At 44.6% G+C, this 144,179-nt stretch overlaps 1 protein-coding gene across 1 annotated transcript; it reads right to left on the reverse strand.

Moving 5' to 3' along the window:
- Nucleotides 1–15,274: 15,274 nt before the first annotated feature.
- On the reverse strand, nucleotides 15,275–114,517 carry LOC146813100 (DBH-like monooxygenase protein 2). The gene is made up of 13 exons (XM_085620077.1): nucleotides 114,397–114,517; nucleotides 111,909–112,055; nucleotides 99,217–99,378; nucleotides 83,331–83,414; nucleotides 81,837–82,001; nucleotides 75,322–75,424; nucleotides 61,511–61,677; nucleotides 58,092–58,183; nucleotides 54,722–54,818; nucleotides 30,929–30,988; nucleotides 26,216–26,346; nucleotides 22,293–22,395; nucleotides 15,275–15,968 (listed from the first exon to the last, which is right to left on the reverse strand). Exons 1-13 carry the CDS (start codon nucleotides 114,460–114,462, stop codon nucleotides 15,747–15,749), a joined length of 1,599 nt encoding a protein of 532 aa, XP_085476203.1. The 5' UTR covers nucleotides 114,463–114,517; the 3' UTR covers nucleotides 15,275–15,746.
- Between the last annotated feature and the right edge of the window lie 29,662 nt (nucleotides 114,518–144,179).

The raw sequence follows: 144,179 nt of genomic DNA on the forward strand, positions 1-144,179 counted from the left end.
GAAACTTTCGCGAAGATTCATCAATCTGCACCAAAGTTATTGGAAATAGAATGTTGCGGATTTCCTATGGAAAATAGGTCCTAACTAACTACCTACTGGCGACCGCCAGTAGGTAATATATATATATCCTACTGGTGGTCGCCAGTAGGTAGTTATATAGTTAGGACCTTGTTTCTATTCAAAAAGCATTAACTTTGGCGCCAGTTGATGAATATTCGCGAAATTTTCAAAACGTTGGTCCCGCTCCAGTCAGCTCCTATCCTGAAAGTTTCGGGGTGATTCCCCAAGCGGGTGCAGAGAAAAAGGGGTCCCAAAATGCATTTTCTCCATGTTATTTCCCATAGGAAACTTTAGATACGACTATAGCCCGAACTGCTGTACCGAATTACACCAAATTTGGCAGAACGGTAGCCCTTGGTTTAGAAAGACTTTTTTAAATGGTGGAAATCTGTTCAGTAGTTCCTGAGAGATTAAAAAAATAGAGGTAAAAAAATAAATTTCCCATAGGAAACTTTAGACACGGTCACAGCTGAAAGTGCTGAATGGATTTCCACCAAATTTGGCAAAAAGGTAGTGCTTGGGTCATAAATCGACTTTTTTTTTAAAATGGTGAAAATCCATTCGGAGGATTGATATATTAACCCTTTCGATGCGCATGATGGAGCGGTTCCATCATGCGCATCGGTTGCGCTGTGCGGATGACGGAACCGCTCCGTCATGGCCCCGCCCGCGCACGAACCCTTCAGCACAGCGTGGTAATCCACACCATGCTGAAGGGGTTAAAGGAAAAAAATCTTTATATATCTGGGTGGGACCTAACTACACGAGAACGAGCTTGGCTCTAATTGGCTGCCAACACTCCAATCCAGGAAGTGTTGGCAGCCATCTTGGTGAATTTTTTTTTTATGGTCTTGCCTAGCGACGCAGCGCATGCACTGCACACTACACGAACACCACTGCACTGCCCCAAACCCTGAAACACTACCCCAGCAGGACCCCCTACATTGCCCGAACAGCACTGCCCTAAACCCTGAAACACCACCCCCAGCAAGAACCCTACACTGCCCGAACACCACTGCACTGCCATAAACCCAGAAACACCCCCAGCACAACCCCCTACACTGCTTGAGCACCACTGCACTGCCCTAAACCCTGAAACAAGAGCCCAAGCACGACCCCCTACACTGCCCAAACACTGCACTGCGCTAAACCCTAAACACCACCCTCAGCATGACCCCCTACACTGCCCAAACACCACTGCACTGCCCTAAACCCAAAAACACCACCCCAGCATGACCCCATACAGTGCCCTAACACCACTGCACTACCCTAAACCCTAAAACACCACCCCCATCACAACCCCCTACACTGCCCGAACACCACTGCACTACCCTAAACCCTGAAACCCCAGCACGACCCCCTACACTGCCCGAACACCACTGCACCACGCTAAACCATAAAAAAATAGCCCCAGCACGACCCCCTACACTGCCCGGGCACCACTGCACTGCCCTAAAACCCTGAACCACCACAACACCACTGCACTGCCCTAAACCCTGAAACACACCCTCAGCAAGACCCCCTACACTACCCTAAACACTGAAACACGACCCCCTGGATGACCCCCTACACTGCCAGAACACCCCTGCACTACCCTAACCCCTGAAACACCACCCCAGCACTACCCCTACACTGCCCGAACACGACTGCACTACCCTAAACCACCACCCCCAGCACAACCCCCTATACTGCCCGAACACCAGTAGTAGAGAAATGGACCCAATAGTGGACCGTCGAAGAAAGGTGTTCCCAATGGACCTGCTGTGTATTGGTCCTATAGGTGAATGACGTCCATCAGGAGGGGATACCCTGACTTGTTCAGATACCATGCCAAGTGATTAGGAAGATGTGCGGTCAGAAAGAGTGCAGGCAGGGAGAATATACTCTTCATTGAGAATTGCGAGTTGGTGCTGGAGGAGGTCTTGGGCTAAAGGCAATACCAGTTATATCAGACAGAAGATTGGTCTTCAGCAATAGGGTGAGGAGGCACAAGGCAGGCTCTGAGATCTCCCTCAGCAGAGGAAGAGGAGAGCAACACCAGCTCCCAACAGCACCAATAAATGAAACAATTTTAGAGGCTATAAAGCTAAAAAACACTCATGGTGGTGGCTGGAGTACACCACCAGAAGACAAACTGCATGTTACCCCATGCATATTGGCCTAATAGGTCCACAGAAACCATAGTTTGTTTGGGCCCTTTGTTTTGGGTAGAAAAAGAAGTGTGTATTCCAAATTTAAAAACTCCTCAGTGAGAGCTAAGGTCTTGTGGTGAAAATTGCCCAGACGAGTGTGCATGGCCTCTTTAGAATAAATTGTTTAGGGCAGAGGCTTGGCCTAGCGCTTCAGGAACAGATGTGAGGACAAAGGGCAATTTGAGCACAACTATACTTACTCATTACCGGGGAGCAAAACTGAGCCTGCCATGCTCCATAATTAAGGCTCCCTGTTTTCCGTTTTTACTGATTTTTACAGATAAATACAGACAGAAAACCATTTATTTTCTTATCTGTATTTATTTTTGAATGTAGATAAAAACGGAATTTGTGTGCTTTTTGAATGATTCTAAATACAATGTGCTATGAATGCCAGGCTAATAACTGTGTGGATTGAGAGGTAAGGGGTTAAAAAAAAGGAATTTTAGTAAAGAGGCTTAAACAGCAGTAGTATGCACAAGGCTGATACTGAAATGTGCATATTTTCTTAGAAGTGCATGGATCTATCTTCTGCGGGTGTTCATATCACTGAAACCAAGCAGGCACTCATGCATGGCTGCATATATATTGGTTAAATAAATGTGGAAATATACCAGATTCAGCTTTATTTTTTCACAAAACTCAAAATAAATATGGATAAATCCAGACGGAAATGTCCTAAAAAAATAAATACCATAAAACCGGGAGGCCTATCCAGAATTCATTCTCTTGAGGTGGGTCAGAGCCCTGGGACAACTGTGATGTCTGACTTCTTTGCCTTGACTTTGGGGGCTCAGGGACACCTGGAGTCTACACCCACCTCACAGCTAGCAGATGAGTATCTACCAACTCTTTCTCCAGCACAGAGACACATGTCTGCTAGGAGATAAGCCGGCCTGGCCATGTGGGTTTGGGGTCCTATGTGACCCTTGTAGGAGTCATTCAGGTTGCCCCATAGGAGGCAAGTGTACCCATTTCATAAAATGAAGTAGCACTAAGTGTATATTAATGCTCAGGGCTTGTGAGTGCCTAGGGCTTGCTTGAGTACATACTGACAGAGGGTATCACCTATCGCTATTTCTAGGTACCATCATCTAAATATTTTGCAAATTAATGAGCAATATTGAGTTGTGTTTGTAAAGTACTTTTAGTATTTTATTAGCAAAAGCACTGTCTGGAGTGTGACTTAACATTGTTGATCGCATGCCCAAAAGCTGTGGCATTAGCACATTTAGATTGCATGATGAAACATCTACACCCCTGCCCTGAGTGCCCCAGCCACAACAAAGTCTGGATCCCTGTTGCCGATTTTGTTGTCAGGGGCAAAGATGAGTCATGAGATAGGACGGTATTCCAGATGTGGTCTTGTTGGACTAGGCAGGAAGCCCAAAATGCTACCCTCATATCACTGAACGGCTACTGCCTTTCCCAGGAGTTAAGTAGCTTGATTGCGGTGGTGGCAGCATACTGTGTAGTGTTCAGTAGAAATGAACAGGTCTTTTTACCTGTGTCTCTGTAGTCAGGTTCACTCATGTAATGTTAAGCTGCTTGCTATATGCTTAACTGACCCTTGGCCTAAATTAAGTTAGTATGTAGCACTATGCAGTGTATGTATGTAGTATGCATGTGCTTGTTGTATATGTGTCTGAACAGTTTTGATCCATAGAAGACTGTGTGCCACATTGGGAGACCCACAGCTGATAAGAGCATGTGGTGGTGGAGGAATCCCGTAGACAGATTAGTGGATTGCTGAATACCTGTGAGCCAGGTGGGACATATACACTGGAGGAAGGAAGGTCAGGCTCTTGACTACTCAAAGGGTGCTCTTTTATTTCAGGAGAGGTCACTGTAAAGGGCTCTTTGATTCTGGGAAAGGTCACTGGAAAGGGACCTAGGCCCTTCACAGGAAGGTGATTGGGCTGATAGGAGAGTCATAAAGAATAGGGCTGGGTCCCTGGGGCAACCCTTTGGATGTACACATCACTGTGGCTGACCTCCAGGTCTGAACATCTTGTCATTCACATGCCCTGTATTGTGAGGCTATAAAAAATGGAGTTGCTCCTGCTATGTCACAATGATTGCTTTCTCACCTGTCTCTGGAGCCAGGAGCACGTGTCTGCCCCCAGGCCCCTCAGATGGCTAATGCAAATGAGGAGTGAAAATCCTAACTGTTGAGGTGGTCCATCCCCCTGTAGGTAATGGACTTTATGGTGGAACACCAAACCAATGCTGATTGTCTCGCCAGGCTTTTTAGCCTTAATTAAGAGAACTTCCAAGAAGTTGGGTAGCTCTCCCCACTGGCAGATGGAGGGGACACATGTTAGGCCTGACTGCCTTTAGGTGGTCTTAACTTGGTCTCCTTCCTCCACTTTTTCTGACCTCGTTTTTGCTGGTATTAGGACTCTGGGACATTCACCCCTTCCACCTGAAGATCAAGGCCCTCTACGGCAACTTCAACAAACCTATGCCTGACAACACCTCTCCCAACGCTGCGGATTGGCCAACCATCATGACCAGGAATCCCACTACCGTCAAACACACCACAACCATCATGTAGAAAACCCACTCAGGAGCCCCCACAGACCCCTGCCCACTGCACATATTCCAAGGGCGGCTGCCGCCATCGCACCCGAAATGGGACAGACCATTAACGCCTCCCTCACATCCGGCATCTTCCCAGACGACTGGAAATGGGCGGAGGTTAAACCCCTCCTTAAGAAACCCACAGCCGACCTAACGGACCTGAATAACTACCAGCCCATCTTTCTCCTCCCTTTCGCAGCGAAAGTCACCGAGCGACTCGTGGACGCCCAGCTGACCACCTTCGTCGAAGAGAACTCCATCTTAGATGCCTCCCAGCAACCACAGCACCGAGATCGCTCTCTTTACCGCCACTGACATCCGCTTGCTACTCGACCAGGGACAAAACGCGGCCCTGAAACTCCTAGACCTCTCTGCAGCCTTAGACACAGTCTCATTGCACCCTTGCAGCCAGACTTCACGACGCAGGGATACAAGGAAGCACCCTCGACTGGATCTGATCCTTTCTCTCTGGCAGAACCCAGAGGATCAGTCTCCCTCCCTTCCTCTCCAAACCCACCGATATCAACTGCGGAGTACCCCAAGGCTCTTCACTGTCCCACGCTCTTCAGCGTCTACATGGCCCCCCTCGCCACCATTGTCAAACAGCATGGGCTCAGCATGGTCTCCTACGATGATTACACCCAGCTCATTCTCTCACTCAAGAATCCTGAAGACACCAGACTTTGCTTCCAGGGAGGAATGAAGAACATGGCAGCCTGGATTAAAGACAGCTGCCTGAAGCTCAACTCCGAGAAGACAGAGGTTCTCATCCTCGGATCCTGCAACTCCACCTGGGACAACACCTGGTGGCCCTCTACCCTCAGGAATCCACCCACTCCCACTGACCACACGCAACCTCGGCATCATCCCAGACTTCTCCCTCTCCATGAACCGCTAGATTAACTCCATCACCTCTACCAGCTTCAACTGCCTGCGCATCCTCCGCAAAACCTTCAAGTGGATTCCCCCTGACTGCAGGAAGACCGTCACTCGCACTCATAACCGGTAGACTGGACTACAGCAATGCCCTGTGCACCAGAATCAAGACCCTACTACACAGACTCCAGACCATCCAGAACGCCGCTGCCAGACTCTTCTTCGGAACACCGCGTCACGAACACTTGACCCAACACCTGAGAGAACTCCAATGGCTCCCCATCGAGAAAAGAGCCACCTTCAAACTCCTCACCCACGTCTACGAATCCAACTACAACATCGGACCAAAATACCTCAACGAGAGAGTATCCTTCCACATACGACAGATGCTCGCCAACCCTGCTCACCCTCAGGAAGGAACTCAAGATCTGGCTCTTCGACTGATCTGGATTCTTGCCCTCCCCCCCCCCCCCCCCCCCCACCACGAGCACCTTGAGACTCACGGGAGAGTAGTGCGCTATAGAAACTCCTGATTGATTGACTGAACCCTTGCACCTGACTGCCATCTGTGAGTCTACCCGGCCAAGTGGTGCCACCCTATTCATACAATTTTGGAAGTGGGCCTAGGTTACTTGCCAATGGAACTGATGCATCTTCTCTGCTGAGAGACGCAACACCGAGCAGAAGCAACACCTCTGCTCGGATGCGCCATGCTTCTCAAAGCAGAAGCAGCTAACCACTGCCATTGCTTGGTTTGAACTTGTTGCAAAAGACTTGCATCGACACAGCCTCCCACATCTGAGGCAGACACATCGCCTTTGTTGCTGGTCGACAGCACCCCACACGATGAGACAAACTGCTTCACAGCCTCCCCGCTCATCCGAACCAAAGCATTGCCTCTGCCACACCTCGCATCCTTGACACCGGACTTCGTATTGCACGCCCCATTGACAGGATTCTCGACATGGACACATCAGGACATCCTCCCACAGCATTGTCACGTCTCGGAACCGACACATCACCTCTGCTGCGTGGCGCCTCTTCAAATCTGATCCACACAACGCTCCACAGCCAGGATTTAGACTTTGTACAGCTGGCTTAACTGGGTTCCTGTAGTCAGCCCACGCTCTATCGCTGCCAGACTGAACTTGGGATTTTCTCCCGGTGCAGCAATACCAGGTATCCCAGAAAGCACTTTTTGCTTTTAGATGCTATTTCATTTATTCCAATATCTCCAGTTCTACTAATTGGAAGTTTGTTATTTTGGTCTGGTTTTATTTATTAAACTAATCTCTATTTTCCTAGCCTGGTGTGGAATCTTTGTGACGTGTTTTCACTGTTTTACTATTTGAAGTGTTGCAAATACTTTACACATTGCCTCTAAAGTTAAGCCGGACTGCTCTGTGCCAAGCTACAAGTGGGTGAGCATAGGTTATTTTAGAGTTTCTTACCCTGACTAGGATTGTGGTTGCTGCTTGACTAGAGCTCATACACCAGTCAACAACCCAATTTCTAACATTACCCCTACGGGCAAAAGCCCCGACAGAGTTGGAACTGGAGAAACCTAGCACCTACCTTTAGGAAGGATCAGAGAAACGTAGTCTCATCGGAAGATGCACTGTGCATGCCCAGTCACTGCCCTTGCATAGTGCAAGTGTAACTCACCGGTATCTCCATCCTCAAAAGAAAGGGTATGTCTGATCACTAGTCTGCAACATAGCACTTTGGGTGATGGGACATTTTTTACTTTTATCAGAATCTGATTGAGACTCCCGATACTACAACTATTAGTGTGGCCTATTGTGACTGTTGCCTATAAAGAATGGGGAATTACTACTGTTTGTGCGAGGTAGGTGGGACTCAGGGACCTGCCTTTTGAACAGTGCACTGACCGCAGGGGGGCTGTCTGTTTTTCGTTTTTGTGTGTTTGTATATAAATATTAATTTTTTCATAAAATAGTACTTAACTGGACTTTTTGTATTGCTTCCATCGGACATGCTTGGAGTTGAGCCTTTATTCACCGCCCTGTGTCTACCTCTCGCCTGAGAAACCTCAGACTGCCTGACCTGCACTGCCACTGAGAGTCAAATGCTGGAAGGGTACTTGCCCCAGTTGCTCAGGGGTAGTAGGTCTGGCCTGGGACATCAGGAGTAAAATGCCTCAAACCCAGCGGTTGGGCCCAGTAGCTCCAGCTAGCCCTGTGACCCACACTAAAAGGAGTTCTGTTCTGCCAAGAACACACCGCCTCCCCTTAGTAGGCCCTGGACTCCTCTGCCTTGTTATCCTGAGAACGTCAAGTGCTAAAAAGAGGCACTTGGTTATCAGTACAACAAAGTTTGCAGACGTATTACTCGTGCTGGACTCGCATCCTTGTGTTCTTTTTTTATTTTGAGATATTTAATTGAACATATACCTGTATTTGCTTGATGGAGGGGTTTGTTGAGGATAGGGTGACTATTGTGTAATTCTAATATTCAATCCAAACAGTTTATGAAAAAAGTATTAAAACATGGTTTTAATTTAATATTGGTATTCATTAGGTTTTTAAATATGTACTTTCTTTTTTAAACTGGATTTTGGGTTGCGTTGGATGGACAGTGTTTTATTTTTATCCTGATCAATGCAAATAAACACTGGGTGATTGAAGTGCTACCTAGCCAGGTTTTTTGGCTATATGTCTTGTTTTTCTATTTACGGTAACGGCTACTATAGAGTAGTACGGGTTGGCCGGGGTGAGGGAGTCAGGGTAGGAAAATAAAATGCCACTTACCTGGCTCCAGGGAGCCACCTCTACTCCATCTTCTGTTCCTTCTGGAAGCAGGAAGCACACATGCTCCCTTAAGCCAATCACAACACTGCTGTCACCAGCATGACAGCAGCTTTGTGATTCGTCTGAGTGCCCTGGTTCGGCACTCAGACGAGGACTGCAAGCCTGCACACAGTCTCCACCCAGGCTGTGCATTACAGCCTGGTGGTGAATATGCTAATTGTGCATGACTGTTTGGCCAACCCAAGATGGCCTGCCAAACAATCATGTAAACATAAGTGCCCCAACCACTCCTCCCCCTGCTGGCTGTGAGGACAGCTCAGCCCCTCCCCACCCCGTCAAACTACCTCGGAACAATAAAACGATAATAACACTTATTTTATTTTTCCTTTTCCCTCTGCTCAAAGAGCTGTGGGACGGCGCTCCTCCGCCTTAGCGGAGAAGCCGCCGCTGTCCATTTAATTTGTGCTTCATACATAATATTTTTGAGCACAAAATATGATTTAAAAATTAATGTTTTTTGTATAATGTATTAGTTCGGTTCTGTACCCAAATTAATCTTTATCACACCCAGTAAATTGCCAACAAGCCCTAATCAGTGCCGGTGGACCAACTTACACCTGGTACAGAGGAAAAGGGACCAGAATCATTTGAGTGTGGGAGGGATCCATCCATAAGGAGCAAGAAACCTACCATAGACAACAGGAGTTTTGTATAGGTTCCACTCACTCCTTTTCACAGAACCAGCACATACAAGATGTCTGGAGCAGGATAATTAGAGGCTTTAATTGGCAAACACATGCAAAATATGTTCAGAGTAATGGTAGCAAATGTTAAATTTATTGCACAGAAAATGGAGAACAAAAATAACATGGAAAGAGAGGACATGGCATTCGTGGGAATTACTTTCCTACTGAGGTTTTGTTTAAATGATTTAGCATTGAAAGGTTAGCTATCTTAGCAATACATAATTGCTTGCTTGTTATGTAAGGCAGGCTGCCCTCGGCTCTCAAGGGCCAAGCTTTACCTGTTGGAGCCCAGGGTCAGCCAATGTCTTAGAGAAAGAAACTCCAGAGTAGCAAGTATGTGCTCCTCACTGGCTTAGAGAGCTCGTTGTACTATCTTGTTGAGGAATAAAGGTGACCTTGTGATATCTGGCGCAACTGGGAAGACTCACCATGGAATTCTAGTATAGTGTAACATACATATACGTAAATATGCAGATACACACTTATGACGCCTAGTCAGACCATTATACCAAGCATGAATTATTTAACTAAATGCCCACTATCATGGCAAACAAAACCTGAGCAATATATTTTCGGAGAAGTAGGCAAAAAAACCAAGAGCAATTAGTGACAGCTATGGACTTTTTGGGGCCCTTTACCATGGATGAATGTTGGGTAAATGGTGAGAGCCAATGCAAAATGTTAAACATACTTCACTGAACATGGCTAAGTGTATGCACAAGAGTTGGAGGAAATAAAGGGAACCTTTTCTAATATATGCTGACTGAGCCCAAAGATGGCACTGCAGGAGAACTTTGGAGTTCTTGTCTAGTCCATGATTCCACACTTCATGGCTTCAACTCACTTCAGAAATGTCAAATGCAGAAGAATGGTCTCAGGAGTGTAACTAATTGTTTTATGCTGACCCGGACTGCATTCAATGATATACCCTACATATGGGTATTGCACGTGATCTTATGTTGGATGTATATCTGTCTCCCTTTTGAATCACTGGTGGTTTTGACATTCCCTATTCTGCACACCTTGCAACTTTTGCATTTCACAAATCCTGTATTTTGCTTGTCTAGCCAGTTGTCAGGGCGGTGATCCACTGTATGTGAATTGTGGTTTGGGCCCTACGGCTTTCGGTGCTACAACACATACTATGAACATGTACGAGCTCAGAGCTTAACACAATGTCGAACAGCACTATATATATATATATATATATATATATATATATATATATAATCTGATTCCTAGTACCTTATTTACACAACAGATTGGATTCTGGAGTGCCCTTATAAGTCCCTAGTATATGGTATACTATGTACCCAGGGCATAGGTACCCCAGAGGCCCACCAGGGGCTGAAGCATGCATTATGCCACCCCTGGGAAGCCCTCCAAAATGACACCACAGGTCTGCTACTGTAGCCTGGGTAAGGTGGTGCATGCACCCCTTACAAAGATATAGGTTCGTTATATCTCACCTATCACTGCACATAGAAACCTATCACTCACCCCTATGGCAGGCCTTGTATCAATCCTGAAGGCAGGGTGCTTGGTTATGTGAGGGAGTTCCCAGGCATGAGCTGAGCCCCTCTGCAGCCTTTAAAATCTATCCTCCGGGGTTGTCAGTAGTGCAGCCTGACCATATACTCTTAAGTGCATTATAACCCAACAGTAAATGCTAACCTTGAACTGGCTGCACGGAAACATGTCGTGTTTGGTGTCAAACACCTTAGAATCATACCCCCACACCAGTAATTGGTTAGAGTATGATTCTCATCCTTCTAGAGGGAGAGACATGACTGCACCGGTCTACCCAGTACCAGCTTAACAGAGCCCTGGCATCATAAAATGGGTGCTGCAGCCACAGACACGGGTCTGGCCTCCTGCTGCTGACCGAAACTCCGGCAGGGGAGGCCTGGACAATAGGTTTCCTGTCACAGGGAGGTGTAACCACCTCCCAGACAGGCTTATGTGTATTGGGGCTGGGTGGGAGCACTCCGAGTGCTTTGAAGTCCTGTACTGGGGGCACATTTGGTGTCCCTGTGCATAGTCCAGCTCAAACCGGTTCAGGGGCTTCCAGCCCCTGCTCTGGTGCGAAACTGGTCAAAGGAAATCGGTGTAGCCACCCCTCTTTCCAAACCCTCCCATAGGTGGGTCCCCTGAGTTAGTCCAACCTCTTTCTTAGGTATAAGTAAGGAACCCCTGGCAACAGGACTTTAGATATCCCTGGACGAAATTCTGCAACTGAATCCTGGAACTACGATGCTCTACTCAAAACTAGAGGACTGAAGAAATCTCCCTTTGCGGTCAAGGAGTGAGTCCCCTGCTTGGCAGGCACCAACAAAGCAATTGCCGGTTTGCATCTGTGAAGCTCCCGCCAGACTCCGAAGTATCTGCAGCCCAGGAAGAGGATTTCCAGACTTCAGAGGCCAACCAGAGTCCCCAGCAAAGCGGAGACCCGCAGCCCTCGTGAGTTATGTGGAACTGGAAGTCCTGTCACCGTGCACATTTGCAAGTGCATTGACTTCCAGACATCTCTCAAAGTCGTGCTTTTGGTTACTTGTAGCCCATTCCCCGAGCACCATCTGCACCGAAGATTGTGGGCCTACACTCCACGAGTGTTCCGTGAGCCCGCTTCTTGCATTTCCGCCCGAGGGTCCTTTGCAATCCCTGGTCCGTCAACTGGTGGGTCCCTGTGAAGGCAACTGATTCTCCTTGGGCTTCCCTGGTTGCTCCAGACATGCCCTGACTCCACCACGTGGTGAGTCCCTCAGACCTTGCTGGTCTGCACCGAAGCATCTTTCTCCTTTCTGCGTGGGTTGCTGTTGCCAAGGCTTGTTGTGTCCAATCAAGGCACCTACGCTGCAGCACTCAACATCCTTCGTGGGACAGCTCGAATCCAGCTTCTGGTTGTCCGACACCTCCTGGTCCTCGTGGCTGAAGTCAATCTTCACCTTAAATCACCCGACATCGGTGGGCATTCGTCTATCGTGCCCCTGGCCACTGGCTAGTGACCCAGACTGTCCCCTCTGCTTTCAGGTTCTTCTCATCTCCGATCCAAGACTTGGATCTCTTCAGACACTTCGCATCTTCCCGGCAGCAGCACTTCTTCAGCAGCTTCCATAGAAAACGACACGACCCAACACCATTTGACACCTATGCACCCGGCTTCCCTGGGTGAGGTAACTCGAGTACTCTGGTGCTCCCATGGGTGTTGACCCTAGAACTTCCTAAGTCCAAAAGGGTTTGGTCCTAGCTCATCTCTAAGTATCCCTAATCTTTAAAAATCTAACTGCGACTTTCCCCATAGAAGCCAACGGGAGCTCGCAGCTGTGCTCACACTGCACATGGCCTCCGTGGGTCCCCTGTGTCACTACTTTAGGTGGTTCCTTGGCGTCCCAGCGATTCTAAAGGCTCTAGGCCTTGTGTCTAGTTAAGTCGTGGTTCTTATACCACTATTTTAGTATATGCTTTTGCTCGCCCCAGGGCCGCAAGTGTATTTGTGCTATTTTACTGTAATATTTGAAGTGTAACATGTGTTTTAACCACTAGTCTCATAAAGAGACTAGCAGGGCTTGTTTAGTAATAAATACATATATTTTATATATAAACCTGGTGTGGTTGCCTTTCATTTAGCCATTCAAGCGATTATAGACTGGTAAAACAAGCTGCTTTACATTCCTTCAAGACTGAAGGCTGTGCTCCATAGCTACCACTAGGATCGCTTTCAATAAAGGTAGTCTTTAACCTATCAATAAGGGGTTGTTTGGACTGGTGCAAGGTGCCCACTATAACTAGTGGACAGCATACCAGGCCAACTTCGCCACAAATACACCCAAAATAACTGCTATTTTCACCCGACGAATAAATTGCAAATGAACGAGAACATTATCATTCGTCAATCAGATAAAGGCGGGAACGTGGTGCTATGGCCCCGTGAATTCTATCTAGAACTATAGGGAATGTTACAGAAGGAGCTCTATTCGTACAGTCAAAGGTGCGTGGAACAACTTCTATGCAAAACTCCTGGCATGGAAAAGCGCTGGTTTGTTAAGCACAGAGGAGTTTAAGTTTCTCAAAAATGATCCTCCAGTCACCCGGTCCTTTATTTCATTCCTAAAATTCATAAGGATTCTGATAAACCACCGGGGAGGCATATTATTTCAGCCCGTAATAGTCTCATGGAAAACACCTCACGCTATGTGGACTATTTTCTCCAGGAACATTACCTTCATTCATCCAGGATACGAGTGATTTATGAAGGAAAATGTAATGTTGTACGGGACTGAGTGCATCTTAATTATCTTAGATGTCACGTCCATAATACTAGTATTTGCCATCAGGACGAAATCAAGGCAGTTGAATACTATTTAAACACATGTGCCTATATAGTCACAACATGCTATTGACCAGGATTATGACATGTTTGGATAACTTCTTTAGGGGAGTAGCAATGGGGCCTGTTTCTCCCCCAGCTATGCCCGTCTTCACATGGGTCTGTGGGAGGAACAGGTCCTCAGGGTACAATTTGGTGAAATTTTGGACAATCATGTGTCACATTGGTATAGGTATATTGGTGATCTGTTTCTGATCTGGAGAGGCACAGAAAAACTAGCTCTCCACTTTATAGAAAAGATCAATAACAATCTCAACCTTCAGTTTACAGCACACACAAGTAGGGAAACAGTGTTTCCTGAATGTAGAGGTGTTGGTCAATAATGGTAGACTAGAGACTCTGCTACACAGAAAGCCCACAGCGGGGAATTCAGTGCTTCATGCGACTCATCATCCGATTCACCTCGTCCGTAGCATTCCCTTTGGGGAAATGCTGCGAAGCAGGCATATCTGTAGCATGGATGGCGACTGCATAAAGGCTCAGGAGGACAGGAGGGATAGATTCCTGGCTAGAGGCTACTCTGCTGTCACGATTGATAATGCCATTAAGAAAAGGTGCCTAATCCCCAGACCTGATGCACTAGTCAATAAAGCTAGGCCAGTTGATACAACAACTGCTATGTTTGATCAACCTACCACATGGATTTTGACCCACAACCACACCAGTCCCTACGCAGGATATTTAACAAGAATTGGGTACTGGTATGCAATGATCGAGTACTCGTGGATCTACTCTCCAAAACCCCCAGTATAACCTTCAGGAAAGCACGCTCCATGTACAATACCTTGGTTAAGAGTAGCCCAGAAATTACCACGACCAAAACCTGGTTAAATTCCAGAAAGTGGTTTGTTAAATGTACCTCTTGCAAAGCTTGTAAGTATGGTACTAGTAAAACAACTTTCAAGGTTGATCCAGTGCCCATGACCAAGATGTTCACGTGCAAAACAGAGTATGCAGTGTATGTGCTGGAGTGTTTGTGTGGCCTGCATTATGTAGGGAGTACCAAACTGCAGGTCTACAAAAGAATACTCCAGCACATCAGGGCGATCAACAGTGATGCATCCTACCCGGTTGCCAGACATTTTAAAGACTCCCACCACAATAGTCTGGACCATCTACAGTACTTTGAGGTGGATGCTGTCTTACCCCTTAGAAGGGGTGGCAATTGGGAAGCCTTGCTTCGTGAACTGGAAACCAGGTATATCCTGGAGTTGGATACCAAGACGCCACAGGGCCTCAACTCCAGTGAGGACTTCACCTGCTTGTAGCTATCTTACCTTATTTGCACCATCTCCTATATTGTATATTTATCTGGTCTGCCCCTGAAACCCCTTTTTTAAAATTCTATTCAGCACTTTTGCACATTGATAAACTGTAGCTGGTTTATTAGGGTGGCACTTTATCTAGCACTTGCACTTTGTCAACACAGCATAGAGGGAGGTGACAAGGCCCACTTGGGCGAAATATATCTGCATTAGCACTTCACATTCCAGGAAATTAGGACTCAAAGGTGACCCCGTGGTCCAACAGCAGTACTTGGGACTGTATAAATTGTTTTACGATATGTCTTCTTAATATGCACTTGCAGTAATTCCTCCCCTTTCGTTTTATATTGGTCCCACATCAGTCTTAACATGCATAGAAATTAGGAATAGAAGCTTTTATTTATTGAAAGTTTTTATTCATGATTTTTATTACATTGCCTAGTTTTAAATATTTATGGTATAATGAATATTTATTAAGTTATTTGCTCCCATGTATTTAAGTTAAAACACCATGAATGTTTTACGGTTGTTGCCTCACTAATGTGATCTGAGGAACTCCTGTGTCTATGACTACGCAATGAGTGTTGTCACGAGTTATCACACTTGCACTTTAAAAGTATGGAAGCACTCCTCTTGCGCGTCATGTGATCAAGGCCTCCTGTAGGCAGAAACATCATGGCGGAGGTGCAGTGCATTCAATAAACTTTGCACCAACTTCTGGGTCTGCATTAGTCTGTTCCTGATCTATGGATATTGTATAGCAAAGTGTGCTGTATATATATATATTTCTGTTTGTAAGTGAACATCTTATTCCTATTGGCCTTAAACTCTGCCTATTTGGACTGTTCCATGCATATGTTTAACCTCTAGAAATAGAAAAATAGAAATTTCACAGAGAGCACCGACAGGGAAAAAAACAGTGGGAGCCGACATTGTCCTGTAGATGAGCTGTGCCCGGTGTTAGCTGGACGTGTGAATGGTGACTTTGATGTAGTTGAAGCAGGACTGGTGGATGCTGGGCTGTTGCAGGGAGTCACTGGTGAGTCGGTGACGTTGCGAATGTAGCCAGAAGTCGATGAGCGGGATCCCTGAAAGCAGAAAACAGAGCGGACAGAGTTAGTTCTCAAAGCCCATACATCAGCCATCTCACCGGCCAGTGATGAGTTTAACAAATCCCTTCTTAGTGAAGGTGGTTAGTTGCTGGCCCCTTCCGGGCTTAAATTCAGTGCACTTTAATGCCCCCAAAGGCCTTTACATCAGACTATCTAAAGCAAAATTACCATGTGAGTGCGCTTTCATGTTAAATATCCCTATTTCTGATTTCTTCATGGCTCCCATAAGGATCCCATCGTATCAGTGTTCTCCAAATTACAAATCAAAAAGATATTTTTCTATGACTCACCCTGACTCCAATAGTTTTAGAAGTTTGGTGACTTGGTCACAATGTGCAGGAGACGTGAAGAGTTGTAGTATGGGGCTCTGACTTTTAACCTCCTTTGTGACATTGTGAAAGGTGTTACAATACCTAGGGAGTTATTACCCAAGGGGCTTATTTACAGGAATGTAAGCAGTGGAGCGCAGCAAGTCACCTTGCTACACTGAGTGATAGGGAAAAGGCAGAAATGTGCCGTATTTAAGGCAATACAGTGTGTTCCTGCCTTTTGGCAGCCTAGCACCAATGCAGGAACCCTTGCACCATGCACGTTGCATGCAGGATTCTTTGTGCAGGAAGGGACACCTTCCTGCACAAAAGCAATCCTGCGAGGCATATTCTTCTGTCTGTGTGCTGCAGAATGTAGCACACAGAAAGAAGAAGTAATAAGAAGAAATAAAGACATTTCCCCTCTTTGAGTCCCTGCATGTTGACTCTGGGAGCAGTAAATTACCAACTGGTATTTAATAAATGAGTTGACTAGTTCTTGTCCTAAAAACAGGAAACATACACAAACGATAAATAAACAGTATGGGCAGTCAATGCAACACTGCCATTTTATTTCAGTGATCCTGACTTTAGGGGTACACCTAAAGTGTTTCTTCCTGTAGACTAAGTAAAGGAGGCATTAGTCACATTTAGAGTTACAAAGATTAACTTCCACATAAAGCAGCCTCCAAATGTGCTGCAGGGAACTAGATCTGCCAGGACTGGCTTGCTGATGGTTTTATCTGCTGTGCTGGCACACAAATGGGTTGCTTCACACAATACATAGTCTCCCACCATGGTGCAAAGTTCATTGGGTGAGGTCCAGGATTGCATTTGTACCTGAAGCATACCCTTCCAGTACAAATTCCTTTGCATACACAAAAGCAGGAGGGTCATACAGGTCAGATGCACTGATGTGTGCTGTACACTACCACAGATGCTATGCCCTTGGTTCTTGGGCATATTGTCAATTCCCCAGGGTTTGCACCGGCTTCTTTTAGTTTAGTGTAGTATTGCTAGTTTCTTTCTGTATACTGTTTCATCTGGGGCACATGATCTTGCCGGGTCTTCCTCTGGTTATATGCTGGGAGCCATGCTGCAGGCTCTGAAGCTCCCACTGATATCACCTATTGTCAGCATACTTGCCTACTGGAAGCATGTCCGCAAAGCAGATGCTTGCAGTGGGTGTTCTGTTGGGTCACCCATGGCAAGCCTGTGTGCAACCATTACACCCAAGGGCAAGCATATGGGCTAGGGTCTAAGTGGCACCTTGTTCCAGGAGGCTGAGGGAGCACTGCACCCCAATTATAGCTGATTTTACTTCCAAACTCAGGGATGGCGCCTCCATTTTTCTTGCTTGCCTGAGGTCCAAAAGAAGCCTCGTTACACCATTTATAAACCATATATCTACTGATTTTCTTACTCCAACACTGGAGGTATTGGACTCAGAGCCCCACAAACTGAGTCAGATGTTTGTGGATTCTGATCACTGTCTGCAACCTCTTCTGCCTCTCCTTCCAGAATGACACTATTTGTTGGACTGTCCATGTTTGTTCATTCCGGGGGCACCACAGGAAACTAACTCTGACCACTTAAGGGATATGCTTCTGTCACCAAGTACTGACTAAACCTCTTTTGGGACCCTAGCCATTCAATATCCATTACCATGAGAGGTCAAGGAAGGGTAAGACCTTACCATCATTAAGAAACACTAAAACATCAGGAAAATTAATGAATGCTAGCCGTCTGTGCCCTTAATTTGCGGCAGTGGGTGAATGCCCCCTTAAATGGAAATATCAATTACCCAACCACATGTTGCTTCCAAGGAAAATCCAAGTGCCCAGGCTGCTGCGTTTATTGGAACCGCACCCCTGCGGTATGGCCAGGTGCACAGTAGTGCCTGATGAGCATCCCAGCTACCCAAGTGTGATACTGATAGAGGCATCACCACCGAGTGTACACAAGTCTTGCAGTGAATTGTGGACTACAAGATGGCCTCCTGAAAGCTGGGCACTGTGGCACCAGGATGAGCTGGCACTAGGAGGTGGTACAAGGCCAGGAGAGAGGACTTACAATATCGGACTCCAGTGAATGATCAGCTTCGGGGAAGATATACTGCCTTGAGGCCTGAAAGTGATGGTGCCATCTCATAAATGGCCAACTTTCATAAATATTCCACCCAAGGAGGTTAGAGCCATGGGGACCGTATGTAGGCAGGAAATACAAGATTATTTTCACACCAGGCAACATGGCTCCCAATATACTTTGGATCTGTGTGCAACAGATGAACAATTGAGGGATGATCAACTGGAGTTCCTGCTGGGAGCCGCAGGATGAATCCAGAGTAGCAGAACTCCGAAGTGATACAATTGCCACGACAGTTAACAAAAAGTATAGATTTTCGGATAAGGAGATACATTTGGATAAAATGGCCACAAAGTAACTTGGATCAAACAAACATTTGAAAGGTAAAAAAGTTTTTTAAAAATTGGGGATTTTGAGTTACAAACCTCTGTAAAAAGGAACAGCTATGAAGTGACAAAACTTATAATAATTTGTGGCTATAGCTATGATTCACCAGAGGCTGAAATGAAACATCTGGTGAATGCATTCAGGCCTTTCTAAGTCTGGGTCTTGAGATTCTCACGATTATCAAAGGAAGAAGATGCTGCAGTCCTGGCACTGCACTTCCTAAAGATTCACTATTTCAGTTAAGTCGTGTGGAGTCCTGCTGAGGTTGCATATGTGCTATGCAAACAAAGGATGGACGGAATGCAGAGGAAATCAAACATTCACCCCCAGTCAAGAGATCTCGGTTGAATCCATCATTCTTATGCTCCAGATCCAGCCGTATGTAAATCAGTCTTTACCCTGCTCCTCATGGGAACAGTCCAGGCCGAACTGCCAAGCCAGGTCCTCCCTTGAGCAGAAACCAGCATCCTAGGACTGTTTTCGGGGTATCACCCCTCATCAACCAGGCTAGCTTGAATCTAGTGGCACAGTAAGCAAGAGGCCCACCTCTGGGCGTACCCATCCCACTTAGGGTGAAAAGTACTATGCAAACAAATGATAGACATGGTCACCCATATAACCAGAAGTGGGGGGCAAGAGAATTCTTGGTGCTAGCTCAGTTATGGTTTACATGACAAACCTGACATATTAAGAGATGGTTAGGCATGCTGCCACTAGTTTAAAAAATATGATGTTTAGTTGTATGAGATCCTGCTTTTACAGGATCCAAGTTGAATTACCTAGAAAAAGCAGCAGACTTCAAAATAAAAATATATATATTTAAACGGCTGAAAACCGCAGGCCTACCGCACCTAAATGAAAACTAAGGGGCTCATTTATGGGATTTTGGCATAGGGCAGCGCAGCAAGTCACCTTGCCTAGCTGTGTCAAAGTGAAAGGGCTGGATTGCATTGTATTCATCTAATACAGTGAATACCTAACCTCCCTCAGCACTGGCACCATTTTGGCAGCCTAACGCCAACACAGTGTTGTGAGCAGGATTGTTTAAGTGCAGGAAGGAGCACCTTACTGCACCAAAACAATCTTGGACGGTGTTTTCCTCTTTCCATGTATGATTCAGAATGCAACCCACATGAAGAGGAAAAAACAAGGAGAAAGTTATTCCTCCTCACTGTGCCTCCCCTGGGGAGGCGTAAGGTTTTGGTGCATCCCCAGGTTTACATGGTTTTGTAAATCTTGGGAAGCTTCAAAATCCATGGATTTTGCATCGGAATACCCACCGTAACACCCATGGAACGCCTCCCTAATGCAGAGTAAGGCAACAGCAATTTGCAGTGCTTTGCCTTATTCCATATCTATGAGACCATTCAAAGCCATGCAAAGTGGTTTTGGGTGACCTCCGATAATATTTTATGATTTGCGCCACTGTGATGTCACAAAAAGTGATGCTATGGTGGCGCAAGAGGCTCATAAATATGAAAATATGACCCTATGAAACAAGAAAAGATTTCTGGCATGGAGGCGCTCAGCACCCTATTCATGCGGTTGAGCCTGCTCTCCTTCTGATCTCAGTCTCACCTACCACACAGGTTATTGGGTAGATGGTAGTTTTATTGTTCCTGCTGGTGGTTTGTTTAAGTTATCCATCCCTTTTGCCCCCGCCTTTCCCATGCTACTTGAGCAAACATAAGGTGGGACTATTTTTCCCTCTGATGTTTAATTATTTGTTATACCGAGGTGTGATGTGAGCGGTGTGCCCATTCCCTGCATTGATGTGCTCGATGAACAGAATTTAACTTTATCACAGGTTTCTGCTAAAGCTTTCAAGTGATGTGTATTAGAATGGAAGATTCACATAGGAAGGTACCAGGAGAATAAGGAAGACATGTAGCTTACTGGGTAGAAGTAACAAAGGCTTCATGACAGACACGATGCTATAAACACATTTTTAGACAATAAGACCACCAATAAAATTGAAGCAGGTATTTGGAGATACAAGATCTTCTGTTCAGCCCCAGGATTAAGAAAGTTGCTCCACTTTCTACCATTTGAAGTCTTGGCAATATAACATTTTGAAGGCCAAGCAGTAGAGAGTTACAATAGTCAAGCATAGATATTAAGGGTTGCATTAATCTTTTCTTGAGGGACGGAGTAACTGGAGTACTGCTTGACTGATCTTGCAAAAAGGAAGCAAGCCAGTTGTAAACTGTCTCCTTGAGACCAAAACCAGATCAGCTCTAGTAGGATGGCACAGATGGTGTCAAATTAAGCCAATAGGTCAAGCAGTATCAAGGCTGCCACTTCATCATCTATGATAAAGTGGATGTCATTGGTGGCCTTTGCCACAACAGTTTCAGTAAATCCGTTTTTATGAAACCCAGATTGAGCAAGGTGGAAAGGATGACGTTCTTCTAGATAATTCATCAACTGATTGTTTACAACAGATTCTGCTAGTTTGGCACGGATAATGAGTAAGGGGATAAGTAGATAATTTGATAAGGAGGGTCAAGCTCTGGGTTTTTTTTTTTTTTTTTTACAACAGGTGAGACAAAATGTGCTTCCCAAGCAGTCAGCACCTTTCCTGAAAGAAGTTAGGAATTTCACAAGGTGGTCAATGTTAGAGTAATACTGTTAATGACTCTTCGATTGATGCATGGGGCAAGAATCAAGAGGAGACGTAGAAGTGAGTGAAAACAGTTTCATCTCATTGGTCGTAATGAAGACCAGGAAGGAGTATTCATGGTGACTCGAAGGGTGATGAGTATGGAAGTCTCAAGACTTATTTAGATGCACACAGGTGCCCATAAGATGGACTATGTTGTCATGAAAGTCAGATATATTTTTAAAGGTTTCCCTCCAGGGATTCGGAAACGGTTTCAAGGGACCCAAAACTCTGCTACACACAATGTTCTGCATCAAGTAGTAAGATCTCACCTCAGCTACTCAAGAAACCATGAATTCATTATAGTTCATTTAGACGTCTGAAGAGACATGAAACCTTCCTCTTGTGTTTAAATTTGCTACAATGTCACTGCTGGGCAAGGCTGATGAGGTCTCTTTGGGACCTTGTCTGGAAGAGCAATGAAGCTCTTTGAGGAGTAGAGGTACTCCCCAAATGCCAACATTGAATAAAATAAAAGGCCCGTATTTTCCAAATAGTGCAGCACTGGACTGAAAGTACATGTATGTGATTCAATTGAAGGTGGTTCAGTGAACATGTATTTCAACCTGGAGGCTCATGCTTAAGCCAGAACTCTTCAGTGGACCCTGCACAATCATGCCCTCTTTATAGAACATGCCTCTTAAAATTGTTTATTCTTGACATGAAGGAAAACCCATATTGATCTCATGAGGAAATTCTAAATTTTCCACAGCACCTTGCCTTCTTTGATAGAGCACTCTAGCTGACAAGGCGCGCTTGCTTAGGTTAATGAACATCAATTTATTAATATATAGGTTTATCTATATACCACCATTCACAGAGTTGTAATTCTTGAAATGGGAATAGAAAATAACTTACATTATATTGTAACACTTCATTATACTGAAGTGCTTCCTTTGTGATCCTCTGCAGCAATGTAATATTCTCAGGGGTCCAGGGCAGGAGGTTCAAGGCAGAGGGCCTGTTGGAAAACAAAAGACAGATTGGTTAAACAAGTCACTGTTTCTCGATTGGTTTTATTATGAATAACAAATATTATGAATAGAGAACTAAAGGTCAAATTAACCATTTGGAGCTCTACGAACAAAGCCCTCAAATTAGGGCTCAGGTTCCTGAAGTCCTTCAGCACCTGAGGCTAGCCGCTTATAGGTAGACCAGCTCCTCTAAAGCTATCCGTACAATACGGACATCACTGAGAGGTGGGCAGAGGCAGCACCTGCTACTTCGGATGTCCTTTCTTTCCTGAGACACGGGGGTCCCTGATCAAAGGGTTTGCCTAGGAAGCAGCACAATCATACTCCAGGCTCTAAAGACACTACACCTGGTTTTATATTGCTCTTCTCAGTCACGTTATAATAACTAGGAGTCTGATGTGGGGCTATGTATGTCAAAAGAAGTAGATTCTGTTATGTCACCGCTGGTCAATAGGTGTGTGATGTCATGTCAACTACGACTGGTGTTAAAATATAGTGTTGGACCTGGCCCTCTGCAGGGTCACCCCCAAACATTTTGCCTTTTTCCCTCCACTTTTTGCTGAAATCATTTTTGTTGGCCTTAGGACACTGCTGACCAGTGCTTGTGCTCAATTGTCTAAAAAATGGTTACATTGGCCCAGGTGTGATTTTTATGGGGCTGGGGGGGGGGCACATGACCGGCATTACAGTGCTGATTTCAGCCCTGGGCACCACATCCTCCATAGCAGGTGCACTTCAGGGACAGGACCCCCTCCCTGGGGCCACTTTTGGCCCCAGGTAACTCCATCCCTTGGACCTGGTGCATTTTACAGGGGCAAGGGAGGCACACTGTCCCATTCCCTTGCTGATTATGGCCCCGGACCAGCTTTATTATAAGGGAGATGCAGCCCCCTCTCCCCAGGAAAATTTGGGGCCCAGAAAGCTTTTTTGTGGGAGCTGGCTATAAGGCCTTCCTCCCTTGGCAAATTTCGGCACTGGTGACCCAGACTGATTTGGGGGGGGGGGGGGGCATGTGGTCCCTTCTCCTTGACTGGTTTCCATCCTTGGTACCTCATCCCTGGGGCCTGGTGCAATTTGTCCGGGGAGGAGGGCATTCAGCCCCAACCTGGACCAATTTCACTGCATCTCCTGAAGGAAAGTTGTGGCCATAAAAGTGGCACCCCTGGCACCCAGACCTCCGATAATGTATGTACTGGAGAAGCATCAGAAGGACTGCCCTGCTGTTCCCTGGACCTATCAAAGAGAGACTGCACCTGTTGCTCTTAGGGTAGCAATGAGATGACTATTCCTGTGGTTCCCTGCTGGTGGAAAAGTCGTCCTGAACCCTAGACAGAAGTGGTGAACAGTCAGTTTGCTGACTTCTCGTTACAGCTCCAGGGCCACAAAGAAGTCGCCATGGTAAAGTTGGTAGTCGCTGACGACTGCTGAATCTGCAGCCTGAGAGACAACCATGAACATCAAAAGTTGCACCCTAGTTTGCTGGACCTCTGACAGTTGTCGAAGTGTGTTTGGTCGCCCATTGAAGGACATTAGCCACAGTCAAAGGGAACTGCTGGTTTTGCTATGAGCCAAGACCAGTGGCAAATGGGTTTTAGCTGAACTTCATCTGGACTTCAAGGGACATTATCTTCCTTGGCCAAAGTCACACCACCATACTCCTAGATCGAGGGGTGGCACCAGACAGACCCTTGATGACCATATGAGCATCCTCAGAATCTTCAGCATCATGTATCCCGTGGATAAGGACCACTCCATTGACGTCTATGGTGGTGTGCACTTAGAGCTTGGAACTGGACAGGAGACTGCTTTGACTGCAGAGTGACTGCCCAGCTAAGAATTGCTGGCCTCCATGACTCACTCCCTGCCTGAGTTGGTCATCCATAGCTGGCCAGAGTAGCCAAACACAACCTTATAAAAAGTTTTCAAAGTAACCTGTAATTGCAGTAACTGCAAATTCGAGTTTGCATTTTGAAGGGAAAGCAAGAATTTATGATTTGTTTAAAAATCTATTTAACAGGTACCTTCTGGTTTGTTTTGTTATCTAAAAAAAATCATAAAAATATATATCTTTATAAATTTGCGTTGAATTTCTTTTGAGACATGTTTCTTTCTTATCCAAATGTCATTAGTTCTAAAGGCTTTGCACTAGTTGCTTTGTTGAAGCCCGACTGCTCGAAGCCACAGCTACCCAGTATTAAGCTACGGTTTTATAATTACACCTGACTGGACCCAATTGAGGGGAGTAAGTTTATTACACGGTGAGGTTGCACAACCACACCATATATAAACTGCATTTTGTCACTTTAGAGAAGTGTCTACTATATACACTTGGGTTTTTCAGTAAATTTCTACCTAAAGTAGTAAAATATTTATACCTAACAGTTACACATAGGTCTGATAATATTGTACTTTAAGATTATAAACAGTGGAAATTCACTGAAATAAAGAAAGGTCAAAGTGAGGCTATAGTAGGGTAAAGATGTCAAAAAATATTAACCTAAAGCTTCCTGCCATGCACTGTAATTGACCATACATATTTCATCACCCATGACATGTTCAATTACGTCATTGATAGCATCACTGGCATCTCAAATTACATCATTGATTACATCACTGATAACATCATTGATTGCATCTAATGAGGGTGACAGATTGCAATACACTTCTGACACCGAAATGCACTTCGTGAGCTACATCTAGAACACATTGTCAATACCTTCTGTACTGCTAGTAAGTGTAACCTTTTGCACAATGCCTGGCCTCATAAGGGGACTTTGATGTGTGGAGGGATTTGGGAATTCAGCAGCAGAGAAAGTGAAACCAACTCTGCTGCTACTGCTGTTGAGCCCCAGCCTCCATTCTCCATGAAAACATGCTCCTGGGTCTTCCTAGGAGGGACCCTGCACCAGAGGGCCTCACCATGGATGAGCCCCATGCTCTCCCCTGAGAGTTTTACTTCAGCTTGAAGGGGTTCAGCCGCCTTTCCTACTTCTGCAGGAACAGTTGGGTCCTCATTTTACAGGCTCACTTTCCCAGTTTTAAACTTCAGGCCATCATGAACATGGCTGCAAGGTCTACAGGACTCAGATCGGGTTGCAAGCCTAAATACTTCCTTACATACCAACATTTTGAAACTAAACTGAGAAGTTTCGGATAAAAGTCGGGGGAATGTATGTTTCGCTTTGGCTTTAACTTAGCTGACAGACTCCTAAAATAAAGCTGTGTTTGGCTTAAAACATCAGCAATCTCACACCTGAAATGGGTCCATATGCATGCATGTACTTTTTATGCATCCTGCACATACTCTATATTTTTAGGGAACTTCTGTACTTTTTGCAGCTAGATGTTGCCATTATTATGTGCAGTTTTGATGAATGTATGTGGAAAGGAGGCATACCTTTTAGTTGCTGGGCAAGGCATAGTCTTGTGTTTGACATGTATTTAACAACTTAACATTTCCAGAATCACTTTGTTCACTTATCTTCTGTATGTGCTCAACAAAAACAGTGTGTGGGTAACTGTGGACCTGGTCCTTAAAAAGTTCATATTTGTTTGCAAAACCAATAGGTATCACTTTCATGTGCAATGGTATGCGAGCAGAATTTGCGTCTACTTTTGCATGCGTCATCACATTCAAGTAGGGCCTATTGTCTTTGCCAGAGCTTGTTTAAAATGTAGCCTGCAGAACAGCAGGTCTGAGTTGGCGAATCACCTCTTAGAACAAGGAGCACCACAGGAAGTTTTGGAATCATTAACAATAACTCATTTGTTTTTTTAGATCATTACAAGATGGCAACACAAACATACCTGAGTATATCTGGGCCAACCAATGACGAGACATTGGAATAATCCAGGGAGCTCAAGCACTGAGAGATGTTATTGCTGGGATAGTAGAGAAGCAATGCAAGACACATCTCATCAGTTGAGGCAAAACCACCCTGAAGTAAGACAAAACATGTCAAAACAAGTCACTCAGGTGTAGCAGTTAAAGTACATTACATGGATGACATAACTCTTAATTCTGACAAAAGGTGATCGCATCCAGTCTTGAGAATTGAAGGTCCATTCCTACGACATGGTTTCTTGTAACATCTGTCTCTGCAACACAAGAGTGCCAACATGGGCTCGGGAAAGACAAAATTGTCCCTTCTACTTCAGAAGTCCACACAACACCTGACAGCAAAGTTCTATTGCTATAACTTTAGATCAAAGGGCACATGAAGCTCTCGCTGAACTAAACTAAGAAAGCCATCTCTGCAGGAAGCCTTGTAGATCTACAGATGGATCTACAAATTCTACCCGGTTTCATCTGTAATTGGTGCACAGATCGCCGATGCAACCTGTGCTTTACAGAACCGGCTTCAGTCTGGAGTTACTAAATGGGCACTCCGGTGCGGACAGGGTGTGACCCTCTGTTCAGGAGTTTCAAAGAACAGAGCTCCTAAGAAAAGGTCATTTAGCAGGTGTCTGTAAAAGACATGTGGAGATGCGAATCAAATCCATTCACTAAGATGAGAAAAGGTAATCTGCTTCACCTTTGATTCTCTTCGCTCCTTCTGGTGTGCAGTTGTTTCAAGTTGTGTTTGGCTTGTTATAGAATACACCTGGTGAGGAATACCCTACACACCTCTACTGAAGAATCATGGTCTGTTTTGGATGAGATGTGGCTTCGCAACTAATAGTCCAGGATACATGGGTTAATTTCTAAGCTCTGCCTTCGAATACCAGTTATGGTATGTGATTGCATGTGCTACATAAATTCCACCCCACATTGCAGGATGTTGCAATCCAGGTTCCTTTATTGGGGGCCACCACTAAGACAATTTCGAAAGAAATGGGGCAAAACCAAACTTTCCACTTAAAATTAGTGCTCCCTGGGTCTTGCAGATCAATCTGAAGGGAACTCCTAGTACTTCCGGGACTGCCACAGTCTTCAGAAGCATTCTTTCTTGGAATCAGCACATCATGGATTAGTCCATAAGATATATTTGCCAGAAAGCACAACCCAATTACAACTTAAGGTCTCATTGCAGAAGAGCAGCTAACCTGGTGGTGTTATTTTATTTTCCGGCAGACAGGATTATGTGTTAAGTGCTTCCATACAGTGGCAGTCCTTTGAAATAAATGTGCTTGAATATTTCATGGTGCTCAGATATTCTAGGAAACTGCTAATAATGGGATTATCAAATGAATCAAACAACCTACAGGCATCAAAGAGTTGCAGTCCAAATAAGACAAGGATGTTCAGTGTGCAACAGATTTTGCTTGACTTACTATTATTCTTGTGCTTGCTCAAAGTGTCACGGCTACTGACTGCTATAGATTTCACTTTCGGGCACCAGTTCATACCTCTGTTACAGATTGTCATGATCCGAGGCTACCCATCATCCTTTTACAACCCATACAGCCATTTAGTCTGTCCATTTTGCCACAGTGCCACAGCATGCACTTAATACGGTTTAAAAGAATGACAGAGGACCACATCTGGATGGCTTACAGGCAGAGGGTAACAGACAGACATGGGGACAGCTAGACTGAATATGCTGAGTCCATTTGAAATACATACTTATGTGCACTCAGAGGAGCAATCACCAGTGAAATATTGATGGCCTGCAATGCAGGACATAGGGTTATAAGCAACTCACAGATAGCACTATTTTTTTAGCCATTGCAAACTACATTGCCAAAGCATCACCTCCATTTCTCCTTCTATAATGCAATCACATTGTTCATTCTTTCACCACCTCGACCTCATTCCATGTCTGACCCCCACTGCTGCCTCCTATCTCATTCTTGTCTTCAACTCACCTCCAGCTCATTCTGTCATTCTTCTCACTTTTTACCTTTTCCCCCTGGACCTGTTACACTTCACCCTTTTCCTTAAAGTTCTCATTTAAACTCCTTCACCTCCTATTGCACCTAAGGGTGGTCAGAGCTCCCAGAGTTACATAAAAACTCAGTGAGATTACACAGAGTTCCACGAGCGGGCGGAATTCGGTAAGTTGCGCTACTCACGCTGATTTTTAGTACTGGGAGTTTGTTCTGTGCTGCAAAATCAGTGACTGGCGATACGCTTCTTTGCTGCTCAAGTAGATTTTCTACTCAACCAGCAGCTTCTCTAGTGACAGCCCTTGTTGAGAAAATCTCACCGGGATGCTGTTTTCAACCAAATATGCTTGGGGACACAAATTCACACGTACTGGACAACTTACCGTTGGCAAACCGCATGCAAGAAAAAAACTGCCACATGGCTATTGACGGAGTTGTATGGAACTCTGCATTTCAAATGTAACATGGAGTGGGCAAAACTCAGCAAACTCCACCATGGAGTAGAATTTATTGCCCACCCACTCCAAATTGCATGCAATACATTCATACATACATAATACATTCATATGAATATACATGCTTCTTCCAATTTACCAGTTACCTGCAACTAAAATTTGCACACCTCTAACCCATGGTTTACATCTTACCAGCAAATATGCTGTACTCATTCTCTCAGCTCTCTCGGTCTCAGTCTAGCCTTTATTTCTCCCAGTTTCCCTCCCATCTCCACCTCTGTCATCTTCACTCATTTTCCTCTCACCTGCGTATAATGAATTCTCAGCTACATCCCATCTGCATTTTAACCACTTAGTATCACTAGTCATCCTTTTCCTTTCTCACATTCATCACTCAATGCTACTCACCTCAAAGTACCACTTCTCAAATTGTTTTACTATCACCTCTTTCCCCCCTGCCTCCACATGTACATTCAATAATCTCATCTTTTCTAGTTTGTCTCACTTCTACCATCTATATTGATGTGTACCCCCAGACTGCGCCCTTTCTAATGTGTTCCTATTTTGATCATTTTCCCACATGCTCTCTCGCTTTGTCTTGTATCTTGCTGATCACGTTGTCCATTTTTTATTCATTTTGTTGGTGGTCTTTGCTACGGAGTCTGCTCCCCAGGGATTTTGCTTCTAGTGTTATCTAGCAATTGCTTGTGATTTCCCTCTTGCAGTCTACCTTGCAGGCCCAGTCTCTTGCTTGTTACGGATTCTTGTCTACCTGTCCTTTTCCTTATATATTTAGTCTTCAACTTTGCCCCTGCCTAACGGTTACACTTTCTAGCATATTCTGCTTACCACGCCTTGCTACTTTGTGTGGTTCCTAGTGCTTGCCCTCCTCCGTTTGTTCTTTAGTTTTGCTCTTCTGTCTTGTTGGTCATGTGCTTGCATTTGTTCTGCCTACCTGTGCTTGTTTACTTAGAGCAGTTTTTTTTGCTGCTCCCTGCCTTGTATTCTTGGCCTTTTAGTGTCTGGTAAAAATGCTGCTTGTCCACCTCTGTATATTGTATTCCATGTGTACAAGGGTTGGCTCCCAAGTTCCAGGAGATAATATCTCCCACATCCTTTGTCTTGTGTTGTCTGTAGTCAGGTAGTGTGCTATTGCCACTCACCTTGTAATCCCCTTGTTATTTCCAGGTGCATCCATATGGACTAGCCTCTCATAGGTAAGCACAACCCTCATTTGTGCTCTAGTTTAGATACATAATTACTTCTGCTGCAACCGTTCTGTAATCCAAGACTTGTGGTGTTGCGTATTGACTACTGCAACATGCTTTATCTAGGGCTCTAAGGGCAGGCTGAAAACGCTTCAAAGGGTGCAAAATGCTGCTGCCGATAGGCTCCTGAATATTCCAAGACGCTCGTCCATAGGCACAGCCTTTGATAAGCTCCATTGACTTCCCATCAAGGATAGAATCTCTTGAAGCACTGTGCTTCGTTGAGAGAATTGGTCCTCACCACCTCTTCCCCAGATCAAACGCAATCTTCCTAGTCGATGCCTCCGATCTTCAGGGAAGGCCCGGACAGTGATTCCAAAAGTACACAGAGTATATCTGGGAGGTAATTACTTTAGCTTTCTGGCTGCAAAACTCTGGAACTGGCTCACTCTGAATCTAGGACTGGAACCTTCATGATAATCTAAATAATGCATATTTTCTTCTGATACTTCATGTATATTTCTTGCCAGGTGATGCTAGTCATACAATGCCTAAGCCAAGATGCTTGAAATATGAGCCTTAAAAAATTAGATCATGCTAAGTGAGAAAGAATAATGCAAATGTAAGTGGTCAGGAGTGCAGGAAGCAGAGACTAATGTGCCTTCTCACCAGGTCTCTCTGAAAGCGAAAAGAAACCTTCCTCATGCATGGGTGGCCTGGCAATCAAACAAATCAAGATGTCTCATTTCACAAGTGGAGCGAAGGGTGCTATAGTGGGGTTTTCTTATGAGGGTGTGCATGATTGGGGAATATTTGTGGTACACATCAGAGCTTGGGAAACACCGTTTGTTTTGGTTCCACATTGACTGTGTCCTAAGTCATTAAGCGTCTCTTTACTCTGTGTCTGTTAAGGGCCTGCAGGATAAGTGGGGATGGTACAGTTGTTGAAGCAGGCGAACAGCTTGAAGTACCCCTTGCATACAATTTGATAAACTTTAATCATTGCACCATTTTAAAAATCAACTTACCAATGTTACAGCGGTACGCTTTAATGTATTGTAGGTGCACACCGTCTGCAACTCGTCGCCCTGTAATGGAACACAAAGGATATTGCTTATTATTGTCACACTAGCCCTACCTTTTGGAGCAGTCTATAAACACGTGTTCTTTGTGTTGGTATATATAGTTTTACTAACATGCCTGCTGAATGGCAGTCTACACATCGAAACAAAGGGACGGAGTACTGGTCCTGTGAAGAGGTAGGAAATCATTCAGGATTGTGTACAATGAGGTGTGAGGAGGTGTAGGTTTCAATGTTTCCCTTTCTGTACATGATCATTGCAATACAAAGAGTCAAGAAGATCAATAATGATCCAGGAACATGGGGATGCCAGCCTAACGCTTTTCAAGGATTACAGTCGGGGTACACCACTCGGGTTCTGTGGTGTGCTCCTGCAAAAGATGCACCCAGTGCAGACAACCACCATTATCCACATTCCCCAATAAAAAGGTTTGTCTTAAGACCTTTGCCAGCTACACAGAGCTGCATTTTCCCTGATGCCCTGTGCTTCTATGCATGTGTCACCTTACCCCCAAAAAGCCACTATAACAGCAGGTGCATTCAAACACTGCAGTGATGACTCCTGCTACCCAGACAGTATTTACCCAGGGGCCAGCCTAGACTGCTTTAGGTAGGGGATCCTCCATGCCCTCATCCAAATGCCACCATGGGAGGAACACTGTGCCACTTCCTAGGGGGGCAACAGTAGGCGCGTCTCCCAAGATCTTCAACACGATAGTCTTTACTTGTGTGTGGCCACAGTATCATGCAATGAGGGAGAGCAGATGGTACACTCTGCAGGATCTCGTTTTGCTCCCATAATATAGGTATCATGGAAGGATATACATTCAGAGCACATTTCCCTCAGCTGCTATACATATTTTTATAAAAACTCTTGCCCTGATGGAGATATATGACAACGCATTCCGAACCTCAATTCATTTCATGGGATTCTCTTCAGGGCTGTGGCTGGATTCAGTTTATAAGTCTGAGAATCTCTTCAAAGATGCGGGTAGCCCGGTTTAATGTGGAAAAAGCTTAAAGTTTAAGAATGGCAGGTTTTATTGCTTTATGCACACTAGGGCCGCCATAAATACGGTTAGCTTTAAGTAGCAGCGTTAAGTTGATGCGCTGTTTAATAGGTGCTGCTATGTCATTTTGTATTTGATTGCCGGTGGACACATGGACAGAATTTTATTTTTCTGCTGTCAACTACGGCCGTATATACTGCGAATCCCGCTTCCAGTGGCAGTATGGAATTACTCAGGGCTACGGCACCATATAGTACTTTCCAATAACGGCGGGGGCATACAAGTTATTTATGTTTCACTTCTCAAGCAGCCATCAATCAACCTCTCCAGCTAAACAGCCAAAAAGTGGCAGTGTAGTAGAATGTTTTAACGTGGAGTTGAATAGAGTACAGTAGTGTATGAAACAGTGGAGCTGGGTAGAGTGGATTGTTATGTAGTATCCTAAAGTGAGGTAAAGTCTTGTACAGTGGAGTGGAGTTAATGGAGCAACATAACAGTGTGAATGAAAGTACACTAGAGTATTGGTGTGTTGAGTGGAGTGTACTGGTGTAGCTTAGGTAGTAAAGTGCTATAAATTTGAGTAGGGGTCTCGAACAGTAGAGTGGATTGTTGTGTCATACAGAAAAGTGTTGTATAGTGGAATAGAGCATTGTACATTGAAGCGTACAGGCATAGAGTGGAGTATAGAGATGGACAGGTGAGTAGAGTAGAATGTTTTAGAGTGGCTTTTTAAAGAGTGGAGTTATAGAAGGCGGTGGAGAGTATCATACAATGGAGTAGCGTAAAGTGGAGCGTCATACACTGTAGTGGCATAGAGTGGATTGCTGTAATGTGGAGTAGCATACAGTGGAATAAAGTACAGAGGAGTGTGGTATTGTGGAGTAGTATAGAGTGGAACAGCATAGAGTGGATTAGCGTAGGAGTGGGGTTGCATACATAGAAATGCTGTAGCGTAGAATCAAGGAAACGCTTATAAATTGGAGTGGCGTCGCATAGAGAGCAGTGCTGTGTCATACAGTGTTGGAAACTGTCAGAGTAGAGTAGAGTGTTGCACTATAGAGTGCGCATGCAAGTTTGGACAATATAGAGTACAGGAATAGTGTTGTAGAGCACAGTGGAGTTTTGTAGAGTGGAGCTGTATGGAGTAAAGAGTACATTGACGTGGCATACAATGGAATGGTGTACAGTGGAGTGGCATAAAGTGGGATAGCGTACTCTGGAGTGGCATTCAGTGGGGGGGCGTAAACTATTAGTGAATAGTGTAGTAGCAAACATTGGAGTGGTGTATGGTGAAGTGGTTTAGACTTGAGTAGAGTATTGTGGGGTAAAGTGTAATAGCACACTGGAGTTGTGTACAGGTGTGTGGGGTAGAGTGGAATACCATACAGTAGCAGGGTAAAGATTTAAGTTGCATGTAATGAAATAGCATAGCATATAGTGGTGCACAGACGAATAGCATAGAGTGGAGTATGGTGGAGGGGCGTAAAATAGAATAGTGTACCATGGAATAGCAGAGTAGAATAGTGTAGAGTGGAGTGGAGTAAGCTGGATTGGTGTACAGTGAAGTAGTGTACAGTGGAGGGGATTCAAGTGAAATAGGATATAGAGGAGTGGCATTCAATGCAGTAGCATAGAATGGAGTGGCATAGAGTGGAGTACACTGGAGTGTTACATGAAGGAGTAGCATACAGTAGAATATTGTACAGTAGGGTGGCTAGACTGGAATAGCATATTAGCATACAGTGCAGTGGCGTGAAGTAGGGTAGACTGGCATGACATGCTTGAATGGGGTAGAGTAATAGAGTGGAATGGCATACAGGTAAATGCTGTATACTGAAGCGTATAGTGGGGTTGCACACAGTGTAATAGCATAGACAGGACTGGTATAGATTGGAGTTGTGTACAGTGTAATAGCAGACAATGGAGTGGTGTAGAGCAGAGTGTAGTACAGTGGAGTGGCATAGTGTGTTTAGTGGAGTAGCATACAGTGTAGTGGCGTATAATGCAGTGGTGTTCAGCAGTATGGGGAAGCGTATTAGCATACAGTGGAGTGCCATACTGTGGATTGACGTAAACAGAAGAGGTGTAGAGTTCAGTTGAATACAGTGTAATACCTTGGAGTCGGTTGGCCTAGAGTGGAGTTTTGTACAGTGTAACAGTGTAGTGGCATACAGCGGAGTGATAAAGTGTGATAGTGTACACTGGGGTAGCGGGCAGGGGAGTCGCGTTTAATGGAGTTGTGTGGACTCGGGTGGCATACAGTGGGCTGGGGTAGAGTGTAACAGCATACAGTGGAGTGTTGTATATTGAGTGGTGTCCAATCAAATAGCATAGAATAAAGTGGTATGGAGTATCATACACTGGAGTGGCATAGAGTGGAGTAGTGTAGAGTAGTGGCACACAATGGAATAGCATAGAGTAAAGTGGCATACAGTGGAATGGAATAGCATATAGTAGAGTAGCGTGTAGCAGAGTGGCATACAGGGAATGGTGTACCCTGAAGAGTAGACTGGAGTTGCATACAGTGTAATAGCATAGGGTGGACTAGCCGAGAGTGGAGCTGTGAACAGTGTAAAAGTGTAGAGGGGAGTGGTGTAGAACAGAGTTGTACAGTGAAGTGGCGAAGAGTGAACTAGTGTATAGCAGAGTGGTGTACAGTGGAGTGGCGTATAATGGAGTGGTGTAGGCTCGAGTGGCATGGAGCGGCGTATATTGAAGTTGGGTCCAATCAAATAACAGAATGAAGAGGAGTGGCGCAGAGTGGCGTGGCGCACAGTGGCGTGGCGCACAGTGGCGTGGCGCACAGTGGCGTGGCGCACAGTGGCGTGGCGCACAGTGGCATAGTAGATAGTGTAGTAGCATCCAGTGAAGTCTGGTATTGTGGAGAGGCATAGAATGGAGTGGCTTAGAGTGGAATAGCATAGTGGAGGGACTATAGTGGCATGGCGTAGAGTGGAATAGCATATAGTTCAGTAGCATCCAGTGGAGTCTCGTTCTGTGGAGAGGCAGAGAATAGACTGGTTTAGAGTGGAATAGTATATAGTGGAGCGACTACAGAGCGGGACTTCTGGATAAGTGAAATTTAGCAGATGTGTAGATTATGGTGTGCAGAGTAATGTGAAGCATATTCCACTGCCTTGCAATATCCCAGATTATCCAATTAATGCAGGGCCATGCATGGTAGTTTTGGATTATTTTGATAATCTGACTTATGTATTACATTGCCCATGGTATCTTTAGACAGAGTCCCTATATAGTAACATCACCCAGCTGGTAGCACTCACCGCTGATCAAAGGCGTCCGCATGGGGGCATCTTGTGCCCCCACGGTGGTGAATATTTACATGGCATAATTAGAGAGCTATATATCTATATTATATACATATACATATATATAAATCCTCAAAGTGCCCTGAAGCTTTGGAGGAGCACTCGACGATGTTTGGCCATCCAGCTTGTTGATGCAGCCTGCTTTCAAAGTGCACGTTTTCTTTTCTTTGTGCCTACGCGTTTCAGGGCTTCAAGCCCCTTCTTCCTGGGCAATAAAAAGCACACCTGAGCCGTGCGTGTCATTTCCGGTATTTATTAACCATGTCCACTCACCATGGGCGTGTGGATTTTACGCTATCCCTTGGTGCATTGTGGGGCATGGAGTCCGATGTGCAGGTAATTAATCTCCTTTTAGTAAGTTCATGCGTGTGTTTAAAATTATATTTTCATTAGTTTGCTCCAAGTGAGTCACGCACTGCAAAGCCTGCTTAATTTGCATATCAAACATAGTGCCGATGAAAGTCCTGAACAGTTCAGAGCTCCGGCCTCAATCAGCTGGGAAATGTATTCCATCCCAACTGACGATGTTGCTTCCTCCCACGGCCGGGCAGCCGTGCAGTAAAATGAATCCTCAAAGTGCCCTGAAGCTTTGGAGGAGCACTCGACGATGTTTGGCCATCCAGCTTGTTGGTGTGCTGTTTATTGCCCAGGAACAAGGGGCTTGAAGCCCTGAAACTCGTAGGCACAAAAAAGAAAACGTGCACTTAGAAAGCAGGCTGCATCAACAAGCTGGATGGCCAAACATCGTCGAGTGCTCCTCCAAAGCTTCAGGGCACTTTGAGGAGAAATATATATATATATATATATATATATATATATATATATATATATATATATATATATATATATATATATATATATGTTCAATCTAATGAGGTGGCCCCTTTGTATGAGTCAGTAAATCACTGGTCACGATACATGGATATCCGGTTTATTTGGAAAGAGGATTCTGAAAAACTTTTTTGTGAATGGATCAATCTGACTAATTTGCGCTTTACAGCCAATATTGGAGATTGCAGTATAAAGTACTTCGACATTGAATAAAATATGTAGATTCCACACTAGAGGTAGACCTCTATACAAAACCAACTGCTAGAAACACATTATTGCATTTTCTAGCTATCACCCAAAGTGCCAGAAAGTAAGTATCCCCATGGGACAGTTTTTACTTCTGCGACGCAATTGCACCAATGTACAGGATTTTGATCTTCGTGCAATAGGCATGAAACAAAAACTCTTGGATTGCGGTTATCCCAGAAGACTGATAAGAGAAGCATAGAAAAGGGCTCGCATCTATGACCGTGATCATTTATTGCGGATTAACACCGAGAAGGAACCACCAAAATTGGTATGCGTTACTAGGCATTCTACCTTCAATGAAAAAAATTAGGCAAACCATCAGTGCCCAGTGGCACATATTGAATGCCTAACGCCGAACCCAACATGGTACTCCCTCGCCCTACGTTTGCTCACAAACGGAATACAAATTTGAAAGATCTCAAGGTTCATTCCGGAATCAAAACTAAACTTATACAAAAAAACTATAGGTCGTAGTTTTCCCATTACGGGCAATCATAAATGTGCCCACTGTAAAGCCTGTAACGGAGCGATTGTTGCGGACAAATACATCGATCAACAAAAAGAAATAAAACAAAGGTTTTACTAATTGCAAAACGGATAATGTAGTTTATCTATTACTTTGTCCCTGTAACAAGGGTTATGTTGGAGACCTCGCGACAATTCTCTATACGTTTAACAGAACATAGGTCAGCTATCAAGACAAATAAAATGTTGGCACCCCTAGGGTTACAAGGAGCACAACCGCAAAGAAGATGATACATTGGTTAATTTGAGAAAATTGACCGTAAAACTGAGCAAGATTCTGAATCAGTTAGGAAGCGTAGAGAAGTGTATTGGATTTTTTCTTTAGATACACATTCACGGCTTAAACTCAGAAATTCCATGGGATCAGGCACTACGGTATAACAATTAACTGTACCATGCAGTTCTTATGCAGTAGGTACGGTTTTCTCCTATGATCCCATTTCTGCAACACAGCTCAGATTGTATCATAATCGGTAGTCGTGATGTTTAATACTTTGGTTTGATTCATTTCTTTTGAGCACTTCATCCTTCATTGTATTAGATGTGAAATCTTCGGGCTCTTCCAGTATGTTTATCATATTTATGTGCGGTTAATTGCATTATGGAGGAGCTATTATTCTAGTTATACACCAGTTCCAATATGGCCGCTGTGATGACAATGCGTTTGAGGTACCGTCACGCAGCTGTCTATACCAGCTGACAGTCATGTGATCCAACGGCTTGTCTGTTTCAAATGCAGAGTGTGGATGTTTCATTCTTTTAGCCGCTATCAGCCTTGTCGGACCATTCTGCACTCATGGGCTTTGTGATTGTGGCATTGCCTGCACCATATTGTTTCTTTATCGGTAAGTCGCGTTTTTTAGTGGAACAGCGTAATTATAGGCCCGTTGAGGCACTTCATATTCGTTAGGATACTACTTCTCTTTTTTTATTAATGTGATCTGCAGCATGTAAATGGTAGTCGTGTAGACCCCAAATTTAATCCTAATGTCTTTAGTATCCCGTACTTTCTACGATGCTTACGCGATAATCTGCATTTATAGGGCTGCTTCCCTCTATGCTAATATAATTGGCAGCCCATACATATGCGCTGCTTGTCATTTAGTTTCACTTAAAATGATTGTAGCATTTTGTATGTTCGAACATGCTTGCACTGTCTATATTCATCTAATCCATGGCATGTAAATATGCTTGTGCTTAGTAATAGGCTGGATTCAAAATATTCAAAGTACTTCACTATTGGTGCAATTCTATGCCTTAAGCTGATGCACTGCTTTAAGACATGGCGGTTATGTTATCAGCCATTATCTACCGTCGTTTTTGCCATCTATTTGAATAATGAAAGAGCAACACAAGCTCCATATAGTGTAACGTGGTCACCTTCCTTCGTGGCAAGTTAGATACACATTAAGAATCTCACTTTCTGTTGGTTCCAATTATGCATATTTTAAGACATCACGCCAACGATAATGAATGCATACATTTTAAGCAGGTATCACATTATAGTACATCTATGGTCTATTATACTATACAGAGATTTCGAAAAGGTCTGTCTTTCGTAATGCAACATAGGTTGTGGCACTTTATGGATTAGCAGCTCATCTATTGGATTAAGACCGTGTTTCACGAGGTATTTGCCTTTTCTCTATGGCTATTATTGGTCTCAATGTTGGATCATTTTACTGTTGTCCACAATATATTAGTTTTTTTTTTTTGTTATTTTTTCCTTTGACAGCACGCTGTTAGAGAAGATGTTGAGAGGGATCATGAATTATAAATCGCTCTAGTCATCATATCAATGAGGTAGTGTTAACATTTATCTATGGTATCTTCGATAACCTTTTTGTACCATAATAGGTAGTGAGCTTGCTCATGTATGTTAGATTATTCATGCTTACATTTGTTTGTTTTTTCCCCCCCTTTTCCTACTTTGCTGCTGCACCAATTTGATATATACAGTTTTGAATAATTACTATACCGAGAAATATCTGGAATCCAATTTGGGTTGACCAATACCTTGATAAATCTGACACTGGCTGCAAGACTGGTAAGCCACTGCACTTTTTCTAATGTAATAGCTATGTGTCCCTGCTGTCTCTTTACAACAGATGAATAGCGTATTTAGACATCCAATTTAGTGCTACCTATACTACGAGTATTGCATATCCTGTTTATTTGCAGGATTTGTTTTTACCTGCAAGTTAGATTATACGCTGTGACGTATACCCATTACAAGTGGGCTAAATCATCAGTTCAGAAACACTTACTGGTAAGTTTGCCCACTATTGAAACCACATGAGAAGTATAATGTCTAGAGGTTTTGCATTTTTTACAAGACTACCTATGCAAGATAATCAGGTTTTGCATTTGCTACATTATCGCCACTTAGGACATATCTAGCCCTGTATTCAGCATATAGAGGGGACTTTGCAGCAGGATTTGAGTTCTTCCTGTTTTCTCTTTTAATCTTTTTTCTGTTATCTTATTCTATACGGTTTGTTCACCTATTTAGTTTTATAGCAAAGCACCTACAATTTCTCAATTCTGTAATTTTAACTTCTCTATAAGGCTTCTACATATATAAAATAGATGTGAACAAGGCAACATTGTTCTAATGTTTAATGATGAAAATATATAAAAAATGTTTTGTAAATGGTAGTGACACTAAGTATATTAAAATATAAGGTTATGATATCCAACTGTCTTTGCAGAACATACTATTTGGAGTTGGAACTCCTGAGGAAGGCAGCAGTCTGCCGAAACGCGCGTTGAGACAACTTGGAAACCACCCGAAAATCATATGTTCAAATGCAATCCTTATTTTATCCTGTATAGCTTGTCAATGATTTGCATTACGATCAAGGGAACTCAATTTTGAGATATCAACTTAAAAGTATGAATGCATGAAGGATGATTGCAGTTAGTATGTTTGATAAATCAAAGCTCTTTGTAGATTTATAAAAATCATATTTATGAATTTTTATATTACCATATATAACAAAATGAATGTTTTTGTATTTTTCTAAATATTAGTGTCACTACCTTCATTTGACATGTTCGGATCTCTTTATAAAGTTGAAGTTGCCCTAGATTTACAGTTTACATTGCCCATGTGACATCATGAGTGACGCAAAGGCATTGCAATCTTTTAATACAGCTAGGTCGAAGATAGTTTGGGCTTTCGTATACAGTTATAATTTTGCAGGGTATTGTGGTATGTGGTAATGACAAGTATATAATTGGTAATGGCTGGGTTTTTTTAGAATGAAAAGGCAGCCATATTGTTTACAACACTTTAGTTGTGTTCAGTATTAGGTAGGGCTCTACTGCTTACCTAGATCTATGGCCCTAATACCACTTTATAAAGTGGTAATAGGTAGAGAAATGCATCTATTTTTACAGACATGTACTATCACAAAAGTTTGTGAAATTCTGCAATAGTATCACTGTAACAGACATCACCAAGTTTCAATATTTTATAACTTTAAAAAAATAATTACTCTACATAACTGCAGTACCCGGAAAGCATAATGCCTGCACCACAATGTATAATTCTACCGGTTTTCATGTAAATCCATTCAGATGTCAAATACAATAATCTATGGAAAACTAACAGGCGGAAAAATGCATTTTAGGATCCTCTTGACGATTCACCACAAATATGTACATCTAAAAATGTAGAAAATGCTATTGTTCTGCAAAGGTTTGTGGTGAATCATCAAATGGGGGAAGTTATGAGGCAGATAATATCCGACAAATTCTATCTTTGCCACTCTAATTATAGTTAGTATTGCCAATCTGATTTAATGTGATTTCTTTATTTTTATCTACTGTATTTGATATGCATTTGTTTACTGGTTTACATAATCATGTGACCATAAATGTGTCTTAGGTGTTCATGTAGTAATTCTGAAATTTAATGTAAGCAGTGGAGTATATTTTAGGCTTCCTTGCTACTTTTTGTAGGATTGTGTTACATAAGAAACCCAAACTGAATGAAAGTCAGTTATAAAAATTGAGATTTTATTTTTCTAGTAGGAAATAATTGTGCCATACAAATAGTGGTTTATGTGTCTCACTACTAGGGCAATTTTCCTTTGTTGCAGAGGGGTGCATAAGAGAAGATTGGTGTGATTTTGTTGAGCCACTTCTATTTTGTGAGCCAGAGAAATGGGTCTTTCAGTCGCTCATGTAGTAAATCTGAAACTTTACATATGCAGTTTAGTATGTTTTGGGATTCCTTGCTACTTTTAGTAGCATTGTTCTGCAAGATATCAATTAGTTGAAAAACCTTACAGTCTAGAGCTCAGTTTTTCCTCACTCGCCCACTTACGATGGCAAGCCACTCTAGACAAAAACTCCACCACGTGGTGGTTTGTGAAGCTTTTGTCAAACTAAGACTGACATGGGCAAAACTACATAAACTCTGCTGGCAGAGCAGTTTACCGCCCTCCCCTAGTGTAAAGATAAATAGAGATAGATCCCAAGAGGGTTGAGGATCATGTTATTAACTACATGAGGATATGGATGACTATTTAACGGAGGAGTGGTGTGATAACACAGGAGTGTTCAATTAAATTGATGAGAACCCCAATAAAACACACGGAAGGAAAATTAATTTGCAGACCAAAGATTAGTTGTGAGCAAGGAGTTAGATAAATACAAGGATCTCATTGTTAAAATGAAAAAATTATTACAGTGCCAATGAGGAAATCATGGTGCGCAAAGCAAGAAAATTTACCAGGGACACACTAGATTACCAGTATGCGGGTATGTACACATTCGCAAAAAAAATTGCTAGTTTGAAGGTGAAAGAATTAGTGGGTGCTCGAATCAGGAATAATCAACGTGAGAGTGAATGGAGTCCAGAAGCAGGATCAAGAGCAGACGAAGCCTCAAGTGGTAAGACCAATTCTCACAGGGAGCTGCGACTACTGAGGATGGCCATGTGACAAGGCGTGCAGGGCAAAGTGCAACAGATTTACAAAAAAATAAACTGTAGAACAAGGGGTAAGAGGAAGAGGACGAGGAAAGAACAGAGCCCACAAACAAAATTAGCAGGATTAGATGAGACTGAGAAGCCTCATGTAATAATCCTCGTCAGTTGCGCTAAATGCCAGTCAGGAAAGTCTACTCCATCTGGGCCTGACCTTTTTTCCATCAGTACGACCTGATTTCACAGATTCGAGGAGAGTTATACAAATACATTAGAAAACTGAAACTTCACAAATATCACCAGATGAAACCAAAGACAGGTGACTAAGGGCACCTCCTTCGCCCGCACATACACAAATTTGTTTATGGGACGGTGGGAGAAGGTGGTTGCCAGGGCCCAAGAGAAAGACCTTCACTGAGAAAATCACAATGCGGACTTGGTTTATAGATGATCTGTTTATCCTCTGGGGGGGCAGCGATAGTAAACTAGATGCCTACTTTGAAAAACTGAACAATGAATTAAATTTGCTGCTCAAGAGCACTTGTAGCAGTTTCCACTGTGGTTTTCTGAATGTGGCATTGGAGGCATTTAATGATGTGCTTACTACGACAATCCATAGAAAACCAACAGTGACCAACTCCTTGTTACACTTAAATAGTGGTCACCCGAATGCATTAAAGTGGGGCATCCCCTATAGTCAAACTTAAGGGCCAAGTGGGTATGTTTGTTCCACATAGTAGTTGTACAACAACGAGATGGACAATATGGTCAAGCGTTTCCTCAAAAGGTTACATCCAAAAAGTGTTTGAGAATGCTAAGAAAAGAGCTGGTGATAAAGAGATCAATTTTTATACGCACCGAGTAATAGTCTAAAAGAAAAATGCTATGAGATAGAGTATATCTTTGGAACACAATGCTGTACAATTGAACATTGGGAGGATTCTCCAGAAGAATTGGCACATTTTAAAGGATGAAGATTTGAAAGACATTTTAGATATGGGACCTCAAATCACTTCCTCTCCTGAGGCGGAAGCCGGGAGCACGACTTGCATTTATTAAAAAATTGAGAGTCACTAATTGTTGGTGTTTCTAACTCACCTCACTCTTCTCCTGACCTTTCAGGAGAAAAGCTTGCTCCTAAACTGCCTGCGCAGCGGATTTAGCGCTGCCGCGGACTTGAGAACACCTACTTCTTGGCGCCATTTCGGCGATCCTCGAGGCCACGCCCCCCACCCAGACATTAAATAGACGCTGATTGCAAGCGTTTGGTCAGAATCACTTTCTCTCCTGAGGCGGAAGCCGGGAGCGTGACTTGCATTTTTTATTAAAAAATTGAGAGTCACTAATTGTTGGTGTTTTTAACTCACCTCACTCTTCTCCTGACTTCTTTCAGGACAGAAGCTTGCTCCTAAACTGCCCGCGCAGCGGATTTAGCGCTGCCCCGGACTTGAGAACACACACACACTTCTTGCCGCCATTCTGGCGATCCTCGAGGCCACGCCCTTTCCATCATCGTCCCCTCCTCCCTATTAATTATGTGCATCTCCCAGACGCGCAGCGGATGAGCGCAGTGGGCGCGCCGAAGGCGCACCTAAGGCGAGCCCGTCTGCGCCCGTCATCGCCAAGACATCGCCTCTCACCTGTCCCCCTGGTCAAGCCCTACGGGAACTTCACCACCATGATAGAGAGTTTCTTCTCGCCCTGAACCCTGGCCAGAGCTGCGAGGAGACAGACATGCCTTCAATGTAAGTCCTGCGATTTCGCAACACCCAGCCCCTGCCTATCTGGACACAGACTAGACTCGCCTAAATATACCCCCTTTATCATCCTGCAACTGAATGTTAGGTCTCTCGTCAAACATCAGTTAGAGATAAATACTCTCCTACTGGATGAGAACCCTGACATCCTTTTCTTATGTGAAACGTGGCTTCGTGATGATATGACTAGTCTACCAAATCTCACGCTACCAGAGGGTTATTTAATGAAGGCTTTAAATAGAGACGCTAGAGGTGGCGGCATAGCAGTCATCTATAAAAAGCAATATATTTGCTCCTTTACTAACGAAGATATCTGGGGCTGCGAAAGTGCTCGATTCAAGATCACGACGGGCCCTCACTTTGCCCTGTCTGGGCTTTACATCTACCGACTCCCTGGACCTGCTTATAAGTTCATCGAAGCTCTCCTTGAGGCAGCAAACTCCCTGGTGGTGGGTCTGGCCAACTTCACTATATTAGGAGATCTTAATCTCCATTTTGACTCGACCCAAGACCCTACCATCAAAAACCTCCTGGTGGACCTTGCGGCCTTACAATTAAACTCCTTAATTCAGACTGCTACACACTCGGCTGGGCATATCAGATCCTGTCTTTACCAACATCCCGGAGGTTAGGACAGACCTGCCCAAAGCTATGGGATGGACAGATCACTATTTAATCAAAACTACTATGATGGTCAGGGAAACGTTCAGCAAAGAAGAGCCAACTCGACGCCTAAAGAGGCCTTGGCATAAACTTGTAACCAGTGACCTTCACTCCACTCTCGGAGAATTCCACTCTGAGGCAAATATGGATATCAATATGACACACGCTGCCTTCCATGACTGGATCACTAGAGAACTAGATGCCCTCATTCCAGCCAAATGGACTAAGGGACGTAGTTCCCCCTCAAACCCATGGTATAATGATACTTTGAAATCCATGCGGAAAGAATGTAAAAATGCCGAATGAATCTGGAGAAGGGATTATAATGATAGGGATAAAGCATCATACCTATCCAAACACAAACTATCATAAAGCCATTTGCTCCACATGCGCCTCGTTCTATACAGAAGTAATTAACTGCAGCGCGAATCCCACCAAAGTCATTTTTAAATTGGTGCAAGAACTGCAGAGTAGCAGAACCCCTGCCTCCAGCATCACCTCCGCGCAACAATGTGAGGACCTTGTCATATTCTTTGTAGAAAAATTGCTAAAAATTTACAGATCATTCCCGCAACGCCTTTCTGACCCGCCTAACTCCACTAACTATTATTAATGGCACCACATTGATGCTCATACCAAAAATCTCGTATGAGGATCTAACCAAACTCTGCAGGAAAGTCAAGTCTGGTTCCCCAGCAGACCCCATGAGGCCGGCTAAATTTATTGAATCTTTAGAAAAATTTTTTACCTTCCCTGGCCTCTATACTTAATCTTTCCTTTTCTTCGGCTGGTGTCCCGACGGCTTGGAAACAAGCATGGGTCTCCCCCATTAAGAAGCCCACTTTAGACCCTTCCAAACTACAAAACTTCAGACCCATCTCGTTACTCCCATGGATGTCTAAACTTGCGGAGGCTCATGTAAACAATGTTCTGTCCCAACATATGGCTCAAAATAACATCTTGGACCAGTCTCAAAACGGGTTCAGGCCGGGCCACAGTACTGAGTCTGCCCTCCTGTCCACGACTGAACACCTCCGTACAATTCTCGATGCCGGTCAGAGCGCTGCGCTGATTGTTAGATCTCAGCGCAGCCTTTGATACGGTCTCATTACATTCTGTTAAATCGTCTGGCGGCAGTAGGGATTTCCGGTCTTGCCCTGGAATGGTTCCGCTCATTTTTGAAGGACAGATCCTTCCGGGTATCAGCTCCCCCGTTGCTCTCCCAGTCCCATTCCATCGGCCAGGGAGTCCCTCAGGGCTCTGCACTCAGCCCATCCCTCTTTAATCTATATGTGCAGCCACTTGCGGCAGTGGCCAAGTACGCGGATGTCATATGCAGATGACACGCAGCTGGTCATCACTCTCACCGAAGGTCCTTCTACTTCGGCTTCGAGATTTAGGGATGGCCTGGCTGCAGTAGCCCAGTGGATGACAGATAAACTGCCTGCAGCTTAATGCAGGCAAGACGGAGGTGCTGCTCCTCGGGAAGAATACCAACTATTGGAATGAGCACTGGTGGCCCTCTTCATTGGGCTCCATTCCACCACCTAAATCCTTGGTCAAAAATCTGGGCGTCTGGATGGACTCCTCGCTTAGCTTCCAGACCCACACAAAAAAAGTGGCAGCTACTTGTGTGGGCCTGCTGAGGAGTCTCAACCCGATACTCGGCTTTCGACTCTAAAATCCGCCAACTCATTGTTCAATCCATAATTCTCTCCCGTTTGGACTATGCCAGTGTTTTACTCCTGGGCGCCAACAAAGTGGAGATAGCGCGACTGCAGAACTCTGCAGCAAGAGCTTTGGTGGGCCTTCCCCGCAGATGTTCGGTCAGAACTACCACTCGAAAATTGCATTGGCTTCCCATTGAATCTCGTATTCAGTTTAAAACCCTTACCATGGCATTTAAGATCCTCAAATCCGGATGTCCAGAACTCTTGCGCCCACTCCTAACATCTTAGGCCAGCCCTTAGTGACTGTTCCCCGTACAAAGCTTTGCCGTATTGGCGGTCGCTCCTTCAGGGTTTTGGGAGCCAAGCTCTGGAATTCCCTGCCACCGAATATCCGCTCTTTGGAAAACCTGTCTGCCTTCCGCAAAGCTATTAAGACCCATCTGTTCCCTTCCCCTTAGGATTCTCTGTCCTTTTTTTTCTTCTCCTTCTGCAGTATAGCTTTTGTGGTTCTTCAGCGCCGGGACGCCTCTTTGCTGGGGCAGCTGTTGCGCTTAATCAAAATGTTAACATAACAAATAACTTCCAAAAAAGTGAGATCTCTGGGAGATATTCTGACCTCTAGTCATCTGAAAAAAAGAACCAAGAAATTAACAAATACGGGAGGCTTTGTAAAATGTAAATCCTGTAAAGTATGTATATATGGCTCGAACTGTAGGAGTTACGGGAAGTTTGAAGAGCATGAAGTGAAAATCAGTGACTATATTACTTGCAATACAGATCATGTGATCTAGGTCCTCAAATGTGGGTGTGAAACTAAGTGGGTAGAGATACCTTGGGTTCAAAATGCTGATGTTGAACTACATGCGCATTTATGATTGGGACATTGAATGAAATAATGCCTTAATCCCATGAATTCTGTAGAAGCTTTCCACTTTACCTTGGAGAAGTATGATGTAAATGTTGCAAGTGTAAGTGATATGATTTCATCTGGAGTACAAGGGAATTATGCACTGAATGTTTTTCATTTTGAGTAACATATCCCCTTGTACTACATTGGAGAATTTAGTTGATGGGGACTTTATGCCTTACCTTTTATTCACTTTATATGCACCATGCATTTTTCAGATGACTGCATATGCCGTTTTTATGCATCTCCTTATACTACCAAGGAGATTTGTGTCAATGAGGGCTTTACAACCCGGTTTATATGCACTTTATTTGGCACCATGCATTTTTCAGGGGACTACATATGCCATTTTCATGCATTCGTTTTTACATTACTAATAATTGCACATTTCTTTCAATTAATTGGATGAAAGGCCCTATGTTCATTTGGTTATATTTCATTAATATTCACTTTATGAGCACTATGTACTTTCTAGTTGGATATATGTACCAGATTACGTTATATATGTTTGGGAAAACAAGGATCCTTAAAACCCAATGGTTTAATTGGTATTTTAGACAAGGTGCACCTTACACACAATATGCATTTTGATTTGATCAATTTCCAACCAAATTTGTTTAAAGGAAGGGTTTAACTAAATGCTCTTATGACCCCTGATAATAGAGAATATCCTTGATAACATGATGTGGTCTGATATGTAATCTTCACACGTGAGACTGTTAATCAAGTTTCATCCATAATGAATGGACTGAGATGTAGCTCAGTGTGACTTTTTGCTTTCAAAGTTTAATTGGTTGTAGGATAATTAGGCATCTTTACACATTGCATTGGATACAACATTTTATAAAAAAGTTATTTCAAGAAAAGGTTTATAAAAATAGAATAGGTTTAAGGAATCCTGCAGAGGTGTGTGAACCGAATTAATGGAAGTTAGTATTCGACATTCAAATTTCTGTAAGGTTGGAGCTGTAGTGTCTGAGGGTCATCTAAATGAAAAAATGATTGTTATAGCACCGCGATGACCGTGAGACCCATTTGAAACCACTTTTGGTATATATATATATATATATATATATATATATATATATATATATATATATATCACATCAAAAGTTTGCCTGCGAAGAGAGGCCCCCAAAAGGTGAGTGTTCAATAGAGCTTTTATTCGATGGACGAAGACGAGCAAATCAACAGTGTGCCAAACACAAATTCAAAAGTCTATCCGACGCGTTTCGTGCTCTGCGGCACTTCTTCCTGGGATACGGGCTTTCGATTGGCGATAAGCTGCAGCGTTGTAACAGCTCCACAATTAAGCAATTCATACCCCGCCCAGGTGGGCGTGGCCACCCGCGTGGCCCGTTGGTCTTTGTGGTGCCTTGTGATACTGCAGTGAGTTGCGCAGCATTTCACCTTTCTTGAATAAAATCCCAAGTGGGTTGTGATGGCAGACTGTCATTTACACGCCGTTCACATCCTCCATCAGCTTGACCTTTTCCTTAGGCCGGAACGTCGATTTGGCGTCTCGGCAGGACTGTACCCAAAGCACAGCGTTCCAACGCTGCCCACTGTGGATTATGGTGAAATTATGGGTCCAGTCACGACGACCCACTTGAGGAAGACAGCAGCACTACATGGTCCAGCAAGCCACGCGAGTGGATACGCCCATTGGGGCGGGGACAGTATATTTAGTGGCGCTGCAGAAACTGCCGTGACTGAACTCAATTTGAAAGCCCGCGGCCCTTGATGAAGTGCTCCGCACGAAACGCGTCGGGCAGAGGCTGGACTTGAATATAGGCGAAGTTCTTCTCAACTGTTTGTTTTGCAAATTCCCCATTAAAGTGGCAACAGCAACTTACCTGTGCGGGCTCCTCATTGCAGGCAACTCTGTTTGGTGGATGTTTGCGGCGCAGCCTGAGCCGCGAGGGAGGCCCCGCTGTACCGTGGTACAGTCCTGCTGCGGCGCCGCACGACGTGGCAGCATCGGAAACAGGTACGCCCAATGGTGAATACTGATGTGCAATACGAGTGGGGGAGAGGTTCCAACGCTGCCCACTGTGGATTATGGTGAAATTATGGGTCCAGTCACGACGACCCACTTGAGGAAGACAGCAGCACTACATGGTCCAGCAAGCCACGCGAGTGGATACGCCCATTGGGGCGGGGACAGTATATTTAGTGGCGCTGCAGAAACAGCCGTAACTGAACTCAATTTGAAAGCCCGCGGCCCTTGATGAAGTGCTCCGCACGAAACGCGTCGGGCAGAGGCTGGACTTGAATATAGGCGAAGTTCTTCTCAACTGTTTGTTTTGCAAATTCCCCATTAAAGAAGTGGCAACAGCAACTTACCTGTGCGGGCTCCTCATTGCAGGCAACTCTGTTTGGTGATATATATATATATATATATATATATATATACACACACATATATACACACACACACACACACACACACACACACACACACACACACACATTTAATGCATTTGCAGAAAATGTCACAGTATTTGTGAAACATCTGCTGATCATGAAACAAAGGAACAGTTAAAGTAATTTATTGACTTACATTCATCTAACAATTGTTTTTGAGTCCTTCCTCTAGGTCTGAAACCTCAGCTATTGAAATCCTAAAGGAACTACCCCTCGTACGAGGCATATGATTAAAACCGAGGATGGTTGAAACGAGTCATGCTGCATCATGTGGATTACCGGCTGTGAATTAAACTGCTTTTACTTACCTTCTGAGTGCTGGGCTTGTATATCATGCTGTGAAGACGGTGTGAATTTGGATATGTGATTATACATCTCAAACAAGCGCGCCCTTTCACTTCCTTTCGGCGAGAAAAGAGCATGAACTCCACTTTAAAGAGTTGGATTCCTTTATTCCACAGTTTCCTGGTCATAACGCTTTTCGGTCACCGAGTGACCTTCATCACATACTGAAATGCTGTGCGGTATTCTTTTTTGTACAACCCCCCCTAATGTCATGTGACCACAACCAACATAGTGAAAAGACTCCATTATTCGCCTGTCACCATATGACTCAACAATATTGCCAACAGGTAATAATCATAAGACTTCATATTAAAAATACATATTCAATTTTTTATCAATCTTCATTACAAACAAATGTTAAAATCAATAAAAAATAAATAGGTGAATATATACAAGATATGTATATTTTATTTACATTGTATGATCAGTTAAACTGAAGCCACCAGGTGGCTGTATGTATAATATATATATATATATATATATATATTCATTGAAAAAAAACATAAGTTTCACACATGTTATAGTTAGCTGGACATTTTACTCGTAAAAAACCATTGAAATTCCCCCGTTATAGTTAGTTCAGCTAACTATAACTCGCGCGCCCGCAATCCACTGCTGATGACGTCACATATTACATCACTCATGACATGGTCAGTGACATCACTCATGACATCACTGATGACATCAACCTTGTGAAAGAGTAGCACATCTTCTCACACTCAAATGTAACCTTTGATACAGTGACTAAAAAGTTCCATTCTCAAAACCATACATACTCCAATACCAAGAACTACATACCCAAATATTAAGTCTTTGGTCAACATACACCTCCACTCATTCACCTGTACAGTCACTCATACTTACAGTCACTCCATACAAGACAATCATATGCATTTATACACCTGTATAGACACACACACACACCAATCATCCATAGAGGTACTCTCACACCTAGTCAGTCATGCAAATAATTACACTCCAATTTACTCACCTATGCAGTTATACACACACAAGTTCACTTACTCATAAAAAAAGTACCACATTCTTATGCTCTTATACAATCATTGATACAAGCACATACTCATCCATACACCCACTCTAACAATCACACACTCTCACATCTACACACTTATATACTCTTACACACATATAAACTGCATTTTACATATGTAGTTAGTCACAAATGTACCAGTGACATATGCATTCAATCCCTAACACACCCATACATTCACTCACTCAACCATACAGTCCATCACAGATGCAGTCTAAAAACCATGCACCAATAGAATCACCCACTCACATCTATGCATAGAGTGACACACACAAACACTCATGAACCCATACAGATACTTAGAAAACCAATCAATTACCCATATACAGACTCATATAGCTGTTCTCAAAACCATGCAGCCACTTATACACCAACATACAGACACATACACACATTTACACAGTTTACTCACTAATCTGCAGTAAGATACATTTAATGACTAACTTAAAGAATCATGTTATGCACCACATAAAATCATCCATTTACACACTTGTTCACCCACTCATTATTAAACAGGCTTTTCCCTATATATATTAAACATATTGAAATTTTTCAAAAACACATACTCACTGGATGATGTCATCAGTGATGTCATCAGTGATGTCATTTGAGATGTCATCAGTGATGTCACTGACCATGTCATGAGTGATGTAATATGTGACGTCATCAGCAGTGGATTGCGGGCGCGCGAGTTATAGTTAGCTGAACTAACTATAACGGGGGAATTTCAATGGTTTTTTACGAGTAAAATGTCCAGCTAACTATAACATGTGTGAAACCTACGGTTTTTTCAATGAATTTGCAAGGTTTTTTAAATGCTAAATCCCAACTATAACGTGTGTGAAACCTATGGTTTTTTCAGTGAATTTGCAAGGTTTTTTAAATGCTAATTCCTAACTATAACGTATGTGAAACCCCTGTTTTTTTCAGTGAATTTGTATGGTTTTTTAAATGCTAATTTTTACCTAAAACATGTGTGATTCCAATGGTTTTTTCTTTGATTTTTTTACACATAAATTAGTATATTATATGTTTTTTTCTTATAAAAAAAACTTTAAAAATTCTCTTAAAACACTTTTTTTTATAAAAAAAAAAATTGTGCAATATATTAATTTTTCACTATTTTTTTTAACCAAACAGGTCAGATATATTAGTATAACAGAAATTCTTTTTTTCCTTTTTTTTTTTTGCATTTTTTTCCGTGCGCGTACGGTAAGCTGACGTTACGCGTACGTCACGTACGTATCACGTAAGCGCACCGTCCTTATGACGTACGGTGCGTTTTTGTAATACGTACGCGACGTACGCGTACACGCATGCGCGTAACCAACGTCGCGCTTACGCGGGTGCGTGTAATGCGCATGCGCGAGTGCCGTCATACGTACGCGCCCCGTAAGCGCTCCGTAAGCGTTACGTTTGCGCATGCGCACTTTTTTACGAGCGCGTACCGTGAGCTTATGGAGCGCGCACGGTAGGTCATGTGACCCACAAGGAACACTTTTCATTGGTTTAAACTACTTTCAGTTCCAGGAACTTCAAACACCACACCCATTCCCCTCATTACTGCTTGAGATCCCTTAGGAGAAGGAGCTGGATTGACATTGGGATACAATGGCAGAACAGCAGAGCTCTTCTGAGAGTGAGGCCAGCAGCACCACCATGATCCAGAGAAGGAGGAAACAAAAGACTTCTTTTGTATGGGAGTATTTTACTTTTCCAGAGGGGGAGAAAAAGGTGAATGCTCAATTGGTCACTTGCACACTTTGTGGCCGTGTTTTATCTAGAGGAAATCCAAGGAAGAAATATTCCTTTGGAAATCACTCTATGAAGAGACACCTGCAGGATAGACATCCCAGGACCTTTGCTCGACATACTGGAGAAAACCCTTCAGTAAGTCACCAGAGCCCAACCTCAGAAGCTCAGCCGAGTACATCGGCAGCTCAGCTGAGCCCTTCCTGAGGTGGGAGCATCACCTTCTTCTTTTCCTGTGGACATTAACCCTCGATTTGGGAGGGTTGAAATTAGGTGTACAAGATGTGGTGGTCTTATTGTTTATGGGGAGATCAGTCTTCCCCTTATTAACAATAAGATAGACCAACATGTTTGTAGACGCTTATAATATTCCCATTCTTTCTTTCCTCTATCCCTGTATTAACCCAACGGCTCTTATAAGAGCCAACCTTACCTCACAATTTTTTTTATTTTTTTTTAAGCTTTCCTTTTTGCAAATTTTTTTGCCGTGCGCGCACGGTACGCATAATTCCGCGAATTTCGCGGAATTTCTCAGTTTACGCCGTGCGCGTACGCTACGCGCATTCGGCGATTTTTCGAAAAAAGAATTAATTTCATTTTTGCCCTTGAGGGTCCTTCTGGGACCCCCTGACCAAGGCTAGGGGGTCAGGAACTGTCGAGCCTGCCCCCTTTTCACATTATCCACCTTTTTTATTCACCCCCCTGACAGTGCGAGAGACAAAATGGCGGCCGACACTTCCTGGTTTCGACCGATTCGAATGTTTACTAAGATCTAACAGCCAATCAGAATCGCGCTCGCGCACATCACCGTACGCGTACGGTAAGCTTACGGTAAGCTGCCACAGATATATATATTGATTTAAATGCTATTTTTTCCAGGAACTACTGAACAGATTTACACCACACCTACAAAAGGCACTTCCTTGACCTGAGGACTACCTCTCTGCCAAATTTCAAGTAACTCTGTTCAGCCGTTCGGGCTGTAGCTGTGTCTAAAGGTCCTATGGAAAAATGCATGGGAAAAACGCGTTTTGGGACCCCCCTTTTTTCTCAGCCCCCGCTTGACGAATCCCCCCCCCCCCCCCGAGACTTTCAGGGTAGGAGCGTAGCGTAGCGCCCCACCTATTTTGAAAATTTCGCGAGGATTCGTCGACCGGCGCAAAAGTTATTCCAAATAGAATGTTGCGGATTTCCTATGGAAACGTGGTCCTAACTATAACTACCTACTGGCGACCGCCAGTAGGTAATATACATACATATATACACACACACACACACACACACACACACACACACTGAAAAACAAAGTTTAATCTAACTTCATAGTTAAGTTTGATAAAAAGATCAGTTCTCTTTTTTTTAAACCTTAGAAATTTACTGAAAAAAAGAAAGGTTAAACTAACGTTATAGATAGGTGAATTTGACAATAACATTATGTTATGTTAGATAAATTTATAACGCGCGATAGTTACTCCAAGGAGTGTCCCAGCACGAAGCCAAATGAGGAGAACTAAAGTAGAAGGCTATGGAAACAGATGGGTTTTGAGGAGACGTTTGAAACAGAGTGGGTCCTTAGTGTTGCGCAAGAAGAAAGGGAGAGCATTCCAGGCAGCGGCAGCTTTAAACACAAGCGAGCTGCCCCCGATCCTGGACCGGGAGAAACGAGGAACCTTGGCCAGTAAAAAATACACAGAAATTCACCTGCTTAGTTAGCGGCACTAAATAGTACTTGCACCCCTGACATGCACTGTTTATGACCTCCACATGACAGGACATTTTTTATGACATCATTACATCACTTCTTGAAGTTATGTTGGTCTACACATATCTAAAATAATGGGATCTAAACTAGACTATCAGACTCAGTGGTAGGTTTGATATTTTATATTTGAAAAGGCAAAAAACTTTGCCTACAATTTTACTATGCCACCAGAATGTGGAAAAATAAACCAGGTGTAATAGGCAAATTCCTCACTGGGAAATTAAGAGCAGAAGCAGATTAAAAATGCTACAACAGTCTTCTTAGGGAGACAAAGCTTCTTACCACAAGCGTTTTCACAGCACATTGATCCAAGCAGACAATAGATATGCCTTTCGCAAGTTTAAGCAGTTGTTAGTTTATTTGTATTGAAAGCACATGCAACAAAAATAAAGGCTCAATAAAAATTTAAAAATCAAAATGATGTGGCAGTTGCACTTGTAAATTTGCCTTGAACAACAATTCTTCAGCTGGGCCATGCCTATTTTCATTAGGATTTGTGAAAGAATAGAATAAGTTATGGCCTTACCACTTTGATGACATTGATTGCAGGCAGGTATCGTGTTTCTTGTAGGTTGAAGTCATAGCTCATATCACGGCTCACAAATCCGGTCTGTGTTCCATTCCTTAGAAAAAAAAGTAAAGAGCTCTGTCATTTGAGTAACTTCTTCACTATACTGTTTGGCTTGGATTTATTGAAGTGTTTATCCCTAGACTTACACATGGATGTAGAGTGCTACAACAGTGAACGACATTCGCAAATGAGCAATGTTTTTACTATTTTAAAGCAGTCATGGGGCTCTCCTGTGCAAGGAAACCGTTTTTGTAAAACAGTGATAATGCTATATGTTATTAGGCATGCTGAATTCTGAATTGTTTTTCTATTGTAGGATTTTAAACCTACAATACACTTAACTGAGTTTCAGTAAACCATGCCCTTAATTCTGAGGGACAGTTTTGGCATCCAGGGTCCCTAAAACAAAAGCAACTGTCCCAGTCTATGCCAGGCACACCTTTCAAAGGCTGTGCATGGTGCAGACCACAACAGTGCTCCCTATCATTATGACTGCACTGCCCCCAGGGGAGCCACATGGTAGTCTACCCTGGGGATAGCGCATTCGGTGAACTATGCAAAGCCCTCCATTTTTCAAAATGCAGGCAACAGCACTTTAATGAGGGTGCAGAGATTCCCCTGCAGGCAGGTGCAGTGGGTGATCAAATGCACTTGCGGGGGAAGCCTGGAGAGTCCATGGGACACCCTTTGACCACACTAGAGGGCTACCCTCAGGTAGCGTACTAACAATGTGGCAACTCTTTGGCGCACTGTCCGTGTGCCTCCTAGTGTCATGTTCACCTTTGTGTTCACATCCGTATTAGGGTGAATAGCAAAGGCAAATTGATTTGTTCATTTGCATTGACCATGCCTACATGCAAACAAGGGAACTCCCTCTCCAGATAATACTTGCTCTACATGTATGCCATCACTGTCAGTATTACAGAAGATACCTCGCATGCGTTTGTCGCCCTTTCTGTAATAGTCAAACGGGTGTTCAAAGCGAGCACACCTGTCTGTGGTTTCCCTGGGGACTATGTAAAATACACGCCCAGATGCCAATATTCTAGAACCCTCTTCCATCAACTCTTCGATAAAAGCCTGGCTTTGATGTACCCACCCTGACAACTTCAGACTAGATTGGCAAGTGCTACAGAAACCATTGTATGCTAGTCAATGGACACCAAATAAGGCAACAGGCCAAGCTATCTCAAAAACAGAATGTCTGCAGTGTGAACTTTCAAATCCCATTACATTTTTATTTCTTGACCGCTCATAAATATGCTCTTGTGATAAGCCCATTTCGTACTCCAGAAGGGAATCCTGAGAATTCCACCAAATCCAATTCTCAGAATATCAAATAATGTGACAGTGGCCATGGCCTGCCCCCCCCCCTATTGTGTTCATAAACGTGTTACCCATCTGCAAAAGACCATATTTTGTTTTGTATAATGTGTTTAATTTCAAAAGACTTTAAGCACAGTTCCATCAAGGCATTCTTAGTCTGGTTCAGGAATCGACCATCATGAGCCAAAAGAAACATTTACAAGTGAACCCCTCTTAGTATGACATTTGCTTTCATCTAGAAAATATTCCTTTAATCTACATAAAGATCTCCTGTGGGGTAAGGGCACAGCATTCAGTTATTTTCTCCTCATTGAGTTTCTAACAGTTGCCATGTTGCCCTGACAGCACAACCTGAAATTTTGAACCTCCCCAGCGTTGATGTAGACTACCAAACTGAAATCTGGAATAAGAAATAGTAGAAAAAGTGAACTAAGAGGGAAACCACCTTTACCACAAATCCTTCACTATGTGTGCCTTTACCATGCAGCAAGGCAACACCCAGGTGCGTTTTTGTACCTTTTTCTCACAGTACTTTACCTCGCAGGTAAGATTTTTTTTTTAAATAACAATTTTTTTAATGTAGTTTAGTTGCGGGTAGAGGAAATGGAAGAAAAGGATGATTTGATGTTAAGAGGTGAGTAGAGGTAAGGGGTAAAGGTGATTATATGGCTTAACGGTGGTTAGATTTAAAGAGAATAAAGATAGATTTATTTTCTTTATGGGTGGGTAGAGATAAAGGGAGGTTAGGGTAAACTTGGGTTTAGGAGTGAGTAGATGTACAGGTAAGTAAGGGTGATTTTAGGCTTTGTGTAGGTAGAGCTAAATGATGGTAAGGGTGATTTCAGGGTTTGGGGTGAGTGAAGTAAAGGGAGGTAAGGGTGATTTTAGTATTTCGGTAGTGGGTAGTGATAAAGGGAGGTATGGGTAATTTTAGGGTTTGGGTGGATAGAGGTAGGAGGTAAAGGTGATTTAGGATTTTAGGGGAGGGTAAACGTAAAGGGAAACTAGGGTAAATTTAGCATTGAAGGTAGTGGTAAAGGAGTTAAATGTAGTTTAGGTCTCAGAGGTGGGCACAGGTCAAAGGAGCCAAGGAGAAAACATAATCACTATACATCTATAACCTACATATACACACATACATAAACAAAGGTGATGTACTATGTGAGGTCATAAGCAGTGCATTTCGGGGGCATACGTTTTAGGTAGCTATGACTGCTGAATTTCCATGGTTTTGTACGGGTAGAATCAGAGCCTAATTAGAATGTCCCTGTAAACTTTGTTTTTCAGTGAAGAAATATATATACACATGTATAAAAATATCTATTAAACTGGGATGTGGGTCCCATCCTAACTAAAAACGTATACATACATACGTTTTTGCCCCAGGGCATGGGGTACCCCGGGCTCGAAGTCCAACCCTACACTGCGTTTGCAAAAGTCTGTGAATGGTGTGCAGTTGGCTGCCTGCTGGGGTTTAGCCACAGGGCCTGGTGGCAGGCAAAGCTGTGGCCAACCACCAGCTACACATAGTCAAACGCAGTGTGGGGTTGGCTGCCTGCAGGGAGTTGGAAGCAGGCAATAAGCTGTGCATGGCGGGTCACATGTTATAGTTAATTCTGCTATCTAGTCAATTTCTCTTTTTTTTAACTAGACTAGAACGTTATTTTAACCTTTGTTTATTTCAGTGACGATTTTGATAGTGTATATATATATATATATATATATATATATATATACATATACATACATACACAAAAAATATATAGGTGTGTTTCTATATCTTATGGTAAAGGACCACAAGGTAATGGGCATGCTTTGCAAAGCTTAACTGGTAGCAAAGGCATGCGTGATATCGGACATGCTTCCCAAGAGGGCTTCTCCGAACTAATAATAAATGAAAACCCTGCCTTACAGATACCAGCCACACCCACGACAATGTGTAACATTCCTTATTGGTGCTCCAGTGTTTTTAGGCCTATCAAAGGTTTATTCAGCTTACCTGTACTGAACTATCTGCACAGCAGTTGCAGTCATGTGAGTATGGAGAAGGCTGGCAAACACCTGCATATCTGGAACCTCCTCACCAGCCAGCTAGAACATTAGATAGAAGACACAAGGAATAATGTTGAAAATCAGCTTCTCATTCACTTTGGCTTCACAAAAACAAGGGCGATTGCAGTGAATAATTAGGATGTATGTAAAAGTTAGCAGCCTATTCAAAAAGGTACATTTTGACATGAATAGGTTTGTCTCAATTAAACTTTGATGTCTCTACTGAAGTATTCACGAAGGTATGCAGGGCAGACGGAATCCCATTTAAAGAGGTGCTCTGTACCCGAGAGCAGGGCTGCCCATCGCTGAAAGTCCCAGTCAAGAGTGGAAAGTGGGGTTTTGAGCAGTGGTTTGAAATGTAGGTTTGGGAATGCCGCATAGATCCTATTAGCTGTGTGGAGTTCTCTGCTATGGAGAACTCCCTACAGCAGGAAAAGGACCCCACTTTAAAGGGTCACAAGGCCTTCCCAGGAGTATACCTGATCTCATCGCCTGCGACCAGGCATAAACTAGGAATGTTTTGAGAAAATAAAAGAAGAAAAAATACATTCATTCAGCGGTGGCGATCTCTGCACATTTTTCTACTTTGTTTTGGAACAGGCCCTTTGTCTAGAGTGAGAAAGGAAGATTGACTTTTTTAATCTACCTTTCTGCAAGTATATTCGAAAGGAGTACTTAGGATAGGTCAGTAATGAAAGAAACAAGTTGGATATGTTCAAAAGTTTCAAAAGATATTAAAAAATATTTTATCAAAATCACAAGCATTTCAAAGATTGATATTTCAATCAGAAGGTTCAAAAGTGGTACCATTCAAGAAGCAACATAACAGATGCATTTACATAGTTAATGTTTATAACAAACATGTGAACTATGGGGCAGGAGAGCGATTAATAATTATGCAATCTAAATGTTGGTGCCACCTTCAAATTACAAGTTTGAAACCAGTCTATTCTTCATTTCATTCTTCTGAAGTGGATTAAAGTGGCGCTTGTCTGTTCAAAATAATAATCCATAAGGGCGGGTAGGGTAACTCCGTGAGTAATGTGCTTTCTGCAGAGATACTTATGCATTCCGAAAAGTGCATGCAGATATACCAGTGGTGTGGTCTCCCTCTAACCGACAAGACATGTTTCCCACAAGGTGACCATGAAGAGAGTTTAAATAGGAGGTCAGAATGGCACTAACTCAATGACACAGGAATTTGATTTTTCCTGCCCTCCCCACTCATCTACCAGTACCAATATAGACTTCTATCGGCAAACAGAATGCGACACATGAAAGAGCTTATTTTAATCCGGTGTTGCACTAATGCATTCTGCACATCGTGACTCTGCCCAAAAATATCCCTCTGCACTTTTTCACATTCGAACATCAGGGTTGGTGGCTTTATGTACAGCAATTTCAGAACAGTGTCAAGCAATGCACTATTTTAGCTAAAGGAGTCAAACATGAGGTGGTGGAGCAGCGTAATTCAGCGCCCTGTCCCTTTATATATAACTTTTATACTTGATGTGGATTTAACTGTATTAAACTGAGCAATTAATCACTTGTAGTGAGTGGCTATGTATACATGCAGATTAGAGTCACCCACATATTTAGTGGAATTATAATAATTGTAGTTGTCATAAGGGAATGCATATTCTTAAATATACTCAATTAGGTCAACAGTACTCCTCTAGAATTTACTTTGAATCTAATGTTGGCCTAACTAGTAACCAGGCCTGAGTTGCATTTTCATAAAGTCTTGCAGGTGCCTTTATCTGTTCTCTGCTGGTGTCTTATTATTGGTCTGGTTAAGTTTGAATAGTCTAATTGTGTATTATATTGGAATAGTAGACTACTGAACTTTTAAACGTTAGCTTCGGAAAATAAGGACTAATGGTGGGAGAGAATCTCCTGTATCCAACAGACTAGATTGATGTTACATCCAAGGGTGCCAGGATGGTTACACCTTTGATTGAGAGCTTCGAAACCAGACAGTCCACCTGTGTCCAGAGAACATTGAATTCAAATAGGCTCATTTGGTGGAAACTGATATGAAGAAGCCTTTTAGAATCTTTTCATCCTTTATTTATGCAGTCTTTAGAACGGTTGTGCAGACCCCGTCTAGATGTCTGAGAGAAGACTTCTTGTCTCTGCTGATTTCTCTTGCCCAGAGTGTTGAGATTCATGCTTGATCATGCATACTTTCTCTCAAACCTTAAACTTGGTTTATCTGATAGTAACACCTTCTCCTTTTGATGTTCTATTTAGAAGAAAGTCCCTTTACGGAACCTGCTTGAACAACATTTTGCTTGCAGTAGGTCTTTTAATTTTGAATATTTTTCTCATATATAAATTCAGATTACTAAACCTTTATGGTTTGGATTTCTTCCATTCTGTTCTTGTAGAGCCATATTGGTTTCACTGTACTTGAAATGTATTGCTGATGTTAAATTTTTTTACACTTCAAGTCAACACTATGTCCATACAGCCAGTGGGGGATTCTCTTTGATGACTTTACTAAGAGACTGAGATTCAAGAAACCCTGCTGTATCAGTGGCAATGGTAATTCCTCCCTCATTACCAATCTCATGGAATTCCAGATCACGCCCCAGGTAGGGTATGTAATACCCCTGATCTGAATGTATTAGGTGTGATAATTGTGGCTATTGCAGTTTGGCTAATGTAGGGCATTACAAAAGGAACGGTGATTACCATCCCAAAATGTGCATGTTCCGGTGTTTTATGGCATTTGTCAGCATTTTGGCCTGACAGGATTTAATTCCAGTGGTTGGACTTTATGACAGCCAGCGTTTACCACACACGGTGATTACTGGCTAAGTTATAATAGCAATACCTGTGCAAACAGATTTTGGTGTATTGGACACAGTTTATTGGACCATTTGTAAGGAGGACATTCATGTAATGTTCATAGACGGAGATTGAACAAACATCACAATGTGTTCCTCTCCTATGGTTAGGGGATTCCTCTAGTAAGATTTGTTGCAATAGCTAACGCGCATATACATCAATGTCCCGATTCACGAGGATTGCTGCACGAGTAGGTGTGGCATGTGATTCTTGTAGTACTCCTGCCTTGCTCATGAATTTCAAGAGTAAGTCAGGAATACATCAAATTTACTCTAATTCAGGACTACTCCAAGTGTAAGTTACTGCAAACGCTTTGTGAATGAGACTCATTTCATACTTCTACAACCCAGTACCCATCTGAGAGCAGGTTTTTCAGTGCAGCAAATTAGCAATGTCTCTGCCAACACAATTTCTAATGTTCAATGGAGACATCATTGTAATGGACAATGAGCAATAGGGACATCATTTCACTGGATAATTAATAAGGTTAATTAGGTTAAGACATGCATGCACCTGACTGAAACCTGCAGTTTTGCAGATGGAGTAAAGGTTGAATGATTGAGCCCTCGGAGGGATGACGGTATAAGCTTCCGGTGCAATCCCAGTCATAAGAATCCCAACATCATGCTCTCTCAGGACTGGGGTGTAATGGATCCGGACACCAGAGCTGTCAACAAGTCCTGGAGGAAAAGACACAACACTTCTATTAATAAAAACAATTTTACTACGTTAAGAGCACAACTTTGAGTTCATATAAGCAGTACATGCTCCTAAAAACGTTCCATTGAAAGGTTGCCGATCTATCCAATTTAATCATCTCTAGTGTGACATTTAAAAAGCGTTGCCTTCTAGGGTTATTCTGACTTCCTAGGATATGGACACTGTTTGTCTGTAGGCACACAAAGGGCTGCCTGCTTCTACTTGGAACCAGGCCTGCTCAACGTAAATTAAATAAGCGGTCCAGAGCGGATATTAGAATCAAACCTGAACCAAAGATACTGCAAATACAGACTAAAGGCAGAGACGGCTACCTAGATTGGCAAAGATTTATATTCGGCTTCATCGTAGGAAAACTTAAGGCCTTCCTGTCTGAGTGCAGAGACATACATGTAGACATAATCAGGTGCTTTATAAACCGGATTATTAATATTAAGTGTGGAGAGCGGACTCAGGGTTTGATGGACAGGGTACTTCGTGACGGATTACCCGGTCCGCAAAACTCTTAATCAGGCCCATAGTTACACAATGTCTTTCCAAATTGTTCATATGAGGAGTTGCTTGATCTGTGAAGATGATATGGATTGCTTTCCATTTCTTGAGTTGAACTTCTCTGCAAAACGTATGCTTCCTGCTCATTTAGATCTGGCAGATATTAGGACACCCCGTAACACAAAAGAATCAGTCATAAATGCAGGACAACTACAATAAATAGCTTCCAAAGGCATATATTTTAAATAAGATTACTAGAGTACCTTTCATTCATAGTGCAAAATTAAAAATAAGACCAAAACAGTAGTGTTATATTTAAACATACGCCCAGATTTACTAAGCCCTTGCATTTCCATTGCATCATGCAAAGTGATGCAAGGTCTTCAGTGAGAACTACTAAGTCACACAAAGCCACCTTGCTTGGCTCTTATTGGCCCAGTAAAAACAGTAACGCAAGGCAGCACAAACCGCTGTCTTGAATTTCTCTGCATTTGAGGTGGTGTTCCATGGGTGGAGTGTGGGCATTTCCACGCATCCACCAATGGATCTCAGCTCATTACCAGACTTACTAGGTTTATTAAATCTGGTAATGCGGCCAAACTATATTCGATCTCCACAGAGACGCAATGAGGTGGAAATGTTAACTTCATTACTTTCATTTTCTATGTGTACATTCTGCAGCACACTGAGAAAGAAGAAAATGTCAGGATTATTTTCTTGCAGCACGGGTGTCTAATTTGCAGCTTCCAGCTCCCTCTATTTAACACAGCGCAACAAGTTGTTTTGCTGTGTTGCATCAGAGGTTAGTAAATCTGGGTCTAAATGTGTTGCAAAAGAGGGGACAAGAAACCAACACACAAAGACCACCACAACAAATTTCAACATATACATTACTTAGTAGAAGAGGTATAGATAAGGTAGCAAGAAATCTGGGGCATATTTATGGGGAAATGGCTTAACGCTGCACTCTGCTACTTCTGAAACACAGGGCTGCACAGACTTTACAAGGAGACAGTGCTGCCCTGCATTTCCACCTGCGCTGGCACTAATTTAGCTGCTGAATCTGAATTTCTACAGCCCTTTTCTCAACAATCCATAAAGACATGCTGAATAAACATATTTTATTATGTTTTCTACTTCTCCATTGGACAGTTTAGCTGACCCAAAGGCTTATTCTTTGTGGAAGAGTTTGGGGTAGAGGAAACGACACTTTATAGAATAGACTACAAGAAAAATAATATTTAGTTCCGACAAGGGAGCATTCCAAAATAGTTTCAATGTATTCATGTTTGCGATTCCAGTTATGAGGCAAGTAAAAAGTGCCTTGTGAGGACAGAAGAATCAGAAGATAAGGGTGACAAGTAATCAGAAAGGAAGGGCAGTGGTGATTGGAGGCTGTTAGCAATTAGGTTTCTGGTTGGCAGAGGTATGCACCATGTCCAAGCAGGAATCACTCCTCGTCAGGATAGGTAAAGACAGTAGAACACAAGAGACCACAAGGATAGAGTTTATGGAAAAGGATGTTTGTGCTCACTAAATCAATACCCATCCACTGAGAAAACAAACTCCAACTAGAGAGCCAATCACCTGTAGGAGAGTGATTTCTCAATTCCATGTGACAGATCTTTCCCAGTCAGTTTAATTAGGACCACGAGGGCATTTGCCTAAAATTAACGGGATGGCCTCACACAGCCCCTGGGTGTCATGCTTCATCATCGGCCAGCCAGCATTCTCCAAAGAATCCTCTAATGGTGGAAGTTCCTGTCAGAAGTCTCAAAAGAGTAAGGGATCCACTTAAAAATTCCTATCCCTGCCTAGCCAGAAAAACTAACCTTTTATTGCAATGGTGGTGAAGGAAGGATTAAAAAGGTGGTAGGACACAAGGCTATATTAGGAAGCTCATATCCACAATGGTCGACATGTCTCAGCCCTCAAAAAGGCCCCCTACAGGATTCGGGACTTTGCTTAGGACCTGAACTCTATTATTCCTATTTAGATCTCTAGTCATATGCTCATACACAGTCCTTACACATGCATACACAGTACCAGATACCAATTACTGTTTACTCAAAACTTGAGATTCTTTTTTTTGCCAGAGATCCTTAGAAACATTTATACATAAAACTGAAATTACTGAGAAAAACTGAAATATCAAAATAAACCTATAAGGAGACAAACCCTGTATATAGTGGGTGGGATAAAATGCTGTATTCATGGTAAGCCACCATGTGCCAACTTTGGCCAAACTTGTGACATCACAGCATGATGCATCACATTATCATGCATTTTTTTCAGTGGGTGGCTTTTTCGGTGGATAGGTCACAACACAGCCTAAATTATCCTGTGCTCATCGCCTGGTAGCTTGGCACAGAGCAGTCAGGCTTAACTTAAGAGGCAATGGGTAAGTATTTGTACAACACTTCAAATAGTGGAACAGTGAAAACACCCCACAAAAAGTATCCACACAAGTCTAGAAAAATAGAACTTAATTTAATAAACAAAACCAGACCAAAACACCAACAATCCAATGTGTAGAGGTTGAGACATGAATTGTTAAAGGTTAAATGCAAATACAGAGATTAGAACCAGTAAGCTCTCAAAAGAATTAATTGGTTGCACCAGACCAGGACAAAGTCAAGAGTTCAGGCAGATATCGATGGAGCGCAGACCAGATACAGAGATCCCCCCCTAGGCTTGCTGAAAAAAAGTACCTTGGTTTGCGTCGACAGATGTTGGGTGCATCAGAGTGATGCGTCAGTGATCCCCACACAGTTGGGGTGATACACCAGATTTCTCCACAAGAGGGGCAGTGATGCGACAGCTCCAGGAGCTATGCACTGGTTCCGAGGTACAGCAGTTTCGAATACAATGCGATTGTTCCAAAAGCGATGCATCAATCCTTTTCCCTCAACAGCTGTGATACTTTGATTGTTCTCGCAGCAGAGGATGCATCAGTTATGCTGGAGCAAATGCCTAGGTCCACTCACAAGGGTCCAGGACTGGGGTGGTAACTCTTGGTAGGACAGACTAACAAGCAGTAGAGTTAAAGTGTTGAAACAGGAGGATTGTAAGTCTTTTGTGTCCAACACTTAAAAACAGAAGGGAAGCCAGCAAGCTATTGGAGTCATTCTGCGTTCAAGTGACGCAGGTCCATTTCTTCTCACCAAGGCAAGAGAGTAGCTGGCAACAAAGTAACACAACACAAGTTCCGCAAACAGCAGTTGAGTGGCAGTCCTTTAGCAGCACATCAGTTCTTCCTGGCAGAGTGGTCACATGTCCAGAAGTGTACTGCAGTCATGGTGTCATAGGTCCAGTACTCATACCCAGTTGTGCCTTTGTAGTGGGGAGACTTCAAAGAAAGCTTTGAAGTGCACAGAGGTCCACCCTTCCTGCCCTGGCCCAGACTCACTGCAGGGGGGATATGCAGTACTTTGTGTGGACAGGACAAAGCCAATTCAGGGGTTAGTGGGAGCCTGAGCCCTGGTTCTCCCACCATTTCTACCAGGAATATCCAGCAGCCACACCTTAAGCCCTTTGTGTGGCTGTCTAGAGGGAATACACAAAGCCCAGCTGCCACCCAACCCAGACTGAACAGAGACCGGTAGCAGGCACCAAATGGCCAAAAAAACTCCCAATTTCATTTTTCACTACAAAGACATGCACAACTTAAGGTCCATGTCCTGTCTTTTACATTGCACCCTGCCCTGTGGTTTATACAGGGCCTATCTTAGGGGTGACTGGTATGTATAAAATGGGAATGTTGGGGCCTGGCAAGAGATTATCTTGCCAAGTCGTGATGACAGTGTAAAACTGCGAAAACAGTCTCTGCAGTGGCAGGCCTGAGACACGGTTAAGGGTCTATTTAAGTAGGTGGCAGAATCAGTGCTGCAGGCCCATTAGCAGCACGTCATTTACAAGCCCTGGGCACATGTAGTGCACTTTACTAGGGACTTGTAAGTAAATTATATATGCCAATTGTGTATGAGCCCATGTTATCACATGAGCCTGCCACTCCAAACTGAAAGGGCAGTGTTTCAAACTGCTAACTCGACTTTGTCATGACCAACGGCAAAGGGGCAACTTTTTACAGTACATTTGACAGGCTCCCCTCCATCAGGTGGACAGAGTCCTATGGTAGGGAGCAATATATTTCTAAGTAAGAAATATGTTTATATGTTTTTTCAGCAACACCTCCAAATTGTCATTTTGCTGGCAAAGGTTAACACAGGGTTAAACTGCTTACACTTCAATCAATAAAACTTTTTCGGTTTGGATTCAAACCATAAAAGTATACATAAACACAGTTAAAAAGAAAAGCAGATCTGAAATTCCATGCAATAAATTCATAGTTAATAAAGTGCAAATGCATAGTATAGTCCATATAGGTTCCCAAGATAAATGAGGCAGAAAAACAGCCTCATTGGTCCAAACAGTTTCTCAATTTAACAGAAAATTTTAAAAAATCAATTACATGGAAAACACTGTCATTGTGCAAAAGTTGTAAATACAGAAGTGCTGGTCTGATATGGTTAAAATTAAGTTTCTTTAAAAAAGAGCTACCAGATAGCGTTTGCGCGGGTAGTCATAAAATTTACATAAAAATATAAAATGAAGCATGTCCTGTGGAGACTTTCCGTCGCAGCCACAGGGAGCTGCAGCCTTGTTAAAAATATTTTTTAGGTCTAATTAACAGATGAAAGATATTTAACCTAAACCTTGTCAGCAAGAACTTCTCGTGGGAACTAAATGAGCCCATCAAATATGGCTCCATTGTCTCGCAGGTTTTTAACATGACGTATTTCCTGATACTGGGTTTCAGGAGCTCCTCCCTCTCGTTGAACCCTTCTCCCCATATACAAAGGCACGCTTAATTGCCTCCACATCCCCTTTTACAATCCCGCTTGGATTTTCAAACCAAGTCGAGAAAAACAGGATTTCAAATATTTTAACCAGGGGGTGCACATTGCCTTATCATGGGACAAAAGGTCTTTGACAATCAGGTGGGTTAGTGGAATGCCCTGATTCAACCACAGTTTTGCCCAACAATTCAAAGGGCGTAGAGAAAAGAGGACACATAAATATTGTGCCCCCAATTCTTCATGTACTGCCAAGTTAGATGTGCCAATTGGAACACATACAAGACGCTTCATAAAAGCATTTTCAGCCACCTGTAGCTGTTCGCCAGCCACATAGCCCCATAATTCACTGCCGTAGACCGCAGTTGCCACTGCTTTTGCATTATAAAGTTTCATCATGGCATTGTTGGGCTTGTTCCCCAATTTTGTTGCAAAGTTAAAAATAGCAGCATTAACCCTTGCCAGTTCCCCTTTCTTTTTGGCCAAGTGGGGGCCCCAACTTAATTTAGTATCAAAAAGGACCCCCAGATACGAGAACGATTTTGTGATGGGGATGAAAACATCGTCTAATTTAAATACAAAGTTCCTTTTTGGCTGTAGGCCCACTTGCATAATAAAGGATTTAGAATTGTTGACCATTAGGTCTGTCTTTCAAACAATTTAAAAGCATTTAATAAGGCTTGGAGACCCTTCTCGGTTCTAGAGATTAAAACTGCATCATCTGCATATAAAAGAACAGGAATACCCCGCCTACCAACTCTGGGACAGTCAGCCTGTACCTTTTGTAAAACGGTATCTAACTCATTAATATAAAAATTAAAAAGGGGGCAAGAATACAGCCTTGTCGCACACCCTTCTTAATGTCAAAATTGCCAGTGGTACACAGATCAGACGAGTACCTAACATTAGCGCTAGTGTTACTATGTAGGTCTACCAAAAAATTAACGATCCCACTATCCACACCCTTCTCCCTCATGGACTGCCACAGCCTTCCCCTGTTAACAGTCGAAGGCTGATGACAGATCCATGAAGGCGAGATGGACAGTGCCCTTCTGAACGACAGTGTATTTATTTAGTATTAAAAAAAGCTTAAGGCACTGGGTTATAGTAGAACGACCACTGCAGAAGCCATACTGGGAAATAGACATGATGTTGTTTTCAAGCGCCCAGTTTGACAATCTCTGCAACAGGATTCTCCCCACAATTTTTACTATAGAGTCAATTAATGAAATTGGCCTGTAACAAAAGGGACTATCCCCCTACCCCCCTTCTTAAAGACAGGGACAATCGTTGAAACTCCCCATGAAGGGGGACAGCCAATTTCAGCAACAGCATTAAAAACTCTAAAATGGGAGCCCAAAAGCTAGGTTCAGACTTGTACAAGTCTGGTGGGATCCCATCAGGGCCAGGAGCTTTCCTGGCTGTTAGTCCCACTATGCCCTCCATAACCTCGCCTCTATCAAATGTAATAATTCCACCATTATTACCAGGGAGCAGATTTACATTTTCAATCACCACACAACTATACAATTGTTTGAAGTGTGATTCCCATTCTTCCTTTTTTATGCAGCATTCTAGACCATCACCCGGATCCTGGACCAAAAATGTTTTTTTTAATACCGTCCAGAATCTAGAGCTACATTTTAAAGTAGAGGGATCGAGAATCTCATCCCAGGCCTCTGCTCTTAACTCCTTGCGTGAAGCAATGGCAGACTTATATTCTTTACGACACATCTTAACATTCGTATTTATTCTAGGATTAGCTGCCAAGGCGATCCTTAGATAACGTGCGGCCTTAGAGCAAGCATGATTAAACCATCTCGGGCCCTCATTCTCTATGGTCTTTACTGGGACCGTCATCAACTCAGACACCTTCTCCGTCAAGCTTTGAAAAGCACCAAGAACCTGATTTGGGTCTGCCCCTTCTTCAATACAGTTCTTAATGTCCTTCGTGCAGTTCTGCCTAATATTTTTATATAATAGGTCAGGAGTAATCATTGACCATCTTAGGCACCGTCTCCCATCGATTGTGCTCAACCTGCCATTGAAGCATTTCCGATCTTTAATCATCCAGGGACCCTTCATGTGAACAGTGAGTGGATTATGATCACTGAATTCCCTTTGTTCGATAGTAAAAGAGTCCACAAATGACTGCATAGGCAAAGAGAGTAACACAATCAATAAAATTACCCCTCCCATGGCCTTTAAAAGTTGGGGTATCAAAACACTTTGTGGGATCCCTCAAGGCCATAGCCAAAGAAAGATCTAAACAGCTCAATAAGTCATTAAAGAATTCCCCTTCTATCGTATGTTCCAAATGCAAACCGCCAAGGCGGTCACACTGCAAATCCATTAAACATTTCGACAGGGGATCACCGCAAGGATGAACATTAAAATCTCCCATGATTATAAGGTTATGGAGGCATTCCCTCAATGAAGAGTTAATAAATTCATTTAGTGCAAATATTTGGTTAGAACCCGTGATGGCATTGACAGCATTATAAAAATTTACCAAACCAACCAGACAATTTTCTCCATTCAATACTGAGCCTATAAATCCAGTGTTTGCTGTTAAATTCTACGAATTTTGCAGGATAGTGTAACGGAAATAAAAATCACCAGTCCCCCTTAGGCCTACCTCTACTTGATGCTATTGCAGGAACATAAAAGGCCTTATACCCTTCAAGGAACAAATCACATTCCACTGACCAGGTCTCCTGCAGACAAATGATCATAAATTGCTTAATATACATAATCCAATTATCATCCGTCATCTTTGATGCCAAGCCTGCGATGTTCCAGGAAATAACATTATTACAACTAGCTTTAACCTGTATGGTCTTAATGGGTGATCTCAGCTGGTGTTACATTACCGAGACCCACAGACACCTCACGTCAGTCGCATGCCTCCAAGCCAGACAGAGCATCATATCTATTCTGTATGACCACGTTAAACCCATTATTGCAATGGCCAGCAAAATTAAGTCTATTTTGTGTTTCTACAGATAGCCCATACCCACCTTGATTAATATTGTACACATATGGTGCATCCAGGGCAGGGCTCTGAATTTGCTGGCTTAATTCTCATTTGAAGGCGCGGATCTTTATTCAGATGTGCATAGAAATAGCCCAGTGGACGAACACATACTATTCATATTGCACAATAAGGATGCTCTTAATAAAATTGTTGCCACGTGTTGGGGATGCTTAAAATTGACAATACAATGCCCACTGCTTAATTTTCTGGACGGACCAACCCAATTCACCCTTCTTACTGCTATTATCTGGTCCGAATATGCAACAGGAAAACCACAGTTTTTGCTGAGCCATGCAACTGTTTAGTTTATTAATGAGGTGTGGGATTCCCCATATGGTAAAGCTAGATGGTCATCACAAGGTGGAACATTAGACAGCACCACCACGTATGGTGCGCACTCAGGAGATTGAGATAGCGGCTATTCCTCATATGCCTGGAATCATGTCTACCCTCCAGAGCTATTGTGGGACATGTAGACAGGGGAGGTATGGCTAGTGTCACAGGAGGAACCGTTACTGCTGCAGCGACATGCTGAGAAAGCCGCTGTGCATTCCCTATCGTGATTTCCTGCCCCTCATCCACAGTGTGTAGTTAACAGACCACCAAGTCTATCTACTTCCAATGCCAAAATGTCAAGCTTAGTTGTCAAAGGTCTTAACATCTCCTCTAGTTTAGCCTCTAACTTTACTTCTAAGGTGTTAATCAGTAAAGTAAATTGCTCTAGATTTATATTGGCATCGCCCTCACTATTTCTACTAAGAGTAGAGGATTTTGAGCCATTACAAACTGGCTGAATTGAATCAGATTGTTTATTATGCTTCCCAGCCCTTTTCATTTGTGCTTTCCTACAGGATCGCACTGGCCTTGGGACTGCTGGTATCTCCTCTACTTCCTCAATCGAGGTGTCCATCGGTTCTACATGTGGATGTGCATGCACCTGGGCAACAACCGGTATCTCAGCCTTCTCTCTAGTGTCCAGGTTAATGCCCCATCCATGACGTCGACCGGCAAGGGCATAACTTCCTCTACCACTAAAGTGCTCCCCAATCCCAAAGAGGTCCTACGATCGTTATTTATACGATTTACTTTTTGCACCAAGTAATTATCCAAGGTCCCCAGCACGGGAGCGGTTTTAACTGGTTTCAATTTAGACATTATATCGAATATATCACATGTAACTTAATACACGAAACAGATGACACTATTCATTGAACAGGTAAAACAGGTAGAGTCTCTTTACGAGTGAAGTCCGGCACTACAAACCCAGAGTCTCTGGCCCAGTCCAGTCTCTTCAGGCCTCTGAGGGCCACAGAGGGCCCGCCCTTTGCCCGGGCTTAGCCTGGCGCGTCCCGCGCGCATCCTCGTGGGACGAGGGACTGAGCCCGCCTTTAAGCGCCTCCTGGCGTGGGATTGTGAGGCGTCCTGCCCCTAGGAATGCTGGGAGTTGTGGTCCGGCGGAGCCAAGCCCGGCCGACCGACCAAGTCAAATGGCCTGTAAAGCCCCAGTGAGGAGACAACGGGTGTAGAGGGCGGAGCAAAGCCCGGCCCCGGTAGAGCAGGAAACACCTAACAGCCAGCAGAGGACAAACAGCACTTAAATCCATCTACCTCCTGAATGAGACCACCTAACAAGGTCAAGATAGATAAAATTAATGGGGATATTAAACTCAACTTGATGGCCAGATCAGATTTAAATTCAACATTAAAGTTATGCATCCCTGCACTTCGTAGATGGGTTTCTGGCCACCTGCGGAGACATGTAAATGACTCCCAGGCTCGGGGACAATGGCATTAGCCACAGAGCAAGGTGTTACATACTTCCACAGGAAAGCTACAAGGGGTGCTTGATCAAAGGCTGCTTCAAAGCTGGAGACATTCTTGTAGGGCTGCTGTTAACAGCATCCCCAAGCAGGAGGCCTTTTGTTCCTGCAGACAACTAGGAGACAGGGGAAAGAGGCAGAAACCAGTGCTAGAACAGATTTTCCCCATGTGCGTGTAACCCACTAGCAGCCACACCCCTAAAGTGGAATGCTGAGCTCCTGATGACCAAGGAAGGGTCGAGCCATCCTGGAAGGTGCTAGAAGGGGGTATTCCAGGATAGCCAGGTGCCACACATCACATGAACTTTGTAACTAGAGAGAAAGTGACCCAGTAGCCCATTGGCTAGGGACCATGTGGCCCCCTTGGGACATGTTTCTGGGATGAATGGGGCACCCAAGGCACCCTACCCTTAGTTCACATTTGAAGATGAGGGCCAAAGAAATGTTATCCTGCTGACCTTCACTTGTGCAAAAATAAGCTCCACCACCAAGATGACTGCACCTGCTGCACTTTGGGGCTAGCGAGCTGAGACTGCCTCCTGACCCTGGGAAAACTTGATTTTCCTGCTTCTCCAACTCCAGAAACTCCAAGGATCAGTTGGCATATCTCCTGGCACTAGCACCAGGAACACAAGAGCTGAAAGACCAAAACGACTAAGTAGTAGCCCTTACTGAAGAGTCGCTGCTACCCATCAGACGCACCAATTGATGAATCTGAGATATGCAAAGTCTGCACCTGAGTCTGACTGACCTGGGAAAGCCGCCAGAGACGAGATCCATTGATAGTAAAGGACAAGAGCCCCCACCAAATTTTCTGCATGTAACTGTAGTGGTTCATTTCCAGTAGTGCCACAGCCGCTGTGCGACTACTGCAACTCGGAGGACTTCTAGGCACGTTGATCTCCATGACAAGGTACACCCCCACATCACCCGTGGTCGGTGGAACCACCAGAGACATCCTTGTCCACCACACCAGAAACGGAGCATCCATTTGAGCAGCTTTACCTGTATCCCTCAGCAGCAGGATCACTCCATTGTTTCCTATGGTGATTTTGTACTAAAATTTGACTCTTGCTTTAAACCCACTCTGGTGGGCAGGCAATTGTTCTAAGTATCCTTTCTGGCCCCTTCAGACCTAATCCCTGTTGGATTTGGTCACCCAAGCCAAGCTGGAACACTCGTACTAACTTTCTTAACTTTTCAAAAATGTACAAACTGTTTGCCAATGCTTGGTTGCGGTTGTATTTCTGTAACTCCGGAACCCTCCAGTCAACTTTAATGATTAAGGTCTCTAAAAATCCATAAACATACACTATGTTTTATTAAGGATTGTGACTTGATTGGTGAGTGAATTTTATTCAACTATATGGTTCAAATAAATGCTTGATGCTATGTTCTTGGGCTATGCCTGGCTGCTCAAAGCCACAGTTACCAGGGTTGAGCTAGAGGTTAAACAAACAATACTGTACATATTCATAAAGGTCTCAGTGAGAGTGCTCCATGATCAGGCTCAAAGCCTCATCATAGTACATCCAGATCCGAACAACGTTTGACAGAAATCATTTAAACCATGCACAATTCGTAACTAACTTAAATTATGGTCAAGAGTATTGCGAGTTCAATATTACGAGTGAGAACATCAGCAAAATCAGGGATGCCCCCGAGGCTGAGATTTGTGAACTCAACCACAACTATTCCATTCAGCAATGTAGAAGCTGGCACACATCTATAGTAGGGGAATAACAGGCAATTTCAAGTTAAACAGATAAGCTGATGTAATATTTATATTTTCTGCTTATGTATCTATATTGCAATTAGTATATCCATGCACATTTTTTCCTTCAAATGTGTGCTGTATTTAGTTTTGATTGCACCTGTAGAACATATTATATTTGCTTTACGATAGCACATCAATTATTCATATACATGTAGTTATTTGATTTATAATGCTTGATAGCATTCAATAAATGCGCAACAGTATTAATGTGCTAATTCTTACATTTTACATCATTCATCACAAGGTCTGGCTTTTTACAAATAATTATTTACTTTTCAACCATCATTAAATCCAGGAATCTGCTGTGCTAGTTTGGATACAACTTTTATATTTTTCTTTAAGGAATTTGTCGAGCCTTCTCTTTCTGAAGGTGAGTTTGTGATCATCACCTCCCTCTCCATCAGATCCATTCCCAGATCCATTCTGGCAGCTGCCCTCAACCGAGCGATTGATCGTTATCCTCCCTTTGTTAGCATTGGCCCATGTTCCATCAGACAGCCTTCCCTTCTGTCTCCATCGCTGGACACACTGAGCAGCTCATGTCCATGTTAACTGTCTGTCTTGCGTTAGATTATTCCTAGCTGGACGATTGATTCACCTAACGTTACCCACATTGGAGTGTCTCGTGGCCTGGTCTCGTGGTTCAGTGGACTAATAAGTCTACTGCAGAGGCCTGTGTTCGACTTCATGGTCACAGGTTCAAATCCTGGCAGTCCACTCAGCCTTTCATCCATCAGAGGTCAATAAAATGAGTACCGTTGGGTAACAAACTGTTATTCAGCACCAAAATGCCTGTGGGTGAACGTGTGCTATATACATGTATATGTTATCTAAGTAAGGCAGTTCTCAAGTGGAAAGATGCCTTGTAGACCAAGCAATGAGTGCACGGAGGGGCAGCAGTGCAGAATCATTTAGAAGGGTGTTGGTCCCTCTGCTGGCATAATTCACCAAGGAATAGAATGTTTCTACCTAGTCTGTACCAGCACCTTAATGTGGGATATGTAGGTGATCTTGATTTTTGATTATATAACCTGTTAGACCTTTTGGTGTGATTTCCCTATGAGAGACTGCTGAAGAAAACATGCAACAGTGGGTCCCTCATATTCTGTAATCCCCTTAAAAATATATTCTATTAAAAAAGCATTTCCCTATACTTGTACAAAATACTCTTGTAGCAGTGGCTCAGCATGTATATTCAAATTAATCAAATACCATTTGAATACCAAAAATAAAGTTTGCTTAATTTCAATAGATTGCTACTATCTACTGAAAATATTTTAATGTGAAGTGTGACTTGTATTTAATATGTATTCCATTTATGCATGTTTTATCAAAAATGCATACTATTTCTCTTTTGACTTGAAAAGGCATTTTAATTGGATAAGTGACCCCTGTTTATTTACGTATCTATTTTTTCAAAAATGAACAACATTTCACTTTGGTGCATAATAAATGTTATACATTAAGCTTTGTGACTAATTGTATTACCCTGTGGTGCCTGATGCAATGCAGATACATTAAAATGCCTACATAAGCTGGTGTACCAAGAGAACGCAGGTTTTACTGAAGGAGAAGGTTCAATCTGGGGCAAAGAAAAGCACCAGAGCCCATTTCCAAGCACCTACCTGTTTGCATATTTGGGTTGTTGAAGTGCACTTCCATCTTAACATAGGTAGGATCATCAGCTGTTCCCAGAGAGATCCCGGCATTGCTGGGAAATGTGAAAGCCTGTTGAGGAAGAAGAGAACGTATTACAACACAAAACTGGTAAGTAATAAGCGGACCAGATCACTGATGTTAATTAATTTAGGCCTTTATGTATCATCTGTATGATAGTAAATGTGGGATACAATGTACCTGTCATTGAAACTATTAAACACCAATATGTTTGCATTTTGCTCATGTAGTGCACACTTCTCTACAAAGCAACAGGCAGTAGAAGATGGAGATTTTACAGTGCGTAGTTTAGATTCTGAAGGAAATACACAACAATGGGAAGGGGAAAGGTTTTGGGAAGCGATTTAAAGCGAGAGATGGCAAACCTGGTGCTTGTGGGGTATGATAAGAAGTTGGTGTGGTAACATCAACGGTGGTCGGATATCTGGTTGGTTTCCCTGGGAAGAGGTATTACTTGAAAAGGAGGATCATGCATGCAGGCTATGTAGATATTTGATCTACTTGGTCATGCAATGTTATGAGTTGTTCTAAATTTTAACTGAGGCAAAACTGGATTGTTACACTTGCAGTAAATTCAGATTTTCTAGATTCATATTCTGAATCAGTAAACAGAAGATCACAGAATTAAAAACTTCAACAGGAAATTAACAAGACCAACAGTAATCTCAATAACACAATCCACTCCAACTGCCCATCAAGAATTAGTTGCTGATAAAGTGAAGACTAGCAACTCCACATACTTCACTGATCGGAAACCTAAACTATCATAGAAATGCCAAAATAGGAATTTCAGAGGACCAATGGGAATTCAAAATGCCTGATGGGATATCCAAATAGTCGATCAAAACTCCAAAAGGTCACGAGAAACTATAAATTGTACTCTGTTAAAATAACTGGCATCTGTGGGTACTCAGCCAGTCATATTTAGTTGTTCTGAGTCAGTCACTGTGCAGCATTTGTCAGGTGCAGTTGCCACAGGCCTTTCATTTGGTTCGTAATTAAAGAGACAATTTGTTGTTGTAAGTGATCTAGTCCTGAACTGATCGGTTTTCTTTCATAGTCTTTTATCAGTTAAAATGGTGAGCTTTATGATCTGTTGTGTGTGGTTCTTCTAGGATTGACCGCATGAAAGATACTTTTAATTCCTACATGGTTCTTACGCTTCCTTTCTTACAGCCACTCAATCTCCCTTTTCCTGTAAATTTAGGAATGGTTGATCTGCAAAGACCTGAACCAATTAAAGGCAAACCTTTAAAAAGGTACTGTGAACATTTGTTCTTACACACTTATGTGATTGCTTCTTACACACTTATGTGATTGCTTGTTCTGGGCCACCATTCAACCGAGGAATCAGTTCAAAACCTGGAGGAGGAATTTGACCGCAATGTCTATTTGCCTCAAAGTCAGTTCTGCCACCAAGTAATCTTTTTGGAATTCCTTATCCGTCCTGGTTAGTGTTCTAAGCAGTTACGCATTTTGCCTTGCCTTCGGTATCTCATTAAAAACAAAATTCTACATCAAATCCCTGCACAAACTATACCACTTGCTGAACCAAGCAGCATGCTACATTAGCCTAAAACGGGTATATCACATCACCATAATCAAAGTTCTTGAGCGGTCTGCTAACAAAATATTTAACTTAAAATGTTCACAACAGCACTCAAGAGCTTCTCTTACCTAGCATGTCAACTACTCCAAACTATTCGCATTTTACAATGACATGTGCTTTGCATTTTCTACTTGTGTTGCCTATTGTATCCATAAATTCATGTAGGTGGGTGCTAATTTTTCACTTATAAACATGTGCTTCATTTACTGCTGATTACATATGTAGAACATAAATTGTTTTTATTATAGGTTGATAGTGCTTCCATTGTTAATATATATGTATTAATCTGATTTATAATGTGTAGTGCATTTTGGTAAATGTGCAAAACTATTAATATGCTAATTGTTGCAATGTATTTAATTCAGCATGAGCTCTGACCTTTTCATAATAAGAAGTGTATTTAAGACGGATAGTGACAGTCAGGGAGGGAGGAAGCTGCACTTTGTGCAAGCTGTGCTGCAAACATTTTCTTGAAAGTAAGCAGCTCCATTGAGGCTCAAAAACACCATAGCTGAATCAGATGGAGTCTTCCTCAAAGTACAGGAGCTAACTGGGAGCCATTTAGTTGTGCATCTAAGGTATGCAGTAGGACGCAACCTACGAAACGTACCCGGGCACTTTGGTGCTAAGAAAGTTGTTACTGACTAGAAGAAAAGAGTTGGTTACCAAAGACTGATATGATAATTTGATGCAATAATTTATTGTATCACAATATTGCAATTCTTTTTCATACATTGTTATTAATCACTTTAACTGTCCCGGTTTTCTTTTTTGTATAGTAATTCTCTTCATATTATCTGCAATAGATTATTTTAAAATATATAGGGCTAAGATTTTGGTTTTCATCACAAAAAGGGACACAAATCAGTAACATTTATTGACCAGCCCGAAACTGGTTGTTAATTGCAAACATTACAGCACTCCAGATGACCCCAAAAAAAAAAAAAATACAAAAAAAAAAAAAAAAGCTAACCACAGCCAGTATTATAAATCAGGTGCACTGCTCTGCCTCAGTTGGTGCTACAGCGCACCTTTAATTTCATTCCCGGGATAGGGCACACTATTCCAAAAAACATGCTGATCTCAGAAGAGCCACAAACGTGTGCTGCCCTAGAGGCAGCACACTTAGTAGGGGAGGATTGTTGCGTTGTAGGCTTCTGGGATTTTGCCTAGCACGGGACATGCCTTTGGGCGTAACCAGGCGCTTTAGAAATCAGATTACTATAAATCAGATTATTATTAAGTGTAATGCAGAGCGGCTGACTAAAGCAACTGCCCCTTCATTCTCTGTGCAAGAGAAACCCATCTGCATTTTAAAGAGTGTGGGGGTTTTTACTCCGAGAGGGCGGTCCTCAGGGGGCACCCTTACAATGTGCCTCCCGAAAGCCTAGTTTGTCTCTTCACCCGCATCTGTAACAAGGCGCAGGGACAGAGGTTAAGTCCCTCATTTGCATGGGCTCACACCTCCATGCAGATGAGGGAATGCCCTACCAAGACAGCACTAGTACTACATGTATACCTGCTCTATTACTGCATCTGAGGCCCCTTCTGTAATACCGTAGTGCCCTGGGGTCAGTGTGGGTGCGCATGTCTGGTTGTGCCCCCAGAGCACTACGAGTAATATGTGCCCCATATTCCTACGGTTAGATTGTCAAAATTTACTTCCCATTAGTTATCCAAGGAGGGCCAGATTTAGAATTTGGCATAGAGTAGTCTGCTGCAAATGCATTAGAGCTGCGTGTGAATTTGCCTAAAATTTCCAGTAGCATGAATGAAACAGGGGCACTGACAACCAATTGTTCCGTTGGATTTAATCCTGTAAATATTTTTAGTTCATATTAGGAAACATTTTCAATTAACAATACTTTCTGCTTCCACTTAATCTTGAATTCAAGAACACCCACACGCTTTACACAGTTTTACTCTCTCCGGGCATTGCCCAGCACTCGAGAAGAGCCACAACGCAGAATAACTCCTTTGTAAAATGTAAGCTAAGCTGTCTCACAAATCTCCTTGAGGTCTGTTTGCAGGTTTCTCAGGTAGGATCTTCAACTGCCTCCCCTCCTCATGTAAGCAGGTAGATGACATGTGATGCTGTTGGTGTGGCACCACCACTTTTAGCATTTTGGTTTGCACTAACGATTGTAACTTTGGTTTGCTGTCAGTGGAGAGGCATGCATGCTTTTTAATGACTTATGAGTCAAGATGTTTGGAGTCCATTTGAAATTAGCGCTTCGAGTGTTTTTATTCAATGCAGGAAGCTAGGGGTACCTAGACAATGCAGTTTACCTTTTTGAGTGATGCATTGATTGACTGATGGTTAGCGATCCATTATTCCCACTATTCTAGTTTCAGCCACACTTACCTCGTAGTAAGATCAGGCTACATCATTTTATGATGGCGTGCACTGCGGCCTCCTTCGGAGATATTTGGGAGAGGAGTGGGTGGAAGGTAAGGTATCTACCAAACAGGGAAAAAGGGCCTGCAAAAGAGTGAGCATCGGAGCACACAAGAAAAGGAAACGGACAGAAGATATAGGGGGCCTCATTCGGAGGGATTTCATTAATCAACTCTGCCAGCAAATGGGATTTGCACCTAGATCGGTCTTGTATGGAGTGCAGAATTACAGCAGAGACCTAGCTCCGGTTCCAGCATGGATGTGGTTCCATACTTCACTTTAGTTTCTGTTGCACCCCAGTTTTTCCCCACTCCCGGTGGTTAGGGTACTTCTTCCATTTCCCTCTGACCTATTAGGGCTAGGTTGATCATAATTTCATGCAATGCCACACAGCAAAACTCCTTGCTGAGCTGCAGTGAGTGAAAGGGAGAGGACAGGAATGCGACGTATTTAACATTTAAGGCGCATTCCTATCCTCTCTATGCCCTGGTGCAGTGTGCTGCCTTGCGCCATGACAGGCTCCCTTGTGTCATGGTGCAAGGGTGCCTCTGTTGTAGGCAGGATTGTTTTTCTAAGTGGACTGCACAAAGCAGAACACTTAGAAATAGGAAACAGTGAGGCAAAATAAAGAGGTTTCTCCTCGCTGCGCCTCGAGGCATGATCTAGCTGCAGCTTGTTAGTTCATTCACCATGTATACCTGTGCTACTGTAGTTTGCTCTTTACAATTCGCTCTTACTGTATTGGCCATTTTCCTTCCTCTTTTCTTTTAATTTCTTTCTACTGCTCTGTTCCGCAGAATTTTTCCTGTTGCCTTTTCTTTTGCACCATCCCCTTGCTTTCTCCATTTATTGTCTTTTTTTTCTTTTCACTTTTCCTTACAGTATGCAAGTTTGATTTTAACTTTTGTCTTTCTCCGCTTTCCCCCCCCCCCCCCCCATCTTTTTTTAATGCTTCTTTAATCATTGCACTACAGAAATGCTCTAAATGTACTTTAGTATTGGTTTTAAAATAGGTATTTTCATAGTTAAAGTGGTTGTCATTATTTACAGCTATATCTGTTCTACTGAATATCCATTTACTTTATCAAATGAGCTAAACAGACTGGTCCATGAGACACAAATCACTGAGCCAAAACGGCCTTGATTCTCTGTCCTGATGTATAGCTCCTGTGGTGCTGTTAGTTTGAATTTTTAGGTCGAGCCTGCGCCAGCGCTGCTCTGCGATCTGCTGCAGTGGAGAAGGTAATAGATGCCCCGCCCCCTCTCGGGGCATATTTGCCATTGGCTTGTCATGGTCTGTCCCAAATGCTTGCTTCCGATTCGTAAATAGGCTGATTAGTCCCTCCTTGGTTGTTACATGGTACGTGTTATTTAAACTTTGAGCACTATTTTCTTTATCCAGTTTCTCTTACTGCGGGCATGACGTGCTTTCATGACTTCTTTACAACTCTGCCCTCCTTCCTTCCTGTTGTCGTGCCTTCTTTACCCCCTCCCTCCCGTTGTCTGTGCCTCCCCCCCCCCCCCCCCCGCGGTCCGTGAGGCCTACCATTTACAATAGGTCTCGCATTTATGCAAGTTTGAGCTATTGGCATTGTAAATAACAAAGCTTTTTACTTACGTTTTGGTTTTTCAAACATACAAAGACAGTGTCATTTACAAACCAATAGCTTAAACTCATGTAAAAGCGAGACCTATTGCATTGCAAATGCTGGTTTGTTTTAGACATGTAAATTCTAAGCATTCTTTTGTCCATGGTCATCCTACATAAACAAATGGGATAATCAGTAGATATGAAATCCAGATTGGAATACAGCCACTGATATATTGGTTAATAATCTGCCATCCATTGATGTGATTTTTTGACTATGTTTTCTACACTTTTCCCTTTTGCATTGTCTAGCTCTTCCTTTCCTCAGGGCCTGATTCGCAAAGTGCCTCGGCACTTGTGGCAGAGACCCCGCAGTCACAGGAGAGTCTCCGCACTTGGGACGGAATCTCCGCAATGAGAACTCTCCCTTTGTGAATCAGACCCTCGGTGTTTCACCCATTCCCAGAGTGCTTAGTTGATTCTCAGACTGAAACATTCTATACTATCATGATGAGTACATTTTAAATCACTTGCCTGAACGAGGCTCCTTATTGTGCAGGTGAGGCACAAAGTGACCGATGGCTTTTTATGGCTGAACAGTATCCTGAGCGCAGGTGACCATTGAATAAGAAGGGAACTGATAGCCACAGTAGAAGAATTGATGAAGCCACAGGGAAAGTTGTTTGATCAAAATAGGAAGTGATGGTTGAATATCATGCAAAGTGACACTGTAGGGGCAATAATGTTGAGACAGCCTGAGTTAGACACATTGGAATAGCCCATTTCTGGGATGGAAACCATGTACTTGACTGTGTGTAGCAGTCACCACATATGTTGGACCACTGCAGTGGTCTATTAATTCACTCACCGTGCCGCCAATAGCCCATGCAATCATCAGCTTGGAGCAGGCATTAAAGTCTGGTTTGGCAAAACATGACCCTGGTGCGATGGTGACGTTGGTGGAGTTTGGACAACTGTAGAGAACGATGTGATGAACCAGTCCCTCGTTGCCACTTTGTACAATGGGTTCATACTGTGAGAAAATCACAGGATAAAAAGTGTGTTACAGGAAGAGCATTTGGTTAAGCACATGGGAGGTGCGCGTCTCTAACATTTCCAGGAGGTGAGACTAAAGTCGATGTGGTTAGGTGACACAAAGGTCTTTGAACATACCCCATGACAAGACAAGACAAATATCAACGAGAAATTAAAAAAAATATATATCAAGCTTTTTAGAAACAGGCTGAGAAAATATAAATTAGTTAAAATTCAGTTAATCAATTTGAGCAAAAAAGACAGTAATAAGGCAAGCGGCACCTGCCCTGATTTGAATACTATTTATAAAATGCAACAAATGTCTATAGGTGTCTAGGCACTATAATCAAGTTGATATTGACAACATGGGTACCAATACACAAACACAGATGGGGTGCGATTTACAAAGGGCCTGCGCACTCATGGCGGAAGCCCGGCAATGGTGAGTGAGTGTAGGCACTCAGAATCTCTGCAATGAGAATTCTCATTGTTGGGATTCCACCCCGCCGCGGAGACTCAGCCATGACTGCAAGGCCTCCACCATGAGTGTGGAGGCCCTTTGTTAATCAGAACAAAAGTAATGCTGAAAAGTTCAGCCTATAAAGTGAATAACCAGACCTTTAAAGATATCCAAAGAGAGCATGCATTTTAATACTTTTCAGGTGATGAGGAAGAGAGTTCCACAGTCTAGCTGCAGCGACCGAGAAGGCTCTACCTCCATCTCTTCTTTCGGACTCTGGGCACAGTAACCAAATTGAGGTGGTATGAGCGAATATTTCTTCTAGGCGAATACCAATGGAACATCACCTTGATTCTTTCCAGGTTAGTCTGGTGGAGGGCCTTGTGTACAATACAGAGGGCCTTGAAACGAATACGCTTTATAGGAAGCCAGTTTAGATTCTTAAGTCCTTTGGGCACTGACATTTAGGAACACCCAGGATGATCCTAGCCAGTATATTCTGCATTAGCTGAAGTTTGGCTTCAAGGCTATTGTTTGGGCCCAGATAAAGTGCATTACAGTAGTCAATTCTTGAAATGACCAGTGCCAGACCAACCGATTTCCATGCGGACGGGTATTAAACCCCTGTGTTCGATGTCTAGTATTGTTTTCAGGATGAGTTGCATCAACAAATGTAGTTGTGTACTTGTGCAAGAAGAAATAATTTGCAGGCAAGGTGGTTATGCACAATCAAATAACTTCACTGAGTCCCTAGATCAATAGCAGGAATCTCCATTTCTTGTAATACTGTATTACGAGGTAGGAAGTCACCTGCATGTGTACAGGGATTCCTAGAACATTGGCCATTTTTTACAATTAGAAATTTACCTTATAAATGTGATGTTTCTGAGTCACTTGTGGCAATGGTATGAATGAGCAGACGTAGGTAGTTGCATTAGCTGGTACACTAAACTAAAGAAAGAAGAGAAAAAGGACGTAAGAACATAGTTTCAATTTCTATCAAAACTCCATAGGAAGAATCATTTAAGGTGACATTTTTAAGAGCAGAAATCCTATACTATATAGGATGCAACAGTTGTAGATGTTCTAGGTGGTTTAAACTTGTTTGGCAATACGAGTGAACAGTTTTCACCCTGCAGCACAGATGATGTAACTTTCATACACTTTCCCATGATTTCTAATTGTTGGTTACGATATAGCCCGAAATCATATGCAATAAAGTGATTTGTCTGAGGAACTAATGGGCTCATGTACTCTTGGTTGGGTCTCAGAGCAGTCCATACATTTGTTTGACTGATTTGAGACCCGATATTGTGCCCTGGGATGAACACACAAATCTGATGGAGCACAAAACAAGCATACGGCAGGGTTCACAGAAATAGCCCCAATATTAATGAACCAGGATTCTGTTCATGCAAGGAGGAAGGCCTGCAAGGGACAGCAGACGTCCATCTCTGCACTCCCAATCTCATAGTGTCATTTTGTTCTGAATACAGAACCCCTGTCCCTCTGCAGGAGTGTTTTTTTCTAATATCAGACACTGCTACCAGACATGGTTTGTTCCTCTCAAACACAGTTGCTAGCATTATTGGTTGAAAATTAGGCACGTGTATGAGTACATAGAGTGTTCCATATCAATTACACATCATTTTGTACTAGATCTTCTATTTTGAACACTGCATATCCTGTCCTGTATGCTTCTCCATAATATTTGCTTTTGTTCATGTGTTCTTCACTCTCCCAATATTTTCCCCACCTGGCCATACATGACCGTTTAGGAGTTTTAATAATGTGACTCCGTACCTCATGAATGTTTGATATCAGTTTTGTTGTAGTAATGCATGTTCAGAAAATATTTTCAAATGGCATCAGATCTCTTGTGTCTGCCTCTGTTGACTGAAGATAATGCACAGTGACAGTCTGCGGTGATATAAGCTTTCAGTCTTGTCAATAGTAAGATCTTGCTTGCAGGTCAGGAAAGTTATATTTTGTCCTCAGTGAAACATCACTCGACATGCGACAGACCCCAGTTTCCCACTTGTAATAGTTGTCCACATCTTTGGTGGGCATACATTTGGGTATCTATGAAAGGTCGTAAAACCTTGGTTCTGTGATATTCTATCCCAGGCAATCATAAGTGGGCATAATATGTCCGTGGCATAAGCCACTGATGAACTTTCTCTAGAAAGATCATACAACATACCACAATAGTCAAAATATTAGAGCATGTCCCCTTGGCACAAATAGTGCTTGTAGTGCAGATAGTGTTTAACACTTTGCATCAAGCAGGCATAATTTTGGTATAACGTATGATCTGAGATCTATCTCCCCTGACCTTCGAGCCCTCAACTTGTTACCTTTCAAGGCTAGAATTAATCTGAAAATCTCTTGCATGACACAAGGCATTACATCACAAAACGGAGTTATCTAGCTCAGAAGTTAGTGCTCGTGGGAATAGATCCACCAGGAGCTCCAATAATCTTCTACTGACGCCGCAACGATTTGTCAAGAAGAAAACATACAACCGGTCCTTCTCCGGAATGGCTCCCAGGATTTGGAATGCTTTGCCCCCAGAAACAAGAAAGAATCCTTCTACTGCATTTTTCAAAAAAGTGAAAGCTATTCTCATGGCCAAATATATCTGATCTATTTATATTTACCCGTATTATATTTGCTAGTTATTAGTCACCTGTTTGTATGAGATTCACCTACATTTTACTGTGCTGGTTTGTTTTACTCACATCTACCCAGTAAAGCGCTGATACCGGTAAGGGCCTTGTTCGCGCTATACAAAACCTTCAAAATAAATAAGGCTGGACTGGGCTATGTACCTCTACCCCATGGTGCGAAGATTGGGAGTGGTGCTAGGCAGCCTGTTTTGCATAGCATTTGTATTGGACGTTGCAGTGGTCTTTTATGGAAATGTATGCGTCTTTATTCAAACATTCACAGTTATAGTTGCAAGTATATCTGTTTACCAAGGCACCATATCGTAGATGCAAGGATATTTGTGTCAAAGCAGTCATATCTATAGGCATCCGTTTTAGCCGGTCTTTGCCTCTCATAGTGATGTGCTGCATGCTTCAACTCTTGGTTTCAACCCTTGCAGTGTGTACCTGTTCTGCCAGTCATAGACCGTGCCCCGGCATGGGGCACAGGATATATTTGGGACTGGTACATTCCGGTAGGGCTGAACTGGACAGGGTGCTGGTCGATTTCAATGCAGTGAGAACTGGCAATCAGAATGGATGTGTCACTACGCTGCTTCCTCCTGTGCATGCAAGACTGATGGGGAGTGGCTGAGAGTTCCTCTTCTCCCGTGTGTGCATGTTTCCACCGCTTCACTGAGTGTGCTTCAGCAGGTCAGACTAAGTGTGAACCCCTTGGAGACAGAAATTTTATGCTGTGCTTTTTTTTCTCCGATTAGTGTCACTCCGCGATATGGTTCTCTTTTAGCAGTCAACCTTGTAGTGTTGAGGACTGTGCTATAGATGCCCTTCTGTCATGGGGTGAACACCAGGGAATGTGTCTGGCTGGTTTTGGCCTACATAGTAAACCACAGTATAGAGTTGCAGTTGGTTTCCTTTGATGTGCCATGGGTAATATTTCAGTACCTTGTGCTGTGTTGGAAAGATTTGCCCTTGACCTGGATGTCACATACTGCAATAACAGAAGCACAGTACCTGGATGGCTGTGATAGCTCAGAGAAGCTTTGATATCACCAAGACACAAGATGTAATTGTACAATGAGCAGCTCACAGTGGTGAAAGATGTGCTAAGGCCTCACTCCCTCCCATTCCAAATAAAGAAAATCCTGGTGAGTCAAATGTTGCCACAGTGAAGAGCAATTAGTGTGCACAATCACAATGACAGAGGAGAGGATCTGAGTTCCATGTGGATTGTTTTGAATGCCTCAAGAAGGTATTTTTCTTGCACATCTGCTACCTAGGCCTATGAAAAGGGAGGATGTGACCCCTGGGAAATCCAAATTTCCATAACAGAATGCATGCTCTGAGCAGGACAGGGATGTCTAAGGAACGTGTTGAAGTTGCAGCAGCAGGCGATCACAGCATAAGTCTAGAAAGGGAAGACAGACTTAAACTGGAAGGAATCTCAGGACCAGTGTTTGCAAGAGTTAGATTTCCATCACAGGAACAAGATTTTTTTTTTTACTTCAAGCAATCATTTATAAAGCACTGCGCTTTACCCCCGACGGTATCTGGGCACTGTGGTATGCTGGTCTTAGCCGAAAAAACAGGTCTCAAATCCCCTTCTAAATTCCTCCAGGAGGGAGGGAGAGAGTTTTTTGAAATTTCAGGTGGTGGTTAATATATGCTGGTCCCCGGTCATTTAGGGCCTTGTAGGCGTGTGTCAGGATTCAATGATAGCTACCATTCTATCATGGGTCACGGGCAGGTCCCTGCTGAAAAGGTTAGTTTGTAAACTCAGAATAGAATGAGAAACATAATTGATAAACAGGCGCACAATTTCCTTGGTGTGGAATGCCCCTGGTTTGGTGCAGTCGGTAGCTAAATTCTGGGTGGAATTTCAAGAGGCTCAAAAAGGCTATAGATGGTTTCTGGCCGACATAAGTCAGGGGTACATCATAGGTCAAGAGTGTCTCGGAATGGAGCCAGCATGCAAGTCACATGCTAAGAGGCTGTGTGCGATTCAGGAAACATCACAGGAGTTTATAATGGTGAGCCTCATTTATTTTTCTCAAGTAGAGATGGGAGAAATACCAAACTGTTTTATAAGTTACAAGTGTTTGCAAAAGATGCTACAAATGCTTGAGGGTTCCAGGTACAATTTTCCAGAACACTGGCGCAACTGGTGAGACAGTCATAGTTTTCTTCTCACAGGAACAAGAACTGGTCAGAGCGGAGACTTTGCCAATGGAGCAAAAGAGGCACGATTTGGTTTTTCACTCTTGATCTCTCCAACTTCCGGAGCAACACGAGTTGTTGAAGCCAGCCAAACTCAAGAGAGTTCCAGGCATGACTGGTATTTCGTCATTTCCAGACGGAGGGAAACCATCGGTTAAGGGATACATTTATAAAAGGTGGCTGGGTGGAGAACTTAGACTCCTAGCCCTTCATATCCTGCAGGCGTTATTGTCCGAGTATAGACTACTCTATTGTATGCCTATCTCATAGTGTCTGTTTTAAATCACTCTACGGATTCCTGCAACTTGAGTGGAAAACTCAAAATTTCAAACATCCTAACACTGCACGCTATTGCAAAGAGACCCTTCCTTTACTATATTCATAAAACCCTACATAGAAATGTCCTTGAACTATATCTATTGATAGTTCCTTTCTATCAAATGATCTGCTTCTTGTCCTCCAACCCTTAATGTTTGAGTATAGGCTACTCTGCTGCATGCCTGTTTGGCTCACTCCTACTCTATTTCTGCAAACTCCTCTGCCTCTTATCACAAACTCCCCTTATGTGTAACCATTCATTCAATCTAACAATAAATACCATCCTCTAGCCTATGGACTCACTACCTTCCATTTGCATAAGCTCACACTAATGATCTCACCATACTCCTTTTAACTTAAACTCATCCAAATAACATTAAGATCAGTAACCACTGATGAGAACCATTAAAATAAACACGAACCATGAGATCAGGTGTAGTGCTGCCCACTGTAAAGTGCTTGAGGGCCTTGTTAGGATAGTAAGTGCGATACTAATGAAATTACAAATAGGATACAATAGTCGTGAAAAAGGGCCTAGCATATTTTCTCCAGCTCCTGGAACTCTGCTGAAGTGCTTCATTTCACTGAGAGGGAGCCTGAACCTCTATCAGGTGAGGCAACCAAGGCCTGGGCTGCTGGTGACCACATGTTCCATTAACCCTTGCGGTCTCATCCTAATCTGACAGCGCTAGAAAGCGCACCATGGTCTCTCTGTATTGGTGGCCTGTCACTGTTCATTCCAGCCCCTGAAGTGCTGCTGAAGGGTCTCATTTCACTGAGAGGGAGCTGGGATTGTGTTGGGTGAAGTGCCACCAACCTTAACTGCCTCATCTTTATCGGACAGCGCTATAAAGCGCAGCGTGGTCTCGATGCATGGGACATGTGCAGGCAGTCTGGAGGAGGCTGGGCTGGACCACCTTTTGAACAGTTTCAAGCTTCTCTGAATGGGATTGCGTGCCATATTATTCGTTCACTTTGCCTTAAAACTTGTTGACCTGTCGCTTTGACTCAAGTGCTGCTTCTGGGAAAATATTGTGCTAGATCTTGGTGGGAGCGTTTATTTTTGATAAAATCGCTAAGTAATTATTGATTATGGGTAAAAGAAAGGTTATAGAGGGAGGTAATGGCCCCTGTAAAACAAAAAAATCTAAAAGAATCTGGTGAGAATTGTGTCATTGATCAGATTGACAACTTTGTCGAATGCGAGGCGATACTTGCTCCAGCTTCAACCTCTCTCATTGTGTACCACCAGCCCACCCACTTCCAATCCCCAGAGCAAGCAAAAGCAATACCAGGGATTTTCAAGAGATCATCAATGCAGGGGCTTGTAGCTACCATATCAGACAAGCCTGAAAAACCTTCTGAATGGTCCGAGTTATTTGGCTCTGTGGCTCTCCTCCAACTATGTTTTTCCATGTAGTAATCGCTTTGAGCCGTTGTGTGTCTTGACAAAAGAAACAGGCCTCTTCTGACATTTCCAAGTGTATCACTCCTGCACCTACCTGGTCTGCCTTTTTTAGTACTGAACAGACTCACTATATTTTGTTTATATAAGATCTAAAGGCTGAGGTGGGGGGGGGGGGGGGGAATTAAAGTCAATGATTCTACTTTTGTCTAATTCTTTAAAACAGTGACAATGCAGCATATTGTCAAGAATGGCCAAGAATCTTTACTCACTTGTTATTCCATCTTCAGCTGTGCCATCTAAATCAGCTACGGGCTTTCCCATCCTATAAACCAGGGTCGGTGTTCTGTTAGGTATGTGGGCATCGAGGCAATGCAGGCAAGCTACTAGCACACTTAGCCACAGTTCCCTAGTGTTCAGGTTGGTCGCGTTATATCCGACAGGCCTCTTTCTTACAGGATGCCTCATGCCTGTCCTTCTAGGCTAGCTTGTGCTCCAGCCATAGTCCCACAGATTCCATTACGATGACTAATGTACCTAAGTTGATTCGCCACGCTAGCTATGAAGGGGAGGACTCCAACTAAAATAAAGTGAACCATTGGATCCTGTATGTCATAGGCCGTCATTCAGTCATTCGAGATGGAGCTGCTTAATTTGGCTCCGCCCTTACATGTCACTTATTTATGGTATGTAAATTAACATTTCTTCTCATTTCGTGTGTTCTAACTTTCTAATACACAAGAGGGATTTTGAATGTATTTCTGAAAAGCTCCATGATAAAACTTAGTAGAATCCTTTAATGTGTGCATTCTAATGGTGACTAGAAATGTAGTTTTTTTATAGTTCTAGAAATTTTTTTAATGTAACACAATTAGATGTAGTCATGATTTATTCTACATGATATTTTATATGCATCGATTATGAATGCGCATGCACATATATTCAAATAATAAGCGCACTCTAACTGCCATGCAAATTTAGCATAAACACAGGCCTTAAGCTTCTGAATTTTAATGTCCAACTTTCATGTGAGTATGGTTTGCTTGAATGTTCTCTCCTCTGCAGGTGCCGATACAAGGCTTCGGTAGTTAGAGCAAGGCATTTATTGTTGTTTGTAGCGATAGTAAGGTACGGGAGGAATTCTTGGCAAGCAGAAGACGTGTTAATGAGGTGGGAGAAGAGTTCAGGCTGGAGAAGGGACGCTCAAGGACAATCCAATGTGTTCCATTGGAAGTATGGGAGAAGAACTGGCTGTTGCTAAATTCTACAAACAATGGAAATGTACTAGAAAACGACACTGGTTACCTTGAATGCTTTGTGTGCTAATAGATGTTGTATCTTTAGAGAGCAGAGACCTTTAGGATTTCACGAGGTGCAGACCTCTTATGCGATTCCTTCCACTGTGTAGCTTCATGCCATACTCTCTAGATTTGGAGTACTTTTACAAAAGACTGTCATGCTGAAACCGGTTCCTTGCTTCCCATAGTTTATTAGGGTTCTGCGGAAGATAGTATAGAGTAGACCAAGTTAGATTTTATTAGAGGTACAAATCACTAGGTAGGGCAACGAAATTCTCCAAATATACCTTCAGATTCTCGGTCTCATCTTCTGTATTGCAGCCTCCGAGTTTTTGGAGTGCTTCCGATTGTTTAGACTGCATTTCATCAGGAGATTTGGATTGATTTTTGTAAACCTATGTCTATAACATGCTTTTGAGACCCATCTACATCAGTTTGTTTCAGAGTCTGTAATAAAACCATTTAACTTTGTTCAGTAGTCCCATCAGTATTGTGTGACTAATTGGTTACATTGTTATTGTGTTGTGCAATTTAGGTTTACTCCTCTTACCTCTCATGCAACTAATAATGGTCCACCAAACAAGGAGAGAAAAATCGACAGGTTTATAGTGTTCTTAGAGGTGATATTTGTGCCAAAAGATTAGTCAATGCCAATTCTAAATACGACACGGTTGAATTAACCTTTAGGGGCAAGGCCATGGGTGCCAATATGGTGGCTCTTGATATCAGGACTTGTCCCCCAAGCCATTCAAACATCCAGGTCAAGTATTCTGAGCTGGTCCACAATACCTGCTCTACACAGTCTGGTTTGGTTTCTTCAACCAGCACCTCACGTCTTGGTTATATTGATTTAATCTGGGGTGCAATCTGCACGCCCACCAAACAGCCATTGCTAATGCTATCCTTCTTACTCTTACATTAGAAGAAAGTGGGGCATCTGACCTTTACTATGTCCCAGATTACCCGAGGCCTGGCTTAACCCCAACTCGCTCACTAGTTGAGCCAAATCCTGCTGTTTCAAATATTCTTGAGACTTATTATTAGTGACATGCACACCACAATAGAGCCTATTCAAGATCATGGCTTAATTAAGGCATCTGCAACAGTGACACACTATGCCATCTCTGGTCTCCTGGAACATAGCTGACTTGGATCCAGAGGGGTCATCTCCGATTGGGACAGACTTATTGAGGATCACAACATCTGTTTGTTTGAAGAGACATGGTCTGTGGATCGTATCCACAGACCAGGCCATTTCGTTTTTCACCATAGGTTAGAATTGAAGCTGCCTTGTAACATCTTACAAGTGCATCTTCCAATTGGGTACTGATAGAAAATTCAAGTTTGGTGTCTCTGAACAATTAAAAAATATATCTTTTAGTAAAGTTGGCTTTTAAATTTCAGGTCTGAAAATGCCACTTTTAGAAAGTTGGCATTTTCTTGCTTTAACCATTCTGTGCCCCTGCTTGTCTGAATAAACGCATGTGTCAGGATGACAGTTGGGCTGTTTGTGCATTCACTGTAGACTGTCACACAAAGGGAGCAGAGGTGTGCCCTGCCTAACCTGATGGCCCATCATCAGGCTGATGGGTCTTCCTGAACCAGAGTGGTGGGAGGAGTGGGCACTGACACTTGAATAGGACTGTGCCTGTCCTCACACAAAGCAGTTTCCATCACCCTGTAGTGTGTCTGGAGCCAGGGTATGGAAGGGCATGGTCTTATACACTACAAAGACTTTCCTTTGAAGTTTTCCTACTTCAAAGGTTCAGATTGATCGAAGTACTGGACCTCTGTCACCATGCACTCAAAATACTTATAGGTTGAGGACATTATGCAAGGAAAAAGCTACATAGCGGTCAGGTGGAACGGATACTTTACTGTTTTGGCCTGCTACTTGCTGCTTCTGTCCTGGGAGTGAAAGGACTGGACTTTGCTTTTTACATCCTGTTCCAAGATTCTCCAACGGATGGAGTTGAGCTTGCCTTCTGTTAAGAAGTCACAGGGGCAGCAAAGACTTCACCTGCAGCAGCTGGGCTCCTCTGCTGGGAGTCCTTTCTTGCCAAGTGGTCCCAAATCCAGTTCATGGGCCGTTGGAAGTTAGTTTGCTGTGTTCATCAAGATGAAACTGATCCTGTCTTCCAGTGTGACTTCAGACCCAGTGCCACTCTCCGATAGAGCACGGCTGCCGGCACCAGAGCCGTGGTCTCTGCTTGAGTGCAATGACAGCACCTTACAACTCCTGCATGATGCCACAGCATCGCTCCTGAGCTCCCGCCACAGTTTGAGTTCCCAATTCCGCGTCACTAATGTCCGTGACACCCAACTCCACCGCAGCACCTGTGGCCACGCAGTGTGACAGCCACACTGCAAAGTCAATGCCTCGCAGCTTGACCTTCCGAGCTTCATCGACCCCTCACCATTGTAAGGAACCGACGCCTCAAAACCAATGCCATATCACCTCCCCTGCAACAGTAAGGAACCAATACATCACCTCACTTGCCTAGAAGTAAGGAACTGATACCTCACTTCCCCTGTAGCAGTATGGAACGGACGCTGCACCTTCTTCAGTGATGCCTCACCTCCCTGGCGCCATGCAAAGTCTTTGTTTCTCATCGTTATTCAAGGTACTGTAACCAGTGTCAATGTGACTCACAAGCCAGCAGGTACTCCATTGCTGTTGGAACTGAACTGTGAAGCTAGTGTTTAAGCACTATAACAGCATTTAATCTTTGAAAATTAGTATCCAGCTTTGTGTATGTTGGATTTGACATTTTAGTCTTGTTTTACTCCGATAAATACTGGCTTTTTTTCTAAACTGGTGTGGAGTGCATTTGTGTTGTCACTGTGTGTACAAATACTTTATTAATTGCCTCTAGAATAAGCCTGACTGCTCTGTGCCAAGCTACCAAGGGGGTGAGCTGGGTTTCTCTCAGGTGTGTAACCTACTTACCCTGACTACAGTGAGGGTCCCTGCTTGGACAGGGTGATAAATCACTGCCAACTAGAGACCCAATTTTTAACCAATATCTCCTCATCTTGGCAAGTAATTTAATACAACTTTAGCCTGTTTATTGAAGCTGTCCAGCTAACTAGCGAAGAGGACACAGTAGGAGCTGCCCATCTTGGATATTCCTCCCATTAATAGATGGATACAAGCTGAAGTTGAACTAGGACTTACGCCTGTTAATGGCCAAACAAAATCGGATCTCAAAGGGGCTCACACGTTCAATGAATCAAACTATACAAGCCTAAGTGACTACATCCAGTCGACTTAAGGCTGCGGTCACTAGTCTTTGAAATGGTCTTATTAAAGAGGTCAGAAAGTGACCACAATCCCCTATCCCGGACAATGCTGGCCCTTTCTGACAACCACCTTCCTGATCCTGGTTCCATTTTTTACACTAGGGATAGTGTACGGTCATCTGATATGCAAAACTAAAATGGCTCCAGATGGTAGCATGTCCGGATACTCTGTTATAAGTAATGATCTTCAAGAAGTTCTTACAAATTGAGGAAGGCCAAACCCTTAATGTAGATCAAACTACCTGTTTTCATAAGGCTTTTTCCAAATGTATACTAACTCATTTTACTATCACCAGTACACCTACGAAGAAGCATAGTTCTAAAGTGTGTCCCTAGTATAACTGTTCTTCTCAGAACCTATATCAGGACGATACTACAGATTCTCTTCAGGGTGTTTCTCTGGCTATATTTCCGTCAAAATACAGCACACCTATGTTTGATATCTCCGATATTGTCGAATCTCTAATTGCTATTGCGAGAGCCAGGGCTGCTGGGCCAGACAGTGTCCCAGTTGATGAATTTCTTTCCGATACGGAAGCTTGGCCTAGATATATTACTTATTGCAAATGCTATTGCGGAGGGTGCGCTCATCCCAGATGTGTAATGGAGCTGTAGTACTTCTGATCCATAAAAACGGTGATAGATCCCAACCAGGCAATTACAGACCTTTAGTTTAATAGACTGTCTTCATAATGTTCTTTGTAGTTGCGTTCTATCCAGGATTGTAGTTGCGTTCTATCCAGGATTGGATCCTCGAGAATGATGTTCTTAGCCCCTTCCAAGCTGACTCTCAAAAGTAATTCTACTATTGACCAGGCCTTTCGATATTTCCTGGTATATTGGGGGATGGTAGTAATTGACTAAGGCAACCTTTATTTGGCTTTGTTCAATTTAAAATCCGCATTTGAGATGGTTATCTGTCCTATCTTTGGCAATCCCAAAGTGATAGGTTTACATGATGGCAACTTTGCATGAATTAAGTGGGAGGCACAGGGCCAGTTTTCCATAGGCGTTCACCAGGGTTGTGTACTGGCGTCAACACTGTTATTATATATTGACAAAATTGTGCACTTTCGGTCCCAGGTGGATATGGATGCCCCTCGACTTGCCACTGTTAAAACTCCAGTCCTTTTATTCGCTGACACCTTATTGATCTCCAAAACCCCGAGCGGGCTACAGAAACCTTGGTCTCGCTTTGACAAGCTTTGCCACGCGCATGGTCTTTAGATCAATACATCACATACTAAACTACTGTCATTTAACCCACAACAATTGCATAAAAGGGATTTAGTCTTGGAGGGTGTACCGCTTGAGAAGGTGGATTCTTTCACCTACTTGGGTGGGACGATTTCTTCTGGTATGTCCTGGAAGCCCACCATTATTAAAGTCAAAGCATAAACAGATTGTGGGTGCAATTCTTAAAGAGCACTGTCTCGTTTACTAAACCTATTGCACCTGCGCTCACAAGTTATGAGGGTTCGGCCCTGGGTTCAGCCCTCTATGGGGCTGAACTGTGGGGCTTTTCTAATGTTAAGGAACTACCTAGATTGGAAAACAAATTCCTGAAAACTCTTGCTTTTCTTCCTTCTAGCACCCCTTTGTGTCACCTATTTATGGACATGGGAGCAAACGGGCTGGTGGGCTACTTTTGCAATCTGGAGTACTTCAGAATTTGCCAATTAAACCCATTATGCCACTGTGCTGTAGGATGTAATTGAGTCTGACAACTTTAGTAAAGCCACTTGGTTCTTCTACATCAAGGAGATTTTGTATGATTTGGCATTCCCCCCAAGTATGGGAGTTTGCAGCTGTTAGCGGTTTCCCTTATAAAAAGTCCCACATCTGCAGCATTGGCCCTATGCATTGGTGAATGATGTTTAAAGGCTGTCAGTACCACGCTTTGTTTAATTTCTTGACTTTAAGTCTTTTTGTGGCTTTGAGCAGTTCTGGGATTACGTTACTTCGCCAACGGATGGGAAGCTATACTTTCTATTTAGAGTAGATGCCCCACCTCGGAGATGGTTTACCTCTAAATGGTCAGCCAGAGGAGCAGCTGGCAGTCCAGTGTGTAACGGTCTTGAGAAAAGTGCATCCCATGCTTTCTTTGCATGCCCTGCCTATGTTCGCCCTCGTAGTATGTCCTGAATGCAGCACATCTGGCTGTTATTGTGTTTTGTTATTTCTAGTGTGACTAGATCTTTTGCTTACTCAGTGAGGAGGTGCCTTACTGGTCCCTCTCATGTAAAGTTCTGCTGTCATGTTATGACCCAGAATCACGCCCTGGCATATGGTGTGTATGTCAGACTCATGCACAGTGCATGTGCAATACATGCGTTGCTGTATGACTGAGTGACCCCAATTTTTGAATCCAATGGGATCCATTTTGAAAGTGAAAGTGTACCATATACTTTCCTGTGGCTGGAGAACAACAAACTAGACACTGAAGTGGGGAGAATGGAGAAGGGGCTACCTTATGTAATTCCATAAAGGTTTGTGTTCGCACGGGGGTGCCAATAACTTCCTCCTGACTACTGCTATTTGGTTGATGAGAATGTTAAGGGTTGGTTACATTTTCAACTTTAATAGTTATGGAATCTTCCAGGCCAGAGATGACCTGTCTCTCTGAATACTGCTGCAGACAAAATGACAAAAGCCAAGTGCAGAAACACTACTTGATTGTGCTCAAGTTGTGGGAAGTCTAGATTGGAGATAGCCTCAGGTCTGCCTGCTGCGAGAAGCATCACATTAACAAAGGCTGTGTCTAGTGAGCAGCCTGAAAAGAAGAGTTGGAAAAAAAATCTTTAAGCTAGTCCACAAGTTTGTGATAGTGGATTGCCACCCCCTGTCCAGAATATTATATATAAAAGTGGGAGACAAACCACTAAACTGTTGTAGTTCCACGTTCAGTACTGTGTGACTAGTGCTGGTATTGGCCCGTCATCCAGAGTCTCAGAAGATCGGGGACAAACCCTGAAGTCTGTCCTTTCTGCTGGAAGAGCCGAGGGCCCTCCTACTGCCTAAAAGCCAGCAGCTTGCTGCGAAAGGGAAGGAGTGTGCCTGGCCCTGAAAAGACTGTCAAAGAGGAGAAGCTGGGTGTGTTCTGGTGGACAAGAGACCGCAAAATCAGGAGCAACTTATACAGCAGTGGGTCTCCCTATCTGTCAGTAGAACCCTTTGAGAAATGCACCGGCCTATGTTGGGCTGTAACTGTTGAGCTACATGATTTCTGCATTGGCCCATGTGAGTCTGATACTGACATGTTGCATGATTTTTGCACCGCCTTTGCTGTGATGCAACTAGGGTGCTGCATGAATCCTGCACCTGCACATGGTGGGGTGCAACTCCTGTGCAGCCATAAAGGGGCTACTATTGTTCTGCAGGAATTCCTCATCAGATCCTGATGGGCTACACCAGCAGTGCTGCTATTTGTCAACTTTGTTCCATACACAAGCTGCAACAGCTGAAAACTCTGGAGGCTGGCCAGGAGGCACCCGTCAGCTCACACAAGAGGAACAACCATGATGCAGGCGGTGCCCCACTTTCACTGTGGCTGACAGTACATGAACACTGTGGGTCTCCACATGATATCAAGACAGACCTGCAACACTGTGCAGAAAAGCACAAGAACTACAGACTTTTGTACCCGCTCCAACAACACTTTATTAATTCCATGGGACAACACGCCCAACCTTACATGCCAGCATAGTGGACATCAGCCACTGGTATATACCATATCTACTGCCAAACTGCTTTTCAGTATCTCCAGCTTCAGTAATCAGCCCTCAGTTTTAGTTACTCCGCAGGGTCATTCATAGTTGGTGTTCCTCATGCAACAACCAGTCAGCCATTTCCCCTCTATTTGTCTACATCTGTTCCTGTGACATGGCTGCCATGTAGGGAACTATTTATTCTTTTCTACGAAAAGAAGGTAGAAAAGCAGGCAGAAAAGGCAAAACAAAGCGCAGAAAAAGCAAAACCGAGTAGAAGAGGGCAAAACAGAGGGCAGCAAAACCCAGCAGAAAAGGCAAAATGGAGGGTAGAAAAATGAGCAGGTTAGGCAAATACAGAGCAAGAAATGATCAGAGGAAGCACAAACAGAGGGCAGCAGGTAGACTGGCAGAAGAGGGTAGCAGACTGTGGGCAAGCTGGACAGGAGAACTGTTGTAAGGGGAGCTGGCACGAGGGCCTGCTCAATGGGATCGCAATGCAACCTCGATGATCTAAATCAGGGGGGCACTGGGTGGCGGGAGGAGGGAAATGGAGAAAGGAGGGAACTGTGGGAAGAGGAAAAGATGACAAGTTCTGCCGCTTTGCTTGCACATTGGAGCTGCATTACTTCTGTGGTGGTTTCCTTTTTAATCTTCCAGCTTCCTATCCTAAGTGACAGTGGTGGCCTTACTGCAGGACTGGGAGAATGAGCAGCCAGTCTGGGAGCATTCCACTTGCTCATGACTCCCGAGGGACAAGTTTAAGTACACCACTTATGTCAGTGTTTGGGCCTGCCTCACCAAACTTTTGGTTCATCTGCTCTGGTTTCACAAGTCAGTGACCTATGCTTATGAATGGTGTACATGGGCAGTTAAAAATGCTGAATGCCTCGCACGCTCAGTGTGAAAACTCAGTGTGTTGTGTCTACTTTAGGGGCCTCATTTACAAGCCCCCTGCTCCGCCACTGTCACTTTTTTACGCAGAAGAGCCACAACGAAGAGCCATACTGCTCCTTATCTACAAACGGAACATTGGGTCCAAAGCGTCAATCTGTTGAGCCCCGTGCAGGGAAGGCATTCCCATGCAAAAAGCCATGTAGAAGTGGCAAAGGGAAATTTACATTTCACTGCGTCACTCAATGACTTGCCTGTCAAGATCCTTATGCCTGCTCAGACCAGCCACAAGGATTGATGCAAAGCTTTTACAATGGGACTCGCCTATGTGTTCTGGCGCTTTGCTGGAGTTGCCTCAGTTTAGCGACCAACTCCAGCAATGCGTCAGTTTTGCGCCAAAGGATGCCTCAAAATTTATGACACATCTGTTAATCCGTGTACCATGGAGCCCTGTATTATGAATACAGTGCATCCATGAAGTCGCAAGAGCATTTGACACAGGCGCAAGCAAACTTGTGCATCAATGCAAATACCTCATTTTCTTGTAAATGAGGTCCCAGGTGTTTACTTTCAGTACAACAAATATTGCAGAGCTGGAACTTTAGTAGTTTGTAAAGAGCAATCCTGATGAGGACTCCCTTCTAAGCACAGAGATCCCGGCAGGCTGGAGGGGATCTTAGATAGGTCCTCTATCCGAGTGACTGAGACCACATCCTTTGGCAGTCCACCAGACTGTTGAGGCACCCTGAGGCATTTACGATAGATTGACACCTATAGATCTCAACCTATTGCTGTCTTACACAAAGCACAAAGTCAGGAGAGTGTCTTCAGAAATCTTTAACCACCAGTGTCCAAGGAGCACAGCCCAAGTAATTCCTCTGTCAAATATAAGTGGCTCGGTGCGGATATGAATACTTGTCAATGAACTTCAAATTCACTTACATTGGTCATTTTTAGGTCGTAGGTGAAAGACGGATCTGGAAGAGGTCTTGGGATTGGGGTTTCTGACAGTAACTGGAGAGATGCTTGGAATCTTTGCGTTCGTCCATGATACGAGATGGTGTCGGAAGTCCCATAGGCAGCAATGATGCGCTGGGTGTTTGCCTGCAGCGGGGGAAGAGAGGCACAGTTACAATTCTCAAACTTACTTTTCATTGTTTACTTATGGTATTTCATGTGGATACTAACTTTTTTCTTTAAATGTCGAAGCCACATACATCAAGAGGGCTACCATACCCTGAGGAAGTTGTTCCTACCTATGCAATTATCGTAATGTACTGTTTGTTCCTACTGCAGAAAAGTGCAAGTTCGCCCACTAATTTGAATTATATTATAGGCCCTCATAAAGCAGATATTTTAAAGAAAGGTAAGTCGTGAGCATGTGCTGGCTGCTCTTCTTAGGATTGTCATTTGAATGCAATAGTTTCTATTAAAAAAATAAAAAAATCAGGAAGGAAATAAATACAAGAAAAAAAAATAAAAATGTATATATACACACCTTACGGTGTTGAAACGAGTCACCTTTTCCTCAACTTGGAGCATTGGTTGGTTTTTGTGTGACCTGAGAGGGCGTAGGAATTGCGATATCCTGTTATATTGACATGCAGGTCTTTCTCCCCCTGTTATCGCACCACCCCTCTATGGTGGAGGATTTCCAGAAGGAGGCTCTTTTTGCGATATATCTATCTATATCTAGTACTTTAATTTGACATTTTCAAAAAGTTGACAGTGGCCCTTATTAGAAAAAAGCAGGCAGAAGAATGATCACAAGTCTGGTTCTATTAATTCTTGGAGTTGGAAGGTCTCAATATTGAACCAAAGTCAGTTTCCAAACGAAGGTATAGTAGCAGGGGTAGAGGAACGTCCAATGGTGGTTAGAGAATGCAGAGAACACCCTCCAGTCAGTGAGTAAATTCAGGAATTCAACCATAATGATCTCATTCAATGGTGGGGGGGGGCAGAGTTTCAAAATACAGAGTGACATTTAGTCTGGTAATGAGTCTACAACTCCTAGGATTTGAACTCCAAGCAGGAGAGACTGCAAGGCCTTGGAAATCCAGCATACATGTACATGTGAGAAGGAGGACAAATTGGGCAGTGCAGTTTTGAAACCTTTGGAACTGCCAATTTTATTAGTCTGGTATGCATTCCTAGACCTCATTACAGCAGTCAATCCCAGATAAAACTAGCTGCAGCTACAACAGTGATGCTTTGCACACCACTGTACTTTACTCACCCCCACACAATCAAAGGCATGAGGTTCTTGCAAAGCGTCCTTAGTAGGAGACCAGTTTAGTTACAGGCTGGGTTCAGGACTCGCTTCGGCATTAGTTTTCAAAGTCAGCCTCTAGATGTTCATCACAAGTTTGCCACACACAAAGGAATTCTCGTTTACCTCTTGGGTTCTGATTGGGGTTTGCAGCCATCTGATCCAATGCCTGGTTCTGAACATTGCGGTACAAAAGGGGGTGGTGATGGACGGAACATCAGAACCAATCAAACACTCACACCCAGTCAACAGATCTGGATCCTAGGAAGCTTGTTTCCAGTCCAGGGATGACATGGCTTGGCAGTTCGGGCTGGACTGTTCCCATGAGGTACAAGGTCAGACTGATTTGCATATGGCCATGTCTGAACTGGGGTGGCAGAGTGGGCTAAAGAACGGTGATGGATCAAACACAGATCAGTTGACTGGGGGAGAGTGCTTGCAATGTTCAACACTCCGTCCATCATTTCCTTTGGTTTTTGCTTGGTTCTTAACATTGGCGAGACTTGTGGATTCACTCCGTAATCCACAAAAGTCTCCTCGCTTAAAGTATTCACTTATTTCTCAAAACCATTTATGGTTGTGTGCGGGGGAAGGGGCGATTAAGACAATAGTGTTTGTCGAGCAAGGGCAATGCTGGAGACCAGGACGCCCATTTCCCTTTTTGTATTGAATGAAAACTCGGGAACGATCAGGTCTTGTCCTCTTTGCCACCCAACAATTTTTAATTCTGTGATAGCATTTTGCACTTTTAGCTACAGCTTCGATGTCACTTCCAGCCTCTACACAAGCATTGGCATAGCCAATAGGTCTTGCCTTTGGGACCTTATAAGTGTTAACCATGCATTGTTAATATTGTTGCACCAAGGATATTGTGCTGCATATCTAAATACATAAGGTCCCAAAAGCGAGACCTATTGGCTATGCCGATGCTGGTTTAATTTTGGATTGAGATCTTTGTTGATTTCCAGCAAGCCCAATCGTACTAGTTTACAAAAATGAATTTTGGAAATGCTATTTCTATCACCACTTTCCTCTTGTCAGGTGGCGATCCACCCAAAGAGTGGGGAGACTGGATAGATTGTTTTGAGATCTATCTTGTGACTTTGGATGGTACGAGATTTCCAGCAGCAAGGAAAAAGGCATTATTGTTGGGAGCCTTAGTCCAAGAGTATTCAAATATCTGTCACAACCATCGGAGGAAGTGGAGGATGCCTACAAAGATGCCATTGTGAGGTTGCAGATAAGGTTTGCCGAGCAGGAGAACAGTCATGCACTGACATTCTATATGCATCCACAACACAGCTATGAAACTTTATGAATTTGCCACAAGGTTTAGAGAGCTTTCTGAGAAATGTCAGTTTGGTCAAATGTCTGGAGTTATAAGGGACCAACTGACTGTCCAAATTCATAGTAAAAAAAGTTCAGGAAAGACCATAGGCAGCAAAGAAACCTACTTTAAAGGAAGCTATTGAAATAGCAAGTCGTGGAGGCATTGGAAAAATGCATGAGGGAAATGAAACTGTACAAGAAAAAGGGGCAGAGGGTTCAGTGTTGCAAGACGATTCGGAAGCAGTTAATGTGGTGAAGAGTAGATACCAAGCAGCAGGAGGCACTTCAGCTAAGAATGAACTTACAAAGTCTAGCAGGATCTGCAATACTTTGGGAAACAGTATGCAGCATGTGTGTTACAGGTGTGGCAGTGCTTTTAATTCGGCTGACTCCAAGAATTGTTTTGCTGTGAGCAAAGAGTGCCATAAGTGTGGAAGAAAAGGATACCATGCACACATGGGTAAAGGTGTAGTTTAAAAACATTGCTTATGTATTAGAAGAGGAAACAGAATACAGGTCGCTGGTCATCAGGCAAGAAGAATTGAAAGAACCGATGTAAAAAACAAGCATTTACAATGCAATGGTCTCGGCTTTGGTAAAGTTAGAGCTATTGGCATTGCTCATGACATTATTTTTGTTTATGTTTTTGTTTTTAAAACATTTAAAGAAACGGCATTGTCATGAGCAATGCCAATAGCTCTAACTTTAACAAGGCCGAGACCATTGCATTGTAAATGCTTGTTGTGGTGTCTGTTGCTGTAATTCGGTGCCACCGACAGAAGGAGCTCTAAGGTTACTGCCTTACTTCTTCATAACATGACAAAAACATAACATAGTCTTCCTGATAATCACAGGTGTATTAAGTGTACCTGTCCCTGAGATGGATTTGCAGACTCATGCGCCAGGTTATGCCCCAGGGGCAGGGGCAGTCGTTTCTGGGGCCACTAATGGTTATCAGTTACAGTCATTCAGAGCCTAGTGCTGAACTAAGAGGGAGCTATTGTGAGTTGATAAGGTACAGATCCCTACATCTACCCGATGTGTGTTCAGCACCGCAGGTGAAACACGTGCAAGACATTTTACGAGGGGTGTGTCATGTAGTGTATGTTCCCAATATGCTGGTCTGTTGTGGCCTCAGCCAGGCTTCACCACATCACTGTATTGAGTCATCCTCTGCAATTCGTGAACAAACTACCACCAAGTTTTAGGAGCTATGATAAAGCTAGAGAGTTCCAAGGGGTGTGATTATGAGTTGAACTATGCAGGGAAGGGAAAAAGGTATTATTTTAGGAGACGCTTTAAATATGACATTGACAGGAGACAGCAATGTATTTACTCATCCGATATTAGACAAGCAACTTGATCAGTGTAGGTATTTTATAAAGTTTTATCATTTAAGGGGCTGCGATAAGTTTTGCCTTTGTTTATTACACTCATAAATAAAACTTAAGAATGAAGATACCCCATTTCAAAGTTGGTGATGCCCCCTGAGATTATGGTCACCTATTTTGTAATCGCAAACACTGAAATCCTTATGCCTGGTGCCCCTCAGTCTGTTTCAGCCACCCCAGGGGTCAACTGCACACCTCAGGATATCCCAAATTAATAATAATAAGAATCCATCAGAGATTATAACACCAATAAAAGCGGATGCCTTTCGGTTCGCGGTTGGAAGGCAACAAACCGTGCAGTCACAGTCCAGAGCTTTCAAGTGCAAAGCGCTTCAACACCTCGTCAGGAGAAGAAGGTGCTATATGAATGCAAAAATAATACAAATGCAATGTGAGAAGGAATCTGGCGTGTTGAGGGGAGTATTGGAAAGTGGTACAATAATTAGTATTTATTGTATAGTGCTTGATGTCATGCCACTGTGCGTTGGTGCCGCAGATAATGTATTTTACTACTATACATCACAACGTTTCTCAGACTGCGTAGGAGCAGACTAAGGTTACACAATAATTACTGCAACAGGTGCATTAATCCACCCAACTGTTGAGAGGCTTTGAGTAAACTCGTGGTGCCAGGCAAATGCGAGAACGCGAGGACGGCACACTTCAGGTACCTGAGAAAGCAGTTTACAATGGGGTGGAGTGTAAAAACAACATTGTTGTGGCACAATGGACAGAAAGCACACAAGTACACTGGAATTTTGACGAGAGTTTTGCCAAAATAGATTAATACACAATGACATTAGCACCGATCGGCTAGCGCCAAAACACAGACTCGCTCTTCCAAGTCCACGCTGCACATATTTCATTGTGTATTTAAGTCCCAAGATAAGATTTGACGTGGTATGTTATGACGTGTTAAACTGAGCTCTGTTAAGTGAATACAGCATGGTGCAATGCATGTTAGGGGCTGCTATAGACAAGGTTACTGTGTAACTGGCTTGTTTTATTCCACAAGAAGCGGCGATATTCCAGGGTGACAGGGCACAAGTCCAGCACAAGTCTGTTGTGCTCAGCAATAAAAACATTTAACATCCCGATGCACTGGTAGTTGTAGTCTTTGGATTAGCGTGCAATGAGTTGTCCTTAGGGGTTTTGCTCCAGTGCAGTTCAATCTCGGTTTGCTGTCTCTCGTTAGTGAAACTAATATTTAGCCATTTAGTGTTTGGCCTGACGTGCGTGTCGGTCCCGTTAGTGCTCGGCTAAAGTCAGTCCATGGCTGCCTATTGTTTAAGTGGCAGCTGCCGGCGCAGCTGAAAGGGTCATCTGCTAGCCTACGAGTGGTGCGCCCGAGCACTACAAGGAATGTAAACAATGCAAATGCCGAGAGATGAAAGCGGGCGCCGCCGCTAGTGAAGCTAATATTTAGCCATTTAGTATTTGGCCTGACGTGCGTGTCGGTCCCGTTAGTGCTCGGCTCAAGTCAGTCCATGACTGCCTATTGTTTAAGTGGCAGCGTGCGGCGCTGATGAAACTGTCATCTGCTAGCCTACGAGTGGTGCGCCCGAGCACTACAAGGAATGTAAACAATGCAAATGCCGAGAGATGAAAGCGGGCGCCGCGGCGCCCATGCATTTTAAACGTATGCGTATAGCGGCCCATGAAGCGGCCGCCATGGTGATTAAAAACAAGTAGTCCCTAAACGAAACTGACAAAGCCCTACAGCGCAACAAAACTGTAGTTGGTCGGTGCTGCTTCCGATAAAAACGGAAGTGATGCATCGGATCAACAGCCAACAGAAAGCAAGCTAAGAACAGCAATGCCAAAGTTAAACGAATCTCAAGAGGCAGGAGAAATTACACGGAGTTTCAGCCAATTTACAGATTACTTTAGATCTCGCTGAGACAGCGCATGCAGTGCATGCACTGCCAAGCCGAGACCTAAAAAAGGAACCATCCAAAGGCTGAGATACAGCAAAGTGTTATCGTTGGTGGTGGACACTGGTTCCTTGTACACTATTATACCCAAATGGTTATATGAAGCCACATGGCACTATTTGGAGCTTATTCCTTCTGATGTAGTATTGAAAGGATATCAAGGGACAGACATCAGACTTATTGGGTTTGCTATGGCTCCGATCCAATTTGCAGGGAGGAACACAGACGGGAAGTTCTATAATGCTCCTAATGGGCCACCTATTTTTAGGTGGGCACATCAATATGATTTACATATTAAGGTAATTCCCAAGGCAGTAAATCAGGTTATGGTGGTTGATGAACTCTGCTTGAGGAGAGTGGTTTAATTAGGATTTTGAAACAAAATACAAGAGTGTTTAGGGTAAGTGCAGGGTTACATGCAAGAGAATAAGTTAAGGAGAAATTTCCTCCCTGTCAAACATGTGATGAGAAAAGTTCCAATGGCGGCTAGCACGCAAGTAGAAGAGGTTTTACAACAGATGTTAAATGACAGAATAATGGGGCTAATAGAAGCAACAGAATGTGGTCTCCAGTGGTGAAAACCAAGGCGGCGGATGGAACACTACGTTTGTGTCGATTTATGCCATCATGGACATTTTTCCCCTACCCAATATAAATGAGATGTCGGGGGAGAAGTATTTTTCAAAACTTGATTTGAGAAACGCTCATCAGGTTAGGCTTCAACCCAATTGCAGACATTATACGTCATTCATAACTTCTGATGGCACATTGCAATTTAGTAGACTCATGTAGGAAGCTGGCTCTGTATATACTATAGCAAATTTAGGTATAGTGTGCACAGAATCCAGTGGAACCCCAAGGGTAGGAAGAGGCAAAAGTAGATAGCACCTTACTCTTTTTGTGGTAGTGTGGGCAAGCAGTAAGGCTTAAACAGAGGGTATCCAGCTTACCCACAGATGTTACCCACAGCTTGAGTAACCCCAAAATGACTAATAGGGTCAGGGGGCCTAACTTTCTATTTGGCAAGGGGGTAGTCAACCATGCCAAGGACAGTGCTGCCATGAAGGCTAACACCCAGCAGAGGCTATTGACAGCCGTCAATGCCCAGAACCACACCTTTACTCTTCACTGGTAGGTGAAGTGGCTACCTTAAAGGCTTCTTTGGGTTCTGGCAGCCTATCTGCTGTTTTAGGGTAGGGGCACTACACTTTGTAGTGAACACCCTTCTTCCACCCTCTGTTCTGTCAGCTGAGGAGCCACCAACTCAGGCTGGACAGTTGCCTGACTAGTCCGGTCTTTGTTGGCTAGGGAGGACTTCACCAGTGCCAATTTGAGTTATCCTTACTGGGATAGATCTCCCTGGCCCAGTGGTTTGCCTTCTTGGACCTGGGTCTACCAGATACTGATGCACCTTTGTACCAATGCAATTACTTAATGTGTATTCTTTCATCCAGAAATTACACAGACCATCATAATATTGCACTTTACTTCCAGTCAACCAGCCTCCTAGGGCCCGATTCACAAAAGTAATCGGGGACAAAATCCTAAACGTACTACTTTTGGTATTCACAGAAGGCATTTAGTAGTAAAGTAAGAAATCCTAACTTTACTACTAAATCTCTTGTGAATACCGAAAGTCGTAAAGTTAGTTTTGTCTCAGTTTAGTAGTAATAAAGTTAGGAATCCTAAAACTGCTACTAAATGCCTTCTGTAAATACCAAAAGTAGTAAGTTTAGGATTGTGTTTCAGATAAGTTCAGTGAATCGGCTCCCTAATGTTTTCATTGAGTAGTCTACATATTCCACTCAGGGCTGACTTTTTTTAGCCTCCCTAAATCTAATTCTATACTCAACAGGGAGTCCAAATCCCTCAACCAGGGTGCCCTTCATGAGTCCATAGGACTGCTTCTGCCCCACTAAGGGTCAGAGGTCTGTCTCTGCACTTACCAGAAAACAGTTACCAAATGAACGCTCCCCAGTGAGTTTACTTCACACTTCTGACTTCTCAAGCCCTCTCAAAGGCTGTGAGCCACTTGGTGATATCATCACCATCCTCAAATTTAGGGACAAACTATTTGGAGATTTTGGGATCGTAGGATCCTTTTTTTAAATTGTTTTAATTGCTGCCACTATTGATGGGTCATAGGCCCAATTCTGCTCTCTTTTACTAGAGCCAGGAGTCTGGTCTCTAGGTCTAATCTTTTGGTCCACCTGGCAAGCAGGAAGTCCTCTTCATTGAGGCTGTCCTCAATCTTCAGTAGCACCTGATCCACCTGGGTGGGATCTAGGTACTGAGAGGTTTACTCTTGGTATAAGGGCCACTGGGGCCCTTTTCTCCCTATGAAGTGGGAGGGGGTTGGTAGTTATTCTCACCTCCTCCCTCTACTTCTTCATCTGAGAGGTTTTCACCATTTTCAGAAGGATGGTCCTTAGCATACCCTTTCAACAGCTCCTGGAGCTTTTGTTTGCGTAGAGACCTTAGCTTCCTAAATTCTAAGTGGAGATAAGGGGTGAGGTTGAGCTCCTCAACCTGGTTCTCTATTCCATTGTGGTTTTCTTCAATAACTGCTGGGTTCTTGTTAAGAGACTAACAAAAAAGTTCTATCCCCCCTTATCCCCAACTAAAATGATATTTTATTTTTCTAAAATTCTTAAGGGACTTACCCAATGCCCTAACAAGATTTTTAGAAGTTTGGAGAAAGAAAATGGTCAATTCAAAAATCATAATTCTAAAGGCAATTTACGAGTTCCGTCGTGTGATCATGTGTAACCAAGTTATTCCAACAAATGCCAAGTTGTATATCCCACCGCTGATCCACCAATGTAGAACGATGGATCTGTAAATACTTTACTAAAATGAGGTATAGTGTGCACAGAGTCCAGTGGATGCCCAAGGGTAGGCAGAGGTAAAAGTAGATAGCACCTTACTCTCCATTTGTGGTAGTGTGGGCAAGCAGTAAGGCTAGAGGGTCGTGTTAAGCATTTTTTGTACACACTCAAACAAATGATTTCACACGCTCAAAGACTGAACTCAGACCAATTTGTTTGTATAAAAAATATTAAGGGTGGCACAATAAGTGCTACAGCCCTTAGAGTCCTTCCCTGGCTACAGGGCCCTTGTGCCCATGGTACTTTTTACAAGGGTCTGATATGTGGCCAGAGAGGTGCCAAATGGGGGCACAAGGTTTAGTTTTGGGAAAGAACACAGGCTCTGGTAACCTGATTGACTTGATATGCCCTGGGTCTCTGCCAAAGTGCATCTGTAGTCTAGCAAAAAGTGGTGTGGTTACTGCAACAGAAACCCAGCTTCCTACAACTCCTTCGGTCTTTGTTCTGCTGCCGGCATCTTTCAGTGAGTCATCACGAACATCCTGAAGGGGATTGATAAGTTGTATTTCTAGAGGATGATATCCTGATCTTTAGGAAGGATTTAGCAGAGCACAGTAAGCATTTGGTGAAAGTGTTGTCAAAGTTAAGTGATGTTGGTATCACGTTAGAGAAAAATGTGTTTTTGGCACACAGGAAGTTGATTATTTAGGCCATCGCATCACTAGTGAGGGGATTACACCTGAACAAAATCTATTGAGTGCCATCATGCTTATGCAGATGCCGACAAAGAGCAATTAAGGTCCTTTATGGGTCTAGTGGAGTATTACTCCAAGTTTGTGCAGGATTCTGCAATGAAACTGGAGTCTCTCAGAGAACTATTGTGCAAAGGGAGGAAATGTGATTGGACATTAAAGCAACAAGAGGAATCTATGATCATCAGGGACAATATAGCTCATGCAGTTGTCCTGGCTCCATTTCAACCTAATGGAAAGACCATATTGACTTTTCATGCCAGTGCAGTGGGGTTTGGGGCTGTCTTGGCACAAGTGCATGGAAAATTGGAGAAGACAGTTGCTTTTGCCTCAGGGTCGTTGACAGAGGCGGACAGGAATTACTCAGCCTTAAAGCATTGGCTGCAGCTTAGGCGACAGGACAACTCAGTGTTTTTATGGGGTGGAGTTTTCACTCTCAGGACAGATCACAAGCCTCCTGCGACTGTTGGCGCTGGATGGTACCAAGAACTGCTCAGGAAGGTTCGCTCGCTTAGCTGTCAGGTTACAAGAATATAACTGCAGAGTGCAGTTTGTGCCAGGGTGGAGGAACGATGTCGCATATAGCCTATCTAGGTTACCTGAGAACAGTGTTGGTGATTGTGACATTCGGTGTGAAGTGGTGGCCAGTTTGGAAAATTGTATGGAAGGAATGGAAAGTAGAGTTTCTAATGAAAATTGGATCAAAAGTATGCACAGTAATGACACTTCAAGGTATGGTGAAACTTATAACAGGGGTGGGAAGGAGGAAGAGCACCATTCTTGTGGCATCGAGGCCCTATTTTAAAGTCATAGATGAGTTATCTATTCATAATGAGGAGCTGTTGATGTGAGGGGAGCGTTTTGTACCACCCTTCTCCATACGAGACGAGTTGATTGGATTGACACATGAAGGGCACTTAGGCCAAACACTAAGTACCAGAAGAATTAAAGAAAACTTTTGGTGGCCGGTTATGGACAAACTGATTAAAGAATTGGTGAAAAACTAAAATTTGCAAGTAATCTGAAAAGAGACTGAGTGGGGGTTGGCAGAACAAATGAACACATTTTTGAGTCGGGAGAGGTATGGGAGAAAGTCGGTCTTGATTTTACAGGGCCATTTAATTGCTTTCACCCCTATGAACGGTATGCTGCAATTTTGGTCGATGTAAAATCAAGGTGGGTTGAGGTTGGCATTATGAAGTGGATTCCCACAGAGGCTACTATAAATCTTTTGAGAGGAGATTTTAGATTGAAAGGGTTTCCTATGATTATCCTCACTGATAATGGGACTCAACTAACGTATTTGGAAGTGGAGGATTTCTTTAAAAAAAACGGGAATCAGGCATGCGTGTACTTCACTATACAGTTCAAGGAAATGAGTTGTGTGACAGGCTGAACAAAATTATGAAGGGTATTATGCAATTGGCATGTACCGCTGGTGAGAGAGTCCAAAAAACTGAAATAAATGTTGCGGGCATATTGTACCCCCATACTTGTTGGAACTGGGAAAAGTCCCTTCGAGGAGATGAGGCAGATGTCCGGCACTGAAATAGTTCCTACATGGATGCGCAAGAGTACAGTGGGAGATAAGAGCGCGGGGAAGAGACCAGGTCAAGGGAGATTTATTCAGGTGGGTGATTGTGTGAAGGTCAAGCCAGGAGGAGTAGGAAGAGGTTTGTCAAACTTCTGGGGCCCATATAAAGTAAGTAAAGTGGGAGGCGATTGGGTCAGACTGGAAAATAGCCAAACTTGAAGTCTGAGGAGTGGCTTTGTATCAGATGAAAGGTACAGGTGGGGATGGGTTTCAGGAGAGGGTTGATAACGATATACTGGAGTTAAGAAGGGGTGAGGAGAATGGTGAATTACTGTCTGAAAATGTGAGAAAAAGGAAAGCATGTGGGTGTTCCTCAGGCTGTCACCAATCAGCACGAGGAGTCAGGACAAGGAGAACTCCTGCATATTTGAGTGATTATGTCTGTAGGTAATCATTTATGGCTTCTAAATATACTGTGGTGTATGTAATGTGTGCATATTCCATGGTTGCCGCTTCTCGTTTGTGTGTCCCTTGTTGTTTTCCTGCATGTCTTTTCCTTTAGATGGTTCTGGCTTGTTTTCGTACTTTCCCGTGTAGTGTTTTAGATCTTATTTTTGTTTGAGTTATTTCTCATATGATCAGTTTTTGCATTCTTATTTAATGTTCATTTTTATTGCATACTTTTCATTATGCCTCTGTGGTTATGCAACTCATTTGTTTTCTTGATGTAAAAAGAGGAGATGTGTTATACTCTGAAATTGCTTTGTCAGAGTATGAAATCACTGGGATTTGAATGGGTGAGACAGCCGGTGACAATTGTATTTATGACTGTGCCTGGCTGGAGGTGTGCCATTTTCGCTGCCTGTTACTGAGCTGGAATACGATTATTCATCACAGTCCCGCAGAAAGTACCAGACTTCAAAGATTTGACATGGGGCCTCTGAAAATCAATCTGATGACATCATCTTGAAAATGACCTGCTGGAGGGGAAAGCACAACATTGAGAGAAAATCCTCCAGAAACGTTTCTAAGTATGAAGGGAAAATTTTGGCCGGGGCCTCCTGTTTACTGTATCCAGGACTCCATCACGGTCAACCTCAAACTTTCACTTTGTCCTGGTCAAGCGCAACCAGATGTCCCAGGTTGTCGTTATATGTTTAAGCACTATAAAATGGTAAATCTTCATAAATTCTTATCTCCAGTTCCCTACGTTGGATTTGTCATTTAGGTGTCATTTTAATTATTTTAAAAAACAATTTATAAATTGGGGTTCGATTTTTATTGTGTTTTGTGTCTTAGCTATTTATGGTGTCGTTTTTAAATGCTTTGCATACCTGTCTCCAGAATTAAGCCTGCCTGCTCACAGCCAGCTACTATTGGCTGAGCCAGGGGCTAATGTATTGAGATCTTGTCAGGCCTTATATTGCAGGGGTGGCCTTATTGCTAGCGGTAGGTCCATACCTACCCCTACAAGTGATCCATCCTCTAACATTGCATAAAACACAGTTTGGATTCATCATAACCACTCAGGAGAACACCACAGGCTGATCACGGTTTGGATGGGCAGCCATAGCACAACCATGCCATAACCACTTACCGTAATATCAACATCAAAGGGGTCACAGGTTCTGAACTTGCGGCTGAACCTCATGGTTGTACTGGTTCCATTTTCAGACAATGAAAGAAGTTTGTAGTTCTGCATGGTATCCCGTGCCGGGGTAACTCTTCCAACGGCATGGTAGTCCTAAAAACAAGCACAAGTCGTAGTTTATCTTGCAGTGCATTGATGTAAGCCTGACCTCAAACCCAGATAGCAAAAGCAGACAGGCTTAAGTTAATGAAAATCTGAAAAGCATTTAAAGGTACCAAAACAGTTAAAATGTCCAAGGCACAACACAACAAAGCGACTTTAATTTATAAAAATAGAGATAAAAATATTAATGAAAAGGACATAACAAAATCAAACAAAGGGAACAATAAGTATGAATTTTCAATGATTTCAATGGAAAAAACGCCACGAAAGACTGAAGCGCCAATGACAGTCAGTAGTCGCGGTCGTCATCTCACTACATTACACATTTATGCAACAGATGATCATTAACCATCTGTGTGCGACAATCCATAATTGTCGCAGAGTTTCAATGGGAGACTATTCATGTTGTATCAGCCTTCATCCATCTGGCAGATTTTAAACCAGTTGCCACTGTTTGAAGTATACCATGATGCCATCAGGTTTTAGCTGAGGACTATTGCACATGTATTAACTCACATTTGTTCCCATCTAAACATCACTTCAACTAGTTATGTATACAGGAGTCTGCTAGATTTTAACCTACTAATCTTTCTAAGAGGATTGAAGATTAAAAATGGTACTATAATCGAACCAGCCCACTCTTCTGGTACACCCTGAGGTCCCTCAGACCCGGGCAGATTATTTGAAGTTTGAATCCGATGTAGAATAAACACTCGATCATATGTTTCTATAACAGGGAGCCCAACATGTCAGACGCAGCTGACTGAGGCTGGGCTGTTGTGGAGAGGACCTTTGGAATAAAGTGAACTCAGGATGATTTGTGGCTGCACAAAATAGAAGATAAAAAGGCAGATCTTGTCTTCTCCATAGAATTCCTTCGACACAGAAATGCTAATATACAACTCACCAATGTATGCCTCCCAAAAACGCCTGGTGAATCGTGAACAAGCAGGACAGTAATCCTTCATGATAAAACCACTAAAGTGTAATACGCCGCACATGTAACAAACTGTCAGCAAGCAGCAGGGAGCGGTGCACTCAGCACTCACGCTGCTGGGGCAGGAGCCATGGAGGCACCGAGAGCGTTATATGGGGAGCCATTACCTCGAGGTAAGTACACCTGGGACGCCTGTACATTGGGAGGGTTACATTTGGAGTGTCTTTACGTTACACAATTTAAATTAAGTGCTATCTTTAATGATAAATAAAACGATCTGCAAATTGTATTGGTTTATTTTCGTTATTTTAAGTAATCTCTAATTTGATAAATTACCTTTTGCTCGTTCCCAGCACCATGAACGATTGTGGATGCCTATTAACATGTATAAGTAAACACACTTAATAACAATGTATATTATGTTCCTTTTCCAATTAACTTGATATTTTAAATTATTTTTTGTGACATTCTTTCCACAAGAGACATTCATTGGAACTGCACTGCTTGCCACGGCACACCCAAGATGTAATGTAGCTTTTTTTCAAATTAGCACAGCAAAACATTACAATGCGGCAACACCGCACCAGTACTGTGCAATTACGAGTTGAACCCCAAGGAATGGGGAATTACAACGTGAGACCACATTTACCGGTATTTAAACCACATGGCATTCCCGATTGCATATGTTTTAGTGCATGCATTCACCGCCTGCTTTGTGCAGGTGGTAAGTGTATGTTGTAACCCGTCTGTGGGGAGCAGGGGAAGGAAGGGGGGGGGGGGGGGGACGACTAGGTTCTGCTAGTAATCACATTTTCCACATATTTTATAAAAAGTGAAAAAAACCTATTTTTGCCTCAAATATAGCGTCGGCGTCCATCTCAACAGTAGAAAATCCATGTAATCGACTGCTTTTAAAGTAGGCTTGATGCACAGATCTTTCGCTTCGGCTCGAAAAATGTTGAACATAGCACGGTGGCAAAATGAAATTCCTCTGTTTTCTCAGCTACCCATGACTGGACTTTTGCCTCTTTCATTATTTATTTTACAGAGTTTATTTGGCGCGAACTTGACCCGAATCAGGTATCAGGGCGCTAGTTGCGTTGCATGAGGACTCGTTCATTTTTGGTAGGCACGGGGAGATTAAGAGATTTGACCAGAATCACAGGCTATTCAGCGTCATTGCAGAGACTCGAACCCAGATCCCCAGTCGACCGCCCTAGCCGTTAGGCCAACTCCTCTCCATGCTTTTATCATTCTCCTGAAGCAGAGGGGTGTCTACAAAGGACTGTGTTCTGAAGAGAAGTCAGAGGTTAAAAGGTTGATTCATTGGATTTTAATACTAAGATTTTGTGCAACCAATCCACACTTTAAATACAAAGGTGTCCTTGCCATAACCGCAAAATAGGTAGTTTGAGCAGACGAGGATGACACTCCACCAATCACAATGTTTGCTCCCTCCATGACCCCACTGGGGCTCAGTCCGAAGCCCCACCCATCCGGTGGTCCGCATCTGAAGCTCAAACGAGATCTCATCGGAAGTCTTGTTGAAGTCCCACCGCAGGAGAAACGCGCCTTCAGTGTCTAGCCCTGTTGTGTTGCACCTGTGATGAAACAGGCGCACAATGTTTAGGTCATGTGACAGTAAACTAATAAAGAGGGGCACGTACGCAAGCCAGTAGGGCTACGACGTCGCAAACAGCAAAATACATCACTCGGCTCCTGTGTGGTTATTGCCCCCACGCCCTGCTCTACCGCACTAATAGTAAGCCTGTTGTCAGTCGCGCAGCGGCCCCGACAACAACTGGTGACGAGGGTGGGCGTGCCCTCGCTGGTCGGTGGACACTGGAGTGGTGGCCACGAGCCCGGTCACTGGCTCGTGGCGCTCGTGCCCCGGAATTTGGGCGCTGCCCTCCACGGTGGTGGTGTGACCCCTGGAGCACCCGCAACTTGGCGCGATGAGGGAGGAGATGTGATACCACCAGCGCGTGCCTCAGAGGTAAGAGTAAGCGCTGCCCTCCACCTGCCCACACGCGAGGCTCTGGCCTACCGGCCACGTGTTGCAGGCCCTGTCCTCCAGTACACAGGCTGCACACAGTTCTCAGGCCCCCCTGGACCTCTCTGGCATCAGAGCAGGACTGCCGGTCAGGAGGAGGATACAAGTGAGGCCCACACCTTGGAAGCACACAGCAGAGTGAGAGGGGGGAGGAGTGAGACCAACAGCAAGAGGGGCGGAGATCCCCACAAGCCAAAAAAAGAAATAAAGCCCAAGCTCCGGCTAACCCAAGGAGCGGTGCGCAACCAGCAGTGGCCAAACTGAGCACTGGGAGCCTGGCAGGCGGGGTGCAGCCAATAAGCATTGGCAAAAACAAGGAAAAGACACGCTTCAGGAGGAACCACATCTAAGTGGGGCAGTGAACCTGCATGGGAGGCCCGGCAAACAGCGTAGTCAGCCAAGGTGGCGACCATGGCCACGATACCCCCCATAGAGCCCTTTATCGTTGAGGTGTCACCCTCATCGCTGGCACCCAAGTGGAAGGACTGGGTGGATCGCCTACTCATATTCTTTGAGGCCACTAAGGTCCATAAGGACCAGAAAAGAGTAATGCTGTTATACGGGGGGGCGGCAAATATATCCACAACGTCGCTAAAACTATAGTAGAAGTCGCGCCCAAAAACCAGCACACACTGATAATTGCCCTCAACGGACATTTTGAACCCATGGCCAATCAAGATTACGAAAGGTTCATATTCAGGCAAGCGTGCCAGCTCCCAGAAGAATCGCTGGACATGTATCATGCCAGGCTTAAAAACCTAGTGTCCACATGCGGTTTCCCAGATGAAACAGAAGAAATCAGGGGACAGATAATTCAAGGTTGCGCCTCTACCAAGCTCCGGGAACGGATACTTGAAGAATCCGGTAAGTCCCTCGGACATACTGACCCTGGGGCGGACCAAAGAATTGTCGAAAGCAAGGGCGACGCACATGGAAGCAGCCCTGCAAGTACCTGTGAAAGCTGAGCCAGTGAACGCCCTGACGAGGTGGGTTAAGAAGGGACCCAGGACATCCACATCAGGGCAACCAAGAACCTGCAGATATTGGAGGATCACCCCATCCGGCAGCTGAGTGTCCCGCCAAAGGCAAAAGATACTCAGGGTGCAGACGTTTTAACCACTTCGAGGAAGTCTGCAGGTCCAAGAGATACCGCAAACCCGCCAAGTGGTAAATGCCCTGCCTGAAGGAGAAAGAGGAGCCAGTGATATGGACGACGATGAAGAGGAAGAGCGGGTGGTGCACAAAGTCCACATGAGCGGCACCGCAGCCTGGAAAGCGCAACATTTGCCCCAATGCAGCATCCGAGTGGGATCTCAAGAAGTCATGGCCATCAAGAGAGAACGCCACATCACTCCCACGATAGACGATTTCATTGGGGAACTGGCCGGAGCCTGCTGGTTTTCCAAATTAGATCTGAGGTCCGGCTACCATCAGTTGGTGCTAGACGAGGAGTCTGGCAACATCACAACCTTCGACACATGTGGGGCTCCGGAGATACACCCGATTAAACTTCGGAGTGTCCAGCGTGGCTGAAGTGTTATAAAACATACAGGAACTCATTGCAGACATCCCTGGCGTCATTAATGTCAGTGACGACATCATGGTACATGGAAAAACCATTTCCGAACATAACACTGGCCTCACTCAGGTGCTCCGGCGATTGAGGGATGCCGGCCTCACCCTACACAGGGAGAAATGTGAGTTCCTACGAAGGAAGCTACAGTTATTTGGTTACACGTTCTCCAGGGACCAAGCCAAGCCTGACCCCGAATAGGTTAGAGACATAAATGATGCCGTCGCCCCCACCAATGTCACCGAGGTCTGCAGCTTCCTCGGTATGGTGAACTACTGCGGGAGGTTCATCCGGGACCATGACAACTTGACCCTACCATTGAGAGAGCTCACCAAGGAGTCCGCCCCCTGGAGATGGGGTCCTGACCAAACCAAGGCGTTCGAGGAAATTAAAGAGGCCCTATCTGAAGCCACCACACTCGCATTCTTTGATCCCAGAAAAGTAAGGCTGGTTGCAGTGGATGCGGGCCCATGGGCCTAGGTGCAGTGCTGTTGCAGAGACGGAGCCAGGAGGACTGGGCCCCTGAGGCTTTTGCTAGCCGATCACTCACGAGACGGAGCAACGATACTCCCAAATTGAGAAAGAAGCCATTGCCATTCATTGGGAGTGCCGCCATTTCCACTTGTATATATACAGAAAACAGTTTGTGGTAGCCACGGACCACAAGTAGCACTTTTCTCGGGAACCTCCACTAAGCCTCCGCCTCGGATCGAGAAGTGGCTGTTGCAGCTCCAAAATTACAATTGGAGTGGAGTATCAGCCCGGCTCTCGAAATCCAGCCGATTACTTATCTCAACATCCCCAAGCTGCCACGGTCCGCAAAATGGATGCGGCCGACACGGAATAATAGGTTAGGTGCGTCACTGCTAACTCCTGCCAAATTCCCCTGTCCATGGAAAGCCTCCATGAGGCCACCAGCAAAGACGAATGCCTACAACGAGTCAGAGCGGCTCTACAAAGTGGCAACTGGCACAAGGCCAAGGAAGAATGGAGAGGTCCGACAGCCAACGCCCAACGGATCATGGACAGCCTACACCACGTTAGAGAGGAGCTGACTGAAGATAACACTGGGTGCCTCCTAAGAGGACACCGGCTAGTAATCCCGACATAGTTAGCTGAGCAAGTTGTTCATCTGGCACACATCGGACATCAAGGCATAGTCAAGACTAAGTCCAGACTCCTAACCAAGGTGTGGTTCCCCCTAATGGACAAACTTGTAGAAGCCACGGTCCGGTCGTGTGCCTCCTCTCAAGTGACGGGGGAGACACCCAGACCTGCTCTGATCATGGTAGAACCATGTCCAGCAACTCCGTGGTCCCGAGTCAGCCTAGACTTTGGTAGCCTTCCTGACGGACGCCACACATTTGTGGCTATTGATGACCATTCTAAATACACGGAGGTCGAGATCATATCGGTGCGCAGTGCTGTGGAGGTAATACCAAAGCTTGAAAAGATCATGGCCACGCATGGCCTCATCCAAGAACTAAGGACAGACAATGGACCCCCACTTCCAAGGGCAAGAATTTGCCTCCTATTTGAAGTCTCTCGTCATTCACCACAGAAGAATCACACCCGGGCGGCCACAAGCAAATGGCAAGGCGGAGAGATTCATACGGACTTAGATTAAAGTAATCCGAATTGCGCATGATAAAGGACAGTCCATTGAGCTGGCCATTTTTACATTCTTGAGGAGTTATCGTCAAACACCCCACACCACGACTGGCGTAACCCCAGCCCATCTTCTCATGGGGCAAGTGGTCACTGACTCGATCCCGCATCACCCCAAGTGGCAGCCGGAAGCCATGGATGACCTCCAGATTGATGCCCTGCGAAGCAAGGCACATGCACAGGTCAGTCACAGATGGAGGGCCTAAGTGCCCCAGCTGCGGAGAGGTGATGAGGTACTACTCAAGAATCTAATCACAAGCAGAAAGTTCAGGTTGACATACGAGAAGAAACCATGGACTAATCAATATCAAAGTAAACCGGATTGTCGCCAGGCGAGGAAGAGAAACCATAACTCTAAATGTGTCACACTTCAAGAAGTATCAACCAGAAAGGTCGGTGCCCTCGCCAGCCCAGTCTGTAAACAGTATCCAGAGCACATCGGGGGCAGAGGCCGGCTCCAGTGAGGAAACGGATGCACCGGTCACTGAAGATGTCTGGGAATCTATGAGCCCAGCATCAAGCCCGGGGCCAGGAGCCCCAGGCGGGGTGCTGGATGACCGTGATCACCGTCCTGAGACCCAGCCCGACGGAGAGGCCTCGGGGGTTGGAGACCGTGACTCCGAGAACTGGGGACTATCTCAGCATCAGCTGCAGGGTAACCCAGCACCGTCCTGCCGATTGAATGACTACTTCACGCAAGATTGTTTTATGTTACATTTGCTGAACATTGCAGCGCAAGCACTTTATGAAAGGAGCTGGAGATCAGCTCAGGGTGTTGCTGAGTGTTTTTTCATGTTTGTTGGGGAGGAATGTTGTGTTGCGCCTGTGACGCAACAGGCACACAACGTGGAGGTCATGTGACCTTAAACTAATAAAGAGGGTCGGTCACGTACGTAAGCCAGTAGGGATACAACGTCACAACCAGTAAAATATATCACTCGGCTCCGGTGTGGTTATTGCCCCCACGCCCTGCTCTACCTCACTAATAGTAAGCCTGTTGTCGGTTGCGCTGCGGCCCCGACAACACAACATAACCCCTTAGAGAACAGCAGGCTGGCCAGCTGACCAATCGCAAAGGCCAGCAGCGAGAGAAACAAGCATTGGCATAGACAATAGGTCTCACCTTTGGGGCCTTATAAGTGTTTAGTTATCCAGCACAAAATCCTTGGTGCAACAACATCAAGTGTTGCATGACTAAACAATTATAAGGTCCCAAAGGCGAGACCTATTGGCTATGCCAATGCTTGTTTGGATATACCATAACATGAGTAATTGTAAAGCACACGTTCACCCCGAAAGGCTTCTTGGCGCTGAACAGATGTTTGTTACCCAACTCAATGGTGCTCCTTTTATCGACCTCAGAAAGGGAGAGGCCGAGTGGACCCTGCTGGGAATGCATTAGTCCACTGAGCCACCAGACCTGGCTAGGATAACTTATCACCCTTTATAAATGTCCGGAATGGTAACTACTTAATGTACTTCATTGTTTCGTGTGAACAATGCGAATTTGCCAGAAAATAAACATTTGAGAGGAGAACAAAATTAACCTTTATTAGTCGAGTAACGCATTTTTACTTGCCGTGTTCTTCATCTAAGCCAGGGGCATCCAAGGTGGTTTATTTCTATTGTCTTAACGCAGTCTTTCCCCAATTATCAGTTGTAGTTTAGTCATACAGATTCCATCTTAATTAAGTCACCGTTTGCTTGCATGTAACCTTTAGGCATCTAGGGCCTCATGTAGGTAAATAAATATTACCGCTTCTTACATACCGAGCCGTACCGAATCGGTATTTAAGAATCGGTAAGTTATATGTAGGTAAAAATTCGGTAACAAATACCGAATCGGTAACGTTCGGTAATCAAGAATCGGAAATCACCGATTCGGTAAATACCGAGGTGGTATTTACCGAATCGGAAAATACTGAATCGGTATTTACCCAATCGGTAAATATAAACACATGACTTGAGGAAATAGCCAATCCTGTGCAACCACACCCCACCCAACCAGGAAGTGGCCACACCCAGGCAGGTGCACATAATTAACAGACCCTGGAGAGGCTTGGAGTGCAGAGGAGAGGCAGGGAGCCAGTGCCTGTTCGTGCAGCAAAAATAACATCATGTCCAGCCAGAGGACACAGAGATGGAGGGGAAAGGAGGAGGAAGCTGAAATTCAGCCCCAAGGAACTCCAGGTGCTGGTGGAGGAGGTGGTGAAGCAGCACCAGAAGCGGTTTGGGAGGCAATCCCTGCAAGTGCCTGAGGCTGAAAAGCGCAACATTTGGCTGGCCATCCAGGCGCAGGTCAATGCTGTGGGAGTGACCCACAGGGACATAGAGGTCCTCAAAAAGCGCTGGTATGACCGGAGGATTGTGGAGAGGTGTGGCTCACTGGTTAGAGGCGGCAGATCCGCAAGCAGAGAATCGGCCAGGGACCAGGGTTCAATTCCTGACGCGGCAGGGTCGTGGACCAGGGTCAAAACGGACTCGATAATTCTCGCCTCGGTACCTACTCTAACCAGGAACACACTCGGCAACTCTGGGCATTAGCTTGCCTCATCTCCACAACGGCCCCCCACATTCGCTGGGGATGCCTGGTTTCACCTTGGAGATACCCAGGAGGGACCATCTCACAGGGATAGCCAGGACGGGTTCCCCAGTGGTCTACAGCGCCACGACGCCTCAGGGCAGCAGTGCGCTTTACAAGACACATACATTTACATTTACATTAACCAAGAGGAAGATGGGGGACATCCAGAAGGAGGCCAGCCAGACTGGAGGTGGAACCAACAGGGCACCTGCCCTCACCGAACTGGAGGAGCTGGTGGGGGCCACAATCGAGCAAGAGAGCGTCGTGGGTCTTGGGGATGCTGACAGCTCTGCCAGAGCCGCCACCCAACAAGGTAAGACGAATGCACAGCAATGTAGCCCCCCCCCTATCCCACATCCCCCATTGTGAAAGGAGAATCCCACTCCAGTCCACATGTGTAAGTGCAGACAGGCAATGCATTCTGGGAGACGTAGTCAGGGAAACACCAACCATGAAGTTAATGGCACAGGGCAACAAGGCATGTCACACCAATGAGGCACAAGGAGGCAGAGGACATTTTGGAATGTGAAATGATTTATTGTGATGCTTGCAATGCAGCCCTTCGGGGACACTGAGCCGATGTTGCATTTCTGTCCACAGATGTGACATCACGCAGGACAGGGCATGCTGCAGGAGAGAGGGCACACCGGCCACAAAGATCATCTCTGGCCAGCACAAGTTCAGCCCAGGGAGCAGGGCCACAGGCAGCCGCACCACCAACACAGGCAGCCTCGCCTCACCCAGAGCCAGCATCACCTCACCCAGAGCCAGCATCACCTCACCCAGAGCCAGCATCACCTCACCCAGAGCCAGCATCGCCACTCATGTTTGAGTCACCGGCCACATCACCGCCTGCAGGTGTGAGAATGAGGAGGCGTCCTGCAGCCAGGCTGCGAGCCTCAGACACCTCGTCTGACGACAGCAGGGGCCCTGAACAAATCACCATGCCCCAGGATGGGAGCCATGCCACTGTGCCCTACACCTCACAGGCAGCACAGACGGGAGCAAGAGGGCGCCGCAGGTCGCGTGTCCAGAGTCCACCAGCAACCATTGACAGCCATGGTGTCTTCTCGGGGCTCGAGGGCCAAATGTTAAAACAACAGCGCCTGCAAACAAAGGCAGTCATGTCAGTCCAGAGGCACATGCGGTTCATGAAATCTACATTAGTAAACATGGACAATAACATCAGCGCTATGGCAGCGGGCATTCGGGACATGTCCCAGTCAATCCAGCAGTTGTGCAGCAAATTAGATGCGGACATAGATGCACGGCGCCGGGAACGGCAGAGGAGGGACACTACCACCAGGGCACTCAACCGTCTGGCAACTGCCACTTCTCTACTCTGCCGGCGCTCTGTGTCGATGCAGGAGGGCCTGACACACTGCTGCAGCGACGTGTCTCGGGGGATGGTGCAGGTGACAAGTGCACTAGAGGTGCTATTAACTAGTCAGGCGGCGACAACTGCTGCAGGGGATGCTGCGGAGAGCATCGACACCAGCAGCAGGAGCAGCATCACACCCCCTGTTCCAGAAGGACGCAGGAGCAGCAGGCGGCTTGGGGTTGGCTCTAGTGAGGATGCTCAAGCCGTGCCATCCAACACTGCAGCGCGTATGCGCAAACATTGATGCACCCTGCATGGCCACTTCCCAATGGGTGACGTAACCCTGGACTTACTCCTTGTATGTATGCTATGTTGCCAGATTGGCTTGATCTTGGGTTCATGGCGTAGTGCCGCATTAAAACTACGTCATAACATACCACAACTGGCTGTGTCCCCTTACTTACTCAGAAATAGTTGCATGTGATCCCTGCCCGTCTCTCCCATCTATTGCAGTTGGCACTCTAGCTGCATTGCCCTCTGGCTGGCCTGACTCATCCTCGTTGTCCTCAAAATGTGTTAGTTCCACATCTGTACCTTTCTTCGTGGCAAGGTTGTGCAGCATTGCACAAGTGGCAATGATCTTGCAGCAGTTGATGGGTGTGTACTGGCGTGCGCCTCCGCTCTTGTGGAGGCAGCGGAACCTGCTTTTCAGTAGTCCAAACGTGCGCTCCACCACGTTGCGTGTAGATTTGTGTGCCCCGTTATATCGTCTCTCACTCTGGGTTAATGGGTGTAGGTAGGGAGTGAGGATGAATGACCGGCAGGCATATGCACTGTCGCCTAGGTGAGTAAAAGGGAAACATCAGTCACATGCCTCTATACACTATGATTTGCAGGTTTCAAGGGGCGTCACTGTTACTTACCTAGCAGGTATCCCTCTCCAAATTCTCCGGCACTCAGTCGTGTGTAGATCCCACTGTTCTGGAAGATGTAAGAGTCGTGGGTGCTCCCAGGAAACTTCGCTACAATATCAGTGATGTTCCCTGCATCAGAGATCACCTGCACATTGATGGAGTGGGTGGACTTTCTGTTCCTGTAGATGTGCTCTGTGTCAGCTGGTGGGCAGATTGGGATGTGTGTGCCATCAATACAGCCAATGACATGGGGGAACTGTGCCATGTGATAAGTCAGTTTTAGTTTTCTGCAGTTCAGCCTGTGTGTTTGGGAAGCTGATGTAGTGGTGCATTCTCTGCATCATGGCATCCAGGAACTTCCTGAAGAAACGGGACAGGCAACTCTGGGATACACCACCCACCGCAGCTATCACCACCTGATAACTGCCGGATGCCAGTAGATGTAGGCTGCAGAGCACCTGCACATGTGGTGGTATGGCATGCGCCCTTCTAGTTGGCTGGTCCAGGAGTGGGTGCAGGTCCCTTATCAGGTCCATGATGGTTTGGGGGTGTAGCCTGTACCTTTCATGTATCTCTGCATCAGTCAGTTGGAAGAGTGTGATGCGCTGTCTGTAGATTTGTTCCTCCCGTCTCCATATCCTCAGACCTGCTGCCTGTAGACGTAGGCGCCTTGCAATGACATACAGAGCGGCCATGTTGTCCACGCTGTTGCATTTTGGGATTGCTTATATGCACTGGTGATGGTTACCACCTGCTTTCAATCTGTGTTAATTACCGACTCTTAATTACCGATTTTCATAGATTTCTTAATTACCGATAGTTCCTACATGTCATTTTCAGTTTTACCACTTCATATTTACCGCTTCATATTTACCGAAAAGTTGTTTTTGGACTCCTACATCTCACTTGTCTAAATACCGGTCGGTAACGGTATATTTACCGAAAATCGGCCGTTACCGACCGGTATTTGGCGACCTACATGAAGCCCCAAGTGCCTGCGTTCAGCACAGCGAGAGGCCAGCAATGCTGATCAACGCTGCCGTACGAGACATACAATGCAAATGTTTGTGCGCTCTGGACTTGCTATCAAGATCCATATCTGCTAATGACAACAAGCATTTGCAATGCAAATAGGTCTCGCATTTTTGAGTTAGATCTATTGACGTTGTAAATGGCAATTTCTTTACCTACACGTTTTATTTTTGGAGTGAATGTATGTAGAATGCAAAATCCCTTGGAAAGGTCCTGCACTTCATAATAAATATATTGAAAAAGACGCAGTGTGGATTGTGTCAATTGCTTGGCACGTACCTCATGGGTGAAGTGTCGCCACACATGCACACTGTGGTGCTTTAATAATGCGAAACTCATTAATAAAACTAGTGCTTACAGACTACACAATGCGATCGGAGCATGTGAATCTGAATCTGAATCCCGGCTGCTTTCATTTTCTGGACTATTTGACTCACTATCCTGCGTCTTGGTTATCGCCAAAACACTGGTAGGCAATGAAGTTTCCCAACGGGGCGGGGGCAGGTGGGCTTCGGGGGTACATGAAAAAGTATTCATTGCCTAGTTGTCCATGGTTGCCCGGTGCTATTAGTTAAAAGAGTGCAGATTTCATTAAGGTATTAAGAGTACTTTACTCGCATCTATGAGGAAATCGACATTAACTAAACAAAAAGCGTGTCAGTTTTTACACTGTTTTAGACAGTACTGGTTGCTTAGTTTCATTGCATTCATTTTTGTATTTACTCTTTTATACAACATCCAAAGTAGGTTACCTAACCCCAAAGCCCTGAGTTGTTAACTGACCCATAGAAGGGAGTCTCTTACAGTTGAGCAAATGTGTCCAAATGTAGTTTTGGTAGTGCCATGGAGTGATCAGCCAATGAGGTACTCTATGAGCAGTTATTTAACTACACGTTCAAAACGTACGGTATTGTGGCTGTTTGTACCCAACCACCTCTTTGAACGTGTTTATTAACAGAGGTTCATCTACCAGACAGTGATCACAGAGGGGCGACTAAAGCACAGAACAAAATGTATTCATTTATCCGGAGTATGAAGGCACCCGGAAGACTAAAGTGCCCGCCCAGAGAGGCTAGGGATCCTAGCGCTTCTACAGACGGTCGTGCTCCTCTGCACCAGCAGGGCACAGCTCAGAATCTGCCGCTTCTGCTAAGAGTAGGTGAGGTAGATGAGGTTGGGGCATGCGGGAGTTGCCGGCAGATTTCCAGGTTATTGAAAGTGACGATTCTGACGTGAGGCAATGGAGACTGGCTGTCTGCACCAATCTATTTTTCCACCATCTACCGGGCTCACTGTCATGTATCCATTTATCTGTTTGTTAGAGGTGCGCAAGCCAATATATTAATTAGCAGGTAGAGCCAGCCGGAGAAGAGCCAAGCGTATACGAGCCAGTGGGCGAGACGTGAAAATGATCGGCATGTTAATCATACAGTAAACATGTAAATGTCTCTTCAGAATTCACAAAAGTGCATTTCTTTAGCGCGTCACCTCAGTACACAAGATCCTCAATTCAGTGCTATGAAGTTATTAAAAGTACTTGTTTTATGCATGAGATAAAAACACTGCCGCTCCTCCTGCCTGACAACATAGCCATTTGTGAACTAAGAGGCGTCAGTTGCCATGCATACCCCGAATGTTGCCTAGAGTCTTCTTATATTTAGAGTAACATTAAAATCTAGTTCATTAAACAAGAGAAGTTTTTGTACAGCACGCATCTTGAACGCGCATATTTCAAGGTGGCAATACTAAAGATGAAAACAGAAGTGCCGGCAGGCAAGTAAACATGAACTAGAGTGGGGGGAGGGGCAGGGGAGGTTGAAAAGTTAGACTGAGGGAGGGGGCGATGGGGTTGGGAGACAGGGAAGAATAGTGTTAGGAGTAAAGGGGCCAATAGCCGTGGAAGGATACAAATGATGAATGAGGAGGGACTAGTAAGCCTCAAACCAATCGGATGGCAGCATTTAAGACAAAAGCCAATGGGCAGAGAGTGGGTTGAGCTTCCACTAAGATTCCACACTACAGTATATGCTGCATGACGCGCAAAGCAATGGCAGCGCATTTGTGCTGCAACGCTAGGAGAGACCTAAAAATGCAGGGCCTTGGGTGGCAATCGAGGAGTGTGAAAAGTTCTTTTTGGAGTTCAGGGGAAGGATTAACCCGTGGGCTGCCAGTTCGTTGGTAATGAGATGCCAGGCAGCCAGCCAGCATGTTTTGTTAACTTCTTCATAACGACTATAGGGGGTTTAATGCAGTCAATCAACATGCCACACAAGTATCCCCGGTAGGAGACATTGGAGCCACACGGGAAGACATTTTATGCAGCCATCTTGAAAAGGATGCATCAAAAAGGTGACAGAGTCCATACAGACTCATTTTATTCAATAGTTAGGTAACAGTAAAACGAATCTCTCGGCTCAGTGTTGGAATGGGTTCTAAAACAGTTGTTTCAGACTCATAGGCAAGCCGAATCCGACCACTACGCCAGGCATGCCGTTAAGAAAAAAGCATAAAAAAAAACAAGCATGGGGGGGGAGGAGCCTACCGCTTGACCAAGATGGCCGCGTGAGCTTAGAGCTCCCGAGACCCTCGCGCCCTCCGTCGACTATCCTGACTCTAATCCTGATGGTATGCATGGCACCGTGTTGCTGAGTTGTCAGGGAGGCGATTGATGCTACCCGCGGTCGGATCGCCCATCGGGAACCGGACTTATGACTGGCGAAAGATTGCGGCCTAACTCCCGGAGATGCCAGGGGCTAGAGTTGGCAGGATGCCCGACTCCTAGTTGAACAACAACGGCCTGGTGAGGTGTGAACTGCCGGACGGAGGCCCTCGCTCTTTCACTTTCGGTTTCGTTCCCTCTGTCTGCCCGGACACTGTAGTGCTCTGGGTGGCTCTATAACCCCAGGGACGCTCGGTGGGCTACTTTGGCAGAACAAGGCGGACCTGCTCACTCTTTATACCTCTCTCTGAGAGGGGACGGTCCTCACTACATTGGACTGCCTGGAGTCCATTATGTCGGGCAAGGCAGAAGGAGATCGGCTGAAGACTAAGTCCACCAGGCGGGGAACGTATTCCCAAGTCAACAGTATGGACCGCTACGCCCTCCTGAAGACATCGCCGAGTGGATCGAGCCAGGCGCCGGATGCCCAGAAGGAGGACTCGCCTGGGACCCCGGAGCTCTCCCTGCAGGATGTCATGGGCGCGCTTGATGGGATGCAGACCTCGATAGGGAGGCAATTCGAGGCCCTGGCGCATAAGGTGGACGCCATCCTGGTGGATGTCAACTTGATCCGCTCGGACCTGGGCAAGACAAACGAACGCGTTAGGACCTGGACCACAAGACCACGGGCCTCACTGATGAGGTCGCGGACCTGCAGAACGAGGTCCGGAAGCTGAGGGCCGAGAGTGACCTCGCCGCCCGCCGGCTGGAGGACTTCGAGAGCCGGTCCAGGCGCAACAACGTGCGCGTAATCGGGGTCCCAGAGTCCTCGGATGAGGCTGCGGCGGACCTGCTTGTGGAAGATTTGGTCCTTAATCATCTGAAGCCTAAGGGCCTTGGAAAGTTTTTTGCGGTGGAAAGGGCCCATAGGGTGCCGGGCGGACGGCCCAAGGCGGGTGCCCCGCCGCGGCCGATTGTCGCCCGGCTCTTTCATTTTCGAGATCGGGACGCTATCCTGCAAGCTTCGAGGGTGACGGGCCCAGTCCCCTTCCAGAATGCGTCGGTGAATTTTTACCCGGACTTGACCCAGCAGGTGCAGAGACAGCGACAGAGCTTCCTGGGGGTGAAGCGAAGGCTCCGGGAGCGGGACCTAAAGTATGCCATGCTTTTCCCGCCAGACTACGGGTGGTGCATGAAGATCGGACATTCTTTTTTGACTCTCCTGTTATGGCCGACGAATGGCTGGACGCTTTGCCCCGGCGACGGACCGGGGACGACACAGCTGAGCATGGAGACAGTGGCCGGGATGGACAGGGCTGATAACTCAAAGCCGGCCTGACTTGATTTGACCATATTTGAAGATTTGAACAGAGTGCAGTAACTGTGGAGGGTTGCGGGAAGACGAGGGGTGCTCTTTTCCTCCCTTAGGGTACTTTTTGTAGATTTTCTTTTTGTAGGGCGACAGGCACACTGCAAGTTGGGGGGGCTTTTTAAGCTGCAGCAGGGGTGCAGGGTGGGGGGAGTTATGGGGAGTTCGAGTTTGTTGTTGGGGGGCTTATTTCTGCAAGGCATGATGATTATCCTCAGGGCTGTTCCATGGTGGCGCCTCGGGTGTGGGGTGGGCCTCTTTCCGTTTGAGGATGGGGGGTAGAGGCCTAAGTGTTATAAGCTGGAATGTTAATGGTTTGGGGGATCGCATTAAGAGGGGGATTGTTTTGCAATTTCTGAAACGCTCAATGCCAGACGTTGTACTGCTGCAGGAGACGCACCTCATAGGCAATACGTGCTATGCCCTGAATAGGAAGGGGTATAAATTCATTGCACACTCGGGATTCTCTTCTGGGTCCAGGGGTGTGGGCATCCTCGTTAGAGCATCGCTGCCTTTTGAGGTGGACTCCACCATTGTTGACGATAGGGGGAGGTTTGTGGCGGTGGCGGGGCGGTGGGAAGGAAGGACTTTTGTTTCGGTCTATGTACCGCCGGCCCTGCAGGCCGCCACATTTGCTGAATTGGGCAGGGCTTTGCTGACTCTCCCGGGGGGCATGCTGGTAGTGGGAGGGGATTTCAACGCTGTGGGTTCCGGACTGCTGGATAGATACCCGCCCAGGGACACAGGGGGGGCACAGAAATGGCTTCCAGACCTCCTAGACACGTTTGGCCTGATAGACTGCTGGAGGCTCCGGCACCCCACACAGAGTCAATACACGTTTCACTCCGGGGCGCATGGTAGTCTCTCCAGGATTGACTACCTGCTCACTCTGGCCGCACATGCCTCGTTGATATCCGAGGCGAGGCACATGGCACGTGGTATCTCTGATCACTCGCCAGTGTGGATCCGGCTGGATCTCGGTCGGGAGGGAGGAGGGAGGGTGGCCCCCATTAACCCTTGGTATTTCCGAGACCCCAAGATGCGCAGCGCCCTGGTAAAGAAGGTAGATAATTACTTTAAGGACAATCTGGGATCCGTGGACTCGGCGATCTCGCTGTGGGAAGCTTTTAAGACCGTGCTTCGGGGGGAGGCCCTCTCCCTGGTGGTGACTGCCAAGAATCGGAGGGATTGCGAAGTGCGGCAAGTGGAGGAGGAGATTGCGGCCCTTGAGGGGGATATGGAGGAGGGGGTCACAGAGTCCTCATTGCATGAGCTTTGCTTGAAGCAGGCGGAGTATAGGGACCTGGTGACGGACGCCGCCAAGACCCTCAGCAGGGAACAACAGGGCCGTCTGTATGATGTTGGAGATAAGGCAGGGAAACTCCTGGCGTGGCTGGACAGGAAGGAACGGGTCAATAGAGTGGTGCCAGAGTTGATTGGAGAGGGGGGAGAGGCGATTGTGGAACCTGAAGGGATTGTGGAGTGTTTCGCGGAGTATTTTCATAGGGTTTATTCCTCTGTGTCGGACAGACCGCCCGAAGACTCGTCTGATCTCCTCCGTGATATCGAGTTGCCCTGCCTCTCTGACATAGATAGGGACGATTTGGATGGCGACATCACGGTTGACGAGGTGGCGGGGGCGATTCGCGCGTTGAATTCGGGTAAGGCCTCTGGACTGAATGGACTGCCGATCGATCTGTACAAACTGTTCCCGGATAGGGTCGCCCCTCACCTGCGCGCCATGTTTTTGGAGGCGCGGGGAGATGGGATCCTTCCGTTGGATCAGCGGCTGGCGTCGATCGTGGTCATACACAAAGATGGTAAACCCCGAGATAGATGCGCCTCCTATCGGCCCATTTCACTCCTCAACGCTGAGCCGAAAATTCTGGCCAAACTCCTGGCTACCCGTCTGATTAGGGTACTTGGCGATCTGGTCCACCCGGATCAATCTGGCTTTATCCCGCACCGAAACACAGCATTGAACCTTAGGCGTCTTCATGGCGTCATCGCCAGGGCGGGCACGCTGCGTGAACCGGCTGTTGTGGCATCTCTCGATGCCACGATGGCCTTTGACACGGTGGAGTGGGCATATTTATGGGCCGTGCTGGCCAAGTTTGGTTTCGGTCGCGGGTTTGTGAGTTGGGTCCGGTTGCTGTACGAGGGGCCACTAGCGAATGTTGTGGTGAATGGTCGGGCATCTGCTTCGTTTCAGCTTGGAAGGGGTACTCGGCAGGGCTGCCCCCTGTCGCCTCTGTTCGCCCTCGCCCTTGAACCGTTGGCTGCGTGGATACGTTGGCACCCGGATATACGGGGCCTTCGGTGGTCGCCTGATCACGAGACCGTATTTCGCTTTATGCCGACGATATCCTGCTGTATCTTGCCTCACCAAAGAAGTCACTTATAGTGGTCTGTGACGTACTCGCATCGTTCGGTAGGAACTCGGGGCTTGTGATTAATTGGGGCAAATCGTACTTGTACGTTCTTAGTGGCGAGGTCCCACCGATCCCTAGAACATGTTCGATACAGGTTGCCCAGCAAGGTTGTGTATTTGGGGATTTTTATATCCATGGATCCTGTTGTGCGCTATGAGAGGAACCTGCTCCCCCCCTTGGCACGCTTGAGGCGAGATGTTGAAGGTTGGCGGAGGCTGCCGCTCTCCCTTGTTGGGCGTGCGGCCCTGTTCAAAATGATGTCTCTTCCCCGCTTCCTCTACGCCCGCCAGAACACCTTGGACTGGGTACCGGCCAAATACTTTCGGGAGGTCGAAGGCCTCCAAAGGACGTTGCTGTGGGATGGGCGGCCGCGAATAGCTATTTCAAAGTTGACGCTCCCATGGTACGATGGGGGCATTGCGCTCCCAGACATCCGACGGTACTACTGGGCCACGCAGTTGAGTGCGATCAACCATGGGTTTTACGGCCCTGCCCTCAGCCCTGGGTATGCCATGGATAGGTGGCTGCTGCGCGGCGGCAACTACTACAGGGCGTTGTATTCGCGGTCCCTAGACTCGTCCCTCACGGGGCCCACAGGTGTGGCGGTGCGCGTATGGAAGATGGCGACCGACTCGCTGGGCTGGAAGGACAGGCTAACCCTCGCTACCCCATTGTTTGAATCGGAAAGGTTGGGAAGACTCTGACATACGAAGGGCTTTGATAAGTGGGATCTGATAGGTATATCCAAGGTGGGGGATGTGCTGCATAAGGGGAGGGTGAAATCGTTCGAGGAGTTGCAGACTGAGTTTGAGCTAGGGCCTTCGGAGTATTTTAGGTATATCCAGCTGCGTCACGCCCTCCGATCAGTCCTAGTGGAGGGTGAGAAGGTGCCGGAGTCCTCTCCCCTTGAGGACCGAGTCCTTGATGGTCATATGCCCGAGAGCACGATTTCGCTCATATATAAGAAGTTGATAAACGTCCGGGCAGACTTGCTATTGGGGCTGAGAGAACAGTGGACCAGGGATGGCCTCGAGTTGGATAATGAGGACTGGCAGTCAGCGGTTTCTTCGCCTAAGGAGGTTGCGATCCCGTCGCGTCTGAGGCTGGTGCAGCTTAAAATACTGCACCGGGTGTATGTTACGGGGCCAAGGCTGGTCCACATGGGATTCTCGGAGGATGGCCTGTGCAGAAGGGGATGTGGTATGGTGGGTACTTTCCTGCACATCATTTGGGAATGTGGTGTCATTGTGGAGTTCTGGAGGAGAGTCCATGCAGTTATGGGGGAGGTGACGGGCATTGTGGTACAGCCGGAGGCGCGGTGTTGCCTCCTGAACGTTTGGGGGCCCACTGATCTCGACGAGGCACAGACCCAATGGGTGACTCTGGGTAACATGGTAGCTAAAAGGGATATCGCGCGATTATGGGGCTCCTCGGGTCCCCCTACACTGACCGCGTGGAAGGAGAACATGGATTGGAGCATGTTTAGGGAGAAGACGGTCTACTGCTCTAGAGGTCGTCCCCGGAAGTGGCATGCCATCTGGGGGCGGTGGAACCAATACAGGGGGGGGGAATATGTCTCGCCCCGGATCTGGAACCTCCCGAGGAACAGCTTTCCCCCTGACCTACCTTCCAGCACAGTTTGGTTTTGGTACCCGTTCTGGGCCTCTGCTGTTCCCCTTCTTCCTCCGCACACAGTCTTATACTTAGTAGATGAGTGGGGTCCTGCCTCCCCTGGGGGCTTTCGCCATGGGATTTCAATGTTCTGCCTTGCTGGGGTTTGTTGTGTGTTTTTTCTGTGTTTATTTAAAATTGGGCCTTTGCATTACTCTTCGTACTGTATCCGGGACGCATTACTGTATCTAACTTGCAATGCTGCCGAACCTTCGGGCTGTCGGCTGAATAGCTGTGTCCTGAATTTCGAAATAAAGGTTTTCAAAAAAAAAAAAAAAAAAAAAAAAAAAAAAAAAAAACACAAGCATTGGCCTGAAAAGTGAAAGCGATGAATAGTGAAAGCGATGAAAAGTGAAAGCGATGAAAAGTGAAAGCGATGAAAAGTGAAAGCGATGAAAAGTGAAAGCGATGAAAAGTGAAAGCGATGAAAAGTGAAAGATCGCGCGGCCTGCTGCAGTATAGAGGTGGGGGGGAACAAGGTGTGGAGGCCAGCAGAGTGACGCGATGTGGTTGGGGAGGGAATTGATGCACAGAGAGGCACGCATGGGGGAAAATTGAAGCGCGCACATGCACAAGCTCTAGGCCGGCCATGGCAGCATCTGGTAGCACTTTTACCCTTTACTAAAAGTCGAGCAAGCAGCGCATGCGCAGCTCTAGGTTCGACCTAAAAATACTGCTTGGCGACTCATGTTCAGTGAAGTTGGCCTTACGGTAGTCCCTTGAGAAGCAACCAGAGCACATCGACCCCTCACTGTTCGGAGGACCCGGCAGACACCTGGTTTGTATCGCCCCCCCTTGTGGAATGCAGCTTCCAAGTTACACCCACTGTCTTCTTTGAGGCAAATGAGATAAAATGATGCAGCACGTGACTTGGGACATCAACCTGACTTCAAGGCGGCCTTTTAAAGTTATTTCTAGTAGAGAGGCCTTTGAAGCTCTTGGAGAAAGTCCACTGAATTTCCTGTCCAACCGGTTCTCCGGCATGACAGTATCATGTTAGGCCCTCAAAACCTGAAATCCCTTTACAGAGTTAATCTGTTTTCTCGACTATTCTTAAACTGGTCAACATGAATTTTGATCCTGTGTCACCTCCCATCTTTTTTTCACTACCAGGGCCCTCTAGGCACTTTCTGCCATCATTTCCTAAACTGTGCTTTTCTATGCATTCCCCTCAACCAGAGGTGCTGTTTGCCAAGGGCTGTCTTCTGGAAAGCAGTCCGGCTTTCTTGAAATCAACAGCATTGCGATATTATTATTTTGTGCCACCAATCCACTCTGCAAATACACAGGTGCCCCTGCACTTACCGTAAATAGGTAGTTTGAGCGGACCAAGGTGACACCCACCGTTCACAAAGTGTGTTCCCGCCATAGCACCCCCACCCCCCAGCTCAGTCAGAATTGGGGACTTCGGCAAACAAAACTGGAATGTATCAGCTAAAGCAGTACTCCGGTTCAACACACTGCCTTCCATGAGGCAAACGACACACAAACAGTGCAACGCTTTAGAGTAATGAAAGCACAGTGACCAACAATCACTAGGACATGGCCTGACGTGAAGTCAAACGTTTTTACAACTCTTTCCAGTAATGACATTCTTGGCTTTTGTAGCCTTCAAAGAAAGTCTCTTGAATTTCCAGTCTGACAAGCTGGCTGGTACTACAGGAAACATTTCCGGTCTAACAGGTTGGCGCGAGTCAGATTAAACACTTTCAGCGCTGAAAACCTGGAAAGGTTTCACATTGATGACCGTGCACTGCAGCTACCAGTGTGGAATCCTCTACTCCTTGTGTGGTTGCCGTCATCGCCCCTGCCCTCTTCTCCCCCTGCGTGGTTGCCCTCTTCACCCCTGTCCTCTACTCCCCTTGCGTGGTTGCCCTCTTCGCCCCCGTCTTCTACCCCTTGCATGGTTGCCCTCTTCGCCTCAGCCCTCTTCGCCCCGGTCCTCTACTCGCCTTGCGTGGTTGCCCTCTTCGCCCCTGCTCCACAGCACACTGGCACATCAAGGGGAAACCAAAAATGAAGAAGGCGCATTGTTGCCTCTTAAAAGACATTACCATGAACTTGCTAACACTTATTAGCCAGCAATGTATGCTAACTCACTTCCAATCTATTAAATACAACCCTTTAAAAAATGTGGAAGCCAAAACAGTATTAAAAACACATTGTGTCAAACCTAAACCCTCCCTGAGTACAGATGAAAAAAGAAAAGGAGATTTACTTGAGTCTCGGATAAGATAGAAGGCTCTACATCCCCTCAGCCGTAGCCTCATCCTTGGACACTGCCTTCAATGAAGCCAAAGAAACTCCATCTCTCAAACAATAAATAAAATGCTCTGTGACCTCTTCACCAAGAAGAGTAACATGGCCAGGATCCACAAAAAGTCCCAAACTTTATACCACACCAACAAAAATAACTTTCATGAGGAAGGGACACGGACACCCTTTAGCTAATCCGTGAAGCCCTTGTGATGCTCAACGCAAGAGTCTTACAAGGCCTTGTTGCTTGTGCTTCTTGACCTGCCAACAGGGGTTGACACAATCGACAACCAACCTCATAATAGCCCTGAAAACCACATGCACTATGAGAAGCACACCAAGATCCATCAATGTCGATGTGTGAAAAAAAAAAAAAAATAAAGATGTTGGACCATATTCAAGGCACGGCGATAACATTATCGCCGCTTTAGCGGCAGGAAGCTAAAGCGGCTATAATGGCCTTGATAATATGCCCTAGAGAATTGCCATAGAAGCTCAGGTTCAGACCAGAACATGGGCTTCTATGGGAATTCTCTAGGGCATATCAAGCCCATTATCGCCACTTTAGCAGCAGTTTCCTGCCGCCAAAGCGGCGATAATGTTATCGCCGTTCCTTGATATGGCCCTGCATGATTTATGTCCCTTTAGGGACGGCTCTGCTTGTGAGACATGAACCTTTATCATTTATTAAATATGATGCAGCTCTTCTGTCTAAAAGCCAACAACTGTACAAGCTATGTATAGGAGGAAATCGGGTTACTTAACGGATGAAAATATGCTCAAGCAGTAAACAATCTGAGGGGGAGGCAAAAGCTAATCCCGAATTAACCTGCGGTCAACCCTCTTGTAGCTTGGCAAACAAGCAATTGCTATGCAATAGGTATCGCATTTACGCTACTTTCAGCTATTGGCATTGTAAATGACAATCTTTTTATTTACGTTTTAAACACAAAAACAAAAATAAAAGATAGTTATTTGCCATGTCAACAGCTCAAACCTCGCATAAATGTGAGTCCAATTACATTGCAAGTGCTTGTTATTTTTTTGGTAGGCACGGGGAGATTAAGTGATTTGTCCCGCATCTCAGGATATTGAGCCGATTCCAAGCTCTAACCTGGTTCCCCAGCTACAAAGTCGGTAGCTCTGACCGTTAGGCCACATCCTCTGTTACATTACGGGAGTTCACTAGACCCATTTCTGCCTTCCAGGAGGTGGGGGCGGTGTGTTTTCTATAGCAGGGCCCTACAGTCAGAAAGCAGCAATTTACAGAGAACCAATTCCTAGTAGCAAGCACTGAATAGAAAATGTGCAGCTTCTTATCGCCCATCTTTTAGTGGATTTATTTAAACCTCTGATTACTTATTGAAAAAGAGTTTAGGAGAGAAAGGCAGGGGAGGTCTTTTGAGATGTTCACTCTGGAAGCAATAAATAAACGTAAACAGAGTTGAAACACGGTCCTGAAAAATGGCATGGGCCCTTTTTAGGAGTATCAAACATGTGTGTGCATACGTGCGTGCCTGTGTGTTTTATGTATAGTTTCGTAGCAGGTGCATCAAAGATCACAAGTTGAAGGATGTAGAAGATAAATTATACGCAGGACCAGGTTAAACCGTATTACTAAAACTAGGATGTGATGGGGCATGACCTGGGCACTTTGCACTACACCAAATCGCACGATGGTTTACACAATTTTTACTATTTCAAGCACATCGATATGAAGTGATCTGCGCAGAATCTCACGAGGTTCCCGGCTTAGTGGCAAAGCCACGATTGCACCGGAGATCTCCAGGTGCCCAACTCTGCTTCAAGACACTAGCCCGCGTCTACCATTTAAAGCAACTCTGCCGCATGACAAACCTCGGGAGATCCGGTAACTGCAGAGAATTAACAAGTTAGCTCCCAAAACGAAACACTGTTTCCTCTGATGGCCAGGAATGTTTATGTTCTGTGAAAGTCAAGTCCTATCCAGCAAGAGCAATCCTGTACTATTTTTTTCCGATTCCAGTTCTCTCGCTGCATTCTCGCGCTCAAGTGCACCTTTTGTACGATATTTATAGCACTTTCCCATTTGCGCATACCTTCTGAAACAAACAGAACTCAAACGTAGACTTTGTCTCAGTGTATAAACACTTTGATTTTCTGGGCCCGAATTACATGCACTGCCTGGGTGTAGGAAGGTGGAATCTGACTATATGGTTGCCCCCACTTTTTTTCCTGATGTTTGAATGGTTTTTGACTAGTCTGGCTGGGATCCTGCTATCCAGGACCCCAGCCTACCTGCTTACTCCCTTAAGTGATTGGTGTGCATATTAGATGCACTAGTGATTGGATACTGTGGTACCTTATGAGCCCCTAGTATATGGTACCTTAGGTACCTAGGGCATTGGTACTTCACAGGCCTACCAGGGCTGCGGCATGTATTATGCCACCCCTGGGAAGCATTCACAATCTGACACCACAGGCCTGCTACTGCAGCCTGTGTGGGGTAATGTTAGCACTCCTCACTGAGGTATAGGTTCCTATATCTCACCATACACACACATATAAACCTATCAGTCACCCCTCTTGCAGGCCCTATCAATCCTGTGGGCAGGGTGCTTGGTTTACTATGTGAGGGGGTGCTTCTGCCTGAGCAGGACCCCTCTGCAGCTGGCAGAGTCTATTCTCTGCTGCTGTTTGTGGATGCGGTTAAACCATATACTCTTAAGTGCATTATAACCTCACGGTAAATGCCAACTTTGGAATGACTGCATCAAAACATGTCGTGTTTGGTGTCAAACAACTTGGAATCATACCCCCACATCAATAACTGGTGTGGGAGTATGATCCCACCCTTCTAGAGGGGACGACATGTACCCACTGTACTAAACGATAGAAATCTCCAAGAGCCCTGGCATCACACAATGGATGCCACCAGCACAGACACTGGAATGCCCTCCTGCTGCTGACTGAAACTCGCATCACACAATGGATGCCACCAGCACAGACACTGGACTGCCCTCCTGCTGCTGACTGAAACTCGCAGTGGAGGAAGCCCAACAAAAGGCATCCTGTCACAGGGAGGTGTCACCACCCCCCAGACAGGATTTAGTGTATTGGGGCTGGGTGGGTGCACTTCTAGAGTGCTTTGAAGTCCTGCACTGAGGGAGCAGTAGGCTCCTCTGTGCATATGCCAGCTCAAACCGGTTCAGGGGCTACCTGCCCCTGCTCTGGCGTGAAACAGGACAAAGGGAAGTGGGTGTAACCACTCACTACCCTGACCCTCCTAGAGCAGTGGTCATAGAGCTAGTCCCTCCCCTATCTTCACTATAAGATAGCAAGCATTGCCAATGCAATGCTAATTAACCCTGGACGACGCTCTACTAAGAAGAATTCTGGACCTTCAACGTTCCACTATCTCTGGAAGACTGAATAATGTCCCTTGGAGTCAAGGAGTGACTCCCCTGCTTGGCAGGCACCTATAACTTCAATCGTCAGTTGCAAACTTCACCGCTTCCGCCGGAGTCTGAAGTCCCTGCATCCCCTGAAGCAGATTTCCTGACCTCCCGACAGCCATTTTAAGTCCCCAGCGAAGCTGTGGCATCTGGACCCCACAAGTGAAGAGGAACAGCAATACCAGGGAACCATGCACTGATTTAGAGTGCAAACCCTAAACAACAATCTACGAACTTGTGCTTTGGACCATTTGTAGACCAAATCCCTAGCAGGTCTTGTTCTAAAAATCAGTGGCCTACCCCGTCCTGAGTGACCGTTGGCTCCTGTGAAACTTTTCCTGTGAAGGCATCTTCGCGGTTACTTGCCCGTTGGCTAGTGACTCACCCGAAGACTTTCTAACCAACTTCAAGAGCTCTTCTGGTTGCTCCGGGACTGCGCTCATTAACCCTCGCTGGGTAAGTCCATCAGACCTTGCTGGTCTGCATCACCGGCTATCTTCAGTTCACACAAGACTTGCAGTTGCCAAGGCTTGTTGGCTCCAATCCGGTTGCTGACACCGTCATCAGCTGTAGACGTCATGGGACACTCCGAATCCAGCTGCTGGTAATCGCTGATCCCTCCTGGACCTCGTGAGCAAAGAGACAAATCACCATCGACGACCTGAAACGACGCAACATCTGTGGTCATCCATCCTGCTGGCCACCGGTCACTGGCAAGTGACTTTGAACACTGTCCCCTCAATTTTCAGGTTCTCTTAATCTTCAATCCACCTTCGGATTCCAGCGGACACCTCTTCAGTCGTCTCAAGCAGCAAGTCTTCATTGGTCTCCATTGAAAACCGCATCGCGACCCGACACCAAAAGACACCTATGCACCCGGCTCCCCTGGGTGAGGTAACTCATGCACTCTGGTGCCCAAGTGTGTGTTGGCCCTCGAAATACTTACCCTGTAAGTGGCTTGCTTGTTGACTTCTTCGAAGTGCCCTAAAACTTTAATACAAACCGCGACTTGCTCCATTGTAACCTATAGGACACTGCACGCGTCTCCCGTGGGCTTGTTACTTACCTGCTAACACTGCAGTAGTGAAGCCCCAGCGATGCTTTGTCATTTTGCAAGTCGACTTTGTTAAACCATTTTCTTAGTATATGGTCTGGTACGCCCCTAGGGCTACAGCCATATTTGTGCTTAATTTATTGAGAACTGTTGACATTTGAATGTGTATCTGGGTTCTAATCTCATAAAGAGATTAGTAGTGTATCTACAAATAAATACATATATATTTGATATATATACACCTGTGTGGTAATTTAACCTCATTTGGTAATTTAAGAGATTATAAGGTAAAACAAGCCGCTTTACATTCCTCAGACTTAGCCTGAAGGCTGCTCTCCACAGCTACCACTAGGATAGCTTTCTTTAAAAGGTTGTCTTAAACCGATCTACCATAAGAGTCGAATTGGACTGGTGCAAGGTGGCCACTATAACTAGTGACCAGCATATGCCAGGCCAACTTCTCACACTGGGTGGTACTGATTTTTACTGAGGCGCTATTTTACATAAGTGCGATATTAAATAGGTGCGCTATATAAAAATAACGCCGTGACTGAAAAGGCAGGCCGAGATCGAGCGCGCAAAGGTGAAAGCGTGCGGTGGGAGCGCTCAAAAGTGGAGACGCCGTGCATGTGCCAATGTGCTGTCCACGGTGGGAGTGTTTGAAAGCAAAGAGACGCCATATGTGTGCCAATGTGCTGTCCGGGGGCAAGCTGATAGAGACGCCGTGAGCGTGCACATCTCCTGTCCCCCTTCGCCCACCAAACCGATGACAATAGGTCTCGCCAACGCGAACAGCGCATACGCTGCATCGCTAGGCGAGACCTAAAAAGGAGACAGGCTTAACTTAGAGGCAATGTGTAAAGTAGTTATGCAGCACTTCAAACACAAATAAGGTAACAGTATAACAAGAAAAATCCCATACCAATTTAGAAAAATAGTTTTAAAAAAAAATCCAAAGTTAAACCAGCATTGGCATAGCCAATAGGTCTTGCCTTTGGGAGGTGCAAGTAGTTTTGCTGTATACGAGGAGTCCACAAGTCATAATTTGCAAAGTGTTCTATAAATGAAATACAAGTACCCACCTGTAGCAGTTTACTTTTTTACTGTTGTGTAGTTGAAGGCCTATTAAAGGGAGGTTGTTTCGGCTACTATTATGCATTAATCAGTAAAAAAAAAAAAAATGGACATTGTATTCAAAAAGCAAATATACCTTTATTATAAACACTATTACATACTATGGTGTAATTACTAAAGATTTGCAATACAATCTGAAATTATATTTTATTATGACAAATTGGTATAATACGCAGGGCAAGGCTATTGCTTTATGAAGGGGTTCCCATATTAGAATATAAACCAAGGCAATTGTTTTTGTGAAGGGGTCACACGACGTTGAGACAGGGGGTGCATGCGAAGGAAAGAAGAGGGCAGAGAAAGGGGCCCATTACTGGGTAGATTCACGTCACTTTACTTAAGGACAAGTTATTGAAAACAAACTTGGCCTGTGCATTCATTTCACAATTCTTTAGACAGTTATGTTTTAACATATCTAAAAAGGAAAAACACTCATCTGTGACATTATTCAAGTGTACCATAAGAAAAAAATAAAAAAAAAAAAAAAAAAAAAAAATAAAGGACAGTGCATCATTACTCAAAAGTCAAAATTGTGCAATAGACACAGAACAATGAGTGTTATCGATTCATGCTTAACAGTGAAAGTGCTCAACACGTATAACAAATACATGTTTAAGTGCAGGTGCATTTAGAAGCACATATTTATAGACAATTATTTTAATCAGTCTAATATTTTTAGCCAGAGGTTTTTTTTAAACATGATCCTCTTGGTGCTCAAAGGGGTTTCAGTCAGAATCATCTAATATGGATGGAGTCGTAATTTCACGCCGTCTCATTCACTCCATACGGTCAGTATGGAAGTCCTCGGGCCCAAAAATATTGGACTGGTTAAAACAATGGTCTTTAAAGGAGTGTTTTGGCACAGTCCCAAATTTACTAAAGTGGCAAACCTGGGAATTCGTCCAAATGCTATGCCTCCCCATTTGCGGTGTAACGAGGAGAAATGTTTATTTCTCCTCATTTTTAGGTCTCGTCTGAGACAGCGCTTTAGCGCTGTTCTGGCGAGACTTATAGTAAGCGAGTTTTGGAAGTGCAAACAGTGGCTTTACAGGCCTCCAAATACAGTGCATGTGCCCCGGGCGCGCGCACCATTTGGCAGCCTGAAAAGCACTGCCTGATCACTTGCTTTGATGTCCTCAGTGAGCCGCGCGGCCACTGAGGACATCAAAGTGCACACCATTTGCCACCCCCTTCTTGCTTGTTTTTTACTTTGATCCCTATCTTTCCCTTTCTCAAGCTCACCCTCTCCCTGCCTTTTACAACTGCGGCCCGCCCCCACTCCCCCCTCCCACACCAGCGTTTGAAGAAGGCTGACTGAAGGCTCCTGTAAGTAGGCATGTATTTGTCTAACAAAAACAAAAGACCTCGGCTAATGCCACACCTAAACATTAAATGTCACGCTTTGCTGACATACATCAATTTATAAGCACAGCTTCAGAATAAAACCATAAGGAATAGATAATAAAAAACTTGGCAAAGATTCTAAGCTAACAGTTATTCCTGACAGTACTATTAACGGCTTCAAAATGACGCAGGGACATTGCTTACCAAGGAAGGGTAGCACAGAGGTCTCCAAGTCATATTAAACAATATAAATCCAATTGTGTGCCGTTGAATTATGATGTACAGCAGATGGTGCGACAAAATAACAGGTTCTGGAGCAGAAGCACAGAAATCCTTATCGCGGAAATGACATCAGGGGAACCCCTCAGTATCGAACCGGGCTCATTATGAGCGCGTGCCATCTACTGCCTTCTTCACAGGGCCCTTTTACAGCCAGCGCACTGGAAACACAAATACATGTCATCTTTGGATTAATGCTTCAGGCGGAATTTTATTTCCTGAAAGGGAGTTTTCGCGTGCCAGTAAACACAAAAGGTGCAGAATGCAGAATTCTGGCAGCGCGTTGTTTGATGGCTCGGATCTCCTGACACCCATTGGACTCAAAGGGCTTCAGCCCCCCCCCCCCCCCCCCCCGTCGTGTGTGGCAGCCCGGGATGAGACACCTTCCTGGGCAAAAAAACAGCCGCACCCGAGCACTTCACAGGTCTTTAAAAGACCATTTGCATGTTAATGAAACCTTGCTGTTGTTTCACCCCTTCTAAGAGCCCCTGCAGCTCCACTCTGCCTATTGCTTAAAATTCAGCCCACCCCGAAATTTTTGCTCAGCCCCCCCCCCCCCCCGAAATTTGGCTCTAGTTGCGCCTCTGCCTGAGAGGAAGGCGCTTCGTGCCCATGAATGCACATCCGGAAAATCTGGCGCTGCTCTTCGACAGCACGCGCACCACTTCTTAATCATGCCATTTGTTACAGGATGCATTTGTGAGGAGCGTTTGATGAACTCAATGGTTTAAGAGCAGGCACGTGCCAATGACCTAGCCTGTTCTGAGCCGCTCTAGAGGCTCGTGGCGTTCATGAATCCACCGCCGCGTCTGTGTTTAGCCAAGCAGACAGACACAGGTGTGAATTACGTCTTTTCCTCTGCTCTTTTCATCCAACAGGGGTCAATAAACAAGTACAACTGATCTGGGTAACGGCAAGCATCTGTTGTTACCTGTCACGGAGGAGGAAATTCTGCTGTGTGGCTCCAGGGGCAGTCAGTGGATGGTGGTCACTAATCTTTGGTGTGCAATGGGATTTACCACTATATGCCTGCCAGACACCTTAGAACAGCCATTGCCTTCTCTAAAAGGGTTTACGTTTGTCATTATTTCATCATCTTCAGAATGTGTCCACCTTCCGAATGTGTCCACCTTCCGAATGTGTCCACCTTCCGAATGTGTCCACCTACAGAATTTGGGCATCTACAGAATTTGGGCATCTTTAGTTTGTGTCCATCTTCAGAATGTGTCCATCTTCAGAATGTGTCCATCTTCAGAATGTGTCCATCTTCAGAATGTGTCCATCTTCAGAATGTGTCCATCTTCAGAATGTGTCCATCTTCAGAATGTGTGCATCTTCAGAATGTGTGCATCTTCAGAATGTGTGCATCTTCAGAATGTGTGCATCTTCAGAATGTGTGCATCTTCAGAATGTGTGCATCTTCAGAATGTGTGCATCTTCAGAATGTGTGCATCTTCAGAATGTGTGCATCTTCAGAATGTGTGCATCTTCAGAATGTGTGCATCTTCAGAATGTGTGCATCTTCAGAATGTGTGCATCTTCAGAATGTGTGCATCTTCAGAACCTGCGCATCTTCAGAACCTGCGCATCTTCAGAATCTGCGCATCTTCAGAATGTGTGATGTGTGCATCTTCAGAATGTGTGCATCTTCAGAATGTGTGCATCTTCAGAACGTGTGCATCTTCAGAATCTGCGCATCTTCAGAATGTGTGATGTGTGCATCTTCAGAATTTGTGCATCTTTCCGAATGTATGCATCTTCAGAATGTGAGCATCTTCAGAATGTGAGCATCTTCAGAATGTGAGCATCTTCAGAATGTGAGCATCTTCAGAATTTATGCATTTTTAGAATCTGCGCATCGTCAGAATGTGTGCATCGTCAGAATATGTGCATCTTCAGAATGTGTGCATCTTCAGAATGTGTGCATCTTCAGAATGTGTGCATCTTCAGAATGTGTGCATCTTCAGAATGTGTGCATCTTCAGAATGTGTGCATCTTCAGAATGTGTGCATCTTCAGAATGTGTGCATCTTCAGAATGTGTGCGTCTGTAAAATGCCCCTACCCTTCAGCAGTCTGCCGGAATCTTCAAACTCAAGGGCTGCTTTTAATTCCATCATTCTTGTATCCTTACCCCGAGAGTCTGTAAGGCGACTACAAGTTGTCTTGCAATTTTTTCAAAATCTCAAACAAAGTAACAACAAGCATTTGCAATGCAATAGGTCTCGCATTATAAAAGTGTGAGCAGTTGGCATTGCTAATAATAATGTAACACTAGCTATTGGCATTGTAAATGATAATGGCATGTATTAATGTGTTTGTTTTATAAAATAGATAAAAAAGGCATTGTCATGACCAATGCCAATAGCTTAAACTTTTGCTAATGCGAGACCTATTGCATTG

This window comes from Triturus cristatus, chromosome 7, assembly GCF_964204655.1.
Source record: "Triturus cristatus chromosome 7, aTriCri1.1, whole genome shotgun sequence".
Lineage (NCBI taxonomy): Eukaryota > Metazoa > Chordata > Amphibia > Caudata > Salamandridae > Triturus > Triturus cristatus.

Excerpts from the sequence above, each read along its gene's own strand:
- LOC146813100 (XM_085620077.1), bottom strand. The coding sequence starts at position 114,462 with ATGGAGGGAGCAAACATTGTGATTGGTGGAGTGTCATCCTCGTCTGCT. Across the intron at positions 61,678-75,321 it reads CAACCCAAATATGCAAACAG|GACTTGTTGACAGCTCTGGT; the intron begins GTAGGTGCTTGG and ends CTTTTCCTCCAG. Across the intron at positions 15,969-22,292 it reads ATGAAGTGTTACAATATAAT|GGATCCCGCTCATCGACTTC; the intron begins GTAAGTTATTTT and ends TTCTGCTTTCAG.